Source organism: Hippopotamus amphibius, chromosome 2 (genome assembly GCF_030028045.1).
Source record: "Hippopotamus amphibius kiboko isolate mHipAmp2 chromosome 2, mHipAmp2.hap2, whole genome shotgun sequence".
NCBI classification, from domain to species: Eukaryota; Metazoa; Chordata; class Mammalia; order Artiodactyla; family Hippopotamidae; genus Hippopotamus; species Hippopotamus amphibius.
The window spans coordinates 158335527-158479705 of NC_080187.1; the positions used below are offsets into that span (position 1 = coordinate 158335527).

The following is a 144179-nucleotide window of genomic DNA, read 5'->3' on the forward strand; positions in this document are numbered from 1 at the left end:
TTACAGAACATGCCCAGGTCATACAACTAGGAAGTGGATGGAGTTGAGATTCTATCTTGGGTGGTCAGACTTATGAACCATTGCTCTAAAAATTACTGTACTCCACAAGATACAGCTCAGCAGAAATGAAAGCCTTTATGACCCACTGGTCATAGGTTAGAGAGAGAGGCAATTAAGTTAGATGCAAGAGGACCCTAGTCTTAGGTCACAGCCTCTGGACATGAGCAGTCAGTCTCTTTATCTCTGTCTGAGAATGCTGTTCTTAAGCTTTGGGGTCTAGATCCAATAAAGCTGACTTGATGCCAGAAAATTAAGGCAAGGTCTAGTTTAATTATGGAACACAAAAGTTTACTCCTCTTTTAAAGTAAAATTACAAATGTCACTCCTTCCTTTTAAAGTAGGAGTTCCCTTCTTTGCTACATGGTTTTAATAATTATTATGTTCTTTACAAATCAAATAAACATTAGATAAACAGAAAAGGAAAAAAACTGTTAGTAGATAACTATGTTTTGTTTCTTTAGCTATAAATGGTTTAAGATCATATCGTAGTATTTCATTTGTTTAGTTTGATTACCTGAACTCAGTAATAATTCTAGAGTTGGTTAAAGTGGCAGAATGAAAAGGTATTGGAGTATAATACTGCTGGGCACTCTGTGGAAGAGAAATAATTGCTGTTTGAACAAGAGCTAGAAATTTTAATGACAAGTCTTGTCAACGTTTAAAGAGGAAAAGATAGGCATGAAATCAACACTGAGTGTTGTAGGTTTAAGCACCCTGACCTTGGATATGCTATTTAAACTCTCTTACCCTCACATTCATTTGTTATGTACAAGGATTGGACTAAGTGATCACTAAGGTCTATTGGAGTTTAGAATTCTATAACTCTCACGTGCAACTTATTTTTTTGCAAGTTTATCAATATTTTTATTGACATATAGTTGATTTACAGTGTTGTATTAATTTCTGCTGTACAGCAAAGTGATTCAGTTATACATATATATACATTTTTTAAAAATATTCTTTTCCATTGTGGTTTATCATAGAATATTGAATATAGTACTCTGTGCTATACAGCAGGACCTTGTTTATTCATTCTATATATAAAAGCTTACATCTGCTAACCCCCAACTCTCACTGCATCCCTCCCCTAACCCCCTCCCTCTTGAAAACCACCAGTCTGTTCTCTATGTCCATGGTTCTGTTTCTGTTTCATAGACAGGTTCATTTGTGTCATATTTTAGATTCCATATATAAGTGATCTCATATGGTATTTGTCTTTCTCTTTCTGACTTACTTCACTTAGTATGATAATCTCTAGTTGCATCCATGTTGCTGCAAATGGCATCATTTTGCTCTTTTTTATGGCTGAGTAGTATTCCATTGTTTATATATACCGCCTCTTATCCATTCACATATCAGTGGACATTTAGGTTGTTTCCAATGTGTTGGCTATTGTGAATGGTGCTGCTGTGAACATAGAGGTGCATGTGTCTTTTTAAATTATAGTTTTGCCTGGATATATGTCCAGGAGTGGGATTGCTGGATCATATGGTAATTCTATTTTTCGTTTTCTGAGGAACCTCCATATTGTTTTCCACAGTGGCTTCACTGACTTACATTCCCACCAGCAGTGTAGGAGAGTTCTCTTTTCTCCACATCCTCTCCAGCATTTGTTTGTAGACTTTTTAATGATGGCCATTCTGCCTGGTGTGAGGTGGTACCTCATTGTAGTTTTGATTTGCATTTCTCTAATAATTGAGATGTTGAGCATCATTTCACGTGCTTATTGGCCATCTGTATGTCTTCTTTGGAGAAATGTCTATTTAGGTCTTCTGCCCATTTTTGATTGGGTTGTTTGTTTTTTGTTGTTGTTGAGTTTATGTGTAATTTGTTAATTAGCCTTATTTACTATTCTTATACCTGATATGATTGTAGTCATTGTGTGTGCAGACTACAACACCTGACAGGTATCATATATATATGGCCTTGACATTCTGCTGATGCTAAGTATTACTTTTTCTAGTGAGTACTCCAAAAAGTTGGCCAGTACCTTATAATGTCACCATCTGAACAAATGGAAGAGAATCCATGTTAGAAAACACTGCACGTACTTCATTTATTCCCTGGTTGTCTGGTGGTTAGGATTTGGTGCTTTCACTGTCATGGCCCAGGTTCAATCCCTGGGTGGGGAACTAGATCCCACAAGACAAAAAAAGGAAAAACAGACAACAACAACAACCAAAAACAAAAAAACCCCAAAACCAGATTAAATGAAAAAGTAGAGGTGAAAGCTCCATCTGGTGGTGACCATATAAAATTCCAAGGAATTTGCATTATCATACTTCACTTGACTGTACTACTGGACTCTCCAGTTGGAAACATCTGTGGGTTCAAAAGTAGCAAGGAAAATACTGGCTGTTACACATTAACTAATGATTAAGGTGATTAATGACTGAACACAAAATCACAGGTTGTTTAGAATATTTGCCCCCAGATAGTCCCTGGAAAAAAGTTCCAAGGTCAAATATCTTTGGGAAATGTATGCAAATGCCACTCTTAAAGATTCACAATGAATATTAGCATATTAAAACTCTTCACAAGTCAAGAGACCTATTTTATATCATTTAACTGGTGTTTCCCAACTTTATTTGACCACGGGACCTCTCCTTCTCTTTCTTTTTAGTATTCTTTGGCATTTTCAAAAATACCAATTTGAAGAAGTAATTATCTTAGGAATATTTGCTTTTAAAAAAAGACTTTTTCTGTGTGTGAGAGGATTTATGTCATATTTTATAGTTTTACAGTCAATCTAAATACATAAAAATGATGATGATAAAAATAATATTTTATAATTGTTTAGGTTTTCATGTTCAATTCATGAATATTTAGGCAACAATCATTTTGTGCCAGGACCTGCACAAGGTAGTGTAATCAAAAGCAAACAATTATAATCAGTTGTATGTTGGTAAATGTTTAACAAGCATCCTTCAGGTTTACAGATTGATCTAAAATGCCTTGGCCCAGGGATGTCCATAATTAAGTTAGAAAGCCAGTAAAGATTGCTTTTGGAGATTCTGCTTTTTTCCAATTCATATTCTGACTCCTTTCTCAGGAGCTCAAGCAATTTTCCATTCTCTAAAATGGCCATACTACCCAAAGCAATCTACAGATTTAATGTAATACCTATCAAATTACCCATTATATTTTCCACAGAGCTAGAACAAATAACTCTAAAATTTATATGGAACCGTAAAAGACCTAGAATTGCCAAAGCAATCCTGAGGAGAAAGAACAAAGCTGGAGGCATAATCCTCTCAGACTTCACACAGTACTACAAAGCTACAGTAATCCAAACAGTGTGGTATACAAAAACAGACATATGGATCAATGGAACAGAATAGAGAGCACAGAAATAAACCCACACATCTATGGTTAATTGATCTTCGATAAAGGAGGCAAGAATATACAGTGGAGGGAAAGAAAGTCTTTTAAGTAAGTCGTGTTGGGAAAGCTGGACAGCAGCATGTAAATCAATGAAGTTAGAGCACACCCTCACACCATACAAAAAAATAAACTCAAAATGGCTTAAAGACTTAAGTGTAAGACATGACACCATGAAACTCCTAGAAGAGAACACAGGCAAAACATTCTGACATAAATCTTACCAATGTTTTCTTAGGTCAGACTGACCTAATCAAAAGAATATCTATCTATCTATCTATCTATCTATCTATCTATCTATCTATCTATCTATCATCTATCTATCTATCTATCTAATCTGTATGTGTATCTGAATCACTTTGCAGTACACCAGACCAGAAAGTAACAATATTGTAATTCAACTATACTTCAATTTCAAAAAAATTTCCATTTTCTATCTATTCTTCCTCAGATCAAAACCTCCTAACTTTCAGTATATCAGAAAAAATTGTCTTCACCATTTACCATCTGGGTCCAATGGATCCTTTTTAATTTTTATATCTTTAAGTCATTTCATGAATAATTTATGCACATTAGAGTTAAGGTATATCCAATAAAGCTGTTATTCAAAAAAGAGTGAAGGGATAATGGAAAAAAACTTTATTGGAAATTTCAGTAAGTATAGAAACATAGAAAACCCCAGTTTTTATTCCATATTTTCCTGGTTTTGAAGATATATCCAAAATGGTCAGTGCCCTCTAATGCAACTACCTACTCATTACCTGTGATACTGAGTCTGGAACATACCCATCTTGTAAATAGTGACTGCAGATTCCAAATATATCACTATTACATATTAGCTTATTGTTGATTCTGGTTCTTTTTGCACATGCATCATCAAAACACAAGACTTGAAAAATTTTTTGAAACCTTTAAAGCCTCATCATTTTGTTGAAGAGAGGACAGCCGTCTTCTTTGCTACTCAGTTGCAAAACATTTGTATTTTTAGTTTTATAAATGAGCAACTCAAAGAATGTTTAATTTCTAGATTATTTTCTCACATCCTTTGCATACACAACTGCCATTAGCATTTGTCCACTTAAGAATCATACCAAGTAAATTATCCATATAAACATCATAAAAGATGAAAGAATACTGTAATATATGCTCTTGGCAAAATGAGATCATCCAGATGCTTGTTGCAAAATCTTGTGGAATGAAGTTATTCCTTTTGAATGAATAACTAGATGAGAATACCACATTTTCTTTTTGTCCTTATAAATATATTAACTCATTAATTCTTGAGTTTGAAAAATTCATCTAGGAGATGGTCATCTAAAGATTCCTAGTTTAAGGTTTTCCTATCATTATTAGAGTCTAGAGTGCTGTTCTCTATCTCTGTATTCATTTTCCGAATTCTGAATTCTCAGCTATATTCAATGGGAGCTAAAGGCATAGTACAAAGATCTTGAAAGATGCTGCAGTACTTTGAGCATTGCAGAAAGAAAACTGAAGGATAATGCAATAGTGATGACTTTCTTCACTATTCTATCATCTTAAGTAATTCTGTCATTTTTCCATTTTCTTATTATTTTAGTATATTTTAAAGCATAATTTGGAACAATTAATGAGTAATGATGAAATAATTCCATGGATGATGAAGTATCAGAATGTTGCAAGACATAGGAAAAATAAGATCAATAAGATTCCATGATATATCCTAGATTTACAAGAGTCCAATGGACCCATATGACCACTGCAAACAGAGTAAGTTTTATCTCATGTTTTTAAAAAATAAGGTTTCTCTTTGTTTTTTGGAAGACCTTTAAGAGAGAATAAAAGTCATGAAAAAACAATCCTTACGAATAGTACTCCCAAAAGAGGAAATTCTAGAAAACTAAAGTTGGGTCTAATAGATCCTGATGATATGTACAAGGGTTAAACTCAAACTCATTCACCTTTAAGTACATAAAGACAGATATAAATGAATTTGTTACCCATCCTAACATTTATGTCATCGTAATAGGAAACAAAAACCTTTTGTTCAGCTGAAAACACAGGCACTATGACTTATTTGACTTGATTGACCTGGATGCAAAGATCTCTTTCTGGGGACCACAAAATGAATGAAATTATCAAAGGTGCTATTCTTTGGTGTATTCCTCACTGAATTCCAGGATCCTGGTGGATCCTCTCACCTGTCTATTTACCCTACTCATTCTTAGATCTTGTTTCTTTTTGTGAATGTCCTTATTCCACCTTTTCATCATCATCTACAGCTATTTACTTGCTGTACTTTCAGTCAAGAATCCTTGTTAAGGTAGCACCCTGAGCCCACTTTATTTGCAGGCCTATACAGAATTTTGGCTTTTGATTTCTATTTCTTCAAGATTGTATTAAAATTTGATAAGCAAACTCATCCTCTTTTACCTTACAAAACAAACTGAGAAAGTAAAATATATGTTTGCTGCATATCTTATTTCTTGAGAATATAAGCTTTGAAGAACAAAAAACTGATCTTTTTCTCTATTCCGTAAAATGCTTATAGGGGTAAGCTTTGCAGGATTTTAGGTAGACCTGTCTGGACATAATTCCGAGAGCAACCCCTCACTGTCTCTCCGATTTTGCTCAGTTCTTTTCCTGGAAAGAGAAGCAGAAAACATCAAAATTAATCAGCCAAAGATTGTTGTGTGTGTGTGTGTGTGTGTGTGTGTAGTGGGTAGAGGTGGCAGAGGCAGCGTAGGAGGAAAGAGGTAAACTAACTAGGAACACATGAATAGCGTATAAATAGTACATAAGTTCTTCCAGACCAGACACTTGGCCTATTTTGCCTACGTCGTATCACGGCGTCGTATCACAGACAGATGTTCTGTAAATGTTTGTTGCATTAAGTGAAAGAACGAACGTCTCTCACTTTGCTTTTTCAGGGGAGATGCGGCTTGCGGTTCTTGGAATCAGTCAGGGTCCTAGAGGAGAGGATGTCCTAGAGGACACCTCCATTTCTCTCAGCGAGCTGAGGGGTCGGACAACAGAAGGTCGTACCTCATTGTGGGCCGCGGGGAGGAGGAATCCCCCCGGCTCCACCGGGAGAGGGGACCCGAGCGCCACGGCGCAGCCCCACCCTCGCGCTCCAGTTCCGCCAGGGTCCTGTCACGGTTGCCCCGCCCCTCCAGCCCCGTCCCCGCCTCTTTCCATCCCCTCCCCGCCCCTCGGTCCGGGTCCCGCACCCTCCCCTTCGGTTCCCCGGCCCGGTCGCCCCGCCCCCAGAATGTTCCCACCCCCAGCCTCCCCCTCACGCCCCGCCCCTCCCCCTCACGCCCCGCCCCTCCCCCTCCCTTTGACGTGGCAGAGGCGGCACCAGCCATGTTGGTCCAGCGGAGTTCTGCGCCGAGACCGGGGGCGGGGCGGCGCCGGCCCTGATTGCGGTGCCACGGCTGCTCCCGCTCGGCCGAGGGGACGGATTTTGTGAGGCGGAGGCTGCACAGGCGCGGATCTCGTACGTGGTGGCACTGCGGTAAGGATCGATTTCAGGGCCGCCTCCTCTCGGCTCCCTGGGGGGCCGCGGGCGCTCAGTGGGAAGCGGGGGAGGGGCGGCCGTGCGGCGGCGGGTCCGCGGGCCGGGGTCTCAGGGGTGGTGCCGGCTCTGCTCTCTTGGTGCCCCGGGACAGGCGGGGTTCGCCGGGGCTGCGACCCGGCCCGGCGGGGGCTGCCTTGAGCCCTGAACTTGTCACCTCTCACCCACCACCCTCTGCTTAGTTCTCTCTGGGCCTGGGAACCCGGCCCCTTCACCCACCTCCCCTGGATCAGGTGTGAAAGATGGAAGTCGAGTGAAAAACAGCAGTCTGGGCATCTCCCCCCAGCACCTCACCTTCCGCTCCCGGCCGTTCTGCCTTCCCCACCCCACCCACCCCATCACCGCTTCTGGGTACTTTGACTTCTTGGTTCATTCCCTGCCTGATCTGAAGAGCCCTAGACTTTGAACCGAGGTGACTTCGTCACCCGTAGTTCGGCCTTGAGAGTTACAGGGGATAAGGAGAAAAGTGCCAGGTAGAACTGACACCTTGGGCCTTGATTACAAACAGACTTCAGTTTTCAGATTGGACCCATCTTACCTAGTTCCATCCGGCCCTAAGTGTTTTCCCATTTTGGTGGGAAGGAAAAAGTCATAGTAAATCTGCATGTAATCACTGGAGTGAGTATGTTGAATTCGTGTTTTCCTGTGAACTTCCTCAAGTTCCACCACTCAAAGTCGTGGATAACTAGCCAAGTTAACTTGGTTAAAAGAAGTTTTAGATTTAAATATGGATTTAACTATAAATGCATGTTGTCTTCCTTCTCTCCCTTCTCCAGTTGTCTAATTGACATCATTTTGGAAGTCCAGTCATTTTTAATTGGTTCAGAATTTTAGATTTAGAAGGGGCCTTGTAGTTTTCTAACCCAAAACCCTTAATTGAGGATCAGAAAGGTTAAGCTATTTGTCGAATGTAATAAATCTACTCATGAGAGGCAGTTGAAGACACTCCATTGAGGATTTTAGGACAGAAAAGTGGGAGAGGCACATTTAATTGTTAACAAATATATCTGATTGGGAGGAACTCAAATTTTACTTGCAATTTACAGTGTTTTTCACTTAGTTATCTATAGAAGGGCTAAAATTGGAATATTGAAAACCTTTTAATTATTATTGAATAGGTAAAGCCTTTTAAAATACTGTGGGCACATATCTGATGTGCTAGGTTGAAGTGACTTAATGCTTCTTTGCTTTTAATTATATCATGAGAAAATATTTTAACTAAAGTAATTCTCCCAGTGATTATAAGTTGTGCTGAAAAATGAGACATTTCTTTAGTATGGTCTTTTATGTTTTGTACCACTTTTAAAAAATATAACAACTAATTTATTAAGTCTGCATCCTAATACAGTGTTTGAATCATTTATTTAGTTTTATGCTTTTATACAAACATAACATTAGGGGAGAGAGTGCTTATCAAATAATGCTATTTTATAAAAAGCTAGTTTGTAAAAGGACTTTATTTCAGATGTACTGTTGTTGCATATGGGACCAAGCCTGGCAGAATTTGTACTATTGATGGAATGAGTGATTTTTTAAAATTAATTAATTAATTAATTGGCTGCGTTGAGTCTTCGTTGTTTTCTCTATTTGCGGTGAGTACTTCTTTGTGGTGCACAGGTGTCTCATTGCGGTGGCCTCTCTTGTTGTGGAGCATGGGCTCTAGGCTTGCAGGCTTCAGTAGTTGCATAGCATGAGCTCAAAAGTTGTGGCTGGCGAGTTCTAGAGCGCAGGCTCAGTAGTTGTGGCACCCGGACTTAGTTGCTTCTCCACATGTGGGATCCTCCTGGATCTGGGCCTGAACCTGTGTCCCCTGCATTGGCAGGCAGATTCTTAACCACTGGGTCACCAGGGAAGTCCGGAATGAATGATTTTAAGAGTAATTTCTCTCTTGGAAAGGTGAGGGTAGTTGGGGAGGTGTTTTGCATGCCTATGTAATTGGACCAGTTAAGAAGAAACATGTGGGGTGTTTTTCAAACTAATGCTGGAAAGTGAGAATGTAAGAAATAAATAGATGTGATTTAGTGAACAAATATGATCTTAGAGCAGAGAGATTGAGAGGACAAAGAGTGAGGAAGAGGAGGGGAATTGTACTCAAATATCACTCAGGTGATTAGTATGTCTCAATAAAAAGTAAGGATGTGGAGTTACAATCCAGGTTTGTTACCTGTTGTAGAAACTTAAGCCTGGCCATTGCCTGTGTGTAGATGTCTTCATGCTAAGTTTCGTAGAGCCTTTTCTCTTCTAGGCTCCCTGGTTTTGTATTAAGCCCTAGAGTCCTAAGGAGGTGATTCTCAGGACCTCTTTGTACTCTTTTTTTCTTTTAAATGGTCGTAATGGTTCTTCAGTGAATAGCTGGACACCACTGGCAATGGGTTGGAGCAGGCCATCACATCCAATAATGTTTGGTCCTTCATAGAGTTGTATATAGCCCAATACTTTTCATTGGATTAGTATAAGGAATGCTATAGCAAGTAGAATGGGAATAATTAATGAAAGAAGGTTGATTATAACCAAATTGTTAAGGAGAGAAGGTAAATATACTCTTAAATATTATTGAGGATCCAGAAGAAAACAAAAAACCTGGCTTAATAGAAGACAGATGGATTTTCATATCTACTTCTTTGCAATCTGTTGTAATATGTTGTTTTGGTTGACTTGTATGAAGGAAATCTGGCCTCACGTGGATATGTACAAGGGTGAGTCAAAAATTATCCCCACTCTGGCTGTAAAATTTAGAGAAGTTTTAATATAACTGGAGTGTGGATAATTTTTGACTCACTCTCATAGTTGGAAAAAGGAGAGATATCTTTCTTTTTCTTTTTTTCTTTTTTAAAAATTTGAAATTTTTTATTGAAGTATAGTTGATTTATAATTTTTTTAAGAACTTTTATTGAGATACAGTTAGCAAACAATAAACTGCATATATTTAGAGTGTACGATTTGGTATTTTTTTTCTTATTAGTAATGTATATATGGCAATCGCAATCAAGGAGAGAGATCTTAATAGCTTTTTCATGTTAAAAAATGTGCATATTCTGTGATGTTACAGCAAAACTTGACAGTTTTAAGAAATCGAGTTAATTGCAGTGTAGAATCTGAAATCTTAGAAGCTAACTTTTTGTATTCTATTGCATTAAAACCCATTGGTCTACCAGATGTAAAATAGATGGCTAGTGGGAAGCTACTACAGAGCACAGGGAGATCAGCTTGATGCTTTGTGAAGACCTAAACGGGTGGGATAGGGAGGTTGGGAGGGAGGCTCAAGAGGGAGGGGATATGGGAATATATATATACTTGTGGCTGATTCACTTTGTTGTACAGCTGACACAATACTGTAAAGCAGTTATACTCCAATAAAGATAAAAAACAAAAACAAAACCAAAAACCCATTGGTCTATCCTACACTTTGAATGGATCATTTACTCATGCATAATTTTGTAACATCATGAACTGATCATTTAGGAGATCTTGCTTCACTGAATAATGTTTATCTTCCAAATGTTTCCATGTTTTATTATACAATATATTGCAGTATAAAACCTGTTATTATCACTGCTGATCTCATCAGCAAAATCTTTACGTATTAGGAAGTTGTGAAGTTCATGGTATTAGATACAAGTTTTCAAAAATATTAATTTTTTAATTTAAATTTGAGAAAGCTCAAGTTTTATCATTGGCAACAAATACTGTGAATGGTTTTGCAGATGACAGGCACACTTCATTTTTGAGAAAATATATGCCAAATATCTCAGTACTAGTTATATATTATTCTTGGAGAACTGAGAAAAATAGTCACGCAACACATTTTTTGTGCTTTGTGGTTCAAATGAATAACCCTGATTGGTCAAATATATTTTAATAATATTTTAATGCTTTTTGGTGATACATTTTAGATGCATCTCAGATTATAGATGCAGTTAAGTAATAAATGGAAAACTTCACTTGCTTTATGTTCTGTAGAAATAATGGGGAGGATTGCATAGTCCTAAAATTTATACTCACATCTGTAGCATGGAAAGCTGCTATTAAAGACCATTACTGTCCCAGAGGAGGTTGTTTCTCCTCTTATTATTTCCTGTGTTAAAAACTCAGTTTATACAGAAGTTAAAATCTTAAAAGTTAAAATCTTCTAACTCCCCTCTGATTATCCCAGACATTTGTTTTATCATTATCTTTCAACAGCCACTTTTTCTTGAATGTGCATATTATCTTTCTCAAAGCTGTTTCTTGTATTTAGCTTTAAAATAATCTTTTCTAAACAAACCTAGTTATCTTAGGATTTCTCTGTACCCTTTTTCAATCTTTGAAAAATCCATGATTGCTTTTGATTAGCATAAAATTCCTTAGTTGTCTCTGAAATTCTGATTGGAGGAAATACAGTGTTTAGTTTTTATTTTCTTATATGTTAATTGAGATATAATTGGCATATAACTTTTATTTCTTTTAAAGAAGGGAAAGTTCCTAGCTGCTTAACATGCTTAGATGTGTTAAGCTTCATTTTCTGTAATTTGTTTTCGAAATATATTTGAACATTTTTCTAAAATTAAAATTGTTATATCTAATAATAACCTTTCTTCCCTTACTTACATTTTAATATCAGTTCCTCATCTCATCATTGTTCTTGGCAACTTTAGCATCCGTGTTGGCTCTGTTGGCACCCTACCTTCGTTAATTCTTCAGTTTTTGGTGCCATTCATCTCTCCCACAAATCTTTTAGGCAGCCACATAGTACTTGAAACTTCTCAGACTTTTAAATTTTACAATTTCCTTCCATCACTAACCACTGTTGCAGTTTGAGAGCATGAGATAGTGGGTTGGCCAAAAAGTTGGTTCGGGTTTTTCCGTAAAATGATGTTATGGAAACACCCAAATAAACTTTTTGGCCAACCCAAATAGAACCGTTGCCCAGGTAGGAGAGCTGGCATCCTAGTCAGGCAGTTAAAGAATACCAAGATGGAGATGTATCTTGATACTGGGCCCTAAGCAGAGCGGCATCTCTCTCTTCCGGTAGTAAATTTAAATGATTATATTGAAATTATATATCTCGGGTTAGAGTTTAAAATGCTCTTACAAGCTGGAATGTTAAATGTATTCTGAATTAAGAGGTTAAATGATGTATACATCATATGGAACACACTTATCATGCACTTACTTACTGTTCCTCAAATGTCCTGTATTTGCATGATAAAAAATTACCTGTCCAAAATAGAGGTACCTAGTTTTAGAAAAATTGTTTTGTTGTGCACCCTTAAACATTCTCTTCTAGAAAGTTTAGTAGAAACTTAATTTTCTGGGTAGAAAAGCATGTGAGTTTTAGAATTTAATGTTTTGACAGTCTGTTTATTAGAATAATGTAGTTCACAAGGCTGATATGAAACACTTAGGATCTAGATTTTCCCCCGTTTTTGCCTTAAATCAATAGGGTATCTATTTTACTATTTATTATTTTTTGCTGTATTTTTTTTCAAGAGTGAATAAAAAAGGATAATATACCTCTTATCGGGCCTAATGGGCCTTGGGTTCTGTAGAGCCAATCATCATTTTGTTATAATTGAGGTCATTGTTGCTTGCTAATTTTTTTCTGAGATCAGTATTTTCATTTGGTTATGATTTCTAATGGATTACTATTGCTGGAAGTAGGAAGAACATACTTATTTTGAATTTCTTAAGAGGATTTAAAAATACCTTTTAATTTTGTTACAGAAACAAGACTCAAGCTTTACAATGACAACCTATTTGGAATTCATCCAGCAAAATGAAGAACGAGACGGAGTCCGATTTAGTTGGAATGTTTGGCCATCAAGTCGACTGGAAGCTACAAGAATGGTTGTTCCAGTAGCAGCCTTATTTACACCACTGAAGGAGAGACCGGATTTGCCACCCATTCAATATGAACCTGTTCTGTGTAGTAGGACCACTTGCCGTGCAGTTTTGAATCCTTTATGGTAATTAAAGTATATGAAAAAAAACTAATGTGTCACTATGATTTAAAAAATGTAGTTTCTTTCTTGCTCATTTATATAAAAATGTCTTTGTTTTCATTTATAGTTATTTTTTCAAATTAAGGTAGTCAGCTCCGAAGTGCTATAAAATTTTAGGATCAATCTAGTTGTAGTGAGTTGATAAGAAACCAAATGCAAAATTGTCACTATGAAACTGTTAGACTCTATCAGTATTCTCTAGATACTGACGCTGGCTGTTAACCCATCTTGTGTCATTTGGAAAGTCATAATTGAGTGATAACAGTGTTAGAAAAATATTATGATTTCTCATTACATAAGTCAGACTCTCAAGAATCCTCTTTTATTCCTCTTTCTACTACCTCTCTCTCCACCCAATCCACTGGCAAATCTGGTCAATTCTGTCTCCAGAACATTACTGATTCTGTCTCTTATTCTCAGTCTCTGCTACTATATGGCACTTCAAGATATATCATCTTTTTCCTGGATAGTTTCATTCTCTTGTTTCTATTCTTGCCCTTCAACAGTCTATTCTCCACCCAGAAGCTAGAGTTTTACAAATGGATATCAGATTATTAAAATCCTTCAAAAGCTTCTTATTACACTTGGAATGAAAAATCCAAACCCCTTATCAAGACCTATGAAGTCCTGTACGATCTAGCCTCTGTATTTCTGCCTTCATCTTGTATCATCAATTCTCTTTATTCTCATCTACATCACACCTTACCCTCTCTCTGATCCTGGATGTAACTTCTGTCACAGACTGTGCAGTAGCTAATGTGCTGCGGGGATTGCTTTGCCCCCCAGATTTCCCTGTGACAGGTTTCTTTTCATCTTGATTACATTTCAGTTATTAATGTAGGCTGTCCTTTAAAGTAGTCCTCTCCAATACATTCTCATATCCTGCTTTGTTAGCTTTAATCTTTACTCTCACTGCGTACAAGTAACTTCTGTGTGAGTTTGCTTGTTTATTGTCTTTCTTTTTTAGGCTATAAGCTCTATGATAGCAGGGATCTTTGATCTCGTTTACTTTTTTATCATTAGCACCTAGAATAATGGCATTTAATAAGTATATTCTTGTTGAATAAATGTTTTCTAGATCTGAGTGTAGAAGTTACGGAGTCATTTGGAGAAAAAAATAGGATTATCCTAATTTTATTGTTGATATTTGCTATATATTAAAAGTTACAATATATTCATTTTGGTGAACTTGTATGTGTTAAAAGTATGAATTAAATATTGGTAACACCTAAAAATACATGGCTTTTAAAGATTGCTTTGACTATCAATTTGAATGTGTTCATTTTGAGAAAGAAATTAATTTTATTGAAGTTAGGATCATTATACAATGTAACTGAACCATAAGCTATTGTATCTTTTCTTGAAACAGTCAAGTGGATTATCGAGCAAAACTCTGGGCTTGCAACTTTTGTTATCAAAGGAATCAGGTAAGAAAACCTCTGTTGCAGATGTTAATGCTATACTACCGGTCTAAATATGCAGAAAAATGCATATTTAAAAATAAAGATTAAATAACTTTTTATATGATGAAAATATTTTTTAATAATTGAATGATCAGGAAATAATTAAGTTTAAAATTTCATTACTTGCAAGTAATTTGTTAAAATTTTTTGTTTTTTTCTACCTATAGTTTCCACCTACTTATGCTGGTATATCTGAACTGAATCAACCTGCTGAACTTTTACCTCAGTTTTCTAGCATTGAATATGTAGTTCTGGTAAGAACATAACTCTTTAAAAAAAGTTTAAAATATCCAGTAACTTACTTTATACAAAAATAATTCTTAAATTGAGCTGACTTAAAAGACATCATTCTTGATTCTCACATTGAATTGAGCATTTCAAAGGTAAGAACTGTCAAGGTCAGTTTGAGCAAGGTAATTTCTGTTGCAGTTATTTGAAAAGTAGCCAGGATATTGGGTGGGGTGGTGTGATTTGCTATATTGAGTAGATCAATGAACAGTAAAGTATCAATTTTGCTTTGTAGTTGGAAGGTCAGTTACAAACACTTGATGCTGGAGCCTAATGATACATCCTCAAGTCTGATAATGAAATTACTCTTGCATTGGCCCTTGTTAGGAAGATCATTTTTCTTCCCTTTTGAACAGCTTTCCATAGTTATTTACATATTTAAGTATTAAGTTAATATCTTTTATGAATATTGTAGAAAAAGCAGAATATGGTTCACTTGAGCCAGTCAGTGATTTGTCCACTCTGGCTAGTTTCCAGTTCTTTTACAATCCAATTCAGGGTTAGATAATTATTTTATAAAAATCACCTAATTTTGCTTTTAAGCTTTAGTTACTGTTTTCTTATTTTAAAAGAAATAAATACTTGTTATAAGAAATGAAACCTCATGCAGTTAAGTAAAATTGAAAGTGAAAATCTCCTTCATGTAACTATAAATAATGTTTTTAAACTGAATTTTTCACTTAATGATGTCTTGGATATCTCTGCATGCATATATAACCTTTTTCATTTCTGAAATGGCTTTATTAGGATTCTGCTCTGTAAATGTATTGTAAATTATTTAATTAGTCCTCTATTGATTATCTTGTATATTATGCTGGAGTGTTTTAAAAAAACAACATTTTTTTTATTGCAATATTTTTTAAAAGCGTGGTCCTCAGATGCCTTTGATATTCCTCTATGTGGTTGATACTTGCATGGAAGATGAAGATTTACAAGCACTGAAAGAATCTATGCAGATGTCATTAAGTCTTTTACCACCTACAGCTTTGGTTGGCCTAATTACTTTTGGGAGAATGGTGCAGGTTCATGAACTTGGTTGTGAGGGCATTTCAAAAAGCTATGTCTTCAGAGGAACAAAAGATCTGTCTGCCAAACAACTGCAGGTAAACAACAAGAATGGTCATTTCAGCCTGTCTGTGCATATCACTATGTATGCCTATAAATGCCTTCTAGATCTAAGTTTCTAGAAAATATTATTATGAATGACTAATATAATTGTACTATAACAAAGCCTTTAACTTTAGTGTTGGCCTCAGCTTTTTTTCATTTGCCTTGAGTTGTTATCGTAGAAATTGAAGACCCTTCACTTTTGAAGGTATATTTAAAATTTAAAGTAAAACTGAAGCTATTTTACTAGGGATTTGAAGGGCTTATTGAAGAGTCATGCTGAAGGTTGAGAGAAGGCAACCACAGAATTTTAGCTTTTGATTCTTTACATCTCACTTAGGAACTAAACACTTTGTGTTTGGCAAGGGGAGATATTTTAAGTCTTGAGAGTTAATAGGTGACCCATATGAGTATATGTATCTTTTCATACACTAGGACATTTTTATCTTTGGGGCAAATTGAGGCTTTGTCTTCCAAGGGAGGGAGTTATATGTAACATACTAGGATCATCTTGGTATATTTTTCAAAATCTTTTTCTGTCCAGAGATTTTGATGTTGAGAGAGTGAGTGAATATGGGCTTCTATTGGGAGATAGTTGAGAGGGTAGGGATTGTTCATGTAAGTGTTTTGAAAAACTTTCTAAGTGATTCTGATACAACCCCAAGTTGAAAAATTACCCTGGAAGGTGATTGATAAGCCTGATATAAAGTAGACAGACATGAAATCAGATTTTGGAGGCATCTAGGGAGCCCAAAATTAAAAAAAAAAGATTTTGAGGATGACTCATTTGAAGCTTAGCAGACTGGGATAGTGGTGCTGCAGTTAACTGAGACAGAAAATACTGGAGGAATTTGCAGGTTTACAGGGGGAGGGTAAATGAACAGTGAATAAGATAGTGCATGAGCAGTAAGATTTGAGGAGGTGGGGAGAATTAGAGTCTGTGTTCTTTCAAGAGCTTTGCTATTGAAAGTAGGGAAGGAGAGAGAAAGAGAGAACCGATTTAAAGAGGTTAACTTTAGGAGGGACACTTGAACGTGTTTATACACAGAAAAGAAAGAGACTCAAGAGGGTGAGTGAAAGCAAAAGTGAGATAGGAGAGTGAGGTTTCGCAAAACATGACAAGGATTCCTTCAGGAGCACAGGAAGCAGAGTACTTTGAAGGGGAGGATCACCTGTTTCCGTGAGAAAAGAGAGTGGGCCAGTGTTAACTCCTATATGCCTTAGTTTTTTTCGTCAGTAAAATGGAGATAATAATAGTATCTACCTTACCAGGTAGTCATGAAAATTAAATGGATTGTGCTTTTAAAGTGTTTGCTATTATTGTTATTTTTAAACTGTAAATTTAAAGTAGTTCTAATTGTAGAGTACCTTTTAGTTAAATTATATAATACATAATGTAATACGTAAAACATTTGCCTTTTTGAAACAATGAATGCATGCAAACTAAATCTTTTTCTCCATTAAAATGTTTTTATCTTCCTTCTCTACCTATCTTGTGGAAGAGAGCCTGGTCTTTGCTCCCCAGATAGTCTTGGATTCAAATTTTAAACTCTTCTAGTTGTATGATCTTGGGCTGATCTCTGCTTGTTTTCTCCTCCTCTATGGAAAGGGATAAACAATACCAATTTACCAGATTATTATTAATACTAAGTGAGATAATGTGAGAACACTCAGTATAGTGTAAACTCTTTCAGGGCTTTATAGCAAAATTTGGATTAATATCTTGCTTTGCCACCTACTAGTTGTGTAACCTTAGTCAAGTTATTTAAGCCCTTCTGAGTGTCAGTTTTCAAAGAAGGAATTTAAAAATCTACTTCGTTATTGTTTTGTGAGGAAATAGTATATATAAAGAGTTTAACACAGAATCTAGCATATAAGCCCTCAGTAAAAAGTTGCTGTTCCTGCTAGTAATGTAGGAGATACTGCAGGATTGGTTCAGTAATTTTTTTTTTTTGGCAGATCTTTAGACTTTCTCATTTTCTGTTAAGTACTTTTATTCTGTTACTCATGACTAAGTATTTCTAGATTCAAGAAATTTTAGCAAAATAACATTATTTTCATGTGTCTAGAGAGGAATTGTTCACACATCTAAAATTCAGAACAAAACTGGCAGTTTGTTTAGGCATTAAATCAGAAAATTAAGAAGCTTAGACGTACAAGGTGTGTGTACCTTATAACCCCCCCTTTATATGATTCTTTATATCTCCCCTTCATATTTATTACATTTGCAATTTTATGCTTATTTAGCTAATCATTAAGCTCTTGTCTTTTTCACCAAAAGATTTAAATTTCCATTTGGTCAGGGACTGTATATTTTTTTCACCATTTAATACCCAGCACATAGCAGATACTTGAGAAAGTACCTGCTATGTGCTGAAAGGAATGAATGAATACAAGTTAAGAAATATAGACTTTCAAGTTATACAGTAACTTATTTTGACCGTTAATTAGAAGTAAAGTATTTCTGAGCTAGTATCTGTCGTCTTTGCTCACATAGGACCTTGTACTTTGCTCTCTTATGATGATTATTTCACTGTATTACTGTTTACCTGACAGTATCCCCAACTAGAACTTTTGCTTTCTGGGGGAAGAGACTTTGTGTTCTATATTTTTGTGTTCCTAATGCCTACAGAAACACCTTGCACATCATAAATAGTTGATATATCTTTGTAGGAGTAATTAAATGGATATCACAGAAATAATCTCTTTACAGGAAATGCTGGGGCTTTCTAAAGTACCAGTTACTCAAGCAACACGTGGTCCTCAGGTACAACAGCCACCTCCTTCCAATAGGTAATAAATATGGCAAAGAGAATTTTATAATTCATGCAGCTATTTTAAGCATCCTGTACCCTTAACTTGAATATAGGCATTCAGTGATACTATATTGTTAAATATTTTTAGGCTTATAAATGTTGCATTAGTATGCTTTTTAAAGAGTTTAGGTAGAATCACATCACTGAAATGGTTGGTTTTTCATCATTACAGTGTAAGGAGTTAGTTTAGTTTTGATATATTCTTAATTTTCTATTTTTAAGTTCAGAAAAACTTAATTTTTATTGTTGAGGGCCCCACAAGCTTTTCATTTTGCCTTCTTAGCCTTGTAGGTAGCTTTTTCCACTAAACTTACTAATCAGAGGTGGTATTACTAAAATTGAGTTGATGTGTCTTCTCATAATTCAGTAACCTTAAAACTTACTAGATTGGTAAATGAAAGATGCAGTCCCAAAGTAATACTTGGTTTGAGTGTTTTATTTATAGTAGTGATACTCAGTGTGGTTCCTCACCAGTGGACAGCATTACCTGGGAATTTATTTGAAATGCAAATTCTTGGTCACCACCCCAGACCTACTGAAAGAAAACTCTGGAACCAGCAATCTATGTTAAAACAAGCCCTCCCACTGATTCTGATGTACACAAAAATTTGAGAACCATTGATCTACCACATATTCAAATTATTTTTCTCTATTTTTAAGAAAGTGGACAATTTATTTCTTAAACCCTCATCCACAAACGTTTATGAATGGCTTTTTATTTAATTTTGTTTTGCAGATTCTTGCAGCCAGTACAGAAAATAGATATGAATCTCACAGATCTTCTGGGAGAACTCCAGCGAGACCCATGGCCTGTACCACAGGGAAAGAGACCTTTGCGTTCCTCTGGGGTGGCACTTTCCATAGCTGTAGGACTACTTGAGGTAGTGACAGTAGCTTTGTTTTGGATGTAACTATGAATGTGTATGTGTATGGAATGATATGCACAAGATAATATTGGGTGGAGAAATCAGGTCGTAGGACAGCACATATATGATTTTATTTAAAGTTTGATCTGTGGTATATCCTTTTGTATATAGAGAGGCTTCTGGAAGGACGTTTACCCAAATGTTAATAGTGGTGAGATAAGGAGAATTTTACTTTTAAGTAGAATTTGAAAATTTTACGCTTGACATATCTTAGCTTTATAATTAGAAGAGTTTTTAAAAAATGTTTCTAAAAATTTGAAATGTTATTAAATTTATAGAAAAGTTTCAAAGGACTTTTTTCTCTGAACTATTTGATATTAAGTTGCTGACCTGATGTTCCTAACCCCTTGAATACTTTAGTTGTTTTTCCTATAAACCAGGATATTCTCCTATATAACCATAATACAGTTTTCAAAATCAGGTTTTGAAATACAGGATACATACACTGATGTATTATACAATACATAACACTCATACGTTACTGCCATCTAATTCTCAGAACTCATTCAAGTTTTGCTGATCATCTCAATTTTCTTTTACTAAAAGGATTTAATTCAGAGGCATGTGTGTAGCGATTATGTGTATTTAGTCTCCTTCAGTCTGGTACAGGTCCTCAGCCTTTCCCTGACATTCATGACCTTGGCACTTTGGAAGATTCCAGCCAGTATATAGAATGTCTCTCAAATTATGTTTGTCTTGATGTGACCTCATAATTAGATTGAGGCCTTGCATCATTGGCATGTCAGAAGTAATGCTCTTCTTATTGTATCCTATCAGGTGGCACGTGATTTTCATTTGCCCCATTACTGATGATAATCAATTTGATCGTTCATTAAGGTGTGTTTGTCAGGTTTCTCCACTGTAAAATTACTCTTATTTCCCCTCCCTTTGTAACCATGCAAATATCCCGTTCCTCATCAAACTTTCAATTTATTCATTTATTTATTAATATCACTTTGGATTCATGGTTTCCTATTTTATACAATGAGTTATAATCTGTTACTGTCATTTTTTATTATTTTAAATTCCTACTTTGACATAATTCCAGACATACAGAAAAGTTACAAGAATGGTTCAAAGAATTCCTTTACACCTTTTACCCATTTTCTCCAAATGTTAACATTTTATTACGTTTGTTTTATCCTTCTCTCCAGATATTTATATAGATGGCTCGCTCTCTCTATAAATAAAAATATAGATATATATAGGTGTCTATTTATATGTCACATGCACACATTTTAAAAAAACATTGGAAACAAACATGATGTCCCTTTACTTCTTGTGTGCATTTCTTAATTACATAAGAACATTCCTTTGTATACAGTTCATTTAACAATCATGAAATTAACATTGATATAACACTATTTTCTAATCTTTAAACTTTATTCAGGTTTCACCAGTTATCCTAATAATACTCTGTATTGTATTCAGTTGTCATGTCTCTTAAGTCTCCTTTATTCTGGAATAGTCCTCAGTTTTCCTTTGTGTTTCGTGAGATTAATTTTTTTTTGACATTAATTTTTTTTAAGAGTATAAGCTCGTTATTTTGTAGAATGACTCTCAGTTTGGGTTTATCTGATCTTTAATCATGAGTAGATTGAATTTATGCACTTTTGGCAGAAGTATTGCAGAACTAATCTGCGTTCTTCTTAGTGCAACAGATCAGGAAACCCATGATGTCTACTTGTTTCGTTAGTGCTGATGTTACTTAGATTTGATCACTTGTTTAAGGTGGTTTCTGCCAGGTTTCTTCACTGTAGACTTACATTTTTCCCATTGTAATTGTGTCTAATGGGGAGATACCTTGTGTACTCATCAAACTTTTACCCAGTAGTTTTAGCATCCATTCATGATTCTTGCCTGGTCAATTATTATTGTGATGGGTGTTTTCTTGCTTTGATGTTGTTTTTGAGAAGACTGATGCCAGTCTAATTCTCTTGCCCATGCAAATTATTTGATTATTTTGCTTGGAGGTCTTGAGGAATTTATCTTTATAATCTAATAATATTACTAGTATGTCTTGCGGGTTAATTTTCTCTAGTGCCTGGTGATCCTTTTCTATATGTGTATTCAGATCTTTTGTTTCTATAAGGTATTCTTGTATCATAGTTTTAAGTGTTAGTTTTTTTCATTGTTTTGTTTATTTTAAGAACTCCAATTATACATAAATTGGATCTTTGCTTGTTTTCCATTTCAACTACTTTATCTCTGATCTTTTATTCTTCTTTATTTTGTTTTCGTGCTCCTGGTTATTTTCTTACTTTTCTTCAGTGCCCCTTAATACATTTTAATTTGAATCTGGCAGTTGCTCTGTGCTGATTGCTTGATTCCTTCTTCTTTCTTCCATGTACTTTTCCCAAAACTGCCCTTGCTTGTGTGAAGGCTTGAGTGGGAATTAGCTCACTAGCACTTAGTGTTTCGTTTTTTTTTTGACTTATAATTAACAAAGTTTGAATGTTTTTTGTGTTTTAATTATGGTGTGTGGTTTGTATACTTTGTTCTTGTTCCTTGCTTGTTTCAACTTTACATAACTGCTGTTACCTCAGCAGGATGATACCCAAGATGAAAAGAGTATTTTTGTTTGTTTATTAATTAGTTTAAATTATAGAAGTAATAAGTATACCTAATAAAAACATTCAAACAATATGCAAGGATGTATAAAAATGAAAAGTAAAAGGCAGTTTTAGGTTTCGTTGCTCTTGCCTAGATTTGTTAATCATAATTTTTTAAATTATCATCAAAGTTTATATCATTTATATTCTTTTCTGAAGCTGTAAGGTAGCTTGAAAATGTACTCTGTATTTTTGTTCAATAACTGCTTATAGAAGTTAGAAATAAAAGCATTTTGAATATGATATATAAATATTGTTAATTGTGGAACAAATAGAGTGATTATACACATAGAGAAGAAGATGCAATTCTTTGTAATTGCAGTTTTTCTGCTTGCTGAGGAATCTTTCATGTATCAAAGTCTTAGGTTACCTTTAATTTTTTTTTTCTAGATTCCCTTGTTTCTTTTAGATTGCACTCAGTTCTTTTGTTTCTTATAAATTTTCTGGATTCTTGCATACCTGAAAATGTTTTTTAATTTTTCACTCTCACTTCATTTATACTTTGGGTGGCCTATCTTCAATAGGATCTTTGAGCCATTCCTTGCTACTATTCTAACAGTTTATTGGATAATTTGATGTAGTCTCATTCTTAGTCCTTTTACAGGAAACTTATTTTTCCCACTGAACATTTTTAGAATGTTCTTTTTAATTTTAGAGTCCTGAAATTTCATTACGCTGTGTTTACGTTTGATTATTTTTTCATTAATTATGTTTGGTCTTCAGTCTTTCATTCTGAAGATTCCTGTCATTCTTCAGCTTACTTTATTTTTTTTTGTTTTTATTGTATACTCATTAGATTGATGCTGGACCTCTGCATTTCTTCATATCTTTATTTTTTTTTCCTCATATTTTCCTTCTTGCTCCTATTTCTTGGAGATTTCTTTGAGTTTATTTTCCATATATCTAACTTGGTCTTCAGACATGCTTCTTAGCCTATCCATTGAGGTATTTTTACTTTTGTCATGATTTAAATTCTCAAATCTCTTGAGAATTGTAATATTTGTTTTGGTATTCATTGTAAGATGTGTTCTGTTCTGTATCTTTCAGCCCCCAATTTCTAGCTAAGAACCTTCTCTGGGAAGTTTGCTTTACTTTTATCAGAGAGCAGTTCTCAGGAATTGCTAAAATCTGTTGTCAGTAGCTGCTGTTTCTGGAGCTGACTGTATTTCTTTGGTCCATTGCTGCTTTTTGTGTTTTTTTTGACTCTAAATGTAGAGTTTTTAAAGTTATTCCCTTGGGAAGATCTGGCATACTTTTGGTGTATAGCTAATATATTTTTTAAATATTTCTTAAATATCTGATATTTATTTTTTAAATATTTAAGATATTTATTTTTAAAAATATATTTATGTTTTAAATAAATATCTCAGATATTTATTTTTTAAACAATACCATTTATTTCATTTCACTGTCATCTTGGGAAGTAGGGGGAGGAAGATTGAAATACTCAATGCATCAGTTTGAACTAGAGATATAAGTTGTGCATGTGTTTTAAGCATAGAAAACAAAAATAAAATAACAACAAAACAGAAAAATATGCCCTCTTTTTTCTTTTTTCCCTGCTTCCCCCACCTAGTGCTAGTAAGCAGAAGGAACATCCTAGCTTATAGGGATCAGGTTTCTAGATTATTTTAAAATTAAGAAGGCATTGCTGTTAGAATAAGATTTCAAAAGAGAGTTATTCAAACTAGCATCTTGTTTTTAAATTTTGTTTTAAACATTTGCTTATTCTTGGAAAATGTATGCTTCCCTGTTTTCTAGAAAGAATATTTCAGAATTCACTGTCAGAAACGTATATCCATATGCTTTCCTTTAAACTCTTCTCATGACTTACTTTTTTCTGATAGTGTACTTTTCCCAACACTGGTGCTCGTATCATGATGTTCATTGGCGGTCCAGCCACTCAGGGGCCTGGAATGGTGGTTGGAGATGAATTGAAGACACCCATAAGATCATGGCATGACATTGAAAAAGACAATGCCAAATATGTTAAAAAGGGAACTAAGGTAATTTGGGTTTTTAAGTCTTTTTGCCTTATTAGAAAAATTCATTTGATGGAAGAGGAAAGAATATCATTACTTTATGATAAGTCTGATATTGTGATGATCCTGCAACTGCTATTCAGAATTAAAGAAATAGTCTTCTTTTTTTCATGATAATTTAAGTTATATTTTTTCTGGTCTTAAATATTTAAAAACTTAATAGTGGGCACCAATAGGTACCTCTTTAAAAACTATTCCTGAGAGAAAACCTGTGTGCCTTTTTTAATATTCATGTTAAAGAATCTTTCCCATCAAGAAGAATTTCTTGAATTTTCCAATTTTTCATTTCCAAGAGACTGCCATTTTTAGATATGTATATTGTTCATAGCTTGAATAGTCCATCATTTTCTCATAAGTTGTTTCCGTTCACGTAACTTCAGTTTTATCTGGGTTTGTGTCAGTACATTTTCACTACTGTTAATTCTTGATACCCTTATATCGGTTCTGCTTGTTAATGTCCCATCCTCCTCCCTCTTTTAAAAAACTTCTCTAGATTTTACAATTTTAGTTTAGTTGTGCTGTTATATTTATTTTTGGTAGTCATTATTTATTATATTTTTAGGGCATAATAACAGATAATTTTTGTTACTATTAATGGATGCTTTTTTCCTGCCACCTAATTTACCTTTTGAGTTTGGAATATGTCTTAGAGCTTCAAAAAAAGTTTTATATTTGCTTATCTTAATGCTTTTGTTATTGTCTGTTTTTGATGTTACTTGGGTGTAGATTTAGCCAGGAAAAAGAGTTCTGTGTTGTTCTTCCATCTTTTTTTATTTTTTATTTTTTTTTAAGGTTTTTAAAGTAACATTTATTTCTTAAAAGTTAACATGTGCGTAATAGGAAACCAAAGAACACCAAAAGAAGCAAAAAACAAAGTCATCCATCATCACAAGCAGTTTACTGTCTGATGTGTCCTTGTAGGTCTTGTTTGTCTTCCATCTTGTTTATGTATGAAGAGCAACATACCTTTCTTCAAGGTTAGCTTGATTTAGGAGTTTATTTAGAAAGAATGGCATGTAAAGAAAAAAATGTGAAAGTGTCAGACTTATTAGAAGTTGTATCATTTTATGAGACATTATAGGAAATTAAATTACAACAAATCACATTTAAGTTATTATGGATTATTCTTTTAGTATTTCTTAGATCATTTTGATCTATTAATGGCAAAAGATTTATAAGATGATTAAGTTTGTACATTACTTTGATTTTATCTTAAAAAATCTGTTGTAGCATTTTGAAGCACTGGCTAATCGCGCTGCTACGACTGGTCATGTTATTGATATCTATGCATGTGCATTAGATCAGACAGGTCTCCTGGAGATGAAATGCTGTCCTAACCTTACTGGGTATGTATTAACATTTTTACAAGTTTTGCAGTTGTAAACTAATAATGACTGTTTACGAATATAAACCAGTAATGGAAAAAAAAAGTCATCGTCTACCACTCCAGGGCAACAGCCGTTAGCAGTTTTTTGTTTTTGGTTTTTTAATCATGATGTAATTTATTATTGACAAAGCAACCTAAATTCCTAGTGTGTTAGCAGTTTTTGATACTTCTTCTAGTAAAGCTCACTTTAAGTTTTTTCTAAAATAGTTAAAAAGGCACAAGTTCTGTTTGTAAAGGTCATCTCGATACCCTTCAATCATTGTTTTATTATTTTGGTAGCTTTTTTGAGATATAATTCACATACCATAAAATTTACCCATTTAAAGCATATAATTGAGTGGTGTTTTTTTGGTTTTCTTTTTTAGTGTATTCTAACCATCACCCTAATTTAATTTTAGGACATTTACATTATCCCAGCAAAAAACTCTGCCTATTAGCAGTCATTTCCCATTTTCCTTCCACCCCCTCTCTCTTCAGACAGCCACTAAACTACTTTCTGTCTTTATAGATTTGCCTGTTCTGGATATTAGGGGGAAACCATTTTGTCCTTCACCATTAAGTATGTTAGCTGTGGATTTTTGTAGATGCCTTTATCAGGTTGAATATGTTCCTATCCCTAGTTTATTGGATTTTACTTTGAGTGAGATGGGAAGTCATTAGGGAGTTTTTGGGAGAGGAATGATATGATCTGACTTAATGTTTTAAAAGGATCATTTGATTTCACTTATCTTCAGTGCGTAGACGGATATAGGAATACCAAGTGGTGGCATCATGGGTGGTGAGAAGGGTTGGATTTTGGATATATTTAGAAGGTAGAGGATTTGCTGGTAGGTTGGATCTAGGGTTTGAGAAAACCAAATGAGTCTAGAAGTATTGAGTTGTCCTTTATTGAAATGGGTAAGACTTGGAGGAAGAACACATGCGGAGAAGATTTGGAGTTCAGTACTGAACATGTTTGGTTTAAGTTGCCAGTAGACAAACATCCATGAGGAGAGGTTGAGTAGGCAGTTGGCTATTAGAACCTAGAATGCAGAAGATAGGTCTGAATTTATATCTGGAGGTATAAATGTGGGAGTTGTCAGAATATTGCTGGATTTTTAAAGCAGTAAAAATGGATGAGATGGTAAGATTGTGTAATTTAACACTATAAAGGTCATTGGTGACCTTCCTAAGAGCACTGAAAGCTGACTTAGAGTGAATAAGAAAAGGAACAGGAAGGGATCAGAAGCAGCTGACACAGACCAGAGCTTCTCAGACTTTCATTTCATATGCACAAGCCTGCTGGATATCTTGTTAAAATACAAATTCTGGGTTTAGTATCTATAAGATGGAACTTGAATTCTGCTTCTCAGACAAGGCCCTTGGTGACACTAATGTTGATGGACCGAGGGCCACACTGAGTTGTAAGGGTACAGACAGCTTTTTCATAGAGGCTTGTTGTAAAAGGGAGTGGATAAGTAGGGTGTGATAAACGTTGCCATTAATTTAGGATGTTTTACTAGGTTTAGTGATAATATAGATCATTATAGGTGACGTTTGTAAAAGTAGAAAATCTGAAAGAATCTACATGCAAACTGTTAGAATTAGTATGTTAAGTTGTCAGGACTTCTAAATCAAGGTCAGTGTACAGAATTCAACTGTATTTTTGTATACTAGTAATAAATACAGTAGACCCTTAAACACCATGGATTTGAACTGCACAGGTCCACTTATATGTGGAGTGTTTTCAATAAATACATACCATAGTACTACACAGTCTTTGGTTGGTTGAATCTGAGGATGTGGAACCATGGATATAGAAGGCTGACTATAGAGTTTTATACAGATTTTCAACTGTGTATAAGGGTCTGTGCCCCAAACTCTGCATTGTTCAAGGGTCAACTATAAAGAGCAAACAAAATTTAACAACATACAATCTATAATAGCATAAGAGATGACATAAATTAGGACTTTAACAGCATCAAAAATAAAATTTCCATTTATTAATTATACCATATCAGTTTTATTCTTTGCCTAATTTAGTTTTTGATTGTTTTATTGTTGTTCAAAACTACTTAAAATATTTTTAAAAATATGAGCAGATATATATGTGGTTGTACTCATGTTGTATATGGGTATATGTATCCCCTTTTAATTTTAAACAGTAGAAAATGTTACATACCTTCCCCTACTTTGCATTTTTTACTTATATCCTGGAAATGGGTTTATAGTAGTATAGTTGACCCTTGAACAGTTTGGGGATTAGGGGAGCTGACCCTTTGCATAGTGGAAAGTCTGAATATAATTTACAGTTGGGCCTCCATATTTGTGGTTCCTCTATATTTGCAGTTCCGCATCCTCAGATTCAGTCATCAGTGGATAGTGTAGTTCTGTAATATTGACTATTGAAAAAAATCCACACATAGTGGACCCACGCAGTTCAAAACGTGTTTTTCAAGGCTTAACTCCATTGTGTGGTTGTCCCGTATTTTATTCAACTAGTCTAATAGATGGTCATCTGGATTGTTTCCAATCTTTTATTATTATAAATAGTGCTTCAGTGAATAGACTTGTGCCTATATTTTGCTTTTTGTTTTTGTTTACCTGATTATCTTTGGGATAGATTCCTAATAGTGGGGTGGCTAGATTAAAGAGAAAATACACATGTAATTTTGTTGAATATTGTCAAGTTCCCTTGCATTGGGGTTGCACCATTTTCCATTCCCATCAGCAATTACGAGCATGCCTGTTTTTCCACAACCTCATCAGCAGAATATGTTGTCAGACTGATTTGCTGATTTATTAGGATGGAAATGGCATCTCAGAATAGCAGAATAGTTTTTATTTGACAGTGTTTTTTAGAACTTAAAAAAAATTTATAAAGGTACATGGTTAGTGAAAAAAAAATTAACAGTACTTAAGTGCATAAAGTGAAAATGCTTCCAAAATATGCCTGTATTCTCATTCACTGGGTATAACACTGTTAAGTTCAGTGTGACACGCAGAGACAATATATGCATATACACACACTACACAGGGAGATATTTGTTTTTAAGAATGAGAATGCATCCCGTGAACTGTCAGATGCCTTCACCAGTAGAGAGAACTGGGTAACTGGGATGGGAGAGACACATATATTACTGTGTACCTTTTGTACTATTTGAATTTTGTAATGTATGGTGGTATTACCTATATTAAAAATTTTTTTAAATTACTGAAGACAAATACAAGTGTTGGGGCACTCAGATACCCTCAGAATTGAGATTATTTGTGGGGTGGGGATATTTTCATATAATTGAGTTTTTAAAATTAATATCACACATTTTGGGAAATAACTTTAAAATTTTGTTGGTAGTGTTGAGAAATAATTTACTTTTCTGGGTTTAACACATGGACCCAATACTTGTGTCATAGTGTTTCTTGTTCTTTCCATGCAGAGGATACATGGTAATGGGCGACTCTTTCAACACTTCCTTATTCAAGCAGACTTTTCAAAGAGTTTTTACGAAAGATATGCACGGACAGTTTAAAATGGGCTTTGGTGGTACATTAGAAATAAAGGTAAGAACCAAAACTTCATATGTGTGGTATGTTACCAAGAGAGAAATTTGTAGGCTTGATCATAATTTTAAAATATCATCAATCAAATTCAAGGTATGCTTTAAAAATAGTGGTTATTTTATACGAAACCTGGAGTTAGAGATTTTGTTCAAGAGAAGAATGTTCATTATTAAGTGTACAATGAAATTTTACTTGAGCATCCCTAAATAATTTTTTTTAAGATTTTTTTTTTTTGGCTCTGTTGGGTCATAGTTGCTACATGCAGGCTTTCTCTGGTTGCAGCAAGTCGGGGCTACTCTTTGTTGCTGTGTACGGACATCTCGTTGCGGTGGCTTCTCTTGTTGCGGAGCACGGGCTCTAGGTGTGTGGGCTTCAGTAGTTATGGTTCGCGGGCTATAGAGCACAGGCTTGGAAGATGTGGTGCACAGGCTTAGTTGTTTGTGGCATGTGGGATCTTCCCAGTCCAGGGATTGAACCCGTGTGCCCTGTATTGGCAGGCAGACTCTTAACCACTGTACCACCAGTCCCCTAAATAACTGTTAAAACAAGAAGAAATTATATAAGTAAGATTTCCTTTAACTCTATTTTTTGTTTATATAGGGTTTAACTGTTTAAGTATAGGCATATCTCATTTTATTGTGCTTCACAGATACTGTGTTTTTTACAGATTGAAGGTTTGTGGCATCCCTGTGTGGAGCAAGTCTGTTGGCACCATTTTTCCAATAGCATTTGCTCACTTCATGTCTCTGTGTCACATTTTGGTAATTCTCACAATAGTGCAAACTTTCTCATTATTATTATATTTGTTATGGTGATCTGTGATCCGTGATCTTTGATATTACTCTTGTAATTGTTTTGGGGCACCATGAACCATGTCCATTGGAGACAGTGGACTTAATCAGTAAATGTGTGTGTTCTGACTGCTTCATCCACTGGCTGTTCCCCTGTCTCTCATCCTCTTCTCAGGCTTCCCTATTACCTGAGACACAACAGTATTGAAATTAGGCCAATTAATAACCCTGAAATGGTCTCTAAGTGTTCAAGTGAAAGGGAGTCCCACATCTCTCACTTTAAATCAAAAGCTTAGTGAGGAAGGCGCGTCAAAAGCCAAGACAGGCCAAAAGCTCTTGGTGCCCAATAGTTGGCCAAGTTGTAAATGCAAAGGAAGGGATCGTGAAAGAAATTAAAAGTGCTACCCCAGTGAACACTCAAATGTTAAGAAAGTGGAACAGCCTGATTGCTGAGATGGAGAAAGTCTTAGTGGTCTGGATAGACGATCAAACCAGCCATAACATTGCCTTAAGCCAAAGCCTAATCCAGAGCAAGGCCCTAACTCTCTTCAATTCTGGGAAGGCCGAGAGAGTGAGGAAGCTGCGGAAGAAGAGTTTGAAACTAGCAGAGTTGGTTTAAGGAAAGAAGCCATCTTTGTGACATAAAAGTACAAGGGGGAGCATCAAGTGCTGATGTAGAAGCTGCAGCAGATTATCCAGAAGTACTAGCTAAGTTAATTAATGAAGTTGGCTACACTACACAACAGATTTTCAGTGTAGATGAAACAACCTTCTACTGGAAGAAGATGTGATTGAGAACTTTCATAGCTAGAGAGAAGTCAGTGGTGGGCTTCAAAGGAAAGGCTGACTCTTATTAGGGGCTAATGCAGCTGGTGACTTTAAGTTGACCTGATACTCATCTACCATTTTTGGAAATTCTTGTGCCCTTAAGAATCTACTCTGCCTGTGCTCTGTAAGTGGAACAACATAGCCTGGATGACAGCATATCTTTTGACCACATGGTTTACTGAATATTTTAAACCCATCATTGAGACCTACTGCTCAGAAAAAAAAAGATTCTTTTCTAAATGTTACTGGTCATTGACAATGCACCAAGAGCTCTGATGGAGATGGACAGTGAGATTCATGTTATTTTCATGCCTGCTAACACAACATCCATTATGCAGTCATGGATGTAATTTCAGCTTTCAAGTCTTTTTTTTTCCATTTAAAAGAATTTTGTTGAGATATAATTGACATACAATAAATCACACATATTTAAAATGTACAATTTGATTTTTTTTCTTATTAGTCATCTGTTTTATACATATTAATGTATATATGGCAATCCTAATCTCCCAATTCATCCCACCCCGATCAAGTCTTATTTTTTAAGAAATACACTTTGTAAGGCTATAGCTGCCTTAGACTGTGATTTCTCTGATGAATCTTGGCAAAGCAGATCGAAAAACTTTTGGAAAGAATTTACCATTCTGTAGATAAAGAAGATGTGGCACATATATATACAATGGAATATTACTCAGCCATAAAAAGGAATGAAATTGAACTGTATGTCATGAGGTGGATAGACCTAGAGTCTGTCATACAAAGTGAAGTAAGCCAGAAAGAGAAAAACAAATACCGTATGCTAACACATATATATGGAATCTGAAGAAATGGTACTGATGAACCCAGTGACAGGGCAGGAGTGGAGATACAGAAGTAGAGAATGGACTTGAGGACACAGGGCTGGGGTGGGAGGTGAAGGGGAAGCTGGGACGAAGTGAGAGAGTAGCATAGACATATTTACACTACCAACTGTAAAATAGATAGCTAGTGGGAAGTTGCTGTATAACAAAAGGAGATCAACTTGATGATGGGAGATGCCTTAGAGGGCCAGGACAGGTAGTGGGGGAGGAAGTCGCGGGAGGGAGGGAATATGGGGATATATGTATAAATATAGCTGATTGACTTTGGTGTACCTCAAAAACTGGTAAAAGAGTGTAAAGCAAATATATTCCAATAAAGAGCTTTTTAAAAAAAAAAGAATTTACCATTCTAGATGCTTTTAAGAAATTTGTGATTAATGGAAAGAGGTCAAAATAATCTTAACAAGAATTTGAAAGAAGTTGATTCCCTCAGGGATGAATGTGAGGGATTCAAGACTTCACTGGAGGAAGTAACTGCAGATGTAGTGGAAATAGCTAGAGACCTAGAATTAGAAGTGGAGCCTGAAGATGTGACTGAATTGCTGTAATCTCGTAATAAAACTTGAATGAAGAGGAGTTGCTTCTTATGGGTGAGCAAAGAAAGTGGTTTCTTGAGATGGAATCTACTGATAAAGTTGTTTTGCAGATTGTTGAAATGACAACAAAAGATTTAAAATATTATATAAACTTAGTTGATAAAGTTGACAGGGTTTGAGAGGACTGACTCGTTTTTTTTTTTTTTTCATGAGAAAATGCTCTTTTATTCTTTTTTTCTTTTAAGCTCATTTTATATAATTTTTTTTAGCTCTTTATTGGAATATAATTGCTTTACACTCTTGTACCAGCTTATGAGGTACACCAGAGTTAATCAGCTGTATTTATACACATATCCCCATATCCCCTCCCTCCTGTGACTCCCCCCTACCCTCCTGTCCTGGCCCTCTAAGGCATCACCCATCATCGAGTTGATCTCCCTTTGTTATACAGCAACTTCCCACTGGCTATCTGTTTTACAGTTGGAAGTATATATATGTCTATGCTACTCTCTCACTTCGTCCCAGCTTCCCCTTCACCCCCCACCCCACCAACCCCGTGTCCTCCAGTCCATTCTCTGCATCTGCATCCTTCTTCTTGCCCTGTCACTGGGTTCATCAGTACCATTTTTTTTTTTTTTTTAGATTCCGTATATATGAGCCAGCATACAATATTTGTTTTTCTCTTTCTGGCTTACTTCACTCTGTATGACGGACTCTAGGTCTATCCACCTCATTACATATAGCTCCATTTCATTCCTTTTTATAGCTGAGTAATATTCCATTGTATATATGTGGCACATCTTCTTTATCTATTCATCGACTCCAGTTTTGAAAGAAGTTCAACTGTGGGTAAAATGCTGTTAAACAGCATTGTATACTACAGAGAAATTGTGAAAGGAAGAGTCATTCAATGTAGCACACTTCATTGTTGTCTTATTTTAAGATATTGCCACATACATCCAGACAAAACTATAATTCAAAAAGATGCATGCACCCCTGTGTTCATAGCAGCACTATTCATGATAGCCAAGACATTGGAAACAACCCAAATGTCCATCAGCAGTTGAATGGATAAAGAAGATGTGGTACGTATACACAATGGAATACTACTCAGCCATAAAAAAGAAATAATGCCATTTGCAGCAACATGGATGGAACTAGAGATTATCATACTAAGTGAAGTAAGTCAGAAAGAGAAAGACAAATACCATATGATATCACTTATATGCAGAATCTAAAATACGACACAAAAGAACATATCTATGAAACAGAAACAGACTGACTTACATAGAGCACAGACTTGTAGTTGTCAAGGGGGAGGGGTTAGGGGAGGGAGGGAATGGGAGTTTGGAGTTAGCAGATGTAAGCTATTATATATAGAATGGATAAACAACAAGGTCCTACTGTATAGCTCAGAGAACTATATTCAATATCCTATGATAAACCATAATGGAAAAGAATACGTAAAAAAGAATCTGTCAATCCATCTATCTGAATCACTTTGCTGTACATAATAAATTAATACGACATTGTAAATCAACTATACTTCAAAAAAAAAAAAAAAGAAATTGCCACAGTCACCCCAGCTTTCAGCAACAATCATCACCTTGATCAGTCAGCAGCCATCAACATCGAGGCAAGACCCTTTATCGGTAAAAAGATTATGACTCACTGAAGGCTCAGGTGATGGTTAGCACTTTTTTTAGCAGTAAAGCATTTTAAAATTAAGCTGTGTACATTGTTTTTTAAGATATAATGCTGTTGCACCCTTAATAGACTACAGTGTAATATAAATGTAACTTTATATACCATAATGTTATATAACATAACTTTGTGGGAAATAAAAAAATTGGTATGATTCTCTTTTATCAACACTCGCTTTATTGTGGTGGTCTGGAACCGAACCCACAGTATCTCTAAGGTATGCCTGTATGTTTTATCTTCTTTAGTGCTAAATTTGCTTATGTTAGTGCTAGATTCAATTGTAGGAATTGGTATCTAACTTAAGAGAAACTTTTTCTGTTTCATTTGGATAATCAGTAATTGTTTTGGTAAGTTGTTGATATTATTCAATTCTATCATTCATTTCAAATTTGGATTCAAGAAACGTAGAGGCTAAGTCTTAGTTATGTGTCTTACAGGTACATTGACTTTGAATTTTTATTAAATATTTTTTGTTTATCTTCTTGTTTTATTGAATGTTTGCTGTATGTCCAGCATTAAGCTAGAAAATTGTAGAGATCTCAGGGAGTATAAAGAATTTAATCTTGATAGAAAGGCAAGATTAACACGTGATAGAATGAAGTAATAGTAGATTAGAAAAGTGCTGTAAAGGATTAGGGAAGAAAAATGAATGTATGGAGGATATAGTTTATCCTAGATGGTTTTACAAGAGTGGTTTTTGAAAGATGGCAAAGTTTAACTTGGTTGAGGAGAATGATTTTAGTTGGGAGCCCTGTGTGAAGGGAAGCACAGAGGTGAGAATCAGCATGGTATGTTTGGGAAAACTGCCCTGGATGGTTTGAATTGGAATGTAAGTGAAATAGTTTTAAATTAATTAATTAATTGGCTGTGTTGGGTCTTTGTTGCTGCATGGGGGCTTTCTTAAGTTGCAGAGAGCGGGGGCTACTCTTCATTGCGGTGCACGGGCTTCATATTGCAGTGGCTTCTCTTGTTGCGGAGCACAGGCTCTAGGCACACAGGCTTCAGTAGTTGTGGCACATGGGCTCTATAGTTGTGGCACATGGGCTCTATAGTTGTGGCACATGGGCTTAGTAGCTCTGTGGCAAGTGGGGTCTTCCCAGATCAGGGCTCAAACCCATGTCCCCTGCATTGGCAGGCAGATTCTTAACCACTGCGGCACCAGGGAAGCCCATTGAAATGGTTTTAATTGTGTGGTTTGGTTGTAGTGTGGAGATGCATGTGTAGGCAGAAGAAGCCATTATAGGTTAATGAAGAACAGTGTTTTGGGTAAAATTTGTCTTGACAGTGGTATTCAGGATTTGTCAGGAAAAAGAATCTCATGTAAGAAGACTTGAGTTGGGTTTCTAATTTTTAGATAGAAGATAACATTAGTTTAAATTTTGGAGTTAGTAGAGATTGGAACGAAACCAATCTTGGTGACAGATTTTTAGTGGGAGTTAAAATAGAAGATGGTACACCAAAGTGTACTAGAGTTGTTGCTTGTAGGGCATTGGTTCCAGGACAACGCTCCCACACCCCCACCACAGATACTCAAGTCCTCTATAAAATGGCATAATATTTGCATATAATGTACACATCCTCCCACATACTTTAAATCATCTCTAGGTTACTTATAATACCTAATAAAATGTAAATGCTATGTAAACAGTTGCCTGTGCACAGCAAATTCTAGTTTTGCTTTTTGGAACTTTCAAGTATTTTCAGTCTAAGGCTGGTTGAATCTGCAGATATGGAACCCACCGATATGGAGGGCTGACTGTATATTCTTATTTTACAGACCTCAAGGGAAATAAAGATTTCAGGAGCTATTGGACCCTGTGTGTCTCTCAATTCTAAAGGACCCTGTGTGTCTGAAAATGTAAGTCACCTTTATTCTAAAAAGAAAATACAGTAAATTCTCAGGGCAGATCCAAGAGAGACTGGGGGTGGCAGTCTGTAGCATTCCTTTCAAAATTGTGTGGGCTGTTTTTCAGTGGAATGTGATTTAGCTTCCACTGGCATATCTCTATTTGTGGTTGTTCTTTCCACATACTCCTTTTCCCATCCACCCCTAAATTAAAACTTTGGTCATCAGTCTTTTTTTTATGGCTAGGTTATTCCTTGCCCCAGTATGCCTGAAAAAACAACAACAATGATTTGGAAATTTGGAGACTTCTGAAAGTCAAAATTAATTCTGAAATTTTTTAGTTAGTAGAATTTCCATCAAAGTAACCAACAGACTTAAGCTTTTAAGCTTGAATTCCTTTCTTTTCTATTATCCCATCTAGTGGACATATAAGGCACTTCGAAATGGTAGAATCATGCAGCTGTGGAGAAGATGATGGGACAAATAGAGTGTGCAATCATCTTTACAATGACAGAGTTTAAAAATTAATTTTAACAGTTTGCATGATAAATATTTATATCTAAGACGTTTTCTTGGGAATTAGACTGCTTAAATTACACAGTTCTGATCCAGAGAACCTATATTCATATATACATATGTTATGTGTTAAATCACTATCTCTTTACACAGATTAAATAGTTGGATAGAAGGATAAAGTTAGTTGTAATTACTTCATTAAATGGTGTCTACTTCTAAAGTCTACAATATGAAGAACTTATGTGAATACTTTTATAGTTTACTTAACAAGAATTTGAATTAATTATAATCTTATTTGTGTAAAAATTGCTTAATTTTATTTCATGGTATATTTATATGATCTTAAAAAATCATAAACCTCTAACATTTATTGAATTAGAAACTTGATATAGATTTTTTGTTACTGGTATTTTTTCCACTTTTTCACCTTTATATATATATACGTGTGTATATATATATATATATATATATATATATATAGTAATAAGTTATGTTCTCTAGCTTTCAAACATACTATGTTTTATTTTTACAGGAGATAGGAACAGGTGGCACTTGTCAATGGAAGATATGTGGACTCAGTCCCACTACAACCTTAGCCATATATTTTGAAGTTGTCAATCAGGTATGACTTTTTATATTTGAATATTGAAATGTATATTTGAAAAAATACTTAATTTATTAGGCCATGAATATTTCCAGAGCTTATGACCCAAAACTTATTCTGTTTTGGAGTTTCTATTTGTCATTTTCTATTTCTCAAGGCTGTACTCCTTGGTGAGAGGACAGACTATAATAGAGATGTCAGGGAAACCTGCAAATGCCCAACCTTGGGCAACCCAACTTTTAGACTTAGTTTTCTCTTGTTTTTAATTAAAAATTGAAGCATAAATAAAATCTTAAATTCTGTTCTAGTTATGCATTTTTAAAATTAGGTATCTAGTTGCTCCTAGGTGTCACAAGGTATATAATGATATATGAATCCTCCTATGAGAAAATTTAATATATCAAAATCTATAGAAAAAGATTGGAAGGTAAAGATGCCAGTATTTGGAAAGATTTTTTTCTTCTGCTACAAGAGAAAGTTATCATATTAAAGAATGATATAATGTATAAATTATTGACTTATATACCAATAGTTATTAGGCATAAAATGAACCAAAAGTATTAGTAGTCAGCCTTCCTAAGACAGGTGCAGGAATTTTTTTTTAACAATTAAAATTTGTAAAAAAGATAGTAGCTCTTATTGACAAGCAGTAACAACAACAAAGCAAGAACGCCTGTTGTCAAAGGGCATGAAGAAAGTTTCCCTATTGAGCACCCTGCTATTTCTTTCTGAGCATCGTTATTGTATATTACTATTGGTCTCTTCTCATTAATGGTTTTCTGTTGGTCATCTGTTCATCATGTGATTATCTTCCTAAAGACTTTGTTTTCATCTTATGTTCCTAGGGGAGGAGAACTTAGCTCAATTTCTTTTTCTTTTTCTTTTTTTTTAAATTGAATTGTAGTTGATTTACAATGTTGTGTTAGTTTCAGGTGTACAAAGTGATTCAGTTATACATATATTTTTTCTATTCTTTTTTCAGATTCTTTTTTCTTATAGGTTATTACAAAATGTTGAGTATAGTTCCCTGTGCTATACAGTAGGTCCTTGTTGTTTATCTGTTTTATATATAGTAGTGTGTATATGTTATCCCAAAGTCCTGATTTATACCCCCTTTCCTCTTTGGTAACCATAAGTTTGTTTTCTATGTCTGTGGTTCTATTTCTGTTTTGTATCTAAGTTCATTTGTATCTTTTTTTTTGTTTAGATTCCACATATAAATGATATCATGTGATATATGTTTTTCTCTGTCTGGCTTACTTCACTTAGTGTGATTATGTCTAGGTCCATCCATGTTGCTGCAAAAGGCATTGTTTTCATTCTTTTTTTATGTTAGCTCAGTTTCTTTTTATCCAATTACTATTAAGCAAAATTGCCTCATTTATGCCTTTTCTTATCTGTTAATTTCTTTACACTTCCTCTTCATTTTGTTTTTTCATGTTTCTCTGAATTATACATTACTTGAAATTGATTTCCTAGCTTGACTCACTCCTCTTAGCCTTCATAATTTTTCTCCTCTCCCAATCTGTTTCTCTTTCATGTGGCAAATCACCACTGTTTTGTATGCGCTAGAAATACGCATTCTTCTGATAGATTTTAGAATGAATTTTGTTAGTGCTAGGATATGCAGTCCATGACTATACGACAACAATGTAGTAGATTTTGCTTAGATTCTACTCTTTTATTTTTATACAGCATAATGCTCCAATTCCTCAAGGAGGGCGTGGTGCAATCCAGTTTGTGACTCAGTATCAGCATTCAAGTGGGCAGAGACGTATCCGAGTAACCACCATTGCTAGAAAGTAAGTTGTATTTGTTAGAGATTTAATTTACATATCAAAACTAGTCTGGGTCATGCTCCCAAACTGGCTTCCTATTTTGAGTGACATTTTGGAGTGAAGTTAGTCTGGAAAGGATTCTTAAATGAGGTAAGTCTGGAAGTGAACAGGCTTTTGGTCTTTTTCTGTTTGCCTTGGAATTGATTGTCTGGTTAGGAAAATGTTGGTCAGTATAAACTTAACCTGATTTAGGAGTGGCCTAGAAAATGGACACTGAAGGCATCATAACTCTCATTTTATTGAACAGTATTTAAACTGGCTTCATTTTTGAAAACCATGAGACTGTTTTGGTGAGTAATAGACATGGCCCAGTGTTTGAACAGAGTGTTGTGTTGAATGGTCTGTTACTTAGCAGAGGGTAGTACAAAGAGAGATCTATTGTCCTGCTATAACTTTGCTTTGGCTTAGAATCCTAGATGAATGTTAAGGGAATACATTATTCCTTTGAAGAAAAAATGCCAACCGAGCTTTCCTTTAGATTTGTTCAGATTTCAGATGATGAACATGGAAGTATTGATTCTTAGCAAACATGTCAATTTATTTATGCCCCCTCAACACACACACACCCCCACCCCCACAGGCACATATAACTTAATTTGGAATTCAAAACATTTACTTAAGGAAACAACTGGACATAGCAAATTGAAGGATATTTTACAAAGCCACTGGCTAGACTTCAAAAATGTCGTAGAAGGCAAAGAAATTGTTAGTAACCAGTCCAGAATAAAGGAGACTAGAGACATTGCATCTAAAGCCAATATGTGATCCTGATAAAATTCTGTCAGGAAAATTTTTGCTATAGAGGACATTGTTAAGACAATTGGGGAAATTTGAATATGGTCTATATATAGGATGATAATATATCGGTGTTTAATTTCATTAATTTTGTAATTAATTGTGGCTATATAGAGAATTTTTTTGTTCTTAGGAGATACACACTGAAGTATTTAGGGGAGAGAGTGATATATCTCTAACTCTCAAAAAGTTTGGCAAAAGAAAAAATGTGCATTTGAAGGAAGAGAGAATGATAAAGCAGAATGTTACAGTGCTAACAATTGATAAATCCAGGTGATGGATGTATAGGAGATTATTCTACTCATAGCTTTTATGTTTGAAAGTTCTAAAAAGAGTTACATTAATCTTTCAAGAGAAAGGGAACTTTTGTTGTGAGAAATTTTTCATGGGTTTGTGTATTTTCAATTTTTTGCACAGAATTTATGAGGCTATTTATAGAGAGATACTGTGTGTGTTATGGTGCCACTTATATCATTGTGTCTCACCAAAGCACCCAGTCTTTCAAATTGACTTATCCTGACCATTTTTAATAATCAAGGCCTATTTTTTTTCTTTATTTATTAGGAATATGACTTTAGGGGCCTAGGTAAGTGCATTTGCTAAGTGAATAAGCCATAGGAAAATAAAGGACTCACGTTCCTGAGATACAGTCAAGTTATCCTGTGTTGTATAGAGAAAATAACTTTGATCTGGAATTTTGGTTTGAAATTAGTTGTAAGAATCACAATGAAGGGGTATTGAAAATATAAAAGACAGATTTTACAACATGAACAAGCCCTTTAAAGTTTCAACTTTAAGAGCAAAATTTTAAATTTGTGGCTAAAGAACTTTTAAGTAGTAAATTTGTCTGTGCTTAATTGTTAGTTTATTTTCACTGCTGAACCATTATATTTTCAGAAGAAAAATGTCACCTTTGTGTTTCAGTTTGGAAGGCAGCTATGCTCACCACTATACCACCAACGCTGCACTGTGTTTCAGTTTGAAGCAAGTGAATATCATGGTCATACAAGTTGGGAAAATACCAATTTTAAACAATTTGGGTTTTGAGATTTCCCTGGTGGTCCAGTGGTTGGTACTCGGCTCTTTCACTGCTGTTCAATCCCTGGTTGGGGAACTAAGATCCCACAAGCCGTGTGGCATGTCAAACAAACAAAACCCAATTTTGTTTTTAGCTCTATGATATTTTTTAATTAAAAAATTAAAAAAAATTAAACTTGGTATAATCACTAGGTGTTCAAACTGCACTAAAAATAACTTTTAAAATTACCAGCTCTTATTCCTTTATTCATTCTTATTCTTTTCTGCCTCTTGATATTTCATTAGACATTTGTGGGTATCAGTCATCTGGGAAATATTAAAAAATTATTTGTCTACTTGAAAAAAATTAAAAATAGAGGAAGAAAGAAGAATTTTGAATGTTGCTGCTTGAATTTTCTTGGGATCACTTCTTACATCTCTGAGTCACGTAAAAGTGGTTCAGCTTTTCATGAAGTCTATAAGTATTGCCAGAATTGCTTAAAGTGAGGTACTTTAGAACTAGGATCAGCTGAAGTATTACAAAACTCTATCTGTGAAATGTTAAACAAACAAAAGTTTTTGCTGGGTCTACCCAGGATCAGTTTGGGTTAGATTTATAGAACATGTGAATTTAATAAATTACTGCTATTTTATACATAATTTCAAATTAATCCCTTAGACTAAAATTTTTACTTAATTTTTGATTGGTTTTAGTATCTTAATGTGGAGGGAGAAGAATACATAATAATTTTAATTATGTAATTTTTATCACTGATAATTGAATTAAAGACCAATGAGGAAAAATTCTGGTACTTTATTCATTTTCCAGTTTAGTAAATGACAGTTACTTAGACTGGGAGAAAACTTTGTTTTTTTAGTTCCATAGTTTTTGCTTTTATAAAATTGAAGAAGTGAATTTTTAAAGTCTATATACCAACTTGTGTATCTGTGTGCATATGCACACACATGCCTATGCTATTATTTTTACGTGCAGAATCAATGTTTCAAGGAATACTTTTGGAAATCTGTTACAGTTATTTTAAAGAATTTTATTAGGTTTGGATATATTTTTCTGAAAAACAGTGAGTGCTATACTAAAAGTACTACTAGTGATTTTTTTTAAAGCTAATTTTTCTAGGTAATATTGGAATTTTGAAATATTGAAGTAATTTTCTGTACCTTTTAAATTTAAATTTTTATGATAGCCATCTGTGATATCATGAATATAATAATTTAGCAGCACTTCTGTGCTTCCTTGTTGTCTTTAGCTGGGCAGATGCTCAAACTCAAATCCAAAACATTGCTGCATCTTTTGACCAGGAGGCAGCTGCCATTCTTATGGCTCGGCTGGCAATATATAGAACAGAAACAGAAGAAGGTCCAGATGTGCTCAGATGGCTAGACAGACAGCTCATTCGACTGGTAAGAAGTAAACATCATACTTTTCTAAATCTGTATGCATTTATTTGTAGTCATTTATTTTCTAATAATCTGTTTTAAGGTTCTTGACAGTGTAACTGAAAGTCTGTATGAGGGATTCCTAATCAAGTTGCTGAGAAGGGCATAGTAATGAATAGTAGAGTTCATTTATCTCTTCCAGTAAGTGGAAATGCCTTTTTTCCTTAAAATTAAAGAGTGACAATTATGTAACCTATTATTGTTATTATTTTGGGGGCTGATATGAAAGTAATTCCCAATTTAATCCTAAATTACTGTATCTGTTTTTACTGCTTTTTGCATATTTTCCTCCATTGCTGTGGTTTAAATTTTCTATTTTCATTTTTATAGAAATTTTAAGAGAAATTAGGATATAAAAATTATACACATTAACACACAAACACACAGACAAGTCTTTATTATCTGAATCTAGATTACCAAAGTGCATGTTAGTAAAGTTATTGATAATGATGATTTACTTGGGCTTTTAACATGTCAGGAACCCATTACTTTCATCATGACCTAGAATGCTCAGTTAAGTTCTGTTCTTAATGCTTCATTTTTACTCAGTAATTCTGGGCTATAATTTCCTTGAAAGTACTTCTTCAATTCACCCTTAAGTTCAAACACCCTGTTGAGAATTCTCTCTGCTGAGCTATCAAATGTTTGTTTGTAGCAGGAGGTTTTTTGCCCTTTGTCTAGATTTTCATATAGTTTTTAAAACATTATTGAGGGAACTAGTCTTTGTTTAATAAAGTTAACCATTTTTGTAGCATCATCCAGAGCTTCTATTCTTTCATTTCCGAGGGTGTTTTTTACAGAAGGACCTCTTTCTGAGGAAAGCAGTATTATGACATCAGCCTGTCTTTTTTTAACAATAAAGCATAAAACCTCTCTTGGAGTCAGCCATTGATTGGACACCATCAGTACAAATGTCAACATAGTTCCTCCAAGGTGGACTTTTGTTTCCATATAAGAAGATGAAAACATTAAATATATTTTGACCTTTGCTTGTTTAGGGCAGCAGAAAAGTTCTCTTTTTGCCTTTTTTTTTTTTTTTTTTAAGCTCTTTATTGGAGTATAGTTGCTTTACACTGTTGTGCCAGTTTCTGCTGTACAGCAAAGTGAATCAGCTGTATTTATACATATGTCCCCATATCCTCTCTCTCCCTCAACTGCTTCCCACCCTCTCTGTCCCACCCCTCTAAGTCATCACCAATCATCGAGTTGATCTCCCTGTGTTATGCAGCAAATTCCCACTAGCTATTTTACATTTGGGAGTGTAAATATGTCAGTGCTACTCTCTCACTTTGTCCCAGCTTCCCCTTCGCCCCCCACCCCGTGTCCTCAAGTCCATTCTCTACATCTGCTTCTTTATTCTTGCCCTGCCACTGGGTTCATCAGAAAAGTTCTCTTGAATTTCACTGTTATTTAGTAATTTGACATGACATTGGTGAAATCAGTTGACTCATCAACTTGAATAGAGAAGCTGTTAATTTCAGCTAATTACACAAGCCTCTTCAGCATCATATAACATGTTCTGAATGCATTCACTTGTTATATTGTTTTAAGATGGAACCTTTTCAATTTCTCAGACTTCATCTTGTCCTAGCATTTTACTTACTGTAATTTTACATGTTGTCATTATTAGCTTCTCATCAACTGTATGACTTTTCCTTTTCTAGATAATAAATTTTGCTCTGAAATATCTTGCTTCCTGAGCCTTTTCACTGATTGTAACTTTGCTTTAACAAATCTTTTATTGTTTTGAGAGTCTAAAAGCTGTTTGAGATAATCACCTTTATTTGTCAAATTGTTATGATTTGCAGTAAAGTACTTTTCCCATTTTGCTAGAGCTGTTACTGGATTTGTAGGTTATGACATGACACAAAATTGGATTGTACAACCTGGGGTATCAGCCCACATGAAATTCACTGATAAGTAGCTTTCAGTATGAAGATGGACTTTCCTGTGTTCTGTTGCATGGGTTTAGTGAAATTGCTCAGAAGACTGTAATTCTTTGGAAATCTCTGTAGGCTTACGTCTAGTAGAATCTTTCTCTTCCCACACCTCAGCTTCAAAAATTGCCATATTGTTTGACATACCTGTAAAATACAAACACTAACAAAATATAAAATGGACTGGTCTTGTAAATGACTAAATGAGGCAGTTGCAAAAAAGTACAAAATGATAAAAATCTTACAATGTAATTCATTTCTAAACTACATGTTTTGCAGTTTGCATCATTTACAACAACAGCAAGTTGAGGGTAGAGGACAGGCGAGTCATGGCAAAATGAAAATTTTGCTCTGATCATCTGTCACACCAGTATAGTTTCTGTTCCCATGAGTCAGTTGGCAACTGCTGCTGTTGTGAAAATTATGATAAGAGTCTTAGAGCTTTAGAAAAAATGTTTGAGTCCGAAGGTAGGGGAAAAAAATAAAGGGACTAAGAAAAATTTTTTAAAAACAACAGGTATCTACTAGTAGTCTACTAGTATTTCCCCCTATATTGTGTGAGTAGTTTCATTTACTCTAGCAGAACTGATTGGTACTTTGAAAAAGTCTAGTATCTCAGATGGTTGTATCATTTCAGTTTAGTCCTATAGACTAATTAATTTAAAATTAGTCTTAGAGGAGATTGGTGGAGGTAGTTTGGGAGGGAAAGGCTGACATCATCAGACTATTGCCCTGCTTTCTTTGCAAAACAGCTTTCATCAGTTATCCTTGACCCCCCCCTTGTCTTGTGTCAAAAACTGAGAATGGAGTTACGAATATAGTCCTGTTGCCACATGAAACCAAAAGATCTGCAATGAAATTGCTAACAGTATAACTTGGAAACTGCGCATCACTGTGGCTGGCATCATATGGTGTGCAAAGTTCACAAAACAATTTTTAAAAAAATCACAGTTTCTTATAGAAACCCTAGTGACTAATATATGGTAAAACTGGTAAGAATGTGATTTTTACATTCTTTAATTGAGTGAATCAAATTAGTGTACAATTGAAGTTTCAGGTGATGACAGATGAACTTTAGTTAGAGAAGCTATTCTAAATATCTAACATACTGTAGTTTCATTTTTTTTGTACTGATTCCCTGTTGCTGAATTTTCAGCTATAACAATGATAGCAACACAAATAGAGAAAGGATTAATACCTTTTAGGTGCTACACTTTTCTACGTTTTTTCCTAATGAAAAGCTTATGAAATTTTGCTAACAAACTTCTTTGCCTCAATTTGGCATAATGAATATAATTTTTTTTTTTTTCTTGGTGACTAAGAGTCATTTTAATTAAAAAAAAATAAGCTAGTGGGAACCTGCTGTATAGCCCAGGGAGCTCAGTTCAGTGCTCTGTGGTGACCTAGATGGGTGGGATAGGGGTGGGGGTGGGAGCGAGACCTAAGAGGGAGGGGATATATGTATACATATGGCTGATTCACTTTGTTGTACAGCAGAAACTAACACAACATTGTAAAGCAACTATACCCAAGTGAAAGAAAATAAGAAATAAAATAAAATAAAAATAAACATCTTTTAAAAACTATTTTTTAGATAATGAGCATCATATGGCCAGATTGGTGCTGGTACCACATTTGCTTCTGACAGCTTTAATATAAGCCTTCATTCTCCTTGGTCAGAATCACTTAAGATATTGGTATCCACACATGATATGCTGCTTCCGTTCTCAGACTCTTGTTTGGGTCCATCTTGTGTCTGGCCTCATGGATCTGTGCCTTACCTTTTTGACTCCTGACCTTTTCTACTGAATGACATCTTATGACTTAAAATTAATATTTGATATTTTTCACCTTTGACCTTTGGTTTACCCACTAACTACTCCCTTTAGCTGTGCTGCTAGCTGTGACAGATAAACAGTTCATCTCTCAGGAAATCATTTCTCAGGAAATTTCATTTGGAGGAAATCTCTCTTGTTTCAGACTCTTGGGGCTTTCCTTGCCAATTTTATCACAGCGAGGTTTTCTTCTTGCTATACCAGTGGGACCAGGCACTTCAATTGTGTTGTTTTTAAGGGGGACCACTTTTGCCGTTACCATTTTCTTACAGAGGTTATGCTTTGACCCTTTCGGTCCATTTATGTGGCTGGCTTTATTTGTAACTAATTGCTGAATTAAAGACATGACTAAACTTCTTGCAAGTGTTATTTTCCTCAAGAAAATTATATTACTGATGCTTTATCTGCCCAATCTTATTACTTCTAACTAACTCAAACAGTGGATCTTTGATAAAGGATCTTTGATCCTTTATGCTTCAGTCTTTTTTCTCATTTGTATTAGTGTTTTAGGGCTGCTCCTCATGATTCTAGTAATTAATGCTATGGCATTTGATAAGTGTTCAAAAAAATTTTAGGAAGTAACCTAAAGATAAGAAATTTATGTATGTGTGTATTATACAAAATTTATATTGTTATCTGTGGTAAAATATAGACAGTATTTATCAAAAAATAGGTTAATATGTATTTAACCTGTGGATGCAGAAGGATTTTTAAACATGAAACGTAAAATTAGGAGCCATTAAATAAAAATATTAAAAGATTTTATTATATTAAAATGAGACAAAAGTCTGTGTGATAAAAATACTATTAGCAGAATTTAATGCCAAGGTTTGTTATATGTATGACAGAATGTGAAAATTTTCATATATAAGGGCTCTTACAAATCAGTAGTATTTGAGCAAAAAGACAAGCAAAGGTCCTGAACAAGGAATTAGCAAAAGAAGGAATGCAGGTGACCAATGAGCATATGAAAAAGCTACCAATCTTATTTATAATCATTGATTTAATCAAATAATGTGTGACATACTGGCTTTTCCACAAAATCTTTTCAGTGTGTTTGATATTCTAGACCTCAAGTGTATTTTACATTCTAGATCAGCACTGTCCAGGAGAACTTTCTACAGTGGTGGAGATGTTCTGTATTTGGCACTGTCCATTGTGGAACTACTACCCACATGGCTTTTGAGCACTTGAAATATGGCTAGTGCAACTGAGGAACTGGATTTTAATTTAATTTTAATTAACTTAGATTACATCATAGCTAGTGGCTTTCATATTGGACAGTGAAGATTCTGTCAGTAGACTTTTGTCTTTTTTAGGTAGAGTCTTAGGGAGCACATGTTGAGCTCTTTTGGCCATCATCTAAGAGCTCTATTTGCTGTCAGAGACACTTAGTTTAAAACAATCCAAACATTTTAAGATGAGTTGTTTTGCATTGGAGTGATATATTGTTTGCTTCCAAAATTCAAATTTATATCTTTGGTTGTAATCATTCTCTTGGTAAGTCTGTAAGTAATATTCCAGTTTTATCCTGTATCAAGTATCTGCCTCCTGAAGAGTAATAACTTTTTAAAAATAGAGTAAGCAGCTGATGAGACATATTTATTCTCTTTAATTTGTGTCCCAAGCAATTTTGTGTGTTATCATACAGAACAGATTTGGAAACATTTTTTTTTTAAACAGAATTGTTTATAGTTGTTCATAGTTGCTGAATTAAGAGTGACAAACATTAAAAAAATAGAGTATGCATAGCCAAACTTTTAGCTCTGTGCCAGGGAATATATTACTAACACATTTTATTTTATTTAGTGTCAGAAATTTGGAGAGTATCACAAAGATGATCCAAGTTCCTTCAGATTTTCAGAAACTTTCTCCCTTTATCCACAGGTAAGTAGATAAAAGGTCCATGTTCTTACTGTTGACAGTAGCTTGGGTTTCACTTTTCCTGTTGTCTTTCATTACTCATCTTATAGGGTTATTCTTTTGATTAGGGTCTAAGTTTTGAGATAGCTAAGAAATTAGTATTATGCTTGAATAGTTAGTGAAAAGTATATAGTGTTTTTCTGATGGCCTTGCATATAGCATTTATTTGTGATGAGTAGAAATTCACACTGGAGTCCTTTTGTCACCTTATCACCTTTACCTCTCTGTTGCTGGAATATGTGTCTCCTTTATTTCCTTCCAATTTCTGCCTTTGCGTTTCTTCTTTACCGAATAGAATTAGGTGTGAAGCAGATTATCTTTCCATCTGATATAAGGGTCTAGGTAATTACAGTAGTACCAAAAGGAAGTAATTTTACCAATCAGCTATTCTTATAGCATGGTATCATTGCCTGAGAACAACTTTATGGGGACATCCCAGATAATTAGAAAAGAAGCTAGTTTGATTTCTCTTACAGAACCTTTCCCCTTAGGTAGTGGAGTCTGTCTGTTGTTTTTACAGATATTTTTAAAAGTCTAGGTTGTTTATATGATGAGTAATAGAGATGATGTTTATTCATCTGAGTATATAATATGTGCAAGGAATTTAGGAGGATAAATATGGCTGATGTGGATCCTACTTTCAAGGAGCTTGCATTCTGAGGGGTGAGACCTGAAATATGCATAAACAACACAGAATGGGAAGTGAGAAAGAGAGATACTCAGTATTTAAATGGATGATTTGGTATATCTTTATAGAAGAGATGGTGTTTTATTTTAGCTCAGCCTGGAAGGATGATTAATATTGAGATGTAGAAATTCAAATTTTTGCTCACAAAAACTTTGTTTAAAGCTTCAATTGTCTTTTCAGAGCTGCTATTTTTTGAAAATCTTTTATTGATCTATAACCTAGAAACTCCATTTTTGGGGGAACTAGGAAAAGGCAGAGCCTACTTGTCTTTTTTTGAAAATTAATTAATTAATTAATTTTAGTTTATTTTTATTTTTTGGCTGTGCTGGGTCTTCATTGCTGCACACGGGCTTTCTCTAGTTGGGGGGGAGGGGGCGGGGGGGCTACTCTTCATTGCGGTGCGCAGGCTTCTCATTACAGTGACTTCTCTTGTTGCAGAGCTCCGGCTCTAGGTGCAAGAGCTTCAGTAGTTTTGGCTTGCAGGCTCTAGAGCTCAGCCTCTAGTTGTGGCACACAGGCTTAGTTGCTCCTTGGCATATGGGATCTTCCCAGGGCAGGGATCAAACCCATGCCCCCTGCACTGTCAGGAGGATTCTTAACCACTACACCACCAGGGAAGTCCTGAGTCTGCTTGTCTTAAACGAGGCAATCCTTTGTTTGGGAATTCTCAGGCCTCATCTTCATAGCAGAAACTAATAGGAAAGGGAATTGAGGGCATTAGTCTAAGTATTTCACTAAATTCTCCACACGTTCCTTCCTTTCTCTTCTCTCTCTCTCCAAGCTTTCTCTTTGGGCTTTTGGATCTTCCAAGACATCTGGGCATCCCATCTTTTCCTCTTATTGGAAGTAGAGAGCCAGAGGACCCAGGAGTGCTTTTTCCTTTGGGTTTTCAAAGCCTTATGATTTTCTGAAAGGTGACATAGACTAAATCTAAGGGAAGTCTTCATTTATAAAATATTTACCCCCAGATTTACAGATTACACATTCTTGTAAGTAAACAAGAATGATTGAAGTGGTAAGGGATGAGAGAGCCTCTGAGTGAATTATGGATCACTGGAAAAAGGAACAGGAATAAGAATTTCAGTGAGGGGCATGTGTTGGGAGAGAGCTGTGGAATGAGCCCCAGGCAGGGCAGCATGTAGGCACTTGAGACCTGAGAGCTGAAGGAAATTGAGAGAAGTAACTAAAAGACAAATGGGAGTATTCTGGAGCTGATTCTGTTGATTGTATCAAAGGACAGGGTAGCTGTTCTTCATTCAAGCCTCATTCACCCTCTTTTTGATATCTTTCACAGGAGGAATAGATAGAAGGGGAGAAAATGAAAGGAGAAGGAAATTATGAAACAAAGTCTAGATAATGTTTCTTAGGGATCAGGAAGACCTTAAACATTCAGAAATAAGTGGGTGTATAGAAGTCCTTTTTTTTTTAAAACCAGTGCAGTTTTGGGAATCTATCTGTTAGTCTATTTTTACGTTCTCTTAGAGTCTTTTGGTGGTGGTAATAAATAGAAATAAAAAACTAATGTGTCACCTAGCATCAGTCTCTAATAGCATATCCGAGCAAGGGGGTTTTGTCCCCATTCTTGTTTTCCTTTCGAGTCACCTCTTTGGCTTTACTTTTTAAATTGTGGTTGAATTATATTTTTAAGTAACTGATAAGTATCATGAGCGAGATTCTTTCTGAGGAATACAACTTAGAATGTCCTTGTTGTAAGGTGTTGTTTTATTGTGTTAATGGTTGTAATCAAATGCTTTCGTAGTACTAAATGTCTGTTGCGATATTAAAATCAGTAAAAGCTATCTCACATGTTTTATCTTGTAGTTTATGTTTCATTTAAGAAGATCTCCTTTCTTGCAAGTTTTTAACAATAGTCCTGATGAGAGTTCATATTATCGTCACCATTTTATGCGTCAAGATTTGACCCAGTCTCTAATCATGATTCAGCCTATTCTGTACGCATATTCTTTTAGTGGACCACCAGAGGTAAGAGGGGCAGAAAAGAAAATTGGTTTTGTTTCTGTGGTGTGTGCTATTAAAAGAATAGAACAGCCAGGTTTTTCTTAAAATATAGTTATTAGATATAAGAATTTAACTCAAGCGTAGTTATCTTAAGTTATTCATATAGTCACTTAAAAATACTTATGAGTGCTTACTATATGCTAGATACAATGCTAGGCTATATTAGGAAATGATTAACAAATAAGACAACAGTGAGGTGGAAGAGACTTTTTAAAGTTCATTTTGTCTAGTCGTTTAGTTGATGAAATCCTGTAGGGCTTATCATTATTCGTATGTCTTTAACAATGTCTAGAGGTGGTGATGATTCTAGAAACTGTATCCCAGAGTTTAGTGTCTGACAGTTAGGGCATTGTGTCTACACGAAACTTCTTGTTTTAGTAGTCTCATTTTCCTATAGTCTTTTTGGAACATGAGATAAAGTTGATTATAAAGACACATACTTAGAAAAGTGATGAAGTCATCCATTTTGCCTTCTTGGCAAACTGTCCCTCTTATTTTAACCTATTATCAAATAAATAGTTTTAACGTTCTGTGGTTAAAATGATCTGTTTCACTACTTAGAAGTATACAGTGACTCTATTTGAAAATAATCCTTTAGGAAGGGTCAGTTTAAAGAGACTATTTATAATATCTACTGATTAATGATCTCTAATGATGTCTTTATTCACTGTTTTGTAAAATATGGTGGGTAAAATGTATGTTGTTACTATACTTGTTTAAATTGTCATAGTTTCTACTTTTCTAGAAAATGCATTTTTAATATGTTGATCTTGCTATATTTTTGGTCTTGTAGTTCTTTTAATCAGGAAAAAAAATTTAGAAGTAGCTTTTTTCTTATTATCATAGTAATATATGTAAGTTGTAGACATTCGGAAAATGTAGAAGACTGTTGAGAAGAAAATTGAATCCCAGCGGCTGCTCCTGTCAAATTTCAAACTCCATTTAATCTATGAATCCCATTAGCTTCATTTCTTAAGACTTTGCTTTGGATGTTATCCTCTTTCTCTTCTGCATCATCACTTTCTTTCATCAGGATCATTCTCATTAACATAGAAGCCTTAATAGCAGTCATGTTACACAAAAGCCCCTGGACTTCACATTTTCTCTAATTGCCACCACATTTCTGTGGTCCCAGTCACAGCCTAAACGCAGAAAATTACTTGTTGTCTATACATCACATTCTCTTCTCAACCTATATTAGTCAGACTCTTGTCCGTAAAATTTTTCTTTTTTTCTGGCTGTGCCGCGTGGTTTACAGGATCTCAGTTACCTGACCAGGGATTAAACTTGGGCCACAGCAGTGAAAGCCCAGAATCCTAACTACTAGGCCACCAGGGAACTCCACTTGTCTCTAAAATTATACTGAAACAGCTCCCATCAAGGTCACCAGAGCCTTCATCTTGCCAGAACTCTCAACAGTATTTACCTAGTGAAGATTCTCCTTGAAAACCCTTTGCTCTAGGCTTTTCTGACACCTACAACACCCACCGGTTTTTCTCCTCCTCACTGCCTGTTCCTTCTCAGTCTCTGCCTGCTGGTTCCTCCCTTTCCGACCTCTAAGTGTTGGCTTGCTCCAGGCTCAATCTCTGGCTGCTTCTTTAGTTTCCCTCTAAGTGGTGCAGTCTCATCACACAGCTTTTTTTTTTTTTTTTTAATTTAATTTATTTATTTATCATTTTTTGGGGGGTACACCAAGGTCAATCATCTGTTTTTATACACATATCCCCATATTCCCTCTCCCTCAACTCCCCCCCACCCTCCCCGTCCCAGTCCTCTAAGGTATCATCCATCCTCGAGTTGAACTCCCTTGGTTATACAGCAACTTCCCACTGGCTATCTATTTTACAGTTGGTAGTATATATATGTCTATGCTACTCTCTCCCTTTGTCTCAGCTTCCCCTTCACCCCCCGCCCCCCCAAACCTCGAGTTCTCCAGTCCATTCTCTGCATCTGCGTCCTTGTTCTTGTCTTGTCACTGAGTACATCAGTACCATTTTTAGATTCTGTATATGTGAGTTAGCATACAATATTTGTCTTTCTCTTTCTGACTTACTTCACTCTGTATGACAGACTGTAGGTCTATCCACCTCATGACATATAGCTCCATCTCATCCCTTTTTATAGCTGAGTAATATTCCATTGTATATATATATGCCACATCTTCTTTATCCATTCATTTGTTGATGGGCATTTAGGTTGCTTCCATGTCCTGGCTATTGTAAATAGTGCTGCTATAAATCATCACACAGCTTTACTTACCATCTTCATGCACATGATACTCAAGTTTATGTCAGTTGATGCCACTTCCTTCTGTTTGATATTCAGTACTGTTTTTCTATCTCCAGATTTGCTGTATCCCAAGCATTTCCCTTCTTACTCAGTGGTGCCACTATCAGAGTTAGAGGTCATCCTTGATTTCCTCTTGACTGGACTCTATTTTTCTATAGCGTTTAGAGATTCCTCAGAAAATTAAATTGAAATATACTTCGAGAATTGATAATAGCAAGAGGTTTTAAGTAATAAGATAATAAATTTAAAAATTTAAAATATCCTAGAAAGATGAATTTTGTGTCTTTAAGTAATCAGTTTTTCCTTCTTCCTTTTCATTGTTTTCCTCACGTCAGCCGGTTCTTCTTGATAGCAGCAGCATTCTTGCAGATCGTATTCTCCTCATGGACACATTTTTCCAGATTTTGATTTATCATGGTGAGGTAAGATTCCCTAGCATTTAAAGCTATGCACGTAGGTTCAGTAAAGTTTTTTTGTTCATAGAAGCTTTCTCCCTTTTACTATATGACTAGTGTTTCCTACCTGTGATGAACGCTATTTCCACTTCTATAAGATATGTGTAAAATGTGATTTTTCCTTCTGCAAGTTTTTAGACTTAATTTGCAATTGACCCATCTACGCTTACTTTGTCTGTTTGTCCACACATAATTGGAGAAATGGATTTTATACAAAGCATAGTTGTGAAAGTAAGAGCATTGACATATCAAACTTTTGGGTTTTACCCGAAGATGTTGAGAGGGGAAAAGTCAGCCTTTGTCAGTAGGCAGGCTTTCCTTTTCATTATTTCATATAACCATTTAAAAAGGATTCCATGTGAAGTATTTAAAGTATTTAAAAAAATATTTCACTTGATCTTAAAAAACTCATTTAAAGCACAAATTAATTAAAATCTGTAACTTCACTTAAGTGATTGCAAAGAGCAGAATAATTGAGTAGCAGTTAAACTTTAATATAGGTATTTAGCATAACTGTTCATTCCTGCATTTATTCATTCAGCCAGTACTTAAGTGCTTCCTCTGTGCAAGAAAGCGCTGAAATCTAGATGCTTTGAGAGATACAGATCTCTTTTTTCATGAACCTACACTCAAGTTTATAGTCTAGTATTCTAGTAACTTGTGCAGACATATTTTTCCAATGTTTTAATTGTAAATGATTTTAGATTTGCACTGTAATAGTGAAGACCTTATTCAAAATATCATTGTAAATAATATTATCCAGGACTTTTAAAGACCTATTGATTATTATTTTTAATTGATACCAGTTACTAGTGCCATTTACCTTTTAAGAATAATGCCTGCAATATGAGAGCTAGGTTTTTTGCTTATTTCTTCTGTCTTTTAGTACTTTTGTTTCTTCAACTAGCTCGTTAATGTGCTTAAATGAGAAATCAGAAATGCAGATGACTGTTCCTCTGTCAAATATGGACATATAAAGCAATATGCAGTATACATTAATTGATTCAGTTAACTTAGAAATCAAGCCAGGTTTAAATTTTTGGATGATCTAATTACACCAGTTTTTGGAGTCATTACCTTAATAAAAGAATTGATTCAGATGCTCTTTTACAGGTATATTGTTTTTATAATATTATTGCTATTATTATTAAAGTTTTTGTTATATATATATCTTGCGAGAATGTAACTCCATTGGTAAAGACCTCATAATAGTAGGTCATTAATTTTGAAGTCTCTGGGAAATCTTCTGTAGCGAAAAATCCTCCTTATTTATCATAAGCTTAGGTAGATAGCTTTTAGCTAACATTTATATGATAAGCATAGTGTTTTAAAAATTTTCTGGCTGTATTATTGTTTCTTTTTACTTCTAAAGGAAAAGAGATATCCTAATTTTGCATCTATTTACTCAAGGATACTGAAATTGGTATTTGTAACTTAAAATTTTGTAACTTAAAAAAAACAAATGGGATAATGTTCTATAATTTTCTTATTTTCTAAAGATTGCTTCATTAAAAAGAAATCTTCTCAAAGTTTTTGGTTAGGCAAGAAAAAAAGTAATTCCTTTAACTGTTTTATAATTAGACCATAGCTCAGTGGCGCAAGTCAGGATACCAAGACATGCCAGAGTATGAAAATTTCCGCCACCTTCTGCAAGCCCCGGTGGATGATGCACAGGAGATCCTCCACTCCAGATTCCCAATGCCCCGATACATTGACACCGAACATGGGGGCAGCCAGGTAAGTACTGTTCATTTGTTTGTGTGTTCGTTTATTGCTGGTTTTACAATGAGTTGATCCTACTTGCCTTCTGATGTTAACTGGAATAGACTGCTTCACTAGGCACATGAAAAAGGAAGGAGATGGGCGGATGGTTTCCAGAGGAAGGTGTGCTTGCTTTTTGCTTTAGCTTTGAGAGCCACTCAGTAAGATTCTTGACTAGCTGTCTAAAGCTGGTGGTTTCTCCCATCTTCTTCCTCCAGCCCAGCTCTAGTAAAGAGCCAGGATGGCATCATGGTGGCATGCCGGCTTTAGTTGAACAAGAAGATATGAACAACTTGGGAAATAATTTAGTGTACTTTTCTTAAATCTCTTTATTTACTGATAAAGTCTATGAGTATGAAGTTTGGGGTAACATAATGTTTTTCCGTTTTCCTCTTTCTGTCATTTCCTTTTTCTAGAAAGTATAATAGGAAAGCATTATGGCATTATAAAAAGGAGTGTAATTTTTAGAATTAGGTTAAGTAAGATACATATACATATACACATAGGCCTTTTGGGCCTTACAGAAGACTCAGGACCCCTTAAAATACACTCTTAAAACACTTTTTGTTCCCTTGTAATTCTTATTAGAGTTACATAAATTAATTATAGGTTATTATAAGTTTGTTTCACTTGTTCCTGGAAAGCACACACGTTGCTTTGTTTGTTAATGTATCCCTAGGGCCTAGCACAGTACTACAAAGTAGGTGATAAATACCAGTAACTATTATTCAAAAATGATAACAGTTATTATTAGGGTTTTACTATAATAGAAGCTACCCTGTATTGAGAGATTGCAAAGTTGATAGCACTTTATATAAGTTCTCTCATTTGATTCTCATAATAGTCCTATTGTTATCTTCAATTTACAGATAATAAAACTGAAACTTAGGTTGCTTGTGGCCCCAGAAACACAGTAAATGGAAGAATTGGGATTCGAATCCAGATATTCTGACTCTAGAGCCAGTGCTCTTGTTTTTTTTAAGAACTTTTATTGAGATAGTTAACATACAATAAACTGCATATATTTAGAGTGTACAATTTGGTATCGCAGTCTCCCAGTTAATTCCCCACCAGCCCTCCCCGCTTTTCCCACTTGGTGTCCATATGTTTGTTAGAGCCAGTGCTCTTGTGTTTCCACTTTTAGAGTAGAAAAAATTTTGTATGGTACTAAATTTCAAAAGACAGGACTGTCCTTGTTCTTCCAACATGAAATAATAATTTATGACTGATTCTCTCATTGATATCTCACCTCATGTAGTGCTATCTTCTTTTATTCTGGTTATTATTTCATGATGATAAGGCATAGTGGATAGATGGGTAAAATGTTGGGTAAGTGCTCTCATGGAGTAGCCTACAGTTTAAAACAATTTGAGTCATTGTTTAAAGTAAAAGAACATGTATAGGTTTTCATGGTTTTTATTTTTATCATTTTTGGGGACTTCGAACCTCTGTTGACGTTTCAGACCAGGTGTTTGGTAAATGTCACACTAACCTTGTCATAATTGTTGCAGACGTAATCTTTATATGCTGAGTTTTGGACTCCATATGCTGAGTTTTGGACTCGACAATTTGTATTTGTTGCTATGAATGTTATTGTGTATGTATGATTTGGCGAGAAGAGGTTACATTTATTATTTATTAGTAACATATAGTGGCCTACATATTTCAAAATTTAGTTCATTTTTTTAAAGTTGCATTTTAATAAAGTTAATTTTACCAAAACATATTAACTAAAATAGATTTTAGATGGCATAATATATTTGTTTAGCCTATACTGACCAAATCGGTTTTTGATGGATAATGTTATTTCTTCTTTGCTTTTAAGGCTCGTTTCCTGCTTTCAAAAGTCAACCCTTCACAGACTCATAATAATATGTATGCCTGGGGACAGGTACGTGTAAATAGCAGATCTTGGAAATGATTTATTTGTGCTTTTATAGTTTGTTATTTTAGTGAAAGCTACATTTTTTCCTATGTATTTGGTGATTTCTGTTGGAAAAGTAATAAAAAAATAAGAATTGAAAATAGAATTAGCATTTGGTGGCACTACAGAAAATAAAAAAGTGATTATGTCAAATAGGTAGAACCCCTTCATATTCCAAGCTTAACACTTTACCCTTGAGACAAAAAGCAATAAAATGTATAATATGAGATAGGAGGTAATGATTTTGCTTAATGCTAGGCTGTGAACCATAAAAGGCCACAGTAAGCTGGGAGTGGTCAGGGATTGTAGTTGAGCAGGAGAGGCTGGAGGCCTGGAAATCATTATTAATGTATTTTAATTTGGTAGGAGTCCTACTTCTTGATACAGTATATCAGCATTTATCAAGTGTTCAACCTACATGTCTCTGTATTGGTACTTCAGGATCCACAGTGATCGTCCCTGCCTTTGAAGAGCTTGTAGTCTAGTAGTAGAAATAAAATACATACCTAAGTAGTTAAAAGACAAGGCAGAGTGGGCTTTGTGCTTTTTGGAAGATTTAAAGTATTACAAGGGGATAGAAGAGGAGAAGTGGAAGAGGTCACATGGTAGCAGCAAGAGAGGGTGTCAGAATAGAGTTCAGAAGAAGGGATGTTTCCTTTTAGAGTGGTTATTAATCCAGTAAGTAGAAATTGGATGAGAAAGGGAATTCTAGGTAGAAGACAGTATGGAGAAAGGTAAAGAGTACATGTAGGGATGATTAGTAGAACAATAAATTGGAAATGTATTGTGCAGCCAAAATTGTGGAGTCTCTTGAATGCCAAGCTGAGGACTGAGCAGCTGAGTCTTTATTTGGTAATTAATGGAATGTTATTGAAGAATTTTGGACAGAGGGGCAATTTTGAGTCCTAGATAATATAGTTGAATCTTAAGATTAGTTGGGAGCAGTGTGTAGGTTGAAACTGTATCTATTGAAGTAATCCAAGTGAGAGGCAAAGAAGAAAAGATGGTGAAAAGGAGTAGATTTGCACAATATTTCAAAAATGGAATCAGTGAGATTTGATGAGAAGTTGCAGGAAAGTAAAACTTACTCCAGGGCAAGACAGCTATATGCAGAATCTGAATTCTGACTGAATTCTGCGTTAGGGAGAGCAAACAGCTTATAAAGAACGTAATTGGGATGATTTGTGGAATTTGAATATGGACTGATACTAGTATAATCTTATTAAGTTTCTTGAGTGTGATAATGGTATTGTGGCTATGTGGGAGATTGTCCTCGATCTCGGAAGATATAGCCGGCAGTGTTTGGGGGTAAAACGTCCTGATGTCTTCAACTAGCAGAAATGATTCAACAGGAAGAAAAAGAAAAGGAAAAAAATATACAAACATAAAGAAAATGTGGCAAATGTTAATCAGTGATTTTAAGTTTAGAGTATGTGGGTGTTTGTTCATTCTCTGGGTTTGAATTTTTGAAAAATAAATAGTTGAGGGAGAACAAGGTAATATGGGATTTTGAGCTTGGGTAACTGAGGAGAACATGTGCAGGTAAGTGGGAGGGTGAAAAGAAAATTATTTTATTTTATTTTATTTATTTATTTTTGCTGCACCATGTGTCTTGTAGGATCTTAGTTCCCTGACCAGGAATTGAACCCTGGCCCTTGGCAGTGAGAGTGCAGAGTCCTAACCACTGGACAACCAGGGAGTAGCCGAAAATGTTTAATTTTAGACCTTGAGTTTGAGATATCATGTAGATGCCCAAATTGAGCAGATTGTTGAAAATTTGGGTTTGGTCATCAAGGCAAGGATTCATAGACAAGTGATACTTAAAGTCATCACAGTGGATGCTTGTCCAAGGAGAGAACAGAGAGGCAAAGGAAGGATGAGATAAAATCTTGAGGGAGTACAAGTGGTAGGAGTATTTTGTAAATAATCAGAGAAGTGGAAGGAAAATGAGAATAATACCATGTCCTAAATGATGAGGGAGGACTTTATAAAAGGAAGAATAAGGGAGTAACAAATACTGAGGTGCTGCAGACACTTGATTTGATGACTAGGAGGTTATCTATGGCCCTTGGTAAGCAGTTCTAATACAGTGGTTGAATAGAAGATAGATTGTAAGGAATTAGTAGTTGGTAAAGAAGTGGAGGTCATAAGTGTAAATGATTCCTTTGCAATTTTAGCCTGAGTGAATAGTAGGATGATTGTTATTAGAGTAAGGGCACAGAATTTATTTGTAGACCACGTGTAAGGAGCTAATGTGGGGGAGATACAAAAGAACAGTGTACAGATGTTTAAGATCCTCAGAAGGAGACAGTGTGATCATATGTGTTATATGGAGGTTAAGCATTGGTAAGGAGGCAGGCCATTTCTTTCTACAAAAGCAAAGGGTGAGAAGGGTGAAGACAGAGTAAGATTTTGAGGTGGAGAGAAAACTGATATTGGATAATAAGCCTGTTTCTTTTCAGTAATAGATTATTTGCTAAGAGTGAGAAGTGTTGAGGCTAAGGACTAGAAAATAGAAAAGATTAAAAACAGCTATAAGGAATATAAGAAAGCAACAGAGGATGAATAAAAGACTCTTACAGCAGTGGTAAGGGTCCATTTTATTTACTGACAGCTTCTTGAGCATGCTTCTCTAATATTCTCTAGCCATGCTTTGTGATTCAAGCATTGCATTGGGGCTAATTTAGGACTGCAGATAAGAAAGATGGACACAGCAAAGGGAGTAGAATCATTGAGAGCAATGTTAGCCAGCTAGCTGCGGGGTCCATGCTAGTTAGAAGAGAAAGGAAGCAATAATTGGAATTAAGGCCCCTTTCCTTTGAATATAGAAGTGCCTCAAAAGTTTGCCTTGAATTCTCTGCACTCACTGTTTCTCTGGGTGATTGTATCCACTCCTATGGCTTCAGCTTTCATTTGAGGCTAACTTGTAAATCTCCATCTTTGGTTTGGCTTCACAGTGACCTATAGACAGGAATTTCCATAACTGCCTGCTGCACAGCACTTGAGTTTCCTGTAGACATTTCATAAGCAGCATGCCCCAATTCGAACTCTTTCACACTATCTTATACTAACTGACTTTTCCTATTTTTACAGAGGGTCCCACCATTCTCTCAATTCCCAAGGCTTGGAACTGTAGTCATTTACATTTTCTCCTTCCTGCCCCTAATTATTGACTTATTATCCCTGTCCATTCCCTCCTTTCCTTGTCGCTGATCGAGGTCAAGCCCTTGTTACTATTCACATAGACTGTTGGAATTACCTGCTGTTGGTGCCTCAGCCTTTCTCTTCATTTTGGCACTGGCCAGAGTGGTCTTCCTAAAGCAGTTCAAAGTCAAAGCACTGTCTAGAATTCTTTTATAACTCCCTATTGAGTTACATATAAGCTCTGTATTGCTATTGAGGGTCCTTTATGGTATGCTCCAAATAGCTTGGTCCACTTCTAGCTACTATTTAGTTTTTTTAGCCAAATTGGACTTCTTACTCCACTCTGAATACACCGAGCATGTGACTTGTGCCTGTCACCACTTGTAACACATTATAGCCATCCTTCAAGGCTCAGTTCACAGTTTACTGACTCCATGGAACCTTTTTCTGTGATTGCATCACTGGATATTGTGTAATATTCCTGGCCCTTCACCTCCACCCCACCCCTCTTCTTTTTCCATCCATTTCTGATGGCACTTATTTCTCTCCTGTTAGATTATAAATTACTTGATGGTGATAACTGTGTCATTTTCATTTGTGAATTTCCACAGTACCTTAAACATAGCATATATTGACTATAATAAATCTGGAAAGGAGAACAGAGATTAGAGTATGGGAGATCTGTGGAGATGCTTTAGGAGTTAAGAAGCTTTCATAATATAGATAAATAAATTGAATTCATGGTCGAAAAGTCCTGAAAGGTGAGGAGGTTTTTATAGCAAGGAAAGGAACTTACTCTTGAAAGGCATTCAAAAGGTACATAACACATGTGAGAAAAATTTGTGCCCATATAATACATATACCTATAGACTCTCAACATCACCCCTCACCCTCTTCCATTTGTTGAGGGAACAAAAAGCCAAGTATTACTGTGATGTGGAAGTTTGGAGTACAGGATGTACCGTGAATCAGCCTTTCCTTTATACCTAACTCTAGTTAACTGAGTATTGGTTTTGGTTCTGAATCCCACAACTTAAGAGGAACTTATTTAAGAAAAGAAAATTGCAAGAATATAGAAAAGTAACACCAATAAATAGAGTTAATAGAAATGGCGAATAATCAGTATGAAGGGGTGGTTAAAGGATACTTTAAAGGAGTGCTCGTCAGGGGTCACATATCAAATGCTCCTAGGGCCCAGGTGAACAAATGAGTGGAGCTGGCTGCATATAAGGAAATCTGACACTCTCAGAGTCAAAAAGCAATACCTGGGGGCAGGGGGCTATGGCAGACTAGGGTTTGTGGGGAGGGTACACGAATCCTTTTCTAAAGGGGGCAGCTGTTCCTCCCCTCACCATTCACATAATTCAATTAACAAAATGTTGTGAGTTCACATTATGAAGACCAAATAAAACATCTCTCTTTGTGGCTGAACTTCTGCATTAAAAAACCATGGATAAGTTCATGGAAACAATGGCTTGTTCCTCGTTTTGGGGAGTTTAAATTATAACATAAAGATGTAGATAGAAGGCTTATAAAAGTAAAGAACTTGTTGAGCTGTTAAACATGGTGAGGCATTGTTCTGGGCTGGTAGGTGAAAACTCTGCAAGTTACTCTACTTCCCTATGCCTTTTTCTTCCTTGTCTGTTATAGAGTCTAATGACACATACTCGATATGCCCAGTATTACTCAGCAAATATTAATTATTAGTTTTCCTTGTTATCATTGGAAAAACAAGTCTCTCTAAAGATGTTTAAGGTAGGAAAGAAAACCTATTTTAAACTGAAATTTAATTATTACTGCCTGGAAGTAGGGGCATTAGAGGCATAAATAGGAGCCCTAACACTTAGGCCAGACCCTGAAGGATGGAGATTATTTCATTGGGTGAATATAATGAAGAAGGAAATCCCAGGCAGAGGAACAAACATGCATATGGTTTATCTGATTCATGCGTTCATTTATCCATCCACCCATTCATCTATTCAGTATTCAGTTTTGAAGGCCATCATCTTTGGAGAAACTTGTGTACTTACTTGTTATTAAATGAATTCTTTTTCTTGATTTGATAAAAAGCTAAGTATTTGCAGTTATTAGGTTAAATTATATCCTTATATTATATGGTAGTTTTAATTACATTGTTATCAGGTCTGTCTCTCCTTAGATTTTTTAGTTTTTTCCTGAAAGAGGCAGTTGAAGACAGTTTGGATTTCTTTTCATTATTTCATTTTCAAAAATATAATAATCTTTTCCAGAAATACATTTTTAGAATTTTTTAATTTTTAAAATTTTTTGGCCATGCCATGTAGCATGTGGGATCTTAGTTCCCCAACCAGGGATCAAACCCATGTCCCCTGCATGGGAAGCACGGAGTCTTAACCACTGGACCGCCAGGGAAGTCCCCCAGAAATGCAGTTGATTTGGCAAAATTTAGGAATTAGTTACAGTTACACCTTTTGGGGAAGCTGACATTTGATCCTGTCTTTTATGAGTAAATTCTTACAAAAACAAAACAAAAAACTCCTATAGAATTTTACTTAGACCATTTCTTTTTTTCAAATTGGTTCCAAACTATTTGAAAAATCTTTAATCTCTATTTAATTTGTTCATGTGTCTAAAACCAGTGAAATTTTAGTATGACATTTAAATCAGTATTTCACAGTCTTTATGTTTTGTTAAATTTGAAAACATCTCTTTCCTGTAATGCTGTTTGAAATGTCAAAATTAAATAAACATGATAACTAGAAGAAAGAAACCAAGAGCCCTGAGGTCTTTCTTGACCTATGATTTTTGTAAGAGAAATTATGTTAATATTTTTATAGATAATAATAGCTAGTAAGCTGAATCTGTACTATGTTTTAGGCATTATGCTAAGATTTTCATGCACTCATATTTGTTAAATCACTCCTGTGAGGTGGGTACTATTAATCCTGTTTTTCAGAAGAGGAAATTGAGGCTTATGTAAGTTAAGTAACTTACCCCAAATCACATAGCTAAACTGTAACAGGGTCTGGATTTGAACCTAGGTCATTCTTACCCCAGAATGTGAATTTTTAACCATTAAGCTAAAATGATGATTAAAATTTAGGGCGTTAACATGGTAGCCAAGCATTTTACTAAACATTGTGGAATTTAATACCTTAGTTTTCTTTTTGTCAGAAATCAAGTACCCAGCATAAGTATTATCCATGGATGGCCTGAAGAGGGCACCACTGCAACACTGCTTCTGTGACAGGGTGCTGGAGACAGACCTCTGTTGCTATAGTGCTTCATATACTAAATGATATAAAGCTTGGAACTTTTTACTTAATCCTGTATATATTTTAAAGACAAAAAGAATGCAGATGAAAAATTGAGATCAATCAATTGCAAATTTTTGATAAGATTGAGTTGAGCATTAGTATTTATCATTTCAAATAAGATCACAGTATATAAATTAGAAAATCTGTATATATTTTGTCTTGACTAGGAGAAATAGATCCAGGATTGGGTGAATTGAGGAAAATGTGTAAAATAGAAAAAATTCCGGTATAGTTACAAGAAGAAAAAAAACAAGAGCTACCAGTTTATTACTAGTTGCACATTTTTGAGAACTTTGCTTCTCTGTGTTAACTATGAATGCAGAATAAGAAAAGTATTTCAGTGTATGAAATAGTAGATTTTCTAAAGTAGATAATGTTGCATGCCTACCATGTGTGTTAGATATTGTTCTCTTTGCTTTACACAGTTTAACTTGTTTAATCATTATAACAACCATGTGAAATAGATTCTGTTATTATCTGTATTTTACAAATGAGGAAACTAAGACTCAGAGAGGTTAAGTAACTTCCTCAAAGTCACTCAGTAAGTGGCAGAACCAGGATTTGAGCTCAGGCAGTCTAGCTCCCAGCTCTAAGCTCTTAATTCCAGTGCTGTTGTCTCCCTTCATTATCAAGTTTTTCAAGTTTTTATAAATTCACATATGAAAACACATAATAAAAGTGATTTTCCTTTATTCAGGAGAGGTTATGGCGTGTCTGTGGCTGTGTGAGCCTAGAACCACAAGAGCTATAAATTCACATCTCACATTTGCTACTAATTTGCTGATAGCCTCTGAAAATTACTTAATTTCCTTGTTTTAGACATTTTATATATACTGATAAATAAGAAATTGGATACCAGGTGAAAAATTAAAAAATCCAGGTATAAAATATTCTAGAAAAAACTTCTTGCTATAATAAAATTTCATTATTAGTGGATTGGATTACTAAGGTCATTCCATCAACACAGTTTTTATTAAAATAGATGCTGGGAATTTTCCCTAGCTCTTAATTACTTAGAACCCACAGAAATCAATTAAAATGACTTGAATGAAAATATGTAAGTATAGTTTATTTGAAAAATGATGTAAATTCTCTTCCTTCCATCTGGCAGTTCTGCTAAAATGTGTAATTGGAATTTTATTTTAGTAAACAGGCAGCAATAAGGGAGTCTTATTTCTTAGTAGTGATAAAAGCACCAATACATTCAAGGCAAATTCACACTTTACTACTTTAAAGATGAAGTTGGGTATGGAGCTGTTCTAATGCCAGTTGGTAAACTGCAACCCAGATATGACTCTGATCACTTGGGTTTAGTGCAGACTCCAAAAGTTAAAGGACATGGTCCACAACAAGACTGCCCCTACTTCAGATGCCAGCTGAAAGTCAAATCCCGGGTTACCCACACTTCTGACCAACTGGCTACAAATCCGTGTTGGGGGGGGGTGGTGAGAAAGGGAAGGTGGGGGGGTGGGACGACTAGAGGGGTGAGTCCCCCTCCCCCCCAGGTTTAGTAATTCCCTAGAACAACTCACAGAACGCAGGGAAGCACTGTATTTATGATTACAGTTTTATTGTAAAAGTTACAAATTAGGTCCAGCTAAATGAAGAGACAGTGAGGTCTGGGAGGGTCCCAGATACAGCGCTTCTGTGTCGTTTTCCCATGGAATCAGTGTGTGCCACCCTCCCAGCACACTGATGTATTCCTCAAACTGGAAGCTCCGCTGGGCTTTGGTATCCAGTGGTTTGTTTTTTTTTTCTTTTTGCTTTTGTTTCTTTAGGCATGATTAATTGAATCTCTAACCCCCCCATCTCTTCCTCCCTGGAGGTCAGGCTCTCTTAAAGCCCATCCATCTACACGGTTGATCTTTCTGGTGACTGGTCTCTATCCTGAGTCATCTCATCTCATCTCATCTCATCACCTCATCTCATCTGATCTCATCTCATCTCATCTCGTAGCATAGACTCAGGTGTGATCTGAGGGACTCATGAATAACAGATGCTACTATCAGGAAAGTCCAAGAATGTAGTTTCCCTCTCAGGATTCTGGGACAAAGGCCAGCAGGTTCTTTATTATGCCGCAGGAGCATAGACATTATTCTGCTTTAAATGATTTCCTTGTCTGTTTTTTTACACATTTGCTTATACATTTTAAGGTATTGTCCTATAATTTAATTGTAGGAAATATCTTTCTTTTCCTCTAGGAGTCTGGAGCACCTATTCTCACAGATGACGTTAGCCTACAAGTGTTTATGGATCACTTAAAGAAGCTGGCTGTGTCAAGTGCTGCTTGATGTGCTAAACATACTGAGAACACTTAAGAAGATGAAATAATATTTCAGTTTCTTTTTTTCCCCTTTTTTCAGTTAATCCATGGAAACCAACAGAGAGATCTCTCTAGACTCTCTGTGTTAGTATGGTTTGAGACAACATATGGAAAAATGTTCATGTTTGTAGATTAAGCTAGAACATAAGAGCAATAAGAACAAATTTGTTTTGCCTGCCACAGTATTATAACTGGTTTTAGAAATTTGAGGCCTTTATAACTTAATTATGTTAAAAAGTAAAAATAAAGTCTGCCTTGTACTGCAGAGATATGACTCATTTGTATATTGCAGACAAAGTCAAAGTGGCACTGAATGTTCTTGACTTTTTGAAAACTTGTTTCTTAACTTTAACCAGGAAGTAAACAAAATCATCAACAATAATGATAAATGTGAACATTTTTGCCTATTCATTGAATATTTTTCTGTGATTTTCAGCACTTACATATACACTTTTTCTGTACTTACTCTGTTAAGGCAGATTTATTTTTATGATGATTTGTTTAGGAATTATATGACTTTATATATGGTAATTTTCATGAAGATAATTTAATGTTTTTGGTCATTTGAAAAAATAGTTTAGAAATGAAAGTTTTTTTGGGTAACAGTTCCACAATTGACAACATATATGAAATTCCCACAAAGTACTCAACTATGTAATTAAACATGTTAATTTTTTTTATAAAGGGAGATAGAAAATAAACAGTTTGTCACAGTGCATTTTAGAAAAGCTTTGCAGTAAAAGGACTGTTGTAACTTCTAAACCAAATTTGGTATTCACTGCATGGTTTTGTTGTTCCCCTTTGTTTTTCTGAGGTAAATTTTACATTATATACTTCAGTATTTTAAACTATTTCGGGAGTTTACACACTACTTTTGGTTTTTGCTTCCATTTTGTGAACTTTATTAAGTTGTAGTTCTTATTGAAACAGTATTATCTAATATTTTGTTGGATTTTATCATGTGGTGATGCTCAGCTCTGTTTTGATTTATTCATTAGTAGCATTCACTTTTACCTTTTAAAGTTTACTTGTAGCAAACGTTTACATTGCTAAAGCCAGATATGTTTGACAATGAAATTTACATCAAGTACTGCAAATAAAAGGTGGTGCTATGATATGGGCTCAGAAGGACAGTGTGATGATTGTATTTGCATGAACACAATCATTTGATGGTAAAACAGAAACTTAAAAAAATTGTTTATATGTTATATTCAGTTAGAGTAAATAAATTGCTCTGTTCCATTTTATTTGAATTGAACTATGCTAGGTCTAAATACCAATAAAATATACCTTTTCTCTGTTTTCCTGCTAATTTTGAAACCTAGTAAGCCTGAAAAGCCTAATGTAAAATTAAAGCATTTATAAAACCTGCTATTAGTGGATTAAAAAGCTATTCATTTAAAAAAGTAACAGCTTTATTGAGGTTTAATTCACATATCACACAATTCACCCATTTGAACTGTAAAGCTCAGTGGTTTTTAGAATATTTATGGAGTTGTGTAGCCATAACCACAATCAATGTTAGAGCATTTTCATCTCCCAAATAGTTATTTGTTTTTGCTATAAGTAACTGAGGAAAGTCCCTGTGATGATGATACATGTTTACTTTGCCTGGCCCCTTAACTTACATCCTTTAAGAATGTGTTGTTGTTTCTTCTCTTGAGTGATGAGTTGCTACTGACTCCTAAACTGTCCTCTACTTCTAAATCAGTTACAGCTGCAGGTGCTAAAGTACCTCTGTATTTAAGGGCTAAGGATGAACAAATATGCCGTCATACCCTTTCGGCTTACCTTTTGAAAGAAATCACCTTGGATCATTTTTTTGTATAATTTAGCTCTTACTACATTGCTAGCTATTTAAATAGACTTGAAGGAAGAAATGTTTAACCCTTTTAATGAGTGGATGATGAATATTTGCTAAATCCCAAGCAGCACTGAGAAGCTTTTGTGTGTCCAGAACTATTTGGGAATTCATTCTTGAACCTACTTCCTTATCTCTAAAAATGACTTAAGATCTCGCTTATGCACACTTATATTTTGTTGTAACAGAATAAATTTATCTTTTTATTGGCTTCTGTTCCAAAAGTGATGTGATATTTTCTCTATCCAGTTCTCCACTTGATAAACTTCCCTCTCATGTTCCCTAGCCCAGGCTGCATCTAAAGAATGTGCTTGTTGTCCAGTCCAGGCCAGAAAGCAAGGAATCATTTTCAACTCTTACTCTCCTCAGCACCTTTAGTAACCAAATTATTCCAATTCTACCTCTCTAATGTTTCCCTAATCTGTTTACTGTTCTCCATCTTACTGCTGTTCTACCTTCATCATATCTCACCTGGTTTGGTGAAATAGGTTTCAAACCAGTCTGCTCTCCTCAGTCTCTTTTTCTTCATCTCTCGCTTCAATTCACTGAGACACAGATATGATTATGTCATTCCCTCTGCCCTCATAATAAAATCCAAACACTTTGACCTGGTAACATTGTATACTATACATGAAATCCATAGCTCTCCCCTAGAAAAAGTAGAAAGGATGCAATTGAAAAAGTAGTGCCTGAAGAGTGGTCTCTACTTCTGCCTAAGCATTAGTCTTAGGTGTGGTATTTGGGATCAACAATAGTGACAAGAGCAAATACATTATCGGCTGTTACAGATTAAATGCCGTGGCTTATTGCACTTGGTTTAAAAAAAATGAACATATTTTTTCAGTTATTTCTTAAACAATACTGACAAATTAGGATTTTCTAATGTCTATCTTTATATTTTAATTTATATTTTCCCTGTTTCCGATGTTCGTGCATGCATCGTGTATTGATTTGTATTCATCTTGAGCATTTTACCAAGTAATTCTAGAGATATTTTTCTCATTTGTTTTTTAATATTTACTTTATGAAATTAACACATTCTCCTTTTTTATGTTCATTCTACCTTCTTTGTTTAATACATTGAAACAAAAGCTGGTCTAAGTTTAATATATTATCTGGTGACTATAATAATACGTATGCAATACCAAGTATGTAATAGTGAAGTTACATTATTAAATCAGATTTTTTTCCTCCTCCGTCCCTATCTATGGCTTATACTGAAATAAAGCCCAATTATTTGGGTTGAGGATGTGATACTGGAAAATTGAGGATTTTTTTTCCTTAAGTAAACATAGAAAAAAAATATAGTAATACATCTAAAGCATGTGGAAGATGGATAGAAATATTAACTTTAGGTTTTGTTAGACCAACATAAAATTAGCTATGTATTTTTAAAAGTTAAGGGTAACAGAGATAAAACCAGGATACGTACTTTTTAAACCAAAATGTGTAACTTCCAAACCAGTAGAGGAAAAGAAGCAATAAAAGTAATTTGATCAATCAAAAGAAGGCAGGAAAGATTAAGAAGGCAGCATGGCAAATGGGAAAGCATGGTAAACACAAAAAGGAAGAAATTATGGATTAATACTTTTTAGTGTATTTTATGAAAATGGAAAAATATTTATTGGTCTTTCACTGTCATCAACAATAACATTACATGTACTGTTTTTGAATTTTCCACAAGTATGTCCTAAGACTTTGTAAAAATTGGTCTTTTCATGTACCCATGCTCTGCAGAGTATAACCAGGTTGGTTATTCTTTGTTCATAGTTGGTTGAAGAACACTTTTTATTAATTTAAGAAAAAAAATTTTTTTTTCATTTAAAGAGACATACATGAATAGGAAAAAGTTTGATAGAGATTGAGAAAAATTCCATTTCATAGTAAATTCCTAAATTCTTAAAACTGTGTAGGATTTATTTTAGTGGCTTTCAAAAAGCTTCTTGGTCTAAAGAATTCCATTTAAATATATAAGTGAGAAAACTCAAGATAAATTCCTATTACATTTGGTAAAAGCCCTCTAAATTTTTTCTTCTTTTGCAGTAATGAGAGCAAATGGCTCAGTGCTGGTGAACATTGACAATATTTGATCCATTTGTTAAGAACAAATGCCCATTTACGGTGAAAATGATCAAGGCATTTGAACATTGCTGTTTTAATTTCTTCTGACCATTTAAGACCAACATCTTTTTGTTGCTTTCCTGGCATTCTTTGAATTTGATTATTCATTGTAAATGCCTGTCTTACATTTTGTCATTTCATAGCTAGTAGTCTCTACAATTGCTTTTTGAGGAAAAATTTTAAAACAATGTTTTGCTGTACATTGTTCAATTCTGTTTAGACTGCAACTATTTTGATTTCTGATCAACCTTATCTAAAACTTTACACCAAGAAAATTTCTAAATTGTGTGACTAATATAGTGATTTATTTTCTTGGTTAGTCCTTTACTTTCAAAAAAATAGTTTAAAAAGACAATATTAATTGTAAAGATACTAAAACCAGTAAAATTTCCATATACACACTAAAATTTGCACTTACAAAAAAAATTACCCCTCGGAGTTCACACTGTTTCACTGTTTTAAAATTTAATCACAAACAAAAACTCCAAGTGGTCATATAGATTGAAAAAATTGGTTCTTCATCTTTGTAATTATTGTGCTGGTATTGTTTATTTGAATGTACTGTTTAAACACCAGGATATTTGGAATCATGGGTATTGAAGAAATGATTCAAAATGATTTGAAATGATTCAAAAAATCTTAGTAACTTAACCTTCCAAATGCAAGTGTGTCTGTGTGTGTTGGGACTGGATTGTATGGGAGGTCTCTGAATTAAGTTCCATAAATATTGTAGAACACAATATTTATGAAAGGGTAAGTAGTAACAGTGTACTAATCAGAAGGTTACACACATATTATTAAAACTCAGCGGTAGCCATAGCAATTGTATAGATTGTAGACCAATAAAAATTGTTTTAGATTGGAGTATTTATCACTGACATTATTTGGAATTGCTGGTGTATGATGATAAAACTCAAACCTAGTGCTCTGTCCTTGTTACACTATTGTCCTTGGAAACTAAACAATCAAGTTTGATTTACTAATGAATTATATAAGAAATTTCAATGAAAATGGTAAAATATTTAGAATTGAGCAATAAAAGTACTCTATCAAAACTTGTGGTATGGGAAAAAGGATTGTTAGAGGAATGGATATTGTTTTAAATGCAAGTGGAGAAAAAAGATTGAAAATAAATGAACTTTGTATTCAACTCGAGAAAATGAAAAAGAACAACAAATCTAAGGAAGGAAGGGAAAAGGAAATAATAATGTTAAGATAAGAATTTTAATGAAATAGAAAACAAAATAAATGGAGATGTTTCATAAAACCAAAAAGATAATAGTTTTGAAAGTCTTAAACCCATTTCTTAAGCAAAGAAGGAAATTAAGTATCAGCTCATCTTCTGAATAATTTTTTAACGGAAGTCTTGAATAATTATTCAAAAATTTTTTGTCCAGGCCAATTAAGCATAATTGTTTAGTAGTTTATTTAGTTGTTTAAAATTTATACTCCAATGAATTTCAAGGAAAACTTGATGTTAAAATCATATACTTACTACTTATTCATGTAGAAGTAGTTATGAAGTTGAGAAGTTGTGGAATTTTGTAGTTAAAAGAGTCCATTGAGGTCATTAAGTCCTATCTCCTTATCTAATTCGAGAATTTCCTCACATATCCCTGATAGTTGATCATCTAAACTCTGTAAAACACTTACAGTGACAAGTAAGACAAGAGCTGTAAACTGCTGAATGCTACAAGTGACTTACACTTTTAGAGAAAAGATAGTGTTAGTGAATTGGGAAGGATTAATATGTGACATACCAAAATAAGCCTTGACCAGAATTTGATGGCAAATATTTAAATTTGTTTTACAAAACACAACCTGAGGACTATAACCATTGACTTACGAAGCCATCTGGCACTCTGATATTGTCATTAAAAGAGAGTAGGGGCAGCCCATAATGCAGGAAGTGTGTACCAGTTTAGAAATATGCTTCCCAAGCAGACCATCATGCACCCACTTTCCAACAGAGAACTATGTGTTTCTCAAATGCAATAACCGGAGTACATATTTAGGTAGAGAAAAGGGCATTATGAGTCTGGTGGTGTGAATCTGTTTCCTAGGGGAAATGTGGCCTGGTCTGCTGGAAAAAATTCTATTTTCTGATCTGCGTCACGATCTTGCTCAGCTGCCCTAACAGGGTGGAGCAGCCACAGAACGATCCTATGTATGCATTTAACCTGTTCTGAGGATTGCACTGTTTGTTTTGGTAAAACAGGGAAATCCATAAAATCAACAATTTTTGTAAGGGTTAGAAATTTTTCTAAGAATAACAAATCTGCAGATGACTTAGGAGTTACAGTAAAGATGTCATTTGAAGTGATAAGTGTATGGATTAAAGAACCTCCAATGAGGAAGGATCACATTTCACTAGATTTAGTGATTTAGGGCTGATAGTTTCTGTCTTCAAGGCAATTTAAAAATAACTTGAACTGCAGAGGTTTAAAAATTAATCTTTGTAAAATCCTTGTGAGAAGCTGATAGGTCAAGTATTTTGCGTGTTTGAAAAAATTCAATAGAGATGAGAGAATCACAGCGCAGTGCTTCTCAAACTTGACCAGGCATAGGAATCACCTAGTAATGATAAAATGCAGATTTTGAAGTAGGTTTGAAATTGAGTCTGAAATTCCGCATTTCTAACAAGCTCCCAGATGACACTGCTGCTTTCTGGACCACAATTTAAATAGCACGTTCAACTGGAAGCAACATTTTCACCATGGTTTGGGACTTCCAATAAGAAGAACTCCAGCCGTCAGCTGGAGATGTCCATTCTGGAATCAGGAGACTCAGGTTTGGGAACCATAAGCATAGAACTGTTAACTAAAGCTATGGCTTAGATGAGGTTGCTCTTATTTAATTTTTCACTGTTAACAGGGTAGCTGCGGAGCATAGAGACAGACACAGTACTCCTCTGTTGAGCATGGATTATTCCGCCATGTATGGTCTCTTGAAATGTTTGATTCTAAAATTCTATTTTTAGTGAAGACATTAAGCCAACCAATTTATCAAATATATCTTTTTCAGCAAGGAAGTATTTTCTATTAAAAAGGCTATCAAGTCACTGAAATATTAATGGGAGTACAATGTCTTGTAACTGAAGAGAATGCTTTCATTGAATCCTGGGGTTTGATAATACCCAGAATGAGCGTCTAGATTTTGATGGGGGTGTTGAGAAAATAAGATTGTGAGTAATAAACTGTGGAATGGCTAACAACTACCTTTATTTTAGGGAATATGCATCCCATTTTTTAGGACTGTGAAAGCCGAGGCATGTTATGAAATGTCTTTAATTAGGTGTGTTTATTAGTTGCTTAGATAACCATTGTAGGTTAGATAGACATAGATATTCCTGGAGTTAGAAAAATAAATGTGACAGTCTGAGCAGTCTTTAGACCAACAGACTACTGTTCTGTGTTTGTTGTGTCTTCTCATCTTACATATTTATTTACAGTAGGCCTTTTCAATTATGTTCACTTACTGAGTATCATACACACTTTGACATGGCTTATTGTCAATGACTCTAATGATTGGTTTCTATTTGGAGTCTAAAGTCCAGCAGGGTTTCAGGGAGCTAATGTTTTATTACTGCAGGTTCTCTGGCAAGAACACTCATGCCCATTGAGCTTACTCAGCCTATATGGGTGATAGCTATGTCTGCTTCTCCATCTGCACCTTTCAGTTTGAAGTCCGTATCATTAGCTGTCTGACTATCTAATGAAGGAAACTAACTGGATTGAAAAAAACACCTTTCTGCAATGCCTTCCACAAAGAAAGAGTTATGTGGAATGATGTGAGGATTTCTTATGACTAAATAGATCATGAAACTGTGATGGTCAAAAAGATATATTTAAACATGACCAGAGCTTACTTTTATTATTAAGAATGTAATCACAAAATGTGTTTAATAATGGTGTAGCTATGCTATATGTTATATATGGCTCTGTTTCTGTCATAGATAAAACCCACTCATAAATGAAGTCTAAAGTTGCCACTACTGGGTAAGAAAACCAAATTCTTAATATAGTATACTAGATACATCAGTCATCATGGCTGTTCCACTCAGCAAGTCCTCTGCTTGCAGCTCCTCTGCTGAGCTAAGAAGCCAGCCTCGGTCTCTTTCTTAAACAAGGCACGGGATCAAGTTTCCTGAAGGCACCTAATCCGCAGACTGGCTGCCTACCTATGAAGTGACTTGGCGTGAAAAAGTTTTCCCAGTAAGGATACTGGTAATTAATTAGACTATTCATACTTCCCTCCTCTAAAAGTTGAATAGGAAAACCGAGAGAGCAGCAACCTTTCTGTAATGAGAGAAAAAATGATAGAGAAGAAACAAAGAGTGGAAGAGGCATGCTGATGGTGGAACAAGAGGATGAAGGTGGAAAAAGAGCTCTGACTGGAGAAGGGTTGCTAGATGGCCTTAAATCTTGAAGCATGGCTATTTACAGAATCCTTTCACCCTTACTGCCAAATGTGCCCTTACATCAAATCCCCATTATTGAAGAAGAGTTAAACTTATTGGTGAAACAAAGATCAGTGACTGGGATGATATTACCTTTTCAGCCGGCTATTGCTAAGAATAGGGATTCAGTATTCAGAAAACTAATCAAAGTGAGAAACATGACACATTCGGACAGAGTCCCAGAAGATGCACTACTTTATCTTATCTGCTCACTTGAAACAGATAAGGTTTACCAGGTTTGGCTGTCTTTCTAACACTATCCAGGAGAAGACAACAAAAAGCCTTAATATCAAAGAGCAATGGGAGTTACATATGATTCACTCCACATCTTTGTAATTAGTGCGTTGAATGAGCAGGGATCACGAGCTACAATTATGAAAGCTACTGTATTTTTTATCTCTGATTGTCCCTTTAAACTTGTTCAACGTGTGTAGTTTTCCGTCTGTCAACCACTTGAGGAAGACCCTAGCAGGCTGGTAATTTTGGGGTCCCTTTTACCTAGTAGATCTAAGTCATAGACATAGTCCCACTTAGCAATAGCCAGGTCCTGTGCTAGCTGGGATACACGCATCATCTCATTGACATTTCTGCATGGTGGTCCATCTTATGGCTCACGTTGTAATCTGCTATCTATGTTATCTTAGTCCAAGTCACCTGTTTCACATTCATCCACAAGAAGAGTATAAATTATACCTACACAGAGAATCCCAATGTCAGTCTCCGGCTCTTCTCTCAGAAATATTTCTTTTTTCTTTTTTTTAATTAAAAAAATTACTTATTTTTATTTGGTTGCATCAGCTCCTTAGTTGCAGCATGCATGTGGGATCTAGTTCCCCAACCAGGGATTGAACCAGGGCCTCCCACACTGGGAGCATGCAGTCTTAACCCCTGCACCACCAGGGAAGTCCCTCAGGGAGATTTCTTTCTTTTTTTAAAAAAATGTTTTATGTATTTATTTATTTATTTTATTGGTTGCATTGGGTCTTCATTGCTGTGTGCAGGCTTTTTCTAGTTGCGGAGGGCAGAGGCTACTCTTCATTGCGGTGCGTGGGCTTCTCATTGTGGTGGCTTCTCTTGTTGCAGATCCCAGGCTCTAGGTGAGCGGGCTTCAGTAGTTGTGGCTTGCAGGCTCTACAGCGCAGGCTCAGTAGTTACGGAGCCCAGGCTTAGTTGCTCCTGGGCATGTGGAATCTTCCGAGACCAAGGACTGAACCTGTGTCTCCTGCATTGGCAGGCAGCTTCTTAACCACCGCGCCACCAGAGAGGTCCAGGGATATTTCTTAATCAGCATGGCTTGGGAATAGTTCTGTTCTCCATATCGGCTTTACCCATGACCTGGAGATTTTCTCTTGGGTCCTACTCATTCACCTCTTCCTCCACAGTATTTGCTCTGTAATATATCATTCTTACTTTAGGACCTTTATTCTGAGTCACAGGATTTGCTTATCAACAGCACAAAGTAAACCTGGAGACATATCTTCATCAATGAATTCTAGTGAAAGGCTACGTTTTCCTCTCAAATGCGAGACAGGCCATCTGTCTGCTTTTCTTGTTAATGAAAGTGGTGGCCCGATGCAGCAGCTTTGTGCAGAATGTTGTGTAGTCCTGTTCTTCTCTGCCTCCTGGGTCTGTTCTTCTGGTGGGGATTCTTTGTGGCCTATACCCATGGGAAGGGTTTTTTGGTGATGAGAGTCCCTCCCTGCTAGGAGTCTGGGCTGAAAATGGACACTCCTTTGCACAAGTCTACAACACCTTGTGTAACAGTATTTCTTGGCAGTTGTTGCTAAAAAATATCTCAGAGATATAATTCAATCATTGTATATGCAATAGCATGTAGGTTACATAAACGCTGATAGACTAGAGATAAAAATGATTTATAGAGCAGTGCCTTGTGCTAAAAATATCAGTTGCTGATGATTCTAGAAAGTTAGAAATAGAACTAACCTACCAGTCAGATATCTGCAGGGAGGGAGGCATGAGGTGTTTAATAATTTATCCTCCTTGGAAAGAAAATTATAATTTCATTTCAAATAATCATTGTAAGATTTTCTATGTGTTTACTGACTCATGCATTAGACTATATTTGCCCTTTATTTCTGACTTCTGTGATTTAACACAATAAATACTACAATATTATTTCTAGCCAAGTCTTCTTTACTATAAGATTTTAGAAGGATTGAAAAACAAAACTTGTCAAGGAGACAAAAATTATTCTGTGCTCTTTTTTTCTAAGAGATGTGTCATTATATTTCTCTGTATTATTTTCCCTTTCTGCTTATTTATAGAATTGCTGAACTAGCTCTTGAATTGAGTGAATATTTTAATTCACTCTTTATATTATTAAGCCTTCAATAAATGAAAGAGAGAATGACTGAAGGAAGAAAATAATGATATAATACAAATAACAAAGAAAGCATTTCAGAGAAACATGTTGGAAAATGCTAGAGCAAATTTCAATCAGGAGGTGAAAATAGCTTGAAGGCATTAACCCGTTTTCACCTCAGGGAGGCAGCAGCTACTACATAACTGGAAACAAGTCATTTCAATATCTTTCTCCTCCACTTTAAATTCTGAACTTTTCTATGTCTTTTTGTGATTTTTTTATATCAATGCCCATGCCTTAGTGATTGATTTTTGTGTGTGTGTGTGTTTGATTTTTGAAAGCTAATCCTTACTCTTGTCTAAAATAATTGGACCCCAAAGGTAAAAAAATAGTTTGTTGAAAGTGTACAAAATTGGAAATAATGACTTTAGCTCCACATCATGCATAGAAAGCTTTCAAAATCTGAGTTCCCAGAAGAAAATTACAAATACATGAAATTTAAAATTTTCTCTGTAAATCAGTTCTTTTAAAAGTAGCAATTGGGGATTCTTTAGCACAATTAAGAGAGGCTGGGGGTAGGATTTTGAGGTCATGCATCACCCTAGAGTCTCCAGATGTGACCACATTTTGACGTATAACTTCTTGCAGAATTTTTAATATTTTAGTCACATTTCCATTTGGTTAAAATCTAAATACAGATTTAAAGTATGATGTTCTTTTTTAAAGCAAAGGCACAGTAGCCCTAACCAGGGGAATTTGTATAAGAAAGTTATATTTAGTGAAAGATTCTAAAATGTTAAAAATTCTCTCACTTTTCAGTTACCATGCTTGAGTGAGTTACTTATGAGTGGAGATCTTCTGTGGGGATAAACCGCTTTGGTAAATGTTAGATGTAACAGGTGTTTCAGCTATTTTTAAGCATCAAGGTTTGAGTATTTGCTATTTGCAGTAGGGATAATCCAATAGAATTTGGATTCAGAGGTGTGTTTTTTGTTTTTGTTTTTGTTTTAGTGTAATCATATGCACTTTCAACTAGTAAGTAGGGGAAAACAGATATAGTCCGTTTCTTTAGGAAGAATCCACCGGTGTTGACATTAAGCACCAATGCAGAGGGCAGAGGGTGGCAGAGTGAGGTGTGTAGGAGCACGACTGCATGGGCTCAAGTCCCAGCTTTGCCACTTCCCAGGTGAAGCACTTTGGGCACGTTTTCTAACCTCTCTGGACCCGCTTCCTCAGCTGTAAGATGGGGACAGTCACAGTACCTACCTCATAGGGTTGTGTGAGGATGAAATGATTGTCTGTGGTATGCCTAGAACACTGCCTGGAGCTCACTAAATGCCCTTGAGTGTTGGCTGTCAGCATTGTCATGGAGGCCTTACTTCTGAGTCTCCCTTGTCTGTTAGGCACCCCAAGTTATTATCTGCCTTTTACGGATGAAGAAACTAAGACTTAAAGACCTTATAAAAGCTTGTACAGCTGGTAAGTAGTGAAGTCCACGGATTACACTGTATCGGTTGTACGCAAATGCATCCTGAACTGCAAATGAATAATACACTTAGCAGTAATTAATAACAGGAATTGAGCACTCACTTTGTGCCAGGCACTGTTGTATACACTAAGGGTAACCTCTGAGATAGGCGTTATTATTATTCCCGTTTTGCCAATGAGGAAACAAAGGCACAGAGTGGTTAAATAACTCATTCAAGATCACATAGCTACTTAGTGGTAGACTTGAGATATAAGTCGCTCCAGATATAGTTTGCTCCAGACTACATGACCTATTTTTGTTCTTTTCCCTCAGGGTGATTAAAATTCCCATGGAGCTTGTATGGGGTCCTGAGATCAGAGAAGGGTGTTGGAGGAGGTCATGGAGAGGCTGTGACCACTGACTGAGTGGAGAACTGGACCTGGGTAATTGGATGCTCCTCACCCCCACCTCCATCCTCAGAATGATATTCTGCCCACCGTTCCTACACTAGAGGCTCTTTCAAAGACACAGCCTTAAGAGAATAGGTATTGATGAGACCATCTGAACTGAAAATGTGACAGAGCCCAATTAAGGCCTCTACACAAACTTTTAAAGTTCTGGTGGGTGAGTGCAGAGATCTCCTTAATCTAGTGGCCACCCAAGCCAAGCCTTGCATGTAAGTTCCCTTGTTTATTGTCACCCACTAACCTGAAGTGGCCTTCCTCTTTCCTCAGTTTTTCCTTGCTCTCGGTGTATGGGGCCAGTTGAACCAACAAAGGGTCATTTGGTTATTACTGGCTTCTGGCTGGAAGGCTATTCTATGTGGTCTTTGGTCATCAGCCTTTCCCTCACTGTCTGTTGCTCCTGCAACCTGCAGGCTGTTTCTCTTTGTGATGCTTCAGGAGAGCCCAGCCATGAGCCCCTGCTGACCCACCCACAGCTCCCATGCCGCTCCCAGGGGTCCTGCTGATGTTCCCAAACTCAGCCACTCCACACTCTGGCCACTGGCTGTGGGCTTTCATCTCCGCTCCATGCTGGGGTCACCTCTTGTTTGGTGTACTGAATTGTGATTTTCAGGTAACTTCATCTTTTGTTAAAGGTTTTGAAATCTTTTGTTGCTCTCTCCAGCTCCCTGCCCTCACCCAGTTATGCCTGCGTAGGGGCGAGGCGCTGTTCTTAAAGGCCTTTTCCACACGGATATCTACATTATTATAATTGCCTGTTAGACTAGAACCCCAGGCAGGAACAAAGACTCAAACTCCTATTGACTGGGGATTTACATTTACCTGAAATCTCTACTACTTATCTCCTCTACCACGTATTCTGACATTGAGTTGAGGCACACGGCCTTACACTCATGTCCCAAATATCCCTCTTTTACTACTACCCATTTCCTACATTCGCTCTACACAGACTCCTGATTTCTTTAGTTTGAATGTAGATATAATCTATTTCCAGCACTATCATCACCACCAGCACCGTCACCGTCACTGAGAATATATAGCACATTCCCAGGCCCTGCTATCATATTAGGCATGTGTTGCAAAGAGACTGTTGGTACCTGCAAGAAAATCTATCTTACAAGAGTTTAGGGGGTCATTTCAATTGAGTAATATCTGCTTCTCCCAATTAATACACCAGGAAAATACAGTAGATGAAACTGGTGAGAGAAACAAGGGTCATATCTTGAGGGGCCATGTAAGTCAGGTTAAGAAGTTTAGATTTTATCTTGGAGGCACTGAGGACCCCCCGGGGGATTTTAAGCAGGACAATGCATGATCAGAGTGGAAAATCTGAAGGCTGGAAAACCTGAAGGCTGGATGCAATCAGTAAGGATGGCAGAGGGGAAGTACCTGTGGACATCTAGGCAAGAGGGATGAGGCTGGGAGGAGGGTCGTGGGAGTGACAGGACCTGGAGATTGGTTGTGGGAGGGAGAAGAGACAGGCTGCCTCTGCTTAGAGTTATCTCATTTAGCTAGAAAATTCATACTTATTCTTAATTTTTTTAGTGAATTTATTTATTTATTTAGGCTCGTTGGGTCTTCGATGCTACATGCAGGCTTTCTCTAGTTGTGGAGAGTGGGGGCTACTCTTCATCACGGTTCATGGGCTTCTCATTGCAGTGGCCTCTCGTTGCAGAGCACGAGTTGTAGGTATGCGAGCTTCAGTAGTTGTGGCACACAGGCTCAGTAGTTGTGGCACACAGGCTTAGTTGCTCCGAGGCATGTGGGATCTTTCCTGACCAGGGATCGAACCAGTGTCCCCTGATTCTTAACCACTACACCACCAGAAAAGTCCCTATTGTTTATTTTTTAACAAATTTATTGGGATATCTGCGACAAGAGTTTAGGGGGTCATTTCAATTGGGTAATATTTGCTTCTCCCAATTTAAATATACAAAAACTGCATTTATTTATTTACTTATTTATTTATTTTTATTGGAATATAATTGCTTTACACTCTTGTACAAGCTTATGAGGTACACCAAAGTCAATCAGCTGTATTTATACACATATCCCCATATCCCCTCCCTCCCGCGACTCCCCCCCCACACCGTCCCCGTCCCAGCCCTCTAAGGCATCACCCATCCTCGAGTTGATGTCCCTTTGTTATACAGCAACTTCCCACTAGCTCTCTATTTCACAGTTGGTAGTATATATATGTCTATGCTACTCTCTCACTTTGTCCCAGCTTCCCCTTCGCCCCCTGCCCTCCCAACCCCATGTCCTTCAGTCCATTCTCTGCATCTGCATTCTTATTCTTGTCCTGTCACTGGGTTTATCAGTACCATTTATTTATTTATTTAGATTCCGTATATATGAGTTAGCATACAATATTTTTCTCTTTCTGGCTTACTTCACTCTGTATGACAGACTCTAGGTCTATCCACCTCATAACATATAGCTCTATTTCTTTCCTTTTTATAGCTGAGTAATATTCCATTGTATATATTTGCCACATCTTCTTTATCCATTTATTTGTTGATGGACATTTAGGTTGCTTCCATGTCCTGGCTATTGTAAATAGTGCTGCAATGAACATTATGGTACATGTTTCTTTTTGGATTCTGGTTTTCTCTGGGTATATGCCCAGTAGTGGGATTACTGGATCATATGGTAGTTCTACTTTTAGTCTTTTAGGGAACCTCCAAACTGTTTTCCATAGTGGCTATACCAACTTACATTCCCACCAACAGTGCAGGAGGGTTCCCTTTTCTCCACACCCTCTCCAACATTTGTTGTTTCTAGATTTTTTGATGATGACCATTCTGACCAGTGTGCGGTGATACCTCATTGTGGCTTTGACTTGCATTTCTCTAATGATTAGTGATGTTGAGCATCTTTTCATGTGTTTTTTGGCCATCTGTATGTCTTCTCTGGAGAAATGTCTATTTCGGTCTTCTGCCCATTTGTGGATTGGGTTATTTGCTTTTTTGGTATTAAGCTGCATGAGCTGCTTGTATATTTTGGAGATTAATCCTTTGTCTGTTGCTTTGTTGGCAAGTATTTTCTCCCACTCTAAGGGTTGCCTTCTTGTCTTGTTTATGGTTTCTTTTGCTGTGCAAAAGCTTTTCAGTTTCATTAGGTCCCATTTGTTTATTCTTGATTTTATTTCCATGATTCTAGGAGGTGGGTCAAAAAGGATGTTGCTTTGATGTATGTCATAGAGTGTTCTGCCTATGTTTTCCTCTAGGAGTTTGATAGTGTCTGGCCTTACATGTAGGTCTTTAATCCATTTGGAGTTTATTTTTGTGTATGGTGTTAGGAAGTGTTCTCATTTCATTCTTTTACATGTTGCTGTCCAATTTTCCCAGCACCACTTATTGAAGAGGCTGTCTTTTTTCTGTTGTATATTCTTGACTCCTTTGTCCAAGATAAGCTGCCCATATGTGCTTGGGTTTATCTCTTGAGTTCTCTATTCTGTTCCATTGATATTCCTTTCTATTTTTGTGGCAGTATCATATTGTCTTGATCACTGTGGCCTTGTAGTATAGTTTAAAGTCAGGAAGCCTGATTCCACCAACTCCATCTTTCTTTCTCAAGATTGCTTTGACTATTCCGGGTCTTTTGTGTTTCCATACAAATCATAAGATTTCTTGTTCTAGTTCTGTGAAAAATGCCATTGGTATTTTGATAGGGATTGCATTGAATCTGTAAATTGCTTTGGGTAGTACAGTCATTTTCACTATGTTGATTCTTCCAATCCAAGAAGATGGTATGTCTCTCCATCTGTTTGTATCGTCTTTGATTTCTTTCATCAGTGTCATAGTTTTCTGCATACAAGTCTTTTGCCTCCTTAGGCAGGTTTATTCCTATGTATTTTATTCTTTTTGTTGCAATGGTAAATGGGAGAGTTGCCTTAATTTCTCTTTCTGCTTTTTCATTGTTAGTGTATAGGAATGCAAGAGATTTCTGTGCATTAATTTTGTATCCTGCTACTTTACTAAACTCATCAATTAGTGCTAGCAGTTTTCTGGTAGAATCTTTAGGGTTTTCTATGTATAATATCATGTCATCTGAAAAGAGTGACAATTTTACTTCTTTTCCAATTTGGATTCCTTTTGTTTCTTTTTCTTCTCTGATTGCTGTGGCTAAAACTTCCAAAACTATGTTGAAGAATAATGGTGAGAGTGGACACCCTTGTCTTGTTCCTGTTCTTAGAGGGAATTCTTTCAGTTTTTCCCCATTGAGAACAATGTTGGCTTTTGGTTTGTCATATATGGCTTTTATTATGTTGAGGTAATTTCCTTCTATGCCCATTTTCTGGAGAGTTTTTATCATAAATGGATGTTGAATTTTGTCAAAAGCTTTTCCCACATCTGTTGAGATTATCATATGGTTTTTATCCTTCAATTTGTTGATATGATGCATCATGTTGATTGATTTGCATATATTGAAGAATCCTTGCATCCCAGGGATAAACTCCACTTGGTCATGGTGTATGATTTTTTTAATGTGCTGTTGGATTCTATTAGCTAGTATTTTGTTGAGGATTTTTGCATCTATATTCATCAGTGATATTGGTCTATAATTTTCTTTTTTTGTGACATCTTTGCCTGGTTTTGGTATCAGGGTGATGGTGGCCTCATAGAATGAGTTTGGGAGTGTTCCTCCTTCTGCTATATTTTGGAAGAGTTTGAGAAGGATAGGTGTTAGCTCTTCTCGAAACATTTGATAGAATTCGCCTGTGAATCCATCTGGCCCTGGGCTTTTGTGTGTTGGGAGATTTTTAATCACAGTCTCAATTTCAGTGCTTGTGATTGGTCTGTTCATAGTTTCTATTTCTTCCTGGTTCAGTCTTGGAAGATTGTATTTTTCTAAGAATTTATCCATTTCTTCCAGGTTATCCAACTTATTGGCATATAGTTGCTTGTAGCAGTCTCTCATGATCTTAAAAAATTGTATATATTTAAAGTGAGCAAATTGATGTTTTGATATATACATCTACTGTGAAAATATCAAGCTAAGTAACTTACCCATCACCTCTACATAGTTACAATTTTGTGTGTGTATGTGTAATTTAAATTAATATCTATCCTCTTAGAAAATTACAAATATACAATATAGTATTGTTGAAAATGTGAGATATTTGTATACATGTGTACACACACACACACAGAGGAATATTATTCAGCCTGGAAAAAAGAAAAGAAAATCCTGCCATTTGAAACAACATGGATGAACCTGTAGGGCATTATACTAAGTGAAATATGCCAGAGAAAGACAAATACTGCATTTGTGTTCTTAAAGAGCTTCCCTGCCTTCCCATGGCTTGCTCCCATAGCTACCTGTACACATTTGATATGATAAATTTTTTTACTCTGTCTTTCTCAGTAGAATGTGCTGTCCCTAATGAGGGCAGTTATTTTTCCCCAAAGTTTTTGTATTCTCAGGGTTTATTCCATTGCTTGGTACATAAAAGTCTGTTAAATATTTGTTTAATGAATGAATGGATGAATAAACAAATGAATAGACCTATCAGAGTAATAGGTGTTCCTCTGTGGAAAGTTATTGCCAAGCCTTGACAGACAAATCCCCTGAGTGGACATGAATGGAAAACACCTGGATCCTGCAGAGCAGACGAGGGTATTGGCTCAGAGCTGGCACAGCAGGAATGTCAGGGCATGCAATCTGAACATTAGGCACAGGCAGGGCAACTTGGCTTCTTGTGTAGCACAACTTATGTTTGGATTTTAATGTATCTAGGGGTATAAAACAATCATGGGTCTCTCTATTCTATACTTCTCTGACCTGGTGGACTGAAAATCTAGTGTGCCACCATGAAAAGCAAGGGCAGTAACAGGGAGCCACATCCACCTACCTGCATCTCAGATAGGTACCCCTTGCACTATTTGCTGTGTTGGGGACAGACTAAAGAGAAAGCAACTTTGAACTACTTGATGTCTCCAGTCTTGTCTGGCCTCCAAACCAAAGCAGCTCTTGGTGCATTCACCACACATGTGCAACGCTTGTTATCGTTAGATTTGTATGATTTTTGCTAGACTAACTGGTGTGAAGCTGTATTCCATTGTTTGATACAGATTTTCAAACTTTTTATCTTTTATTTTAAAAAAGTTCTCATATTCGGATTCCTGCTCCTCTACAAGTAGTTTCTGTCTTTGCTTCCTGATTAGATTCAACAGAAATTTGTTCATTTTATTGGTTCTTTCAAAGAACCATATTTGGGGTTATCTTTCTAATATTTTTCTGTTTTCCTATTCATTATTTTCTTCTCTTATTAAATTCCTTTGTGCTTACCCTTGACTCGCTTTTTTGCTTTTTTATAAGTGCTCAACTCATTTACTATGATGCTTTCTAACTTAATATTTAAAGTGTTTATGAATATTTTCCTCTGAGTGTCTCGTTGGTGATACTATATTCTTTTATATGTAGTGTTCTCATTTTGGTTATTTCTAAATTGATCTTAATGATAGCTTTGATTTTTTTCTTTTATTTAGGAGGTTTTTAGGAGGCAGTGTTTGGTTTGTGGTATACATAATTTGATATACAGATCCAATAAATTGATCTTATTATATATTTCTTGAAACATCATCCTTTCTTTTTGCCTACTTGATTTACCAAGATGCAGATGGTGTCACAGTTCCCTACTACTGAGTTGCTGAAAATGTATCCTTGTATTTCGAAGGACATATTTCCTGTGTTTTCAATACAATCCTAGTCAGCACACAAAGATTTGACTGTTGTACTGGTACTAAGGACTGTATCAATATAAAATGTTCCTATTTGTCTTATGTAATGCTTTGGCCTTATATTCCTCTTAATTTGTTATTAGTATTTTCATCTCTGCTTCTTTTTTGCCCTAGTAATTTCATCACTGCTTCTTTTTTGCCTTCATTTTTCATACATTTTCCTTTCCTTCTACTTTTTTCTGTTTTATGTCACTTGGTATTAGATGGAGCTCTTAAACACAGAAGTTGGGGACTCAGTCTGCAACCCTTTGACTTCAGTGTGTTTGGTATTACTTGCCATCTTGTTTCATGTTTTGTTTTCCCATTTCTGTGTGTTTCCATTGTTTTGAAATATGGATCTCATTTTCCTTGCTTTTATCTTCCTTTGCAGATAGTCACACAGAGATTTAAATTCTGCTAGTGGTACTTAGCTCTCAAAGTTCTTCAAAAGCTTTCTTAACCTTACATTTCTCTAACCGCTACAGAGTAAAGCCATATCTCTGATTACCATTCAGAGTGGTTTAACCTACCCTTCACCTTCTCCTTGCTCACTGTCCCTTATTCACCCAGTTCTTCTAAATGAAACCTGGGTTTTTAAATTTAGATTATTATAAAAATTAAAAATATTGCATCTATCAAGAATGTTTTGATATTGCTTTAGTTTAGTTTTTCTTTTTAAAGTATTCCTAGATAAATATATCTTTGCTTCAGTCATTTTTGGAACTCTGTAACACTCCTAGTTATGACTTCCTCATTTTTACCGCCTTCTAGAGGCTTCTCTCTTGGTCAACTGAAATTTGTTTTCAAATGTATATTTTTTAAAAATGCTTTTAAAATCTGAGTGGGTATATTTTCTGAAATATCAATACCTGAGTTTGTTTTATTGCTTTCACAAGTGTGAGACAACTTGGTTGTATGGATGAGAAATGTTGCCTGTCATATCAGTAAACAAACGATGTTGCAGCCATCAAGCCAGCGGCCACTTCAGCCACCCCAACAGTGCACCCTGACCAGACTCAAGATGGAGAAAAGCAGGATACTGGCCCTAGACAGTTAAGGTGCAGATTGAATGACTGCAATGAGCCCAGACTCTTGCATCTTCCCATACATAGAAAAAGCCCTATATTAATTAACTTGAGATGTCCGGTTTTCTTTAATTAACAGCATGTTCTGACTAACCTGCTTTTTGTTGCAAAGCTTATATATACCCTGGCTCTTGCCTTACCTCTGTGTAGCAGCTGCTCCAGAGCTGAGAGGCTGTCTTCTGGGCTTAAGGCCTCAGCAAGTTCGCAGAATAAAACATTAATTCTCAACTTTCGGGTTGTGCTTTTTTTTTTCAGTCAACAGCTGTGCATAAAATTCTTCGATCAAAACGAGCTGCCCCTGAGCTATAGCAGAGCAGGACAAGGTCTTACTGAGAACAGGCCCCAGACTCCCCCACAGCCTCGCACACTTCATGGTGCGCCTCAGCATGGCCTGGTCCTAGCAGGAAGCAAAGGCGCCACAGGGGCCAGGAGGCTGGCGGGGCTGCTGCCTTTTCCTCCGCAAACACATCCGCACCAACTGGGCTTTGCTCTCGAAGCTCCGGCACTGAAGGTGAAGGGTGCGCAAAGAGGATTTGCCGAGGGCCCGTCTCTGATTCAGGGTCGCCTGGGCGCCCCTGGTGGGGGGGGGAGGAGCTGGGCGCGGACTGCGTCGGGCCTGGCCCTGGTAGATTCCCTGCGGCTCCGCGCCACGAGGGCCAGGTAGGCAGCTGACCCCTTAACGTCCTCTGTGCGCTTCACAAAGAAGCCGTGGACGACCGTCGCGTCGGAAACAGCCCACAGCAGCGTTCTCCGCGGAAGCCTCAGGCCCGGCACCCAGCCGGCCTCCGCCACGGGAGGCTCCCAGCGCCCCAGGCCGCAGCGCCGCCGCTGGAACTCCTGCGCGCGGAAGTGGCCGACGGCGCTGCGGCCACAGAGGCCGCCGGCGCTCAGCGATGTGCTCCAGGACCAGCTCCGCCCTGGCCGGCCGCTGGGCCTCTGGGCCTGGTCTCCGGCGCCGTCCACACGAGGTCCCCACGTGCCGCCTGTGCAGCTGGTGGGTCACGTGTGGCCCCTGCGGCTGGCGAGCAGCTCGGCTGGCACAGCAGCGCCCGATGCACCAGGCTGCGCCCCATGGGTGAGCATTTTGTACTAAATATAGGATGGCTCTGGTTGTGCATTATTTCATAACCGAGTTATATCACATAGAGAGGAATGATCTTTGAAAGGTTTTTCACAAATGAGGGTTTTAGAAAAATACATATATATGGTTTAGAAAGGGGTCATACATTCTGAACAAAGTAACTAAAATAGCATAATATTTAAGGGTCATTGTCATTGTTCGTTTTGTAATTTATTCTGTAGAGTAAGGGCAGAGAACCTAGGAATTAATTAGTGTTTCTCAGCAGAGCATATGAATGCTACTCCCAGTTAATGCTGAGGTAAACTTGGCTTTCTTTTCTAGAGAACATTAAGTAGAAGATGTTTTTTTCTCCCTCAAGCATGACTTTCATTTAAAGTTTTTACCAACTTCGGATTCTGTAGTAAATATTGAATACATCTGGTTTTGTAATAGATGACTCATAGTTGTTGGCTCAGGAAAATCTACATTTTAAATTCTATTTAGTCTGAATAAATGCTGCTTGTAATAAGTACTCATGGTTAGAAATGGTTTAAATGAACTCTGGAAAAAACAAACCAAATAATCAACCAAAAAACCCCACAAAAAGCCAACCCTCAAAACAAACAAATGAAAAATGAGTTTCCCCTTAAATCTTTTAAAAGATTTTTTTCCCCTGTCCTTTGGCCTTGAATGCTGCGGTACATTTAATTTCAGTCCAAGGTAGGAAAAAATAGGGGACAGTATGGTATAGTGGTTCAAAGGACTCACTTCAGTACCTGGCAGACAGGGGTTTAAGGCTTCTATCTGCCACTTACCTGCCACCACTTACCAGTCATAAGATCTTGGGCAAGTTAGGCCTCAGTTTTCCCACTAGCATGAGGAAGGAACCCAATGGTGGTATTTAACCTCATAGGGTTATTGTTAGCATTCAGTGAGTTAATTTGCATAAAGTATTGGGTTGGCCAAAAAGTTTGTTCACATTTCTCTGTAAGGTGTTCTGTAAAAACCCAAATGAACTTTTTGGCCAACCGAATATTTAGCCCAGTACCTGTTATGTTACGCAGTTATTATTTATTTGATTTCCCCTTCTGTTTGTTGGGACTTTTTTCTGGAGATGTCAGTTTTCTGAATTTCAGTCTTTCATTTTCTTTTTCCTCTGTGGTCATCTTACCTCTTATTGTTTTATACTTTATAAGAGTTTACAAGCTTATTCTCACTTTTTCTTTTATCAAACTTCACTTTTCTCTCAACCTAGATTTTAATTCTGCTAATGTGTTTCCAAAACTTTTCAAAGTCATGAAATATAATGCACATACAGAGAAGTGTATATATCCTAAGTGCACACATGGAGAAATTCTAAGAAAATGAACCATGTGTACCAATTAAAGTTAAGAAACAGACCATGACAGCATCCCACAGGCTCCGCACATGCTTCATCCCAAGGACAAACTCTTTGTTCCTCTCAAAGGTAACAGTCTTCTGCCTTTGATGGTAATCACTGCCTTGCTTTTTCTTTTTTAATCCTTTGACAATCTAAGTATGCATCCCTAAATACTGCAGTTTAGCTTTTAAACTTTGTGTATAAGAAAACAGCCAATATGAATGTTTTTGTCTCGCTTTATCCACAAGTCATATTTGTGGCACTTGTCTGCGTTGTGGTGAGTAGCTATAGGCTGCACATTTTCTTTTCTGTATAGTGTTGCATTGTTGTGTGCATCAGCGTACTACCCTGTCTATAGTTGGACAGTCGGGTCGCCTACGGTTTTTGGCTACTAAAAAATGCTGCTATAAACATTCTTTAAAAAATTAAAAAAACACAAATTTTATATATTTAGGATATACAACACGATGATTTGATGTACATATACATAGTGAAATGATTACCACAGTCAAGCTAATTAACGTATCTTCTCCTCATGTAGTTTCATTTTTGTGTGATTAGAGCACCCGAAATCTACTCTTAGCAAATTTCCAGTATCCAATACAGTATGATTAACTTGAAATTTGTATCCCGGTGCACCCTGTGATATTTCTTAGGGTAAATATTATATACCTACTAGAGGGTTTGTTGGCTAATAGGGCATACATGTAATCACGTCTACTAGGTATTGTCAGAACATTCACCAAAACAATGCTGTGTGCGATAGTGCTTTTAATTTCCTTAAAACTGTTCATTTTACCCTCTCATTTCACCCTGCTCCTTCCTTGCCCAGCTTCTCTTCGTTAGATCCTGTGTCTTTTTATATTGTTTTTGAAGACTAATCAGAGTTTGGAAATCTTCTTGTGGAATATAAAAAGAGTTTATTTTCAGACGTTAGCTCTTTTTTCCTGGTCTCTGATATGTTGTTCTCTTTTTCTTTATCCTATATTTTTTTCCCCATAGACTCATGTTGGTTTTTTCCCCTTTTGCTTCCTTGAACAAGGTGAGATGAGTCCGGACTCCATATTTGTCATCAGACAGGGTGAGTAGACTTTTCCTTACCTCCATCACCCATATCTTCCACAAACTGTATTGATGTATTGATGTGGTTCAAAGATGTTTTGGTATGATCTCTTTTTCACAAGACATGTGAAGGGCAGGTTGATGCATTGCACTTTCAACCCAGCTTCCCATTTATAAGTAGGCATTTGTTCAACTGACATACCATCTATCTCAGATGCTTGATTTTGTGATATGTGAACCAGTATAATGCACAAAGGCTACAATCCCCAGTATTCTGTGTTCATAGCAAGGACACAGATGTCACCAGTCCCTCCCTGCATCTCCTGCCACCTCTGTACACATGCTTATTGTCCCACTACTTTCTGGTATTTGCAGTCTCTGCCTGGATGTGGAAATTTGGAGGAGTGTGGTAAGGAAGGGGAGTCTTGTGTGGTGTTGTGTTGGACATGTAGAGAAGCACCTGGGGGAACAGAGCAGCTGTGTTTGTCTCTGGTTGCTATGTTCTTTTGGACTCTGAGTCAGGGGACTGAAAGTGGGGGAGTAGAAATATCTTTTATGAATTTTAAATGAAGCTACAAACGCTGGTGTGGGGGTTAAGTAGTTGGCAGGAGCCCGAGGGCACCCTCTAGGCAGCTGGTAATAATGTCTGTTGATCTGGGTGCTGGTTACACAGATGAGTTTGGTTTGTGAAAAAATCAATGAGCTACACACTTATGATGCATGAACTTTTCTATATCTATATTTTACTTCAATAAAAAGTTTTTTAAAGGTTAAAAATAATTTTTGTTTGTGTATTTTTTCCCCTAAGTGGCTTCTTTTACATGATGCAAATCAGAGTATGTGGTGTGATGAACAACAATTAGGTTTTTCTCAGTGTATTTTCAAATGCCTAGGGCTTTGTGTTGATTCCACTCAGATTGTGGCATGAGGTTATTGATCACTTGTGTGTGTGGTGGGTTTAGTCTTATATCCTCATGGATTATTTAGTGTGAACATAGGAGCATTTTTATGGGAGGATGTTAACCAGATTCCACTTTGACCTGGAAATTATAACAAATTACATTTAATTATCAAAGTAGAGAAACATGAGGGCAAGATATATACATGTGTATATTTTTTAAGGGTTTTTTTTTTTTGATGTGGACCATTTTTAAAGTTTTTATTGAATTTGTTACAGTATTGTTTTATGTGTTGTATTTTTGGCCATGAGGCATGTGGGATCTTAGCTCCCTGACCAGGGATGGAACCCACGCCCTCTGCATTGGAAGGCAAAGTCTTAACCACTGGACCGCCAAGGAAGTCCCAACAAGGTATATAGTCTTAAATCTACTGTACTGTATCAGCTGGAAACATTATACTAAAGATGCATTGGTATCTGTTCAAAGAACCAAACCTAAATCTACCTTGTCATTTTACCAGCTTTAGGCTGACTACTGAGATTTTAAAAACTCACCTTTTGAGATATTAAACTAATTTTACATAAGTCAGCATTAAAGAAGATGGTTGATGACATCTAGTGAATTGAAGAGGTCAAGATAGACAGTCCACATAATTAAAAATGTATCATCTTTCACATACCATTAGTATGACATGTGCTCCGAGGAGTAAAAACTAACATTTTTTTCCTGAATTAGCTATACTTTTAAATGGACCGGAACAGTGGTTTTCAAACCTGACTGCACATCAGAGTCCATTGGGGAGCTTGTAAAAAGTACACATGATTTTGTTGTCACACCCAGACTTACTGAGCAGCATATACATGGTGTGCCAGGACATGGGTCTGCATGTTAATGCATTGGACTGGGGCACATAGTTTCTCTTCTTGCTTTTCTGAGCTTAGGAGATTTTACCATTACAGGTACATCTGGGTCGGGGGGATCACTGGGATTGGTCTCAAGACTAGTCTCCTGGTCTCAAGTCCCTCTTGCACCCAGACTCTCCTGAAGGGATAAGAAAGTGTCTATCAAAAAGGAGTTGCTGGAATTTTGTAACCATTTTAGGAGTTGGGATGGATTTTAGGGAAGAAGGAGCAGTGTCAGCCTAGTAGTATCATGCTTAGCAAGCTGAAGCTTTAGTGTATAGGGTCATGGAAGAAGCTTAAAATCCCATGGAAAATCACTGGTGAAGCTGGGGCATGGTTATACCCCACTGGCTGCAAGTGTCTATGAGGGGAGTATGATGGAGTGAAAACAACACGGGCATTGTAGCTTAAAGATTTGTGCATTTGACCCTTGAACGACATGGATTTGAACTGCGTGGGTCCACTTATATGTGGATTTTTTTTCAGTAGTAGATATTATGGTACTACAGATGCAGAACCAGGCATATGGAGGAACCAGGAATACAGAGGGCCAGCTGTAAATTCTGCACAGATTTTTTCAGCTGCACAGAGGGTTGGTGACCCTAACCCCTGTGTTGTATTTGGGTCAATTGTATTTGAATCCAAGTTTTAACACTTTATATGTGCTTGACCTTGACCAAATTAATTTACTTGTCAGAGCATCAGTTTTCTCATCAATAAAAAATCCAGGAAAATAATACTACCTCACTGGGTTGTTGCTGAGAAAACAAAATGTGAATGTGAAAATGCCTTGGTATAGTGCCCGGGACATAGAAGGTTATCAATAAAGGTTATTTTTCTTTTTTTCATGCACTCTCCTTTTTCTTAATCCACTCTTTATGAGTTTTTAAAAATTTTATTTTATTGAAGCATGATTGATTTACGTTGTGTTAATTTCTGCTGCACAGCAAAGTGATTCAGTTATATATATGCATACAAATATATGTATGTGTATATGTGTGTATACACAAACATATATATATATACACACACACACACATACATTCTATTTCATATTCTTTTCCTTTATAGGTTTATTGCAGGATATTGAATAAAGTTCACTGTACTATACAGTAGGACCTTGTTGTTTATCCATCCTATACATAATAGTTTGCATCTACTAATCCCAAACTCGCAATCCATCCTCTTTATGAGTTTTTAATGTCATGTTGCCATGGCAATTTTGTAGCAAAAGCAATAAAAAAATCAAGAATTTAATTTATTAATTTATTCAGTCAACATATATTTTCCAAGTACATTTTCTAAAAGATAACTAAAAGTTATCTTTTATTGCATAAGAAATCCCCAAACTTAGTGGCTTAAAACAGTAGAACATTATTTTCTTATAGTTCTGCAGTATGGGCTCAGCTGGAGAGTTCTTCTGCTGATCTTGCTCATGTTCACTCCGGTGGCTTATTCACCTTGTGAGTCGGGTCATGGCTGGATTCAACTGGGACACTGGGATGATGGGGTCTCTCTCCAGCAGAGTTGCCCAATTTCCCACAGGCTCCCATAGGCTCAAAAGCAGAAGTTTCAGATCTTCTCAAGGCTTAGACTGGGAACTAACACAGTGTCATTGCCACTGCATTCTGTGATCAAAGCTAGTCACATGGTATATCCTAATTATGCAGAGGGAAGCACATGAGTGTGTTTATATCGGGAGATTTGGGCCATTGGCCTGTGATGTAATAGACTATCACAGTGGCTACTGCTGTGGCAGATACTGACAAAGGGGTGGGGTTATAAGGAAGTGAAACTGATGTTGAAAGTTTATATTCTAGTTGGTGATATGGTGCATATATAGGTGTTGTTAAATGACGTTGAATTAAAGCTATGAAGCCTTATGCAAGTGCCAAATCCATGCTAAGAGAGCGGATGGAGGGCTGAGGCAGGATCACAGATACAATGGTGAATGAGGTAGATTCTTGATAGTAGGAGTTTCCTTTGGAGGAAGAAGGTAGGCTGTGTGCCTCAGTGGGTCATTAAGCTCTGTAATAGTTCATACTCCAGGATGTTTAAAGTCCTTTCTGAACAGCTGCTTTGTTTTAGAATCTTTCTAAGCCACCACTAACCCTCAGATGTATTCTGATTTGTTGGGTGGGGGTTAGCTCAGGAGGGAAAGAAATGTGGGCACGTGTGTGGTCAGAACAAAAAGGATAAAGCTTGGCAAATCAGGGTTAGGGTTATTTTAGGGTTGGTCTGCCTTTAGGGGAACATGTGTTTGTATCTTCTGCAGGAATGATGCCTGCATTTTCATTGTTGGAGTTTTCAAAAGGCACAGAAATGAAGGTTATCTTCTGTTCTTTAAAAAATAAAATTTTTTTTTGTTAAGGTGACATTGGTTTATAACGTAAGTTTCATATGTACAGCATTTTATTTTGATTTCTGTATGCACTACAGCACACTCACTGCCAAAGCTTTAGTTTCTGTCACCATACAGTTGACCCCCTTTATCCATTTTGCCCCCCACTTCCCTTCCCCTCTGGTAACCTCTACTCTTTTGTATCTACTTATTTGGTTTGTTTTGTTCATATATTTTGTTTTTCTGTTTGTTAGTGTTCTTTTTTCACATTTCACATGTCAGTGAGATCATATGGTATTTGTCTTTCTCTGTCTGACTTATTTCACTTAGCATAATGCCCTTGAGGTCCATCCATGTTGCCATGAATGGCAAGATTTCATCTTTTTTTTTTTAATGACTGAAAAGTGTTACATTGTGTGTGTGTGTGTGTGTGTGTGTGTGTGTGTGTATCTCACATCTTCTTTATCCATTTACCCATTGATGGCCACTTAGGTTGTTTCCGTATCCTGGCTATTGTAAATAGTGCTGTGATGAACATAGGGGTGCGTGTATCTTTTTGAGTCTGTTTTTGTATTCTTCTGATTAGAACTATTATATGATAGTTCTGTTCTTAATTTTTTAAGGATTCTCCATACTGTTTTCCATTGTGGCTGGACCAATTTATTCAATACATTCCCCTCAATAGTGTATGGGGGTTCCCTTTTCTCCACATCCTGTCCAACACTTGTTATCTTTTGTCTTGTTTTTATCTTCTGTTCTTGAAATCCTGTTTGCCTCATAAGATAGGATTTTCAGTTTAAAATTCTGTTTTTGCTAAGAGACCAATAGTCTTACTGTTGTATATCTGACTTTATATATGGGGTTTAAATTTTCAGTCATATCATACCATAGATATTTGATGCTCATAAACGGCATGGCTTGACACACAAAAATCACCATCTTTGAACATGTATCATGGAAAGAAAAAGCATTTAGTGCCAAAGTATCTAGGTTCAAGTTCAGATTCTTCAAGTTCCTTAACTTTCTTTCTTTCTTTAAGTTCCTTGGCTTTCTACTTCCTTGTAGTGAAGTGGGTTTCTATAATAATATAAACTTTCCCAACTAACTCACCAAGTTGGGAGGAAAATTAAATGACATAATGACACATAAAAGAGACAGTTATTCTCAAAAATTTTGAAAAATTTAGAATACCATGTAAATGTTATTTGGCTACTTCATTTCCTTTGTAGAATAAGTAAAATATTCATTGCTGTTGTTATCCAATGTCTGGAACATAGTAAGCACTCAGATGTTGACTGAATCAATACTTGAATTTAGAAAAGCCCCCCTGGATTAACTGGATATTTGATCAATTTGAGGCTGAATAAATCATAATGTAACTGTTAGCTAAATTAACCACATGTGCATTGGTAATCTAATATTCGGTATGCTAGAGATATGACTTTTAAATCTGCAGAAGATGTTTTATTGGTATCAAGCCTCAATGACTTCAGTTCTAGAAAACCCCAGTGAACATGGCTAAATGTTTTTTGTAGGCCATCAGACTAAGGACAGATTTGAAAGAGCTCAGTACATTTAAGTACCATCACATTGAAACCTCAACTGGTTATGACCTCTCGAAAAGTTAACCTTCAAGTGAAAGTGTTAAGCTTGCCATTTTTATTCTTTGCTTTTATCTTATTCTAGTAAAGTCAGGAGAAGGTCCTTCTAAAAAAACAGCCTGAAATACTCTAGGACAAGAGCTGGCAGAGTATGGCCCCTGAGCCAGTTCTGGCCCCCTGCCTGGTTTTGTATGGTCTGCAAGCTAAGAATGTATTTCTCAGTTTTAAGTTTTTGAAAGAAACTCAAAAGAAGGTAATATTTTATGGCAGAGAAAGTATCTGAAATTCAAATTTCAGTACCATAAATAAAGTTTTATTGGAGCTCAGCCACACACGTTCATTTATGTATTTTCTGTAGCCTGCTTTTGTGCTGCAGAGTTGAATAACTGCAACAGAGACCATGTGGCCCACAAAGCCTGAATCTGCTCCATTACAGAAAAAGCTCACTGATCCCTGATGTAGGCTTTTTAAAAAGGAAGCAGAGCATCTGGAATTTTCCCTACAGCATAAGGAGTAGTTGCCATTTGGGATTTCCAGATAGGGAATCAGGACCATCTGGGGTCTATCACCTTTGAAAACACTGTCTGTTGTCCCCAGTGAAGGAAAGTTCCTCCACTGTTGATGGAAGTGTCCAGCTCTGTGGAGACCCTGAGGTTTACACTGGGCTTCTCCTTTTTTTTTTTTTTTTGCAAGAGGATTTTTCTTATTCAGTGAATATGTGTATAATAGTCACCAATGATGTATTTCATAATAGGTCGGAAGCTGGAGAATAGTGAACGTCTCTGATCTCCAAGAGCTTACTGTCTAGGTGGATGAAATAAGGTGTACACACATAAATCTGGGGCACTATCGGTGCTAACTTGGGAGGATGACTTTGTGTTTGTGTGTGTGTGTGTGTAGCATTGTTCCTTTTGGTGTCAGAATCCCTCTTTTCTTTTTGGGATCCTCCCTTCCCCTTTCTCAGTGCATGAATTTTGGGTAGAACTGATCTTGATCTCTGTTCCAGAGGGGAGCATGTAACTCAGGGCTGGGCCTCCTACCAAAAGCCCTAGGACGTCTGTTAGGACTTTGGGAAAGAGTGTCCTTTTCTCCTGGGATTTCCAACTGTTCGGACTATATAAGCCACCTTGTAGGGAGGACTTGCTTGAGAGGGAAAATGCACAGAGGGAAAGCAGAGCCAAAGACATGGAGAAGGAGGCAGAGAGTCCAGTGACAGTGATTGAACTTCTGGACACAGCTGGGCTTTAATTCCTTTTATTTTCTGCCATGGGAACCAATGCAGTTCATTTAGTAGGTTTCTTGCCAGTGAAAGAGAAGACTGTGTGGGCTTGAGTGCCAAGATAAGTTTTAAAAACAGAAAGAGGCAGGAAATCAGAGACCAAGATCAGAGGGAGCTGATGCAACTGGGGAAGTCGCTGTTGAAGAGGTGGACTTAGCTGGGCTGGGAAGGATGAAGGTATAGGCTGGGAAGAGGGGGGAAATAAGGGCAGAGGAGAAGTGTATGGAAAGAGAAATTTCTTCCATTATTGAAATGCAAACAATAAAATGTGAGAAAGAGTAGATTAAAGCAATCTCAAAGCCCAGTCAAGTGTTGCATAAGTGGATGTTAACTAGACTTCTTATCTCAGATCTTTATGCCTTCAAACAGTTCTTTTTCTTAGTGAAAGCAGACTAAGTTCTTCTAGAACAATATTTGGAAAGAAAAATGAAATGCAAAGGGAGAAAGATAGTAGTCATTAACTAATTCTTCGAAATAGTGATTTAAATGATAACAACAACAGCAAAATGCTTTGCATCCAATTGGGTCGAGCAGGGCACCTCTTCTCTTTTCAGTCCAGTGAGTCTCACAGACGCAATAACATCAGCTACAATAATGTCAGATGTGGCCTTTAGCATTTGAAAGGGGAATTTGACCTTTACATCTTAAAGGAAATGAGAAACAAAGGGATTACATAATTAAAAATCTGTTTCTGTCTCTTAAAAGCAATTCAATTTAGGTCAGAAGCCAACAGTCTCCCTTTCCCTCTAATTGTTTTGTTTTGGCTCCTGGTACCCTGATCTTGTTTCTGCTGTGAATAGCTCATCCGTGTTGGGCAGATGCTCCCAATGGGTGCACCATGTTAAGAGGGGAACAGCAGAGGCAACCTTGTCATCGAAGAGAAGTTAATATTGGACCCAAAATAGAATTATGAATGAGAACATGTGCCTCTTATACACCTCTTAGTAGCACACCCTCAACTGGGGTTTGTTTTCTGTTTGACCTTTTTTGTAAACCTGCTATTAAGAAGCATGGGGCAAAAATATTCAGTCTCGTTCAGTTGCTAGGCTGCTGATGCTGTCCCCTTCTACGCAGGCCATCTTACTTTTAACATTTAAAAAGAGACCAAGTAGAAATATTAAAAAAAACATGCAGATGGATATTTGAATATAATATTAAATCAAGACTAACCACTAAACCACTTAGTTATAATTCTGAGGATACATGATGAACAGATAAGTCATTGAAAAGTACAAAAGACTAATTAGTTTTTATTTTTGACTAAGTAATAAATTCACAAGTTTCAAACATCAAAAAATATAAAGAGGTTCATCTCTGTCCCCCATCTACTCAGTTGCTATTCCCCATAGGTAAATGCTGCTAAAAGTTTCTTATTTACTCTTCCTGATAATTTTTCTGCACATAGATGCCAATCTGATGTATGCCTTTATTTTCCTTTTTTTGTGAACAATTGGCTTCACACTTTACACATTTCCTGCATCTTCATTTTGCTTTTTCACTTAATAATACATATTGGAGGTGTGAAGTCTGATGATTATAAAAGAGCACTAGATGTGGACTCTAGAGATTTGTGTACAAATCTTATCACTATATCTATAGCATAACATTGCCTGCTTTTAGAAAGAGACATAGTAGAAAAAAAGCAAATGCTGAGTAACTACTTGGATGATAATCTTCAGCCACAGCTACTCAGTTTTCTTCATGGCAGCCTTCTTTACTTTTACACATGTAAGTCATATTTCTTGTAGAAAATAGGAGATAGAAATAAGCAAAAATTGTTGCCTTTCAAAACTATCCATTTTCGTTTTCATGTTTATTGAGAATCTTCCCTTCCTCCTCTCCTTCTCCTTGTAGTTTTCTTCCTCTTTCTCTGTGTACACATATTCACAGATACATGCAAACATACATGTTTTAAAAAGCTATATGTTTATACATATAGCTCTGCAATGTAATTTTCTCACCTAACAACTTTCCATGTCAATGAAAATAGGTGTATACAACAGCTTTAAATCACAGCCAGGTATTCTGTTGCATGGGTAGTCCATGGATTATTTTACAAATCCCCTGTAGCTGAACACTTCAGCACCTTCAAGTATTTACTGTCATAAACAACTCCACACTCTGTGACACTCTGAACTGCTTAATGTCTTATTAACAGGGTATTTTCAGATCCTTTGCCAAAAGACATTTATTTCCCCTTTATTCTGTGTTTTTCCCTCCCCCTCCCTCCCCTCCTCTGTGTCTTTTTTCTTTTTTCTTTTTTTAGAAACACTTCCACTAGTAATGTATTTCATTCTGTCCTGGTAAGATAACAAACCTGAATTGGGGTGGGCAGCTGGCAAGGAGGCTAAGAGGGGCCTTTAACAGCTGGTTAAAGGCTCTCTGCCTCTGTAAACGCCCGTGGTCGTTAAGGCAGCATACATCCCTGCCTTTACACACGCCTCCCAAGCTGGTGTATGTCATCCTTCTCTGATGATATCTCTTTTTTTCTTTCAGAGTTTGTCTTGACATAGTATTTTAATGAGAGCTCACTGCTATAAAAATGCAGCCCATGTGGCCTAAATAGTTAGCCTCCCAAGGTGATTGTTTAGAAAGACAAGACTTATTTGGATGCAGAAGTTCTGATGTGTTTGTTTGAAACAAGAAGCCTCACTATCTTATGGTAACGTTAGGCATTTCACCAGCGTAGAGTCTGTAGGCTGCAAGAGTTGGGAATTAAGAGTAGGATGCTGGAAATTAAACCAAATAAGGACCAGTTACCTAGCCTGTTGGATAAGAAAAATACATTTGAATAGGGTGAGAGCAGCCATAATTATATTATGTCTTAATTTGCATCCCATCTTCCAGGCAGGTCATGCTGGGTAGCAGAAACAATTAGCATTTCATAATGCAGTAATCCTGTATTCTAGAAAAACAACCCATATGTGAAAGCCAGATTACTTTACAGAATGATGACGCTGAACCCACCAGCGCCATCTTTGGTTCAGTCTGTGCATGGTTTGTATGTTCTGAGGCAGGGGAAGCAGAGGAAATTTTGGAGATAAAAGCTTCTCTCCTTTGAGGAAGATACACGCTGTTGTGGTAGTTTTCCTTCTGCTGTTTCAGTGTGGTGTTGCATATTTGTGTGTGTTCACATCTGAGCTTTTGGGCTCAGTTCTCCATTCTTTCTCAGTTAATTCAGTTTCTGTGAGCACATCATCACAGACGCATGAACATTTGTTACTGACAGTGAGAGACTAGGGTGGGTTTATTTATCCCTTTGTGATAACTGACTCATCTTCATCTCCCAAATCACCTGGCAATAAGGTTAGAAAATTGGGATGTTATTTTCAAACTGTAGGTTGTTGAAGGAAATAATCTTTCTCACTTCACATGCAACTAATAGATGTCTTTTTTGTTGAGTGGTTCAAATTCCTCCATATTTCTTAAAAAAAAGTACTAGGTATATGAGTAAGAGTCATTGATACTCAAGACTCCATCTTTCTAACCATTTTAATGTGGCATAACATTTCTTAAACTGCATCTGAGCACAAGAATTTTTTGGAGTCTAAATTTAAAGGTTTTCAGGTCTTCTGGCTAAATAGCCTATGTTTGCCCCTCTGGACCTACTTCCAGCTCTTCTCCATTCTGCTCCATGTCCCAGGAGGGTAACCTCTAGAAACAATTCATTGGGCTCCTCTGACTTCTGACTTCTGGTTTGGTACAACCCTGGCAGGAGGTTGGAGGGAAGGAAGTTGGAGTATTTACCTCCCCAGCTCTCTCGCTGCAGCCACAGTGTTACAAACCACAATGAAACAGTCAAATGCCTACTTTAGATTAGGACCTACTCACCACCAGCTGCCAAAGATAAAGAAAAAGCAGAACTTCTTTGTTGTTTCTTTTAATGTTTTTGTTGTTAATTACTATGGAGTTTGACAGAAGGAAATGACATTATGAAAGTTTGAGAAATCTTATCTAGGTCTTATAATTATTTTCTCTGGGCTATAGTTCCTGACTCCTTTTTTTCTTAAGTCATAACAAAGTCTTTGTGTTTACTTCATACTAAAAAATTATGAAGAATAATAATTCATTTCAAAATGGTTTCTATACATATTTAACCCCAGTAATGGTACCACACGGAATGTGTAGCCCTTGGCCCCAGCCAACATGGAAAATATGAATGGACATACGTAGCATGGTTGCAATATTCAGCTTGGTCTTTTAACCACCAGTTTGAGGCTTCATAAAATCGATTCAGTGGCAACAGATATTGATCACAAAGACAGCTAATGCAAAGAGATCAACTCTGCCCTTTTCTCCTCATTTTCCCAGCAGCTGCTCAAGGTCAGGGAACATGTCTACTTCATTCTGTAAATTTTCATTAGGCCTAGGACAGGGCTGTCCACAAAGGGAGCCCTTCCATGTGCCCTTGAAAGAAGAGAAGATTTTAAAGGATTCAATGAGTTATTTTGACTAAAGGTAAACACAACATCTTGCAATACTGAATAGATAAACCTGACTAAGAAAAACACGCATGTGAGAAAGTGGGAGAGATGAGATTGCAGTTGTGGGTCGGGAACAGCCTGGGGAAGGCCTGGAAAACCAGGTCAGAGCGGTTTTCTGGAACTCTGTAGAAAATGAAAAGGCATTAAAGGGAATTCCAGATGCATTTCTCTTCCTTATGCTAGAAGGAAGCTACAGGGAGCTTGAGAGGGACAATTTAGGAGAACTGTCTTTTCTCAGTTCTTGTCTGTCTCATGTAAATTCTGTAAGGGAAGGGAACATATGTTCTGTTCCCTGATGCAACCCCAGAGCCACGGCAGCACCTGCATAGGGTGGGTCTTCTGGGAATGCCTGTCTTCCCTTCTCCTTTTCAGTTGCTTTTAGAAAACAGTAGCTAAACTATGTACGTATTTTCGTTTTTATCCGAAATTAGGTAGCATTCTTTATTTTTCCACCAGGATGCTCATAATCTTCTTGATAAGCACCTTCATCTAGTTATTATATTTTTCTTTTCTATTTACCCTTAAAGGAATGCAGTTGAGGTAGTTTTGCATTTAATTTTTATATTAAAATTTTGATATTAAATATTGTACTCATAATGCCATTTTGTGGCATAATGTAAAAGCTTATTTTAAAAAAGGGAATAAATTTACTTTAAAGCTTAAGACATCACATTTTTGTATTAACACATTTTGTATATAAGTACATATTAATGTCTTGAGGTAGACTCCCAGGGGATTATTTCAGAAGTAAAACCCTTAGGACATTTTGTGTGTTTAAAAATATAATTATAGTGCTAAACTATAAGCAAATGTTTTCTTTTCCAATCTAACCAAGTAAGGACCTCAGCTTATATTTTTCATTTTGTTTCAAGATGTATTAGTTCAGTAAAAAACTTAAGGAATTAAGATACACAAAAACAGATTTTTTTTTTGTTACTGAAGCGTGGTAAGACCAAAAATTACATGTAACTTAGTGACGATGTTTTATCTATTCAAACATTTTAGTCAGAGAGTGTTAGAGTTTCTAAAGAAAAAACTTCAAAATTATATAAAGTATAATTCATCTTAAAAACCGTGTTGAGAGCACTGTTTTTGCCTGTCATTTGCACTTTACTTGCCTGTCACTTACACTGTTAACTCCGCTGAGGCAGGCATATATGCAAAAATGCATTTTCCGTATGACCATCTGCTACTATCACACTGACAATCACTTACCTGGTTACTACCATACTATGTGCTTGTCCCATTTTTTTCTTGAAAATTAGCTTGATGGGTTAATTTTCAAGGATTATCAATAACTTGGGCTGAATTACAAGCTGCCACTAAAATAATAAGTCCTTATACAGTGAAATCTCTTTCTTGCTACAGAATCTCTTCTTAATGGCTATCTTCTGCCCTGGAATGCCTGTCCCCTTCTTTGTCTGGTTCAGGGCTGCTTTCCTATGTTGCCTGACACCCAGCAGGCGTCAAAATATTTGTTCACTGAAGGAGTACATTCAGTAATTGGTGAGAGAGGAGGTTTTTTTTATAGTCTTAATTTTAATTTTTTTTCCAGATCTTTATCGGAGTATAATTGCTTTACATTGTTGTGCCAGTTTCCGCTGTACAACACAGTGAATCAACCGTATTTATTCATATATCCCCATATCCCCTCCTTCTTGAGCCTCCCTCCCATCCTCCCTATCCCACCCCTCTAGGTCATCACCAATCATCGAGTTGATCTCCCTGTATTATGCAGTTGCTTCCCACTAGCTATCTGTTTTACATTTGGTAGTGTATATATGTCACTGTTACTCGCTCATCCCAGCTTCCCCTTCCCCCATTCCCCATGTCCTCAAGTCTGTTCTCTACATCTGCGTCTTTATTCTTCCCCTGCCACTGAGTTCATCAGTACCATTTTTTTTTTAGATTCCATATATATGTGTTAGCATACAGTATTTGTTTTTCTCTTTCTGACTTATTTCACTCTGTATGACAGGCTCTGGGTCCATCCATCTCATTACAAATAATTCAGCTTTGTTCCTTTTTATGGCTAATATTCCATTGTATATGTGTGCCACATCTTCTTTATCCATTCATCTGTCGATGGATATTTAGGTTGCTTCCATGTCCTGGCTATTGTAAATAGTGCTACAACGAACATTGGGGTACATGTATCTTTTTGAATTATGGTTTTCTCAGGATATGTGCCCAGTAGTGCGATTGCTGGGTTATATGGTAGTTCTATTTTAGTTTTTTAAGGAATCTCCATACTGTTTTCCATAGTGGCTGTATCAAGTTACATTCCCACGAACAGTGCAGGAGGGTTCCCTTTTCTCCACAGCCTCTCCAGCATTTATTGTTCCTAGATTTTTTGATGATGGCCATTCTGACTAGTGTGAGGTGATACCTCATTGTGGTTTTGACTTGCATTTCTCTGATGATTAGTGATGTTGCGCATCTTTTTATGTGTTTGTTGGCCTTCTGTATGTCTTCTTTGGAGAAATGTCTATTTAGGTTTTCTGCCCATTTTTGGATTGGGTTGTTTGTTTTTTTAACATTAAGCTGCATAGTCTGCTTGTATGTTTTGGAGATTAATCCTTTGTTAGTTGCTTCATTTGCAAATATTTTCTCCCATTCTGAGGATTGTCTTTTCATCTTGTTTATGGGTTCCTTTTCTGTGCAAAAACTTTTAAGTTTCTTTAGGTCTCATTTGTTTATTTTTGTTTTTATTTCCATTACTCTAGGAAGTGGGTCAAAAAGGATCTTGTTTTGATTTATGTCATAGAGTGTTCTGCCTGTGTTTTCCTTTAAGAGTTTTATAATGTCTGGCCTTACATTGAGGTCTTTAATTCATTTTGAGTTTATTTTTGTGTATGGTGTTAGGGAGCATTCTAATTTCATTCTTTTACATATAGCTGTCCAGTTTTCCCAGCACCACTTGTTGAAGAGGCTGTCTTTTCTCCATTGTATATTCTTTCCTCCTTTGTCAAAGATAAGGTGACCATATGTACGTGCATTTACCTCTGGGTTTTCTATCCTGTTCCATTGATCTATTTTTCTGTTTTTGTGCTAGTACCATACTGTCTTGATTATTGTAGCTTTGTAGTATAGTCTGAAGTCAGGCAGCCTGATTCCTCCAGCTGCATTTTTCCTTCTCAAGATTGCTTTGGCTATTCGGGGTCTTTTGTGTTTCCATATAAATTGTATAATTTTTTGTTCTAGTTCTGTGAAAAATGCCATTGGTAATTTAACAGGGATTGCGTTGAATCTGTAGATTGTTTTGGGTAGTACAGTCATTTTCACAGTGTTGGTTCTCCCAATCCAAGAACATGGTATATATAGAGAGGAGGTTTTTTTGTTTGTTTTTTGTTTTCTTTCTTTCCATCTTTATTGTTTATATTTTTTGTTTGGATGGCATTCTGTCCAGGACCTTCATGTAATGTAGCACAGAAGCAGTGAGAAGTGGCACCCTTGTCTTTTTCTTGACTTTAAAATATTTTACCATTGAATAGGTTTGTGTAAGTTTTTGGAAATATCCTTCCCAATCTGAATAAATTCCCTTTGATTCTTAGACTGCCAACCGGGAATATTGTTATGTGGGCTGAACTGCCTTCTCCCACCCCCAAATTCATATGTCCACGCTCTAACTCCCAGTACTTAAGAAAGTGAATATGCAGATAGGGCTTTTAAGAAGGTAATTAAGTTAAAATGAGGCAATTAGGGTGGACCCTAATCCAATCTGGCTGAAGCCTTTATAAAGAGAGATTAGGCCCCCACATCAGGGTTGCGCCTGTGCAGAGGAAAGACCACGTGAGGACGGGGGAAGGCAGTCGGCAGAGAGAGGCCTCAGAAGAAACCAGCTCTGGAACAGTTCTAAGGTTGAAGTTTGCTGTTGCTGGAATGTTTGATAGAACTTGATGGTAAACCTTCTGGCATGGTTCTTCTGTAGGACGGTTTTTAAATTGCTGTTTCTTTAATGGTGATGTCTTTTGCTCACTCATTATTCTGGGTATTTGTGGTCTTTTCGGTCTGGAAATGCATAGTCTGGGTTGTGGAATGTTTGCTAGAATTATTTGATACTTTCTTCCCAACAATGCCATCGTTTTTCTTTCGTCTAGAAACATCTAATTGGGTATGAGGCCTCCAGGTTGATATGCTAATTTTCTTCATTCAGCTGCTTCTTATCTATTTTTTCAGTGATTTCCTCAGCTTTCTTCCAGTTCTGCTGAAGTTACTCTTGGCCTTTAGGTTTTACCTGGTGAATCTGAGGTCAAGCCCTTAGAGAGGAGGTTTGTAAGCCTGAGGACAGCAACAGAAAATAAGTTGGTGTAAGCATGTCCACTAATATTATATAGCAGTTATATTCAGATAGGATAAAATTGTCTGGAGGCTAAAGGGAGCTGGCATTGTTTATTTTCTCCAGGCTAAGGATGATAGAATCCAGTAAGTGCCAGGGACATGGTGGGAAAAAAAAGCATAGCCGAGTAGGAGAGATATTGTGAAAGCATCAAAAGGATGTCTCTTTCCCCTCTTTTTCCTGCTCCTGCTCATTGTGCAGACTGCTGGAATTGGTCAGGGCCCATGCATGGGATCTTGATAGTGGTGTCTGAGATGTTATCTCCTAGCCTAGGGAGTTTGTTGTTACTGATTTTGTGAATTTGCTTAATTCAGATATCATTTATTCTGTAGTATATTTGCACAGGTGGTTGTTGAGAAATAATAATTTATCTTTTGTTTAAAAATGATCTGGCTCCAGTATCTTATTTATATATGAATTCTGATTGTGTATTGTGGACGTCATCAGGCTTGTCACTGCAACTAACAGCAGTAATCTGGGACTGCAGAAAACATTCTTAGTGAGGGTCTTAATATAAAACCCCAAATCTTAAAAAGAAGATAAATGATCCCTAGGATATTACAAGAGACTCTCAAGTCCCTAGTGGGTGAGACATGACACGGCCTCTGCTGTTTGGCTCTATACATAATTGTTGCTTAAGAAATGGTACTGTTTTTGTATTTCCATGTGCTGAATTTTGAATTATCTTTGAGCTATATAATTACAGCCTCAAAAAAATACGGTGAATATTTGTAGATTTTAAAAACAATGTTAACATTTCTATTTTTTATTTAAGGGAAGGAAATAAAACAAACCCCGTTACTTACATTTATTCTCCCCCAAAGCTAGGTTACTCTTTGGTTACATTGGGCACTTTGGGGCTATTTGTTAAATTACTATCTGGGCTTTTGGTTGGCAGAGGGACAGATGGATATACTGCATCGTTTTGAAAGAAACCATAGCAACTCTTGACCTTGGGTTGTGAACAATTGTCTACTCTGTTTTCACTTGGCCACTGCTGTCATTAGAAGCATATATTATCTTTTGAGTAAAAAGACAATTATACTCATCTTGTTATATATTAATTTGTCTAGAAGATGTTAATTTATATTATAACCCAGATATTAAGAGGAGAGGATAAATCTGTGGAAATAAAAGTAATATTTGAAATAAAATTTCTTAAAGTCACTGATCTCAGCTTGTCATTCTTATTTGGAATGATAAGAAGATACCTTAGGGAAGAATGCAGATTCTTAATAATGATTAAATCTGAAGGCAGCATGGGACAAGGGAGTTTGAAACTCATATCATTTTATTATTGTCAATAGCAGTCACACAGACAGACAGGAACACCTAATAGATACCTCCTTCAATAACTTTATGAGGTAATCTGAATTAATCTTTATAAAATCCTGTGAGCCATCTATACCTGGACACTACACCAAGCAATCCATGAGAGGCCACATGACTTTGTCATAATTAGAAAAGAGAGTTGGAGCCTGGTGTGTTCTATGCAATCATAAAAAAAGCCTCAGTTCACTCTGCTGTGATTAAAACTCCAAGATATACAGAGAAAGAACAAAAAGCTCTATATTAGAATTCTCTGGCATGTTTAAGAATGAATTGAGTGGCTCAGACCTGAAGCTATAATACAGAACGTTGATTAGTCAAAACACAAATGTGAACAGTCCCCAGGCTGCTGTTAAAAAGAATAGGAGAGCACCAACCCTGTGCTGAGGGGGCGTGGGCACCTTGACTAAATTATGAGGCAGGGAAAACGTGAGTCTCCGTTTCCTTGTCTCCAAAATAAGGCTTTTGGATTTAGGTGATCTGATAAATAGGTTTAGAATGTCATGAGGCTCTAATTCTAAAATTTAGGGATTCTCTATTTTCTTGGGCTCTAAGCTGTCTTTGGGGCACGTCCTTCATCTATGAGATGTCAGCCCTTGCTCCCCATCTCACACCTCACTAAGGGGCTTCACCCAGGTCTGTCTCTCACCCAGCTCTGGATGTTTTTATCTCCTCTGTACTCTCCTCTTGTGGATTCTTCTCCTTCGGGACCTCCTAGGCCAGCAACCTAATTTGTTCAAATGATGATTTAATATGTTACCTCTTCCATAAGATATCTGCATTTACAGAGGGTATATTCATATTTCCCTTTCTTATTTCCTTTAGCCCTTTCAGCATTAAAATTAGACAGTGAGGTTGAATCCGATAGTCCCAGGGAAGGAAGGATACAAAAAAGCACAGAGAGAAAGGAAGACTTCATTGAATTTCTGTCTAGATTTAAAACAACAAAAACAGTAACACTAGAGGCAATAGACACAGAATTCCTGAATTTTAATAGCAGGTGCTAGTTTCTGCCTCTGGTAATGGCTTAGAAGCTCCTGTCAGAATAACCCTTCCACAAATAACTATAAACACTGTGTAATATGGAAAACACAACCATCTGAAGGCATTAGAGAGCAAACTAAAATAGGCACATTTGTATGTGTTTTATATGGACACTTAGAGTAAGGGAGTAGCACTGAGTGGGTTTCCAATTTCTTATGAATTTTAGCCTGGAGGTAAGTCCCAGCTGTCACACTAGGAAACCAGACCATGGATATAAATCCATAGCCTTGCTGAGGATAGGATTTGAGGCAACCATAGCAGCTGAAAAGTAAGGGAGGAATCCTGGAAAAGAGAGAGCCACAGAGAGGGAGTCCCAAATTCTTTGTATCAATTGCCCAAATATCTAGATGGGCCCTGAATGACATATATGCAGGATGACTCTCTAAGCTTCCCAGCTAAGGCTAAATAAAAGAACTGAACTGAAATTTCAGAGTTTCGAGTTTAGCTTAGGTAACTTTTTGGCAAAACAAACAAAAAAATCTCTCTGGAGAAACATAGCAGAATCCAGAGTCTCTATAATGTATCATTTATCATGTCCAGGTGAATTCAAAATTACTAGACATAAAGAAAGAAGAAACTGTGACCCATACTGAAGAGAAAAACTGACCCAGAGATAGCTAGATGTTGGATTTAGCAAACAAAGATTTTAAATCAGTGATTATAACCATGTAAAGGATATAAATTTTAGAACTGACAAATATAATACCTGAAATAAAAATTCACTGAATGGGTTTAATAGTTGATTAAAAATGACGGAAGTAAGAGTCAATGAACTTTAAGATAGAACAATAGAAATTATCTAATCTGAAGGACAGAGAGAAAAAGATTGAAGAAAAATGAACTCACAGATCTGTAGGGCAATATTAAAATAGGGTGTAAATAAATGGATGGAAAAAGATATGCCATGTGAAACATGACCATAAAAAAGCTGAGCAAACTGTTTTGATATCAGATAAATTAGGTTTTGAGACAAAGGTTATTATAAGAGATAAAGGGGATTTCATAGTATTAAAAAGGTTAATACATGAGAAAAATGTAACAGTCATAAGTAAGTGTGTACCTAATAGCAGAGCTTCAAAGTATCATGAAGCAAAACTGGACAGAATTAAAGGAAATAGCAAACACCAGACACTTGAGAATCTTCTAGATCCCCAAAGCTTTTCTAAATTACTGAAAGTCAGAGCCTGATGGACTAAGAGTACAAATAAAATGAACCTGAAATTAGAGGGGATGCAGGATGTGGATATTTATAGGGAGATGTGCAGAGCATGAAGATTTGTGCCTTATTTCCCATAGCATCGTTCAGGAAGATGGAAAGCAAAGGATGAACAAGTGGATAAGCCCGGGGCAACCTCACTTAGTCATAAATAAGTGTGTACCTAATAGCAGAGCTTCAAAGCATCATGAAGCAAAACTGGGCAGAATTAAAGGAAATAGCAAACACCAGATTTTCTGAGCCTGCAGGGCAACGCAAAAGTGCTGAGGGGGCTGGTAGGCTAAAAGAGAGCCTGGGTCTGAATGCGGAGGCTGCCTTCGAGATTGGGTGGGGGTTAAGGCAGGAATTGAACACGTATTTATCAGACGACAGTGACCAGGTCGGGTGAGCTACACCATAGATGCTCATGGACCAGATGTCTTTCTTCAGCTGCCAAGATTTCTTGTAACCCCCTTGGGAAATTATCTTCAGGGGAGAAGAAAGATGGAGGGGAGTGGGAGAATCTTGAATTGATATAATATTTATCCAATGAGACAGTTATAAATCAAAAGCGGCAAGACTAAGGGATGAAAAATATTTTTTAATGTTGAAATTGAACAGTTTATAAAAGTTCATAAAACATGTATGTACAATTTTCCAAATCATCCAGATGAAGAAATAGGACATTGCTAGTACTTGGGAATCTTTTAGTATGTTCCTTCATGGTCACAGCCCCCTTCTTTCCTCTTAATGGTAACTGCTGTGTTGATGATTGGTTGTTGTTTTCTTTCTTTCTTTCTTTCTTTCTTTCTTTCTTTCTTTCTTTCTTTCTTTCTTTCTTTCTTTCTTTCTTTTCTTTTTTTAAAAGAATTTTAATTAATTAATTTATTGGCTGCATTGGATCTTTGTTGCTGCACATGGGGTTTCTCTAGTTGCAGCGAGTGGGGGATACTCTTCATTGTGGTGGGCAGGCTCCTTGTTGTGGTGGCTTCTCTTGTGGAGCTTGGGCTCTAGGCGCGCGGGCTCAATAGTTGCGGCACACAGGCTTAGTTGCTCTGAGGCATGTGGGATCTTCCAGGAGCAGGGATCGAACCTGTGGCCCCTGCACTGGCAGGCAGATTCTTAACCACTGCGCCACCTAGGAAGTCCCATCTTTCTTTTTCTTTCTTTTCTTAAAATAATTTTACTACCTACCATAAGAGCAATCATGCCATAAATATTCTTGTACAGGGGCCATGATTACATGTGTACACATTTCTATGGGATAAATAACTAGGAATGGCATTGCTGGATCACAGGACATGAATATCTTTGCCTTTATTGAATATTGTCACACTACTTTCCAGGTGGTTCTACCAGTTTTCATGCCCAGTAATATTTGCAAGTTTCTGTTGTTTCACATCACTGACAACTCCTTTTTTTTGGTATGTCAGACTTTAGTGTTTTTTTGCCAACAATGCTTTCAGTATTTTGCAGTCTTCATTCTCAGATGATGACTTCCCTTTCCATTTCTCTGAGAAAACAGAATAATCAGAATAGATATGCCACATTCCCATCACTACTTCTACCTGCCTACCTGCGTCAGTGCCCCTGTAGTCTGCCTCTCCTCCCATTATTATGAAGGAACTGTCTGTGCTCTTAGCTGTGGCAGTCATTCCACTTGTGCCCTAGATCCCATCTTTTATATCTACTCAAGGACATTGCTCCGTTAACTCTGTCCTCTTTCTTCTGCATCATCATTTCCCTTTCCTCTACTGGATTGTTTGCATTAGTGTACAGACAGGCAACTATTTCCCCCAACTTAACAACAACAAGAACAAAATAATGGTAGTTAATACAACTGCCAGCAACTGCTCCATTTTTCTGCTTTCCTTTAGAAAACTTCTGAAGAGTTGTTTCTTCTTGCTGTCTCCAGTTCCTCACTTCCCATTCTTTCTTGAACTCAATCAAATCAAGCTTTCTCCCTTACTATTCCCCAGAACTGATCTTGTCAGTCACCAGTGACTGCTGTATTGCTAACTCCAAAGGTCACTTCTCAGTCCTTATCTTACTTGATCAGTCAGCAGTATTTGACATCACTCTTTCTTTAATTTTTCAGGAATACCTCCAGTGCTTATTCTTTCTTGGTCTTCTTTGCTGGTTCCTCTTCATCATTCTGATCTTTTAACATTGGATACTCTAGACCTGAGTCCTTAGATCTCTCCTTTATTTTTTCCCTTTCCATTGATAAACTTATCCAGTCTCATGGTTTTAAGTAGTATAATTAAGTTTGCAGCAGCTAAATTATATTTTCTTTCTGGACCTGTTCAGAGAACTCCAGATTTTTTTTTTCTTCAGTTGCTTACTTGACAGATTTACTTGGATGTCTAATAAATCCCTTAACATGCCTGAAACCAAATTCTTGATTTTTCCTAGAGTTGCTATACATTTGTTTTATGCAGATTAGAAAAAAGACTTATCTTTCTCTAGACGGAAGCTCCCTGTGTAGGGTGCACAGCTTTGGCTTCCCTTTTTTTTTTTTTTTTCAGCTTTTCTTAACTTCCCATAGTCTTCTTTTCAGTTAATAGCAGCTCCGTCTTTCTTGTTGTTTTAGTCAGGTTTTTTTGGAGTTATCCTTGACTTCTGTCTTCTTTCCAACCATGTCCAATTAACCAATAAGCCCTGGTGGATATATTAAGTTGGGTAAGAGGGAAGAAAATCCTAGCTAAAGGAACAGCAGAAAGACAGGGAGGCCAAAGAGCACGAAACACATTTGAGGTAGCTCTTCAGCCTTGCCAACATTCCAGCCTTGCCACTGGAAATGTCTTCCTTTCTACCTTTCATAGCTCAGCTCATCTTTTATGGCTCAGCTCAAATAGGACCTACTGTGTTGAAATTTCTTTAACACTGTTTTAGCACCAAACTATTCTTTTTACTACTTGTCATTCTTTGTGTCAGTTTGGTCTTGCCTTGGTTTCCTTATCTCTGTGTGCAATGCAGGTATTAATATTACCCAACTCATAGAGTTTTACGTGATTAAATTAATACTTGTAAAGTGCTTTAAACAGTGCCTGGCACATGATTAATACCAAAAACTTAGCTCTTTTGATAATGCTGATGATGTCATTGTCTTCCTAGTAGATTGTGTGTCTCTGAGGGGTCAATGGTGTTATCTGAGTCATCTTTGGATGCCCAGAATTTTTTGACTTGAATTTATTATTTATTAATTTTATGTAAAAATCTTATAAATGCCCATGTTTATACATGTTGGGAAAAACCCTTTTTCAGACCACCCTAGACAGATTACATTCTACAGTACACTTTTCAGCATGTAAAAAGTACATAGTATTATGAGTCAGGGTACCTAAAGATGTCATGTGGTAGTTTCTCTGATGAGGTAGTGCCTTGCAGTTAGCCTGCAGAACAGCTGTGGTCTCTGTTTTTTTTTTTTAAGAGAACTCCAGATTTTTATTTTTATTTTTTTTTTGATTAATTAATTTATTGGCTGCATTGGGTCTTCATTGCTATGTGCCAGCTTTCTCTAGTTGCGGGGAGCAGGGGTTACTCTTTGTTGCAGTGCACAGGCTTCTCATTACTGTGACTTCTCTTGTGGAGCACGGGCTTTAGGCGCGGGAGCTTCAGCAGTTGTGGCACGTGGGCTCAATTGTTGTGGCTTGTGGGCTCAGCGTGCAGGCTCAGTAGTTGTGGCACACGGGCTTAGTTGCTCCGTGGCATGTGGGATCTTCCCGAACGACAGCTTGAACCCATGTCCTCTGCATTGGCAGGTGGATTCTTAACCACTGTGCCACCAGGGAAGCCCAGTGGTCTCTGTTTATGGGACTCCTCATTACAGTTGTCCCTCACTATCTGGGTATATGTGGGGAACTGGTTCCAAGCCCCCCGTGGATACCAAAATCTGAGGGTGCTCCTTTATGTAAAATGGCATAGTACAGTCAGTCCTCCTTATCTGTGGACTCTGAATCCAGGGATTCTGCCAACCAGAATTCCTTCTGCGATTGGTTGAATCTGCCGATGTGAATATCCAACATTTAACATAGTGCTAAGCACAGAGTGGATGATCAGTAAGTGTTAATTGAAGAGGTGGTTCATAGTATTGGGCATGAAGACCTGGTTGGATAGACATAGATATATGGGGGCAGAAGTGGTGCATTGGAAAAGGGCTGGAGTCAGATTTTATGGCAGAGCTCTGGCTCAGACTCCACCAGTTGCATGACCTTGGGCAAGCCACTTAACCTTTCTGAACCTTAGTTTCTTCAGCTGAAGTTAGAGATAATATGTCTCAGGGTAGTGTTTTAAGGACCACTTGAGATAATGTATATGAAAGTACTTGGTAATATATAGCTTATGATGCAAATTAAGGTTGTTTGGTATTAAGGTTTGTAATTCAGAGTGTGCCTAGTGTAATTACAAAGCAATGAGACACTATAAATTGTATAAGAAAATCAATCCTGTCATGTTATACTCAATTAAAATGACATGTTATATAGTGTACATGAGTATCTTCACTCTGTGTGTGGAAAGGTAACGTATGACTTACGATTACTTTTTCACATATGATGGAGGCTGTGAGAACATTTCCACACTCTGCCCCCAGAGGGTTATGTTTTGGCTTGCTTGAGTAATCACAGTTGAAGTCTGTTGTTCTTTGCAGTGCAGCTTCCTAGTCTTCTTCTACCCATGGGTTTTTGAAAGATTATGTAGATTGAGCACAATCAAACATTATTTTGAAAGTAATTTGTAGGATTAAATTTAAAAAACCATTATTAGTGAGAATATAGTTTTTTTTTCAAAATAAATTGCTAGGTGAAGAAATCCACATGAAACCCCTGACACTTGAATAGCTTTCTCTTAGGTGTGTTTTTATCAGGCAGTTTGTGTACAGTGATGAGTGGTCAGCTTGAAATCTTAGTCAGATAGAACTCACATCTCCCACATTCCTCACTGCTGTGGGCTAGTCTGCCTGCGCTGGTGTTTTTCAGCAAATCTCAGCTCTTAGGTCTCATGCAGTCCTTGAGCCGAGAGAGGTGCTGTTCAGACAAACTTTGTTCTTGCTCGTGCAGCTGCATCTTTTGTTAAAGGTTTCTTCCATGTCTCCCCACAAAAGTAATAAAGAACTGTTTTTGTATTCTGTTGTTATCCTTTTAAACCCGGCCACGTTGAAACATAATAAGCCTAGTTTCTATGTTGTAGTATTGATTACATTTCAGGCCCAGAGTATCGGTGATCTGTCTCATCATTTAGTGCTTAGAAACATTGATGAAACTGCCCGAGGAGCCATGTGCGTCATCAGTGGCAGTTGCAGATCTCACAGTCATACTGAAGCTTATACATTATTGACTTTTCCTGAAGGATGTGACCCAAACATGACTACCTTGCAACTATTTAAAATATTTTATTGCTTTTAAACTTATTTTGAGACTAACTGTAGTTATGGCAGTTTCAAGAACATTTCAGTGTTGTTAGAGTGACTCTCAGTTGAGATTCATTCATTTCTTCATTTCACCCAGGAAGAATTATATAGAAGGGTCTCCGCTTATTCTGTGTTAGAAGATGATATCTATTATGATTGAATATGTGGTTTTGTATTTTTAAAATTGAGCCCAAGTTCTCATACACTCTAGATAATTCAAATTTGTGGGAAATTTGAAACATGATAGCAACATGATATTCAATTTCTATTTATAAAGTCAGATGGTTCTTTAGTTCCTGTTGTGTGTGTGTGTGTACACACATTCCTTTTCCTGGGGCAATGAAGACCACTGACTCAGAAGAGGAATGTCAGGAGTCAGCAAGGAAAACCTTTAGTTTATCTTTCCAAATTTTATCTCAACACAAGTGGGAGGTATTGCTTGCAGTGCCATTGGCTACAAAGGATATCCTGGAAATCTTCCTGTAGGAAGTGGCAGCTTAACCTGAGTTTTGAAAGATGCGTGAGAATTAACTGGATCCAGAAGGTGGAGGGTGATACTGCTGGCTGAAGAAGCAGTGTTTAGAAACATAGCAGGAAATATCACATGTAATTGGAGAATTGTATTTGGTCTGGTGGGATCAAAAAGAAAATGTGGGGGAGTGGTGGGAATGAGCCTAGACCAACAGTTGGGCAAAATAATTAAGTTGTTGCTGAAGTAATTGCCATCGTGATCATCATTAACATCATCGTCCCACCACCACCGCCGCCACCACCACCACCACCACCGCCGCTGCCGCCGCCACCACCACCACAACCTTACCCTCACACCCACCAGCATTGTTATCATCATCCTGGCAAGTAGCATACCAGGCTCAATTAAGGAAGTGGCAGAAAGGGAAATGTTGAGGCAGTCTAATCTATAGGATTTGGAGACTGATTTGATGTGGGGTGACTTCTGCATGGATGGGTTGTTGTATTTGGGCTGCTTGTGGGCCACCCAGTAGAGATGCCAAGCAGGGATATGGGCAGGCAGGAGTGAAACTCAGTAGAGAGGTCCGGGATGCAGACAGACTTAGGGAATCATACTTGAAGCCTTTCTTCTTGTATTTCTTTTTCTTTTTCTTTTTCTTTTTTTTTTTTTGCAAAGCATACAGGAATGGAAATAAGGGAGGAGAGAGCAAACTGTACTTTTAGGGGACTTAAAAAATGTTAATGCTGTGGAAAAGAAAAAGGGAAAGAAGAGAGTTCAGAAAGAGAACAAAAAGGACTACAGGGAAATCAGAGAAAGTGTGACTAGCAGAAAAAAAAAGAAAGTTCTTTTATTGAGTGCCTACTGTGTATAGTCATGTGCTAGACGCTGCAGATACAAAAAAGGTGAATGACTAAGACACAAAAGAATGTGCTAGGTGTTCTGGGCAATGCAGAATGAGTCTGATAGAGTCCTTGTTTCCAGGGAGCTGATAGTATATTAGTGAAGAGAGGCATATAAGTTACTAACAAGAAATAATATGAGGGAAACTCAAATGGCATCATGGTAATAAATTATTCCGGAATGGAATTTGAGAAGATTTCTTGGAGATGATAACATTTAGGCAGAATCTGGAGGCTTGAGAGGAATGTCTCCCAGGGAGAAAGGGAAGAACTTTCTGGGCTGGTGATAGTGCATGAGTGTTATCCACTAAATTGTGTTCCCAGCAAATTCATATGTTGAAGCCCTAACTCCCCGATGTGACTGTATTTGAATATAGGGCCTTTAAGGAAGTCGTTAAAGTCAACTGAGGTCAGGGGGTGGGACTCTTATAGGACAGCTGTCTTTACAACAAATGAAAGAGACGCTGGAGCTCTCTTTTTCTCTGTGCACTCACAAAATAAATTCAGTTGAAGGCACAGCAAGAAGGTGGTCGTCTGTACGCTGGGAAGAGAGCTCTCACAATAATCTGAATTTTCTGATACCTTGATCTTGGACTTTTTGCCTCCAGAACTGTGAGAAAATAAATTTCTGTTGTTTAAGCCACCCAGCCTATGGCATTTGGTTGTGGTGGCCTGAGTAGACTAATACAGTGAGCAACTCACGGAGTCACACAGTGTGCTTAAGGGAAGATGAGCAGCTATGTGAGTTTGGAGACAAGGACTTAAGAGGGGGTGTGGTGGGAGGTGAGAGAGTTAAGTGCATTCTTTGAGTAACTGGATAACCTTGAAGGAAAATGGCCACTTGGCTTAATACCTCTTGGGTTATAAATACTGATCATGGAGTCCTATGAACAAAAGGAGCAGAAATGGGAAAATTTGGGGGCTCCTTAAGGAGGGTCAGAGTTAATAGTCAAAATAGATTCATATTGCAAAGGCAGTTAGGGTAGCCACCCCTTATAATGAAGACTTGAAAAATTAAGAAGTGAAGCATGGAGCATTTCCCATATTCCCTAATAGACAATGTCTCTTGCTATATAGACATTGATATGATATGTTTCATTTTGTGATTTTTGGCTCCTTGGTTAGCAGTAGTTGAAACTCAGCTTGAGGGTAACATTGGAAGCACCATACAGGTGACTGTATTCATTATTCTTGTTACTGTCAGTGAATGGAATGCCCACCCGGGCAGCCTCACTGAACCCTTGTGAAAATGTTCCTTTTCCATCTTGTTGAACCTGTGAGTTTCAGTGTTGGTGCATTGGCTGATTAATGCTAGTCTGGGCGAAGTCAAAGTCATGTACAATGCAGCCAGCATTCCCTTGAATAATCTACTCTCATTTAGAAGGATATGGAAAGTTGTTACAAATTAAACACTGAAGGGAAAGTGGTGACAGATGTTTAATTGCTTGCTTTCTTGTCCCTTCCTAATGTGTGAGATGCCTTTATGAGAAGGGCTGGAATAGGCAGATTGCATTGAAACAGCCATATAACTACCCTCTGTCTCATCCTTATGATGATGTTCATTCCTTATTTTATTTTTCATGTATTCCCTGTTTGTTACAATTTTTCAGCATCTGATTATAGACAAGGAGTAACTGCTCCCCATATGTTTGTCATTGGTTGCAAAGACAATTTTGAGTGAAATTGTCACACATGAAATGTGGAAAGCTAAGCTTGGTCCAGTTTGAGAAGTTCAAAGAACTTGTCTCCTTCATCCCAGGCCCCTCAGATACGTTACCTACTCAGACCAAGGTCTGTCATGAACACACAAGCATCTAGGCACCCACCAGTAGAGCTCATTTTCTGTAGTGTTCATCGAGACTGTCAACAATTTCTCTTCCTGTTTCTACCTTTCATTTCTGATCTACCCCAGCCTATGAAACCTACCTTTCTGGCTATGACCTTTGGCATGATTTGGGGTTTGTTTCTGGCTTTATGCAGTAATAGCTGCTAGTAAAGGGACACTCTGGTCTGTGGAGGGAACTGACTGAGGATTAAACATGTTAAAGCCACCTGCTGAGTGGGGTCATATATATAAAAATATTGAGCATGGACCTGGCACTAAGTAATGACATACGCTTCAGTAAATGTTAATTCCTTGCCATTTTCCCACTCTTAGCGTTTTCAGATGTCAGAAGAAGGAGATGATGGTAGAGGAGAGCTGAGACTTCTAGGCTGTTTGCTAGACAGAATCAGAATTGAGAAGGGAGATTTTGGAGTGTGGAGTGAACATTTTTTTCTCTCCTTTGATCCATTACAAGATCAGTGTCATGTTAGTTCTTCTTCCTAGGTGTGGCTACTGAAGTTGGAATATATGGGTTCCAATCCAAGCTCACTAGCTGTGTGACTTTGAGAAGATTGCTTAATGCCTTTGTGCCTGATCTGTAAAATGGAGATAATAATAGTATCTAACTGAGAATCGTTAAGAGGAATAAAAGACATCACATGGAAAGCACCTAGAAACAGAGCCTGGTGGTTAACGAGTGCTTAATAATATTAGCTATCACTATTGTTACTGTTATTTTCTTGTTACCCATAAAAAGTGCCTGGCATGTATTTTTTTTATTATTACTATCATTATTATTGTTACCCACATTAGTCATCTTCTGTAGACATGAGTGAAACAAATTCAGGGTACAGTTTTGTGCATTATTTGTCTTATTTAAATGACACGTGCATTTATTCATATATACTTACTAGATCAATAAAAAATGCAAACTCTTATTTCAGCTTTTATTTTTGGCTTCTCTTTTTCAGAACCACCAGAAGCCATCTCCTAGACAGGTGAAGCCACTTATCTCTTTGCAGCTGTGTGCTGAGACTTGGCAGCCAGTATATGAGGCGCTTGGATGAGACAAATCTTGTGTCAGAGTCAGATTTACAACATGCTGCCATGACTGCTGCTGCCTTGAAATGACCCACTTTTCTCCCCAGGCTTTGGATCCTTTACTTGCTGGGACCTCTGCTAGTTGCTTCCCCCTTCCTGTGGATCGTCTACGTGAATTACTGCTTTCCTGCCTCCCTCGCGCTGTGAATTGTTTGATTCCTGGCTCTTGTCTGTTGAGTTCCTGGGTTCGAGTAATTGCATGCTGTTTACCTTGCTGGCCTGGAGGCTGACCTTTCTGTCCTGACTCTTGATTCTTACCTGGCCTCACATTATCAGTAGCCTCTCAGTCCAATCATCTTCCTGGTCATACTGACCTATCACAACTAAACCTGCCCAAGTGATCAAAGCCTTTCCTGAAAAATTGCTGTGGCTGATATACACCACATCAGGTTTAGTTGCCATTTGGTAGTTTGTTCTAGAAGATTTTGAGAGAATTCTGTGCCTTGCTTTTTGTGGTTCATGAGAGGTGAGTCAGTGGGTATTGTTCAGCCACAAATGAAAAGTGGATTTGAATTTTTATCCTTGAGACTGGATCCTTGCACTGTTGGGGGTGGAACAAAGAACACTGCCTAGTGACCTGGCAAATCTATACACATTCTTTCCCCCAAATAGTGGGCATTTCTCATTTTGTTTTCTTCCACCCTAAATCTGTGTAGTGCTGCATATTTTTTTGAGACAGTAAGTTTTGTTTGTGTCATAGACTCAGAGAGTCCTTGATGACATGTTGACAGGTGTTGGAAATGATGGGATTGGAGAGCTGACAGGTGACTCATGCATATGGATGTCTTCTGTGATTATACATAGCAGTCTATCTGGGGTTATTTATGGTAGTATTGTCATGGCGATCAATGAGCAGTAAACAAGGCTCTCAAAGCCATAGGGAGAGTTTTTACAGCGTCTGTGACCAACTGTGGTACTTCTTCTTTATTTATTTATTTATTTATTTTTAGTTAGAATCTATGTTTTATTTTTTTAGTAAATTTTTGTGAAATATAAAACACTGAAAATTAGGACATATAAATCATTGCCTATTTTCTTATAAAATATATGGATTAGATCTTTTTATCTGTGTGCTTAATAAATTTTCTGAACATAAAGATTATATGAATTATCTTAAAGATTTAAAAGATAATCATGGACACTTTTAATGCAAATTAGAATAAATCTTTTGATGGAAGATTGTAAGCAAGGATACTGAAAGCTTAAGGAAAGAAAGTTTCATTCTCTATAGATGTAGATTAATAGCACTGGCATTGTCCATCCATTCATTTATTTATTCATTCATAGGTATTATCAGATGCTTGCTGTGGAAATCTCTGTGCTATGTATGCTGGGGGTTACAGTAATGAATGAAACAGTCTGCTGTTACAGAGATTACATTGAAATGGGAAGGAGAGAAGCAATAAACAGTTGAAAAACAAGTGCTATCAAGGGAATAGTTGAGTGCTGGATAGAGAATAATGTGGATTGGGGTTGAGAAGAAGGGAAACCCGTGCTGACAGAGAACTCAGAGAAAAGTTGGCAGTAGTGGTGGGGCAGTTTTTTTAAACTCCCTGAATTTCCCCCGTAAAAATAGAGCAATTAGGAGAGCAAAACCAAAAACTCATTGGCAACACCTACCAAAAAATGAAATAATGAGTTATCTCCACAAACCTCAAAAATAAAAAAGGATGAGGTCATATCACAGACAGCAGCAAGACCAGAGCTGCATCAGCAGTTGTGTGTAATGAAGCAGAGGAAAGGTAAAGGAACTTCAGAAACAAGTTACCAACAGGTATTCATCTCAAATGGAGGAGTCTGCAGTGACCATGGAAAGCCAATCTGAGAAACAGCAATGGCTTCATCAGTACCATTTTTTTTAGGTTCCATATATATGATTTAGCATACGGTATTTGTTTTTCTCTTTCTGGCTTATTTCACTCTGTATGACAGACTCTAGGTCCATCACTACAAATAACTCAATTTCATTCCTTTTTATGGCTACGTAATATTCCATTGTATATATGTGCCACATCTTCTTTATCCATTCATCTGTTGATGGGCATTTAGGTTGCTTCCATGTCCTGGCTATTGTAAATAGTGCTGCAGTGAACACTGTGGTACATGAGAAACAGCAATGGAAACTGAGAGGAGTCTTTACTAGTTCCCCATTCACACATGAGTGTGAGGTGACCACATCAGATTGGATGATGCTGGAATGGTCTGGGGCTGATGAACTCATAATACCAAACAACTAAATCTCTGCTAGGACAGAGCCCAACCCTGGGGAGATAACTGCTGGGAGTAGAATCTAAATTGAGAGGACAAAAACACTAGGGCTGAGGAGAGAAATGTCAGATAGAAAATGGGAGAGGGAGCAGGGGTGGCATATCTTAGAAGGTACACAGCCATGTATTTTAGTACTTCGTGCTAACAGCAGAAGAAATAACCCTAGAGAGCAAAGCTAGGAAAGTTTTCCTGGCCCATTCCTCCTTTTACACATGAGCAACAAAGTTGGACCATGATTACATGCCATATAAATTATTATTATAAAAAAAAAAAGAAATGGAGAGAATAATATTCTTCTAGAAAAGAAAGAATACCTACAAAACATGAAAAACTTAACCGAATATTTCAAAATGATTTTTAACACTTAAGAAAATAATACAAACTGCGATCAAACAGCATAAATAGAATTGGGGGCAGGGAATCCTTTAGTCATTTAGGCAGAAAGACCAAGGCACTTATTAAGAAAGGAATGTCAGATTTATATAAAAATTTTTGATATAAACATTTTATGCCGGAAGCTAATGGAGTAACTTACTTGAATAAAATGTGAGCCAGCATTTTATATCAAGTTAAATACTGACCTTCAAATATAAAATCCTCAGGAAAGCTCTATATAATAGAACTCAGGAAATATTGTTATTACAAGGCTTTCCATAGAGTCTGCTAGAGAACAAGTTCAGATAACAAAAATGACTGGGTAGGAAAGTGAGCGTGATCTACATATACTGCTTATTTGCAGAGTAACCTTATTGGTAGCTTTATAGTTCTTAACTGAGAATTTAAAAATCTACTCCAAATTATTCTGGGAATGAAAGAGAGGAAGTAGAAGAGGTTACTGCCTCATTTCAATATTGGTCCTACTAGTAAACAAATACTATGCAAAGAAGGGGCAGGGACTAAGGTTATTAGAAAAAGGCAGTGTGAAAGAAATAATTGAAACAAAAATACAAATCTTTCCAATACCAAAAGATATATTCTCCAACAATGCAAAATCCAACTCTAAGCTACGTACCTCTGATTTTTTTTGTTTGGTACCTCTAATTTAAAAAGCAAATTTGATGATAAGCTTATTGAACTTGACTCCCAATATAATGCTTTTTTTTTTTTAAACTTCAAAATCATGATGAAGTACATAAAGTCTGATGAAATGAAAAAGAACTGGCATTGCAGTTGAAAAGGAGCCAGAGTTCCAGGCCTCACTTACTAGTTGTGTGACCTTGGACAAGTCATCCATTTTGATTCTCAGTTTCCTCATTCTTAATGGGAGCTTAATAATATCTGTTCCAGCATATCTTTTCCAATGAGACTGTCATAGGGAAGAAATGAAGTGATGCATATGAAAGGGTAGGGCCGCATGCACAGGAGAAATAAACCTGAAGACAGCATTCTGTGAGAGAGGTTATGCATCTGATTCTGGTTCATTTTAGGTGCCAGAATCTTGAACTTCACTGTTCAGGAATCTATATTAAAATGAGTAATGGGGGCGGTGGGGCGGGGGCGGTTTTAGTTCGGATTTTACAAAGTTGGCAAAAGAATTCAATGAGAATGATTGAATTCATGATTTTTCTAATGAAACTACATACACTTGACTCTAGCTAGATCATTATCGATACAACACTATACAGACTATACAGTGATCTCCTGGAAAACCTGGATTTTGTTTGCACTAAGCAGCTGATAAGAACAACTCCTCAGTGTGTTGAAGATACTCAGGTCTGTTTTTTTAACTGTTTGTTCAGTTGACACCTTCTGTGTTCCACTCCTGGTAGGACTGACTGGGATTTTTCAATTTATTTTTTCCCCCAGGAAATCATTTCTAATTGCACATTTTTCAGTCTCTGATGATGTGATTGATCAGAGGTCATTTTGGTGATTTAGAGATTCTGCTTTCCTCTCTGTAAAATGCTACTTTTCCAAGCTGTGGAAGTGCAAGATGCCTGCAGGTTAGTGGGTCTGTAGAAAGGAAGCTCTTAACTAGAGAGTGCAGAGGGTATCTAGGTAAAGTGGATGACCTACTGTGTTCTTTCTTTATTCCACATGAAGGTGCACCCTGCGTCTGCTGGTTCATATGGCCTGCCAGTGGCAGGGTCCTGCTAGTTTCCACATGCTTATATATATATACACACACATATATATATATACTTTTTAAAAAAAATAAATTTATTTATTTATTTATTTATTGACTGCATTGGGTCTTTGTTGCCCCACATGGGCTTTCTCTAGTTGCAGCGAGCGGGGGTACTCTTCATTGTGGTGCATGGGCTCCTCATTGCGGTGGCTTCTCTTGCTGTGGAGCACGGGCTCTAGGTGCGTGGGCTTCAGTAGTTGCAGCACATGGGCTCAATAGTTGTGGCACATGGGCCTAGTTGCTCTGTGGCATGTGGGATCTTCCTGGAGCAGGGATTGAACCCGTGCCCCCTGCATTGGCAGGAGGATTCTTAACCACTGCGCCACCTAGGAAGTACCCCCCCACATGCTCATATTTTTATTCCCTTCTGTATTAGTCATGGTTCTCCAGAGAAGCAGAACCAATAGAATGTATCAATATATATATGGGGAAATTTAATATGGGAATTGGCTCGCATGGTTCTGGAAGCTGAGAAGTCCCATGACTTGCCATCTGCAAGCTGGAGAACCAGAAGAGCCATGGTATAATTCAGTTTGAGTTGGAAGGCCTGAGAATCAGGGGGCTGATGATTTAAGTCTCAGTATGAGTCCAAAAGCCCAAGAACCTGGAGTGCCAGTATCTGATGGTAGAAGAGGATGAATATCTCAGCTCAAGCAGAGAAACCGTGAATTCACCCTTCCTGAGCCTTTTTGTCTTATCTAGGCCCCCAACAGATTGGATGGTGACCACTCACACTTGAGAGAGGGCCATTTGCTTTACTCAGTTCAGCAATTTAAATGCTGATCTCTTCTGGAAACAACCTCACAGACACATCCAGAAATAATGTTTTACTAAGTGTCTGGGCATCCTTTAGCCCTATCAAGTTGACACATGAAATTACACCTTCCAACCCAGGAAGCTACTTCATTACACCTCAGTCCCTGCCTTGTCCTATGGCTGCTCCATCACTCAGACTTGACTTTTAGGACTTAAGAGTAGGGTTTCCAGTTGAGCCACAGGGCTTAGGGTTCTTCAGCTTTTATTATAGAGTCCAGCCAAGGGCCCTTCCAAGCAACAGACCTGGCCCTGACCTTCCACAGTTGCCAGTACTGGGAATGGATTTAAAAAACAAATCTTTGTTTTATCCTTCCTACAGCTCTTTCTCTAACCTGAGTTTGCTCTCTTTCCTGCTCTGGGCTGTGTTCTCTGTGAGGTTAGAGCTCCTGTCAATTTTCACTCAATAGCATTTCTAGAGCGTCTATCATGTATAGAATAAATAAATGCATGAATAAATTGAGAGCATCAAAATTACAAAAAACCTATAAACATATAAAATATATTAATATCACAATTGTCAAACAAATTGCCAGTCATCAATCATCAATTAAATTGCTTATAGTGTTGTCATTTAATAGAAAAAGTCATAAAATCAGATGGCTTGTATTTAAATCTTAGCTCTGACAATAGCTGAGGGGCCTTTGGCAATTTATTTAGCTCTTTAAAACCTCAAATCTCTTAACTTTCATATGAAATGATACACGTAAGTGTGTAGCACAGCATTTCCAAGTAATAATTTCTCAATAAATTTTGGCTGTAATTTTTATAATATATCAAACATAGCAAAGAAATACTTTTTTTCTTTAAAGAAAAGATAAAATACTGAGTGGCAAATTAGTGTGTGTGAAAATTGGCATCATCTTTCTGGAGAAAAAAGTGACGATATAAACAAAAAACATTAAAACGTGCATATCCTTCAATCAAGTATTTCTGTGTTTAGGAATTACTGTAACAAAATAATCAGGCATTTTTATAAATACGTATGTCAAAGAATTTCTACTGTTATTTATAGTTATAAAAAAGGAAACAAGTATTCAGCAATAGGTGGATCTCTAGGTAAGTTTTTAAGGTTACCATATAGAAGTATGTATTTTATAAAGGGAAAATACCCATAAAAGTCCAAGCGAAGAAGCAGATCACAAACGATTAAAAACAATATGATACTGTCAATACCCAGATGATCTAATGGCCCTTATAAACTGAACATGTCTAAAACCTTGATTCCCTTGAATGTGTTCCTTTCCCAGTGTTCCCATTTCTGCAGATGACACTTTTTAGCCAAAATAATTTTCTTCAGAGTACTTATATGTTATTATATATTTATATATATTTTTTATCTGTCTCTATTACCAGTATGTTAATTCCATGGGAGCAGGCATCCTAACTGTCCTGGTCATGATAGTATTGCTAATACTTAGAATAAGAACAAGCACATAGCAGGCATTAATATATATTTGTTGATTTATTGCATGAATGACTACTTAAAATGCGTTAAATAGAAACGGTTGCATGAAAGTGTTACCAGTGATAACTCCTGGAGGCAGAATAATGGTGATATTTTAGAGCTTTTCTGTATTTTTCAATTTTCTCACTAGTTAGAAGAAAGTTATTAAAATTGCTATAGAGAGTCTAATTTGTAAACTTACTGAATTCTAGAAAATCGTGTACACTGTTATTTTTAATGGTCAGGAAGAGAAGCAAAGAATGTAACTGGATAGTTTGCTATAATAGAAGGACTATATTATTAACATATCAACAGAAGATCAATGAAAATAATCATAAAAATTGACAGCAAAGAGAATTATTTAGTTCAACTATCATCCCAGAGAAATAACTCCTTCTAAGATGGCAGTGTGCTCTCCTTGGACAAGTTTTGCTTCATAAAAACTGGATCAATATTCTTAAAATCACAGAGTATCTAATTTTAGGAAACTTTTGTTCCAATTTCCTTCATTCACCCTTTATCTGACAGTAAATTCAACTTTTGTTTTTCTGATTTGAAAAAATAGTTGATGGAATTCTTTATGGTATTGAAATTTCTGTTGTGTTGAATGAAGCCAGATTTATACTTGCAGATCTTATACCCCACAAGGTATATAAAATACTTTTAAATTGTTTACCCCAAAGAGGTCTTTTTTTAAAAAAAATTAATCTATTTATTTATTGGCTGTGTTGGGTCATTGTTGCTGTGCACAGGCTTTCTCTAGTTGAGGCGAGCAGGGGCTACTCTTTGTTGTGGTACGCAGGCTTCTCACTGCAGTGGCTTCTCGTTGCAGAAGGCTCAGTTGCACAGGCTCTAGTTGCGCAGGCTTCAGTAGTTGTGGCATGTGAGCTCACTAGTTGTGGCTCATGGGCTCTAGAGTGAGGCTCTGTAGTTGTGGTGCATGGGCTTAGTTGCTCTGTGGCATATGGGATATTCCCTGACCAGGGTTCAAACTCATGTCCCCTGCATTGGCAGGCAGATTCTTAACCACTGCGCCACCAGGGAAGTCCCCCACAAAGAGATCTTTGCAGCTCTCTTGATATTACTCCCTCCCCAAGAAACCAAAACCCCCCCGAATCTTCTCATCCTGTTTTCTATGTTTACATTGTTTTATACTGTATTATAAGTTCCTAGTAAGCTAACAAAGTATAATTTTGTTAACAACTTTGGTTAAGTACCATGCACATCTCTATGCTTAAAAAAATGTTACTTTAAATAAATCTCAACATGTGGAGAATGGGAAAGAAAGAATAACTTCCAAGAGTGCAAAACAATTTTCCTTTCATAATACATTATTGCTACATGGTATATACCCTGGGGTACTAAATAGGAAACAGCCTGGATGGTGCATGTTTGGTAAATCCAGCAGATAATGGCATATGTCTAGCTGTAATAAAAAAAAGAACAGTTCATTGTGATAGTGTCACTGAAGCAATATTACCTCCAGCATTAGAAACGTGATGTTTCTCTGAGCATATGCAATTATCTTATAGGAATCAAACTACTGTTCGTGGATGTTAATAAGATAGTTTCTAGCATGTACCTCGTCTTTCTAATATTCAAGTAAAAGCCTTGTTAAAATGACGGAAAACATGCATGTTTAGTTATTAGTTAGCATTTGAAAGTACAGACAGTAGGTATTAGTGATAATGCTTTGGGGCTAATTTAGGTGCAATTATGGAATTTTTATTACTGTTTGTTCATTATTTTTCATAACAGCACATTTAGTCAAATAGCTACTAGTGATAAAACAATTCTAATAGGGAAAATACCAACATAGGCGTTCCTATCTTTATTCCACGATGTGTCATAGTGTTATTATATGCTTCCGAAGGGAACTAAGAATTATTATAATTGTAACAAGGATTATAACATGTCCTTAAAGCAAAACTCATGCAGCAGATTTGGTATTTGCTGAATCTTTCCTCTCTCCCTCCCTCCCTTCCTTTCTTTTTTTCCTTCAGTAACTATTTATGGAAGGCCTACTATCTCTTATATGCTATGTTGGCTTCTGGGAATAGAGTGGGTAATAAAACATATATGGTCTCTGACCTTGTAGAGCTCACAAACTAGAAGCAGAAACAATTCTTCATTGATTTAACACATATTTATTGGGTAGCTACTATGTGCCACTCTACAGCAGTAAAAACTACAGACAGGGGCAATGAGGTAGAAAGCACTTGGTGTATTCTTGGAAAAGTAGGTAGACACAATCAGTGGGTTGGGTTGGGCCAAAGTGGAAGAAGAAAAGAGGCTGTTGAAGGCACTGAGGTGAGAGATGATGATGGCTGGAACTAGGGCAGCAGCAGAGCAGCTGGAGAGGAGACGACAAATGTAAGATCCGCTGCGGTGGTATAATTGACAGCATACTCAGAGGGTACCCTCAAAATATTAAGGTCTTTAATTTTGCTGATCCCTCCAAGTCTACTTCAAATCTAATTTTCCACAAAACGATCTCTGATAATTTACAGCTAAGAAAGACCATATTCATCACATATGTGGTCAGCTTTATGTCCATTGTAATAGGTGTATACTGGCTTTTATTGTTTTGCAATCTTTCCTTTATCTACCAGCTTGTTAGCTTTTGAAACTTTATTATGTAAATTAATAATATTGTTACATATAATGTTGAGATAATATTAATTTATAAACATATACATATTTAAATCCTTATGCCTAATAAACATAAGTCAGTGAACAGTTAAAGGTTTGGTACAGGTGCTCTTTACCTGGGGATTTTTTAATAGGAAGTCAAGTTCCACTACATCCTGGCAGTACTTTTAAAGAGATCATTTGTCAGAACACAAATCATATAAGAGGAACAGAACTAGGGCTTCCAGAGTAAATCATTCTATTTCCTCTACAGGTTTTATCTTTTATTTGTAACTTGGATAAGCCATCAGATAGTCCTGGTATAATACAGAGCCACAGCACTAAGCAGACCTAAGGAAAAGAGGCGCTGTTAACTTCATCATGCTTTTCGCTTCATTTGTACACCTTTATCATAATTCCTTTTCCTTGAAATCTGCTTTGGACATTATTCTATACTTTACGGAAAATCAGGAAACAATTGTTCCTAAGAATCATAGGAGTAGTCTCCTGAGCTCTCAGTAAGACAGTTTTAAAGTGAATAATGCCAAATTCTCTATTTCAGCAACAACATTTTATCTTCTGTTGAGTCTTCATCTCTGTGATTTGCAATGGTAGTCATTAAATAATATGATGGAAAAAGGGACATGGCTGGAGATGAGGCCAAAGAGGGATGGATCTTGACAGATGGAACTAACTTCAAAGGGAGGAGAAAATTGATTTTGGTTTGTGCCATGTGTACTTGGAAATAGATGGTTGTAGTCTTTATCCCATGGGTATGTTAGTCTTCATATAGCACTAAGTCCCTTGGGTAAAATGGCTGCTACCACGGAAGTACTTGTCACATCAGATTTATCTAACACATTTGCTGCAGAGTTTTATTCTTCTAGGTCAGTGTGGCATATGAATCCATCTTTTTTTGGGTGTTTTTGTAAGGCTTATCTCAGTAAAAAAAATCTGTATTAAGGTCACAAAGTCTCTGGAGCAAACCTTGAAGAAAGGTACGTGTTGTTCCAGGTTGATTGTTATTGGAATGTAGATGCAGGACTTCCTATTGTGAGATTAATGAAGAAAATCACCTGCCATTGCCCGCATTACTTGGCAATTTATTCTCTCCATAATGGAGGGAAGGAAAATTCAAAGAACAGTAAAGAATGCTTAAAGGGACTCACTGGAAATGGTGAAATAGTAGGACTTATAAATAGAATCATGAAGGTTAGATCTGCAAGAAATCTCAGATGCCATTTAGGTCTGTCTGTTTATTTTACTGAGAATCACAAGCTGGATCAAGTCTCCTTTTGCCCAGAGTCATAGCCAGCATGCCCCATGCAGGGGCGTTCGTTCAGAGCTGGGCTAACACTCAGGGCGGGTCGTGACTCCCTTTGTCTTGTTCTTTGTGTCACACTCATCTCTCTTGAAGCTTGAGTTGTTATTACTTGTTGAAATTAACTGTAAGGTGCTTCCCTGTCTAACCTGCTTCCTGTCACTTCTCACTACACCCTCTCTGCTTTTTGGCAAATCTGATCATCTCTTAGGACCACAAGTGCAGCAGCTTGTATTGCTTCTTACTTTTGTCAGATTATTGCTCATTTCTGGAGAACCCATGCCCTTTGCCTGACTGTCAGTGTATAGTCGGCCACGTTTCACAGCCTATTCTGCGCAGTCACATCCCACTCACGCCACAGAGCTTTCCCTTACTGCTCAGTCCTGACAGATTTATGGTTCCTGAATTTCTAAATTGTTTACAGTTTATAACAGGGGCTCCCAAGCTCGGCTAACCTTCAGTATCAGCGGGAAAGGGTTTTAAAAAATTAAATAAAATTTATTTTAAATGTAGATTCTTGGGCTCTACTTCCAAAATTCTATTTTGAGATAGGTCTGGAGTGGAGCCCAGGAATCTACTAAAAACACCCCTAAACCCCTAACACTCCCCAGGTGGTTTTGATGAGCAGGTAGATTTGGGGACCAGTGACCTAAAGTACATAAGAATTTAAAGTTCGTCCTGTGTGAACATTTCTTTCATGTGTTAGTTTTATATTCCAGCCTGTAAGGTGAACCTTAATGTGGTTGAGGATAGTGGGGAAGGGAGGAGAGTGGTAAGATCTACTTGTAAAAGGGAGTGAAGTCTGTCTGCAAAAAAGGTAGTGGAAAGCAAGTCCCTGGAAACAATAGCTACTGTCTGTGATAAGACAAATCTGGTGAAAATTAAAGTGAAGGGAGACTCCTAAAGATATTTGTTCCACAAAACTGCTAGTTAGATAAACATCGCTTGATACTGCAAAAGAAAAAAGTACTTTAAAATCTAGCACAGCTCATAGAGTTTGAATGTGTATGTTTGGGTCTTAGCAAACACTTCTGGGGACCATATCCTTTTTTTAGTATTGCCTTTATTTTGTTTCTTTACTGAGTTTCTTTGGTTCTCAAACTTTTGTGTGTGTCAGAACATCCTGGGGGCCTGGGTAAAACACAGCCCTCAGATTCGGTAGGTCTGAGGTGGGGTTTGAGGTTTGTATTTCTAATAAGTTCCCCGTTGATGCTGTTGCTGCTGGCTCATTGCTGTCAACTTTATTCTTCCCTTGACTTCTAGGACTTCACATTCTCTTGCTGCCCTGGCCAGTCCTAAGTGTTCTCTGCTGGACACTCCTCTTCCTCCTTAATTTGAAATTGTGACATGATCTTGGGAGTGCTCAGTTCCAGACCTCTTCTCTTTGTACACTCACTCCCTAGGTGTTTCTTTCCATTTCCATGGCATTATATACCATCTATGTAAGCTCAGATATATGCCTATATAGCCCATCTTCTCATTTGAATTCCAGAATTGTATGTTTACTTGTCTATGAGATATCTCCGCGAAGTGTCAGACAGGCATCTCACAGTTCACTTGACCAAAACTTAACTCCTGATTCCACTCCCCAACCTTCTCTTCTTCCAGCCTTCCTCATCTCAGGAACAGACACTGTTGTTCGATAGGCTATAAATCTTGGAGTTGTCTTTACTCATCTGTCGTTCTCTGATCTCATGTCATCCAATCCTGTAAACTCTACCTTCAACATATATCCCAAATTTGATCACTTCTCACATCCTGCACCAAGGTGTAGCCCATACCTGGGCCATTAGCAAGGAGTCCAATCCACTCATCTCTCTCTAATGCAGTAGGCTGTTAGGATGTTCTGTCTATTCTAAACATGGCAGCCAGATTTTAATTTTTAAAAGTATCAAGCCAGATTATCTCAGTTACCTGCTAGAAATCTCCAGTAGTTCTTATCACACTTGGAGCAGATACCAAGTCCTTATTGTGGCCTGCACGGCCGTGGGTGTACTCGACCCCGGCCACCTTGCTGACCTAGTTTCCTGCCTGTCTTATCCATGTTTTATGCCCCTTCTTGTTGTTCTGCAAGTGTATTCAGCAGGTTCCTGTCTTGTTGTCTTTGTACTTGTTCTTCCTCAGGCATTCCTGTGACTCATGCCTTGTTTTTATTCACATCTCTGCTCAAAATATCACTTCCTTGGAGAGGCCTTCCTGGTAATCCTCTTCAAAATAGCCTCTCTCCCCCCAACCAGAGCATTAATCAGCATTTGTTTTTATATGTCTTTTCCACTAGAACATCCATCACAGAAGAACAGGATACTTTGTTTCCCTATTTTGTTGGCTATCATCTGTATCTAGACCATATGATACATATTTGCTGAATGAATAGATTTGAAAGCATGTATTTATGATAGAGAGACTGGGTTGGAAGGTTGAATGAATGACAATAAGAAAACTTTAAAAAGTAAGAAATGGCTTTAAAAGTAAGAAATGGCAATAAAGATTAAACCTGGAAATAGAGTATATAGTCTGTATAGATCAAGGACATAAATTCAAAGGCCTTTGGCATCAATAGGCCATGTGAAAGAGTGAATTTGCCAGGTAATACCTTAGGCAGTGGCAAGGATTCTGGTGGACTGGACATTGTATCCTGCCCTAAAGGTATCCAAATCCATTAACAAAAAACCACACAAACTGTGCTGGCTGAAAACAAAAACAAAATCAAAGACACTTCTAAATGTAGAGCAGAATTCTGCTCCAGCTGTCAATTTGCAGCTGTTGATAGCATACAAATTGTATGATAATGTAATTGCAGTTCTTCTAATTACTTTTATAAATGTAAAAATGTGTGGTATAAGTCACAGAAAACTTCACTGAACAAGGAAGGTGTTTGGCCTTTATGGTTCTGGAAAATTCTCATTGATGCGTCTCTGATTTTTGGACCAACTAATTAACCGTTGTGACAATCAAGTCATCCACCCCTTGGATGTAGATAAAAATGTCACTCTCTTGGGTACAGACAGATTTATGTTTTTAATTCCCTAGAATACAGGTGCTTTTTAAAATTAAAAGTAATTAAAATGATATTTTAAAGCATTTGGACTTAGAAAAAAACCTCTTTGTATATGTATTATTTCCCCTCATTTTTTCTGCCTAAAGAAAAGCCAGCATACCTTCAACTAGATCTCTCATTTTAATCCGTGTCCTGTCCATAAGAAATGCATAATGAATGTATTGATGAATTACCATGCAAGCTGAGAAGCTGCATGCTGGTTTGCTTGAGGATTCAATTAAAATTGAACAACATTATTTTGAATAATCAAATGGTGTTTTGAATAAGAAATTCAAGTAAACAATGCAATTAGTGAAAAGTGATGTTGATGAAGTTGAGCTAGGGCAATCTTTATATATATATTAAATAAATATGATTCTTATACATATCAAATATAATTTCAGAATTGAAAAAATAATGGCTTGTGGGAATGGAAAGTTTATATTGGAATTAATAATAAATTTCTGGGACTTCCCTGGTTGCACAGTGGTTAAGAATCTGTCTGCCAACACAGGGGACACGGGTTTGATCCCTGGTCCAGGAAGATGCCACATGTCACGGAGCAGCTAAGCCTGTGTGCCACTACTTCTGAGCCTGCACTCTAGAGCCCATGAGCTACAACTACTGAGCCCATGTGCCACAACTACTGAAGCCCGTGTGCCTAGAGCCCATGCTCCACAACAAGAGAAGCTGCTGCAATGAGAAGCCCACACACCACAACAAAGAGTAGCCCCCAGTCACTGCAAATAGAGAAAGCCTGTGCACAGCAATGAAGACCCAACACAGCCAATAAATAAATAAATAAAATAAAATAAAATAAAATTTTGAATAAAAGCCAAGAAGTCCTTTTAGTTTGCAGTAATTATATAAACATCATTGATAGTACAGTTTTAATAAAATTTTGATGTTTTTACAGTGCTATGTTTAGTGATAATGTTAAAGATTATCCTTGCCCAGTAGGCTGCTGCGTTTTTTTTTTTAAAGTAATTAATTAATTTATTTTGGCTGCATTGGGTCTTTGTTGCTGTGCCTGGGCTTTCTCTAGTTGCGGCGAGCAGGGGCTGCTCTTCGTTGTGGTGCATGGGCTTCTCATTGCGGTGGCTTCTCTTGTGGAGCGTGGGCTCTAGGCACTTGATCTTCAGTAGTTGTGGCACACGGGCTCAGTAGTTGTGGCTCGATGTCTCTAGAGTGCAGGCTGAGTAGTTGTGGTGCGTGGGCCTAGTTGCTCTGTGGCATGTGGGATCTTTCCAGACCAGGGATCGAACCCGTGTCCCCTGCATTTGCAGGTGGACTCTGGCTACTGCACCACCAGGGAAGTCCTGGCTGCTGTGTTAAATGTTATGTCTGTAAGTATACAACATGTATATCATTCTCTGTCCCCACCATAAGACTATACATATGATTTGATTTTTTTTCAAGTAGGGAATTTTTGGAATTTTTGAGCTAAGACCTGAAGATTAGAATTTACAGACATAAGAAATATGGATGTTAGGATGTTTGTGAAATGCAGAAATAGACATTTTCATAGAACTTGAGTAGAAACGTGGCCAGGAAAGGCTAATATTTTAGGTTGTTAGGAGTCAATAATACCTCAGGGCAGAGAGTCCCAAATAGAGAGTATTTGAGGGGAAGGAAGGGGTTGCTGTTTGTTGTGAGGCAGCCTTTGAACTCTCCCTGTTGTCTCTTGCTGCTTTCTGGCCACCTTCACTCTCTTATAATCCCTGCCCAGCCACCTCCCTGGCTCTTGAAACGGTACCATATCAGATGGTGGGTTTGAATCTAGTCGTGTCTTTATTATACCAAAGTTACTGATACTATTGAAAAAAACTGTCTAACTTTTCTAAATATTATTGGATATTACAAACAAAGTTCTATACTTTATGATGTATAATTAAATCCAGATACTTTACCATTATATAGCTCAGTCATTAGCAAACTGGTACAGGTGCCAAAGCTGATAGCACTCCAAGTCACAGGTGGTCCTCATGGCATCTAAAGCGATGATTGAACTAGAGCCACAGGCAAAATGGCAAAGTAGAAGTTAACTTTGGTTTCCACCCACTTTCTCTTCGGCATTATTCTTCCAGCAGTCAGAGTAGAGTATAGTGATCCTCATACCAAAGTCTTCTTTGATAGGTCTGGCTTGGAGGTGGGTAGATGACAGAGTCACAGAAAGCCAGACATATACCAGATGGCATGTCCCAGGTAGGGACAGTGACTTTCTGAAAGGGTGGAGGAGTAATGGTTTAGAAGAGGCGTTATGGAGTGAGGAGTCTGCTGCACCATTCTCAACTCTGAGGGATCTGGAACGATGAGCAGCCTTTACCCGGACGGTTGTGGAGAAGTGGAGTCCTTAGTGGGGAGCCAGGAGAAGCAGGCAGGGTTCAGAGAGGCTGTTTCTGTGTGATTGCTCCAAAGGAAGCTAGTCTCAGCTGGGTCTCAGCACACCAGCTGTCAAGGGTGAAGGGAGAGTGTTTTCAAGGCAGTCACTGGTAGTCTGGGCTCTTACTCATTCTCTCTGGGCGTTAGGTGGAGGTGAAAATACCTAGCTGGCAAGGCTGTTGTAAGGATCAACTATAATTGCCCTCTTTGGACACATCCTTTGTTTCAGATTTTTTTTTCCAACCCTGCATCATGATGTAAAAGTTTATTCCCTAAGTGGAACTGATCTCATCTATGGGGGAAAAAGATTCTTGGCTTCTGCTTTTACCTTTATTGCTGCTCTCCTTCTGCTGTACTTCTTTTTGCTTAAAGAAAAGGGGTCAGGGACTTGGCTACCCCATTCCTGAGCTGTTGCCAACCCTTGGTAGATGCACAGCATTGAGGAGAACTCCCAAGGCCTCATTTGCTTTATAAAACCTTAAAATCAATTAGTGATGTTTATTAACAGCTAATATTAATGGGTAATGATGAAAACCGCAGATGTCTTCCCAGAACTGACAGCATAAAATTAATCTAGACTGGGCCATTTTCTTGGTAGGAAATGTTTAAAAATTGTGGAAGTAATGTAGTGTATTTTCCAACTTTCATCTTGTAAAAAAATTTCTATATACTTTAGCACTAAATTATCATGCTTACCTATTTTACAATAACAACATCTAATGCAATTGATTGGACCACATCTGAGGAAAGGAAAACATATTAGAAAAATTTCAAACTCTAACAAATTCTTAAACTTAAATCTTTACTTATAAATGTTTCTATAAAGTGGTTGTAATGTTGCTAAATAGGCCATAGAAAATCTGATAGATTTGTTTGGATTGTATCGGCACCAATCATCAAACTGTTTTCTTTGCCTGTGAGATGAGCACCCTTGAGGGAGCTGAGAGAAGGAATTGTGCGGTATGTTCACTGTGAACACAGTACATACTCATGGCCACTTTGGTTTTGTTTTTGCTTTTAGCTGGAGTCAGAAAGTTTTGGCTGAACTGTTTTTTGTTGTTAAGAATCAAACTCCAGGGCTTCCCTGGTGGCGCAGTGGTTAAGAATCTGCCTGCCAATGCAGGGGACACGGGTTTGATCCCTGGGCCGGGAAGATCCCACATGCTGAGGAGCAACTAAGCCCATGAGCTACAACTACTGAGCCCATGTGCTGCAGCTACTGAAGCCTGCACGCCTAGAGCTCCACAAGAGAAGCCACCACAGTGAGAAACCTGCTTGCCACAACTAGAGAAAGCACCTGCGCAACAACGAAGACCCAGCGCAACCAAAAATAAATAATAAATAAATAATAAAATAAATCTTAAAAAAAAGAATCAAACTCCATGTCTGGATACATAGTAGTAAATATTGTATTCTTTGAAGGTTTCTGTTTAAATTTAACAAATATTTACCAAGCACTCATCACATGTAAAGCTCTGCCAGCTAAGTGTTTAGTGGGAAATATATGTATATACATATATAATTATAAAATATATAAAATGTAGGTAAATTGCAGTGTATCTGAATATGTGTGTGTATGTATATAAGCACCTGTATATGTATATGTTATATATAGAACAGCAAAAAATATTATCTTTTATTTTTTTTTATTTTTTTATTTTTTTTTAAATATTATCTTTTAAAAGAGCTAGTACAGTAATTATTTTTAAGAGGCTCATTACTTTCCCTGAAGAGGAATTCAGTGATCCGCTTTTGGAGGGATACAAACCCATATTGTCAGAGCTGAGTGAGTGAGTGAGAGAAGGAGGCTGGGGGCCCCTTGTGCAGTATTCCTCTGTTTTAATTGTACTTCAGTATTACCCGTAGCTTTACCTGGAGCAGAGAGCTCCTCCAGTTCAGAAGTAAACTCATCCTCTGTCTATCTGGTGTTTGTTGGAAGGAGGGAACCTGAGACTCTAATTAATCTTGATGCAGAATTTCAACAAAGTCCTCTATTGTTAGCTCTAGGCCACCCTTCATCTACGAGGGAGGCGTTCTCATTCCTGAAAATTTCTTGACCATCTGCTTCTCAGCTTCCAAAATTTGTTAACATTATTTACTGTCATTTCCTTTACCAGATTTCTTGGTATTTTGGATTTATTGGTGTTAATGCCTTTACTTTTACGTTTTGGACTTTTGGAAAGAAGCAGAGATAATCCCTTTTACACAAAAATGTGTGCAGTTACCTATCTTTAACCCTGTGGGATCTTTGAACATGGCCCTGAGACCCAGCATCTTTGCAGCATTGCTCCCAGACCATTGCATGTGTTGGTCGGAATGATTCTCAGCTTATCTCATCCATGCTGCATCTTGACACAATCAGAAATATGCTATTAAATAGCACCTGCCATGTTTCAAGTCTCAAGGACATTGCATCACTCTATGGGGTATCTTGTGTCACTGTATGCTGTAGTGGCCTTGGTACGTTTGCTAAATACTCCAGTGGGCAAAGTAGTGCCCCAAGTGGGATAAAAGATTTAAATAAGCAATTGGCCTTTAAGGAGTCTGGATTCCAGGTACTCTATTGAGGCAGCTAAGAACAGGCATAAGTGACTATAACACAACAAAGGAAGTACCAAGTGCTCCATAGTAGGTCTTGAGAAGGTACTCAGAGAATGCAGGGGAGGGAAAAGTTAATTATGATGAAAAATACACAAAGATCAGTGATGAGCTGGCATCTTGCCTGGAATAAAAAGATGAATAAGAAGGGCATTCCAGGTAGAGGGGAAAGTGTCAAAAAAGGATTGGAAGTGTGAACACTTGAGAATTGCATTTATCAAGTTTCATTGCTTTTGAGATGCCATATATTGAAAAAAATCAACTATTTTATGTATTATTAGGAAAGCAAAAAGTCCCACTCCCAGTTAATCCATGATGCAGTGTCTTTTCTTCATAATTTCAATTTTATGCTTATTGAAAGAGTTCTTCTAGATTTATATAGACATGGGTTTTTATCATATTTTGTTCTTATGCATTTGTAAAAAGGAAAATATAAACAAAATAAGTTGAGTAAGGTATTTCAGATAGGTTCTAAAATTCAGAATCTGTTCTGAATCACTAAACCATGTGCAATTGATGATGTCCATGTTCTTCCAAACAGTGTTATTCTTGTACCTTCAAGTGCTTTGGCAATGCTGCAGTTCTTAAGAGTGCTCTACTCTTGTCTTTGGAATTTTGTTCCAAGCCACAGATCCCAGATTTGTGAGTTTTGATCCAGGTGTCATCTTGACTTTATCGGGAGGTATCAACAGGAAGTGCTTTCCTGATCTTGCTGGAAGGTGTTAATCGAACATTTTCTGATAATGACCAGGACTCTTATACTTTCTTTAAATGATCCTTCTGTGATTTGTTGGCTGAAATGTTGCATTTTATTTTCTGGTCATGCCACTAGGAGTAATGACTGTATGTGCAGGCAATGACAGTTTGTCACGACTGGCCTGACTGGCAGTGGTTGTAAGATGCCATTTATATAAGGCATATACCCCGATTCTAGAAATGTTAATATGTGAAAAAGTTAACATCTTAGAACTGATGAGATGCAGTACTATGATTTGAAATTAAGAACTGTTTGTTGTAAGTGAGGAATAGCTGTCCCCCTCAGCATCGTAAGGGCAGAGGTGTCTTGTTCACCGTTTTATGCCCAGATCCTAGCATGATGCGTGGCCCAGAGCAGATGGGCAATAAATACTAATGGAATAAATGAGTAAAGGGTAAGAAAGGACAAGTGGGTCTCTTTGTCTAGAGATACACTGTCCAGTATGGTAGCCACTAGCCACGTCTGGCTATTTAAATTTCAATTAATTACAATGAAATAAAACTCAAGTTTAGATCCTCAGTTAAACCAGCAGTACGTGCTCAGTAGGCATAGATGGCTAATGGCTACCATATTGTATAGTGCAGATACGTTTGCTTCATCATAGAAAATTGTTTGGATAGGCCTGGTCTAGAACATAGGGAACATGAAGGAGAGTATTGGGAAAGAATGCAAGGGGATTCTGAAGATTGATGGTGATCTTAGGAAATTAGACAACACGATACTCAAACAGTCACTCGAGACATGAAGATACATGCCTGGGATATCCTTAAAATAGTGTTCTGTGTTTTTTTTTTTTTTTTAGTTGAATTTATCAAGTGCTGGAGTACTGCAGATTCTACAGCATGTATCTTCCTAGGCTATTCTTAGATTCTTCTATCTAACAATAATAAAAAAAAAATCCCCCCAAAACTACTGTAATTGCCATGTCGCCTGGCAGTATTGTAGTTTGTAAATTACAGTTGTCACCTTTTGCTTTCTCCTTACTCAAGAGCTTTCAAAACTGCTTGAGGCAGGGTTGCATGTATGGTAGGTAGAATATTTAAAATCTTATGGGCAAGTTAGAGCAAAGAGGAATATAGTGGAGATTAGAGGATATGGAAAATTCAGGGAACCAAATGTGTACCTGTATTAGGAAAAACACTCAGTCTTTCCTGAGTGAAGAAAAATCTTGTTCTCTACCTCCTGTGTGTCTCTTTTACATTCACACTACTACCACATTCCACACTCACAGCACTTCTGACACCACGTGTGGATTTTTTTCCCCACACCAAACAATTCTGTGACACCAGCTGGGTGTCCTATAGTTTAACTCGATTCTGGCACTACGTGGAGATAGTGTCAGATCCTCAGGTTAAGGGCTCAGTCTCACAAGACTTCAGATGCCAATTGCAAGTCCAGGTTGTCACCTGTCTTCTGCCAGATCAGCTAAAACCCCGAGGTTCCCATGACCCCTTTCTGGGTTTGATTAACTTACTAGAGTGGCTCACAGAACTCGGGGCAACACTTACTTATGTTTAGCAGTTTACTACAGGATACGTACAGGTTACAGATGAACAGCCAGATGAAGAGATACACAGGGTGAGGTCTGGGAGGGTCCCAGCTTTTGTCCCTGTGCGGTTGAGGTGTGTCACCCTCCTGTTATGTGGATGTGTTGACCAACCTGGAAGCTTCCTGAATCCTGAGCCATTGAGATTTTATGGAAACTTCCTCACATAGGCGTGATCTATAATTAACACCATTTCCAGCTCCTCTCCCCTCTCTGGAGAAGTATGTGTAGAGGAGGGGCTAAAAGTCCAAGTTTCTAATAATGGCTTGGTCTTTCTGGTGACCATCCCCCATCCGGGAGCTATCCAGGGGCCCACTTAGAATCGCTTCATTAAAACAAAAGATGCTGCTAGTGCTCTTTTTTTAAAAAATAAATTTATAAATTTATTTATTGGCTGCATTGGGTGTTCGTTGCTGCACATGGGCTTTCTCTAGTTGCGGCAAGTGGGGGCTACTCTTCGTTGTGGTGCATGGGTTCCTCATTGTGGTGGCTTCTCTTGTTGCGGAGCATAGGCTCTAGGTGCATGGGCTTCAGTAGTTGTGGCACATGGGCTCAATAGTTGTGGCTCACGGGCTCTAGAGCACAGGCTCAGTAGTTGTGGTGCACGGGCTTAGTTGCTCCGCGGCATGTGGGATCTTCCTGTGTCCCCTGCATTGGCAGGCAGATTCTTAACCACTGCATCACCTAGGAAGTCCTGCTTCTAGTGCTCTTATAACTTAGGAATATAAGGGTTTAAGGAGCTCTGTGCCAGGAACTGAGGCAGGCAGAGACCAATGTGTGTGTATATATATATATATATATATATATATGTATAATTTATTATCTCACAATCTTTTCTGTGTAGAATTCAGATTTACTTTAAAGCTGAATGGTTCTCGAAACTGTTTTCTTGTTGCTTTTTGGCTTTTTGGTGAGTGCTGAGAAAATTTATTATTCATTGTTCTCTGTTGGCAGGTGAAAAACATACTTTTTCTACATTAATTATAAAATTAGGACCCATCCATAGCTAACTTCCTCATGTAATTCAAGGCACTACTAAAATGGGAATCTCTCTTTTTCTGTACTCTGTAAGGTGTAATCAGTTATTCCATGAGTATTTCAGCAGCTAAATAGCAGGGTTCTCTGAGGGTCTTTACTTGGGAGAGCGGCAGTGTGACCTTGGGGTTAAAAGTGCGACCATGGAGCCAAGTGGCCTGGTCAGATCCTGGCTTAGGGAGCTGTGTGACTTCAAATAAGTCATTTAATCTCTCTGTGTCTCAGTTTTAGTCTCTGTAAAGTGGGGGTGATAACAATAGTAGTTCTCTTGCATGATTGTTATGAAAATTAAATGTAAACATATATAAGCTCATTAAATAAATAAATAAATTAAGTAAGTAAGGAAGTAAGTAAGTAATAAAGCTTAGAATAGTACCAGGAGCAGAGTAAGCACTATGTAAGTATTTGTGATTGTTTTCTGATATCGTTCCAGGTGTCTTCTGCCAGGTTGAATGACTGAATGTCTTTTAGGCATGTTCTTTTTCATTCCCTTCCCATATACTTATATCTGATATGACAGCATGATCTGTGCATGGAGATGGCTACAAATGAAGGTTTTATATTATAACCACTATTTCCTATACCTTTTGGGGAGAATTGAGCCTAGAAAATAGCAGATTTTATTTTGATAGTTTTCTGTAACAGAATATTCCGGTAACCATTTAGCTCACAGTTGTTTTGGGGGATAGTTTAACATTTGTAAAATGAAGTACAGGGAGGTCACTTGAAGGACCACATGGTGTCTGTCAGAATCTGCTAAATAAAATTCTAGACAATTGGAATAGATGTGGAAGGATACAGAATCGTCTTTGTACTTTCATTACCCAGGTAGCCGTCCTACCTTTCTCTGTTGTAGCATGAGCAGTTACTTACATCCAGAGTACATGACTCTGTGTTTATTTTGTGGGTAAATATAAGAAAAAAAGGTGGAAGAATTCTATCGGAAATCTGAGTCTAAATTGACTTAGCCTATCCCTTTTATTTAGTGATGATATAATAAACTCATAAAAATATTTAAAACTTCTGGATAAACTTATTAAAACATACATTTCATAAATTCTTTATTGAAACAGAAAGCAGATTGGTGGTTGCCAGGGCCTGGGGGAGGGCACAGCAGAGCATAGCTGCTAAATGGGTATAGTGTTTTGTTTTGGGGTAAGGAAGATGTTTTACAACTAGATAGAGGTGGTGGTTGCACAGATTCTGAATGTACTAGATGTCACTGAATTGTGCACTATAACATGGTAAATTGCATGATATGTGAATTTCACCTTAATAGAGAGAAAGCAAAAAAAATAAAAGCAAAAACAAACAAAAAACCCAACACACACATACACACGCAAAGAAAAAAACTTCCAAGTCCCAAGTTTCCCAGTCCATGACCTCACAAAACAGTAGGCCATTTGCTTACAAAACAAAACAAAAAACAGAAGGATAACCTTGTTGTTATTTAACCTTTAAAATTGTTAGGCATGTTTTTTTTTAATTAAATTTATTTATTTGGTTGCAGTGGGTATTAGTTTGCGGCAGGTAGGCTCCTTAGTTGTGGCTTGCTGGCTCCTTAGTTGTGGCATGCAAACTCGTAGTTGTGGCATGCATGTGGGATCTAGTTCCCTGACCAGGGATCAAACCCAGGCCCCTTGCATTGGGAGCACAGAGTCTCAACTGCTGTGCCACCAGGGAAGTTCCTAGGTATGTTTATTACTTTCCTGGAAGAACATGGCTTATATTGTGACCTGTGAGACTTTGTGATTGCAAGTTTTTGTTGACCTAAGGGGAGTGTCAACAATTATGTTCTCTCATGTCATCTGTATAGTTTTTGCTCACCAGTGTATTGTTTTAGCTTAATAAAGGAAATTTTTATGTCTATAAGGATAGATTTGATTGTACTGTTGTGTTCCCTTAAACTTGGTTTATGGTGACATAGGCTTTAATAACTTGCACTGTGTACATTTTTTGGTTTACTGTTGCTTCTCCCCTCTATCATGTTATGAATATGTATTTGTTGAATTTGAAAAAGGTAATTTAGCATCAATGGCATGCATCCGTGTGGTGTGGTAATCAAACGGGGACTTTTCCTGTAGCAATAAACAAATTGTGAAGTGAATGTAATATCTAAGCTAAGCTGATGGTGGTGATTTATATTGGCTCATATTTAATCTGTGGGAAGATGGGATAGCTCATACAAAAGCTCTTAGCAACTAACATTGCTTTAAAAGAAATCTTTTAAAGTCCTGTGGCTCAGGATCCCTGGGCCCACAAAATGGTGCTATACAGACTAAAGGTTTTTGTAACCTAAGGCTCTGTGTGGAATTTGCAGTTTATTGCCCCTTTATTCCAGTTCAGCTGAAAGTATTCTCAGCTTCCGGGAGAGCAACAGATGTTTAACCAAAGCCTTTGGTCTGTTACCATAGTCCACCCAAGAAAGAGACTATGTACTTTTGAGTCTCAACCTCCTACTTGACTCACTTTAGGTTTAAATCCAGCTCTTTCACCTCCTGGCTGTGCGATTTTTGACAAATTACTTAATCCTAATCCTCAGGTACTACTTTAGCTTTAAAATGGGGCTAACAGAAGTACTTCAGATACAAGAGTATTGCTCAGATTTCATGCTCTGAGTATAAAATGCTTAACACAGTATCTAGTATACAGTTAGCTCTTGCATGATTGTAGTTGCTGTTGTTATTATTAGTCTGTCTAGAAAGTTGGCCCCTCCCTAGTTGATAAGAGATGTGGGCATTTTATCCTTGCCTGTGAGACATTTGGCACTTACCTAGAGGTCTTTCTCCATTTCCATATTAGAGAATCTTGAAAGATGAGGCATTGATAACTGAACTCTTAAATTTCATTGCTAGCTCAGAGGGGAAATTTACTCTAAGTCTGCAACTGAAACAGATACAGGGAGTAATCACATGCATCAGAAGTTAGTCTCACTCTTGTCTGGGACGAATGGGAAAGGGGGCTTTTAAAAGGCAGTGGTTTCTGGAGTTACCAGCCTACATCCTGTTATTTTTCAGCTTTTTAACAGCAGATAGAACTTGCAGCAGCCATCCTGTGACTTAAAGGAAGAAAGTCATACAACAAGAAAGGCAGAGCAAAAATCTAGAAGAACCTGGGTCCTTGGTGACACACCAGCTCAGTAGAGATTCCTTCAAAACTTGTGGCTGGAAATATGTAAATCCCTCTCAAGTGAGGTAGGCCTCTGGTATTTGCAATCTTAATTAATAAATTTTTAGCTGTCTTCTAGTTGCATTTAATTCAGAACATTTAAGTGTAGTATAATGACTTAATTCCATGGAGTGACTCTCATGGTGGGCATATTGAAGAGAAATTTTGGCGGGGCTTGGTGCGCTTCGGCCTTCATCCTGTGGCTGACTTACCAAGGAGAGAGTTGACCCTCTGTCTGTACTGACCCTGTGATTACCTCTTAATGTCGTTGTGTTTCTAGGCTGAAGCTAGCTAATGAAACCGGGAATTGGTTGAAAAATTATATGAAAAAAGAATCCTTTTCACTTTTCACATAAAAAGAATCTTTCTTGCGTAT

General features: G+C 37.0%; 1 protein-coding gene across 1 annotated transcript; it reads left to right on the top strand.

Annotated features, from left to right (window-relative positions):
• The first annotated feature begins 6776 nt into the window (after positions 1-6776).
• Positions 6777-66843, top strand: SEC23A (SEC23 homolog A, COPII coat complex component). The gene is made up of 20 exons (XM_057722519.1): positions 6777-6934; positions 12698-12939; positions 14345-14402; positions 14606-14692; positions 15593-15829; positions 18547-18626; positions 19386-19530; positions 24035-24193; positions 25460-25575; positions 29033-29156; positions 35653-35733; positions 36770-36859; positions 38537-38643; positions 41760-41913; positions 47531-47608; positions 50154-50315; positions 52976-53062; positions 54677-54832; positions 56682-56747; positions 65422-66843. Exons 2-20 carry the CDS (start codon positions 12719-12721, stop codon positions 65509-65511), a joined length of 2298 nt encoding a protein of 765 aa, XP_057578502.1. The 5' UTR covers positions 6777-6934; positions 12698-12718; the 3' UTR covers positions 65512-66843.
• Positions 66844-144179: the final 77336 nt, after the last annotated feature.

Coding starts and splice junctions, on each gene's coding strand:
- SEC23A (XM_057722519.1), top strand. CDS start 12,719: ATGACAACCTATTTGGAATTCATCCAGCAAAATGAAGAACGAGACGGA. Junction 36,860..38,536: donor ATTTTGAAGTTGTCAATCAG/GTATGACTTTTT, acceptor ATTTTTATACAG/CATAATGCTCCAATTCCTCA. Junction 53,063..54,676: donor TTTTGATTTATCATGGTGAG/GTAAGATTCCCT, acceptor TTTTATAATTAG/ACCATAGCTCAGTGGCGCAA.